The sequence below is a fragment of the Electrona antarctica genome (assembly GCF_951216825.1).
Source record: "Electrona antarctica genome assembly, chromosome: 19".
Taxonomy (NCBI): domain Eukaryota; kingdom Metazoa; phylum Chordata; class Actinopteri; order Myctophiformes; family Myctophidae; genus Electrona; species Electrona antarctica.
The window spans coordinates 11,650,892-11,795,070 of NC_136800.1; the positions used below are offsets into that span (position 1 = coordinate 11,650,892).

At 42.0% G+C, this 144,179-nt stretch overlaps 4 protein-coding genes across 5 annotated transcripts; 3 read left to right on the forward strand and 1 right to left on the reverse strand.

Annotated features, from left to right (window-relative positions):
* The first annotated feature begins 13,755 nt into the window (after positions 1-13,755).
* On the forward strand, positions 13,756-24,127 carry LOC306943684 (solute carrier family 12 member 9-like). 2 transcript variants are annotated; one of them, XM_079530185.1, is made up of 14 exons: positions 13,756-14,135; positions 15,320-15,454; positions 15,927-16,064; positions 16,154-16,275; positions 16,438-16,639; positions 16,897-17,004; positions 17,453-17,564; positions 18,207-18,364; positions 19,655-19,740; positions 19,932-20,056; positions 21,284-21,476; positions 21,774-21,948; positions 22,534-22,680; positions 23,115-24,127. In XM_079530185.1, exons 1-14 carry the CDS (start codon positions 13,937-13,939, stop codon positions 24,038-24,040), a joined length of 2,826 nt encoding a protein of 941 aa, XP_079386311.1. In that variant the 5' UTR covers positions 13,756-13,936; the 3' UTR covers positions 24,041-24,127. The 2 variants fall into 2 exon arrangements, with proteins under 2 accessions (XP_079386311.1, XP_079386312.1); XM_079530186.1 differs by having other exon boundaries at positions 16,154-16,260.
* Positions 24,128-27,430: 3,303 nt separating this feature from the next.
* per2 (period circadian clock 2) lies at positions 27,431-68,056 on the forward strand. Its single transcript, XM_079530362.1, has 28 exons — positions 27,431-27,516; positions 35,134-35,669; positions 38,103-38,195; positions 38,598-38,723; positions 40,385-40,389; positions 45,734-45,855; positions 46,241-46,442; positions 47,033-47,084; positions 48,462-48,604; positions 49,477-49,555; positions 49,733-49,839; positions 50,480-50,633; positions 50,790-50,904; positions 51,543-51,692; positions 52,359-52,434; positions 52,797-52,974; positions 53,772-53,896; positions 54,084-54,281; positions 59,520-59,686; positions 60,735-60,763; positions 61,283-61,353; positions 61,667-62,577; positions 63,106-63,202; positions 63,807-63,821; positions 63,875-64,082; positions 64,420-64,570; positions 64,940-65,056; positions 66,164-68,056. The coding sequence occupies exons 2-27, from the start codon at positions 35,332-35,334 to the stop codon at positions 64,949-64,951; spliced, it is 3,924 nt and encodes a 1,307-aa protein (XP_079386488.1). The 5' UTR covers positions 27,431-27,516; positions 35,134-35,331; the 3' UTR covers positions 64,952-65,056; positions 66,164-68,056.
* A 3,302-nt stretch (positions 68,057-71,358) lies between these two features.
* hes6 (hes family bHLH transcription factor 6) lies at positions 71,359-73,075 on the reverse strand. The gene is made up of 4 exons (XM_079530189.1): positions 72,964-73,075; positions 72,601-72,690; positions 72,409-72,490; positions 71,359-72,264 (listed from the first exon to the last, which is right to left on the reverse strand). The coding sequence occupies exons 1-4, from the start codon at positions 73,036-73,038 to the stop codon at positions 71,798-71,800; spliced, it is 714 nt and encodes a 237-aa protein (XP_079386315.1). The 5' UTR covers positions 73,039-73,075; the 3' UTR covers positions 71,359-71,797.
* Positions 73,076-74,522: 1,447 nt separating this feature from the next.
* itm2cb (integral membrane protein 2Cb) lies at positions 74,523-80,221 on the forward strand (the record flags this gene model as incomplete). Its single annotated transcript, XM_079530188.1, has 6 exons — positions 74,523-74,609; positions 76,956-77,093; positions 77,303-77,494; positions 77,991-78,101; positions 78,216-78,366; positions 79,012-80,221. The coding sequence occupies 6 exons, from the start codon at positions 74,523-74,525 to the stop codon at positions 79,101-79,103; spliced, it is 771 nt and encodes a 256-aa protein (XP_079386314.1). The 3' UTR covers positions 79,104-80,221.
* Positions 80,222-144,179: the final 63,958 nt, after the last annotated feature.

The following is a 144,179-nucleotide window of genomic DNA, read 5'->3' on the forward strand; positions in this document are numbered from 1 at the left end:
TGCACATGGTGCAGGGGTAAATAAAAGCTGTTTCTCTCATGCATCCACACGCCCTGCTTTCACCTGCAATGTGAATAGCAATCACACTCTTATTCATACCTAAAGGTTTCATCTGCGCCTATCCTGCTAGGTTGTAACCGAGGGTAAACGATGTCACTGACTTCACTTCATCATGTTGAATGGAGCTGCCAGCAGAAGACAGCCGGGCCAGCTCTGTTGTGGTGGCCCCCGGCATGCAGCAGTGAAAACTGGGTGCTCCGCAGCCCTAAGCACCAGCACACTGACCCACATCACATCCCCCCCATCTTGGCAAGATCAGTCCAAAATACATGCCCACCTCTGCAGGGAGGCTGGTCTGGAAACATGTGCGGGGACAATTTATAGCTTTCACTTTCACATCGGTATCGTGGTGTGTGTGTGTGTGTGTGTGTGTGTGTGTGTGTGTGTGTGTGTGTGTGTGTGTGTGTGTGTGTGTGTGTGTGTGTGTGTGCTTTTTTTTTACCTGGGGTGTCAAACATGGCCCCCCATGAATTGAAAACCAGGACAACCCATTGCTTGAAAATGTCATTGCCCAGCTCCCATTAAAAAAGAGGACCATAATAGAATTAAGTTTAACAAAGGCTATAAACCAATGTATTTTGTCATCTGGATTGGATAGGCTACAGTATTATATTATGTATAGTAGCCTATACATGTTTGCTAACTATTTATGTCTGTCAGTATAGGATGAAATTAAACTTGATCAATGTAATTTTTAAGAATTACGTGGGGCACGGAAATCGATATTTTGTTTGTATTTGCTAATAATTCAATAGGCCTACAGAGTGAATTGTAACACGTTTGGAGAAGTCGAAACATGTGCCTTGCATGTGCCTTGCATCAGAGACCTATGCAAAGGACCTTGACATTTAATTGACCTGATGCGCAACAGAACCACCTGTTTTGCTTCGCATGCAAGTTTCTTAATCGAAAGCCTCCCTGAAACAAATGCCATTAAGCCTTTGCTGTGCTGCAAGCAAGACACAAACATATAACACGATATTATTAACCCAATCAGACCTTCAAATCACCGCTTGCCCTTGAGCAAGAAAGGTAAAGTTCAATCGCATAAAAACACGAGTTTACACGACACTGGAAGACAGTGTGAAACATCTTGTCAAAACACAGCATACATACGGTTTCCCCTCGGGCTTTTCGGCTCTTCTTTTTTTCTTTGCTCCTTTTCGAGGCTTGAATCCCAAATCGTCAGCTGTGTCCTTCCATTGCGCCTTTCCTTCGCGGAATAATGACTTGGAAAAGAGGCTGCAGCAGCTACAGGTTGCACCCTCTATCTGTGTGTGTCCACACACTGTCTGTCCAGAGATCAGACAGACATCGTCACATCTATCGACCTATGCTGATATGGCATGCCCCCGTTGAATTCACTTCACTCCGTTGTTTTCTCAGACAGATACCTATTAATGGCCTGTTGCTGGAGCGAGCAACCCACGACAGCACCATGGACAGCACCAAAGTTCTCAACAGTGCGCGCAAAAAAAATGCCGGTTATGCGCATGCCTACAGGCATGATCACATCAACTGGCTGTCGGTAAAGCCCAGCAGGCAGCGACAGAGCCACTCATCTGATTGTTCGTGGGATTTTGAGCGCAGAACTAAGATTCTATAGTGGGCTTGTTGAAGCTGAAGGTGGGCGGGGTAAAGCAATGCGGGTAGGGACCCCACTTTCCTCCTGCAGGACCAAAGCGACGCGTCACAGCCTCACAGTCACAGGCGTGCCATTATGGAGCCGTGGCGCATTCGCTTAATTCATGAGCATGATGATGTCCATATGGACTGCTAATGGAATGGAATAATGTAGTCTCTCTCTCTCTCTCTCTCTCTCTGTTCTCTATACATATATTGACATAAGTGTGTGTGTGTGTGCGTGTGTGTGTGTGTGTGTGTGTGCGCGCGCGCGTGTGTGTAGTGTGTGTGATGATAACGGTATGACAACGGCAACGAGCGACACACGCACGCAACAAGCGCGCGCGCACACACACACACACACACACACACACACACACACACACACACACACACACACACACACACACACACACACACACACACACACTAGTTAATCTGAGATGTAATGCGCCTTGAAGTGTCATTGCGCAGCTGGTATTGGCCTCAAATTGGGGGATCAATCAATGTCTGAGCTACATCTTTTATGTGTGGAGTGAGGTTAGCAGTACTAGCACGTGTCTTAAATGAGAATAGATGGCGCATTCCCGAATGTTTTCCCTTGTCCATGGTCTGACAGCTATTAGTTTTTCACCTCACATTTTCCCTGGCTGGAATTGAATTGGAGCATTGTGCATCTTGCAGCTGTGGCCCCTGGACATTACACCAATGGATGATTGTACAATACAATGATTGTACAATGGATGATTGTATCTGGGTGACGAATAGATTGTTCACTTCTCATACTAAAAAAATAAATATATCAAGGTTGATCGAGGATAGGCTATAAAAAATATCCCTGGGCTGGCTGGGCATGGTGGTAATTTACCTTTCCTTGGTGCAAAAACGCATTACATAAGTCCCAAGGAACTTTACAAAATATAATTGTAACAATGGCCAATATAACATCTAGCCTAAAGTCCCATAAACAAACAAACAAAGAAAACCATTTCTCAGCTGCAATGAACAATGAATGGCTTGACAAGTCCTACAATGTGTCGAACCCATGATGCCTCATTTTTCTTTCCACTATAGTTGAGAAACCGTGAAGTGAATGACCTGGTGACCTATGATGACCGTCCATGTAGTCATTTACTGACAAGTTGGAGGTCAAGAAATTCAACAGAAAAAGGGAATTAGAATGTCAAGAGGGGGAAGTGCATCGGATTGTCTGGTTGAGTCATCATTATTATGAAATTAGTAGTAGTCAATGGACCATTGGTTGAGAAACAGTGGGATGTATACACATCGGATGTATAGCAACTAAGGGCCCTATTAAGCAAGTGGAATCTAATTACATATAATTTTACAGTTTTTAAGACGTGGGGGCGTGTGCAATGTCATATTACAATTATGGGCCAGGTAAGAAGCGCTTTCGACACCCCGTGGTGTGAGCAAAACGGCCTTGAATTAGTCATGGGAGTGTTTCAGGGAGTTTTGAGGCTTACCCAATGAACATGTCCGTACTATTCTCTTTACGACACCAGCTGATGTCCTCATGGAATGCGCCCTTTTCGGCAAGTGGTATTACATTTCTGCAGACTGGCACCATAGACATGACATGACTTTGTCACATTTGGGTTAATTATTCCTATTGCACTGCATGCTGTCACCTTTATGCCTCAAAAGAACAGATCCACAAGCTGTCACAGCCATGATGTGCATAGCTTGTAGGCCTATGTCTCTATTTTGTTAAGTAACTTGCAGTGTTCATTGGAAAGTCATTACAGCGGCGCAGCCATATGCTAAGGGAGGGGGATATACGCACATCATCACTTCATTTGTTTCTGTTCTAAGCATGAAAAACAGCTGTAAAAATCTTTATTCTAGTTAATTTGATTCATAAATGAATAACTAAGCCTTTGAAATGGCACCTACCTATACCTTTCAGATCGGAATGGAACTGCGAGTAGATACGCAGCATTGGCTGGCAAATTGGCAATCCATGCGTAATGTTCCCAGAATCGTCTAACCCCCGAACATACAAGTTCGTTTGATATTGTTTAATTCGATAAAAATAGAACCATATACCATACAGCGAATGAAAGCAAGATTCCTAAGGAATGTGGGGATTTTTACATTTTAAAAAACGGCTGAGAAATGAGAGAACCATGAGTGTTTATAATATCAAATATTATAAGAATAATATGAAAGACAAACGGGCTGTGAAGAGCTCAGCTCACCATCCCGACAAGGAGGAAATATAGCCTATAGTGCATGCACGTATATGCACTGACTGTTGCACACACGCTCTTTATTTGTTTCTATTGAAAAACACCAGTAAAATAACGTTTATTTTATTTTATTTCATTCGAGTCACGACGAAGGAATGAGTTGAAATGCCATACGTGCGCCATGCGTATTGCTGCGGCCCCAATGTTATGGTCTTCGCTCGTAGCATTTTATTGAAGAAGAATTGAGTCGGGTGTGATACAGCGTATGAAAGCAAACTTCCCAGTGATTATGGAGATGTTTTAATTTTTAAAGGTTTAGAAATGAGCGATATATGACCCTTTATAATCTCAACGAGAAAGCCAGACAGCTCGCTGTTGCCATGGCTCATAGAAACAAGTAAATAGGTCTATAAACATACTCCCAAAAGAATCGCATATAACAGGGGTCTACAACCTATTTTAAATGAAGTGCCATGTTTTTATTTTCTAGATAGTGAGTCTGCCATATCAAGATTCCTTTTAATGACACCACATAAAAATTTCCAGCATATTTTGATTGTCCACAAATATAAAGTTCTTCCTTCTTTTTACATATTTTCTTGCACATTGTTATAATGATCATTATAAATATATATCCCCCTGCAGTCAGAGTTCATTGTTTTAATGAATGAATGTGATGCATTGTGAGCTGGTAGATCTGCTATTTTCAAAAGTAATCTTTGAAAAAAGTGACAATAAGAATATTTTTGAAAAATGTTATTGAAACATTTAAAAACACAAATCTGTCATGGGGGTCACTGGCTTAGTTGGGCAAATGCATTCATCTGGGGGTCCTTGACATGGGAATGTCGCTGTGTGAGGATCACTGGTTTAAACAACATTAGGAGAAAAGCCCAAATAAGCACTTTAGAAACAAGAAAAGCAACCACAACTACCAATATTTACAAGCAACTTTGCAGAAAAAGAAGCCGCTTATAATAAACAGCAAACAGACATGGCAACACTCCAGCAGCACTCCAGAGCCGCTCAAGTGTAAAATCAAACAGTGCTTTTTGCTTTTAAGACGTGGTCAGACCCAGGCGGAATCGGTATGCGCTGAGTGTTTTTAGGTCAAGGGGCGTAATAGCAAATAGCGCAAAGCGAAAATAATTAACATATGGACACTCCCCCAATGCTAAATTATGCAGGAACGTGGTATTCCATATGAGTGAGCGCTCACCACGGCTTCCATAATACGAAAAGGCGCAGAGCGAGGGCGAAATCTGTATTACCGCATGGGTTTTTCGTCTTGCTTAATAGGGCCCTTAAGTGTTATAAATTAAAGCACTATAATCTTAGCCCATATCCCCACCCACCACAACAGTGGTCCCCAGGTTGATTCAAAGTCAAGGTGGTGGTCCCTCATCACAATCAGTTGAAAACCCCTGTAGTGAGTGGACGCACTGGACGTGCTTATTTCAATGTATCCTATTTGATCAGCTGTGTAAATTGGGTCTTTCACAATTTGATTGAAACCTTTATTTATTCTCGAAAGAGCAATTGAGGTTCTCCCTCATTTTCAATGCTGCCGAGATTACATACATTTTATGAAACAGTTTAGGACATAAAACACAAATCAAAACTTCATGTAAGGAGAGACATCATTATACAGACATTGAGACAAAACACAAGTTAAAAACAATTACATATTGAGGTAGGGAGGTTCAAAAGCAGGTTATTAAATTGACCATAGGATATTGGAGTGTTAATTTTCAATGTTTGTTGTAAAGTGTTCCATGTGGTGGGGGCATTGAAGCAAAAAGCTGATTTACCTAATTCAGATTGGACGGATGGGTCTATGTTTTTGGTTTTTGAAAATAACATAAATTTGGTTTTACTGGCGTTCAGGACGAGTTTGAGTGCATCTTGCATGGTGTTAAAGGCTTGTTGGAGTTTTTCTATTGCTAATTGGGTAGAGTCAGCTGTACAGTAAAGTATGGTGTCATCAGCATATAAGTGGGATTGGCGGTCTTTTAGTGTGGATACTATGTCATTTATGTATATGGTAAAAAGAACTGGACCTAGTACAGAACCTTGAGGTACACCATTGGTAACCTGCAGGAAATCCGATTGTGTATCCCTTCCCCTGAAACACTGGCGCCTCTCGTTTAGGTAGTCATGGAACCAACGATGGGCCCTATCGTCCAGACCGATGTTACGTAGTTTCTCCAGCAGTAGGCCTTGATTTACAGTATCGAATGCTTTTGAGAGGTCTATAAATAAGGCAGCACAGTGTTGTCGATTATCTATTGCAGATACTATATCATTTTTGACTAAGGTGACTGCAGAAATAGTGCTGTGATTTGGTCTAAAACCGGATTGCTGTGGGCTTAAAACAGAAAATTTAGAGAGAAATGGCTTGAGTTGATTATTAACTAGTGTTTCCATTATTTTAGCTAGACGGGGCAGTTTTGAGATTCGTCTATAATTGTTTAGGTCCTCTCTATCCCCACCTTTAAAAAGAGGGGTTACGTGGGCCGTTTTCCATAAACTGGGAAAAACACCTTCACTGATTGAGAGGTTAAAGATATGGGCAAGAGGTTCTGCAATGATTGGGGCAGTTAATTTAATGAAAAATGGATCCAAGTTATCCTCCCCTGGTGAGCTCTTTGCGTTCATATTTAATAATTCGTCTAATACAGAGCGAGGGGTGAAGGGCTTAAAAGAAAAAGATTGACGATGGTCCAATTGGTAAGTGATATCTAGAACGTTTACAAGGGGTCCTGTATGCGTTTTTTCAAATAAATTCCCTGCATCTTCGAGGTGTTTGTTAAAGGCATGGCAGATATCCGCTTGATCTCCAAGCACCAGGTTATCATATTTAATGTGAGTAGGCAGACTGTTTGCGGATTTATGTTTTTTTAAATCAATAGCTTTCCAAAAATTAGCTGGGTTAGAGTAAGAGCTAGTGATAAGGTCTAGAAAGTATTTTGACTTGGCTTTTTTTTTTACTTCTGAGGTACATGCCTTTCTGATTTGCCTAAAGGCCAACCAGTGTGCGGGATCTCTTGAGCGTCTGGCACGAGACCAGGCAGAATACCTTTGTTTAAATAAGGTTGATAGTTCCTGGGAGAACCAGGGTGTTGATCTATCTTTGACTCTAAATTTCTTCAATGGGGCATGCCTATCTACAATTGAGATAAAGGTATTTATAAAAAAATCTAGGGCCGGTTGAAGTTCAGAGAATTCTGTTGTGAGGTGAATACTACTTTGGTGAAGATCGACTAAAAATATTTGTTCATTAAAGTGTCTAAAATTTATTTTCGTAACCATGCAGGAATTTGTTTTTGTTAGCCGTGTACTCCTGATGCAGGCAATTGGGCAATGGTCACTTTGCCCAAGTTCAAATACGCCACTGGCCATAATTTTGTCTGGTTTATTTGAGAATAAGAGATCAATTAGGGTATCCCTGGCATTGTCCTTTAAATTTGGTCTGGTAGGCTCTGTTATCAACTGCGTTAAATTAAGGTTGCTACATATTTCTTTAAGCCTGTCGGAAGAAGCATTAAACCAGTTGAGGTTAATGTCCCCGGTGGCTATCAATTCTTTGTCCAGATATTTGGACATTAGGTCAGCTAGGGCATGAATAGAGTCAGACACAGCAGAAGGTGGTCTGTAGATACCTACGATTACTACAGGAGATGGTCCTATTTGGATCTTCAGAGCGAGGAATTCATAATAATTTGGCCGAGTAATGGAGTCCAAGATTGACACGGAAAAAACTGATTTGACATAGATGACCACCCCCCCTCCTCGTTTGACCTTCAACTCTAAACACATTGTAACCTGATACAGGATCAGTCTGGTGAACTAGAATTTTAACACTTCTAATATTTAAATTAATTATACCTAGGCCATTTCTATTTTTAAAAGCGTCTGGGGATAATGGGATGGATGAGGTAGGTATAGGGACAGTCATGGTAGGCTGGGTTGAAATGGAGATTAGATTAGAGGCTATGACGGAGCGAGTTGGGTGTTGAAAATAATGCCTGGTTGAGATTATAGCAGGAATATGGTAAGAGGTATTTTGCATGTTTTCTGAAAATGCTGGACTGGTGTGAACTGTGAGCTGCCTTACTCTCTTCTTGTTAGTGGTAATAGTGGCGTTTTTATCAGAAATAATGGTTTCATGGAATATGGGATATGGGGGATGGACACCTTCCACCAGGGGGGGGGCAGTCTGGCTAGGTGGAGCATACGGACTTTCAGTGAACGGGGGAATGGTAGAAGAAGAGCAGCAAGAAAGAAGTGACGTCAACCGTCATCTGCTGTCTGGAAGCGAAAGTAGGGGAGGGGGCGGTACTTTCACTAAACCATACTGAACAGCGTGCCGGATGTTTTGGGCTAATGTGCGACTGCCCAGCTGGCTTGGATGGAGACCATCGCGGGAGAAAAGGGGGGAGAGGTTCCAAAACAAATTGAAATTATCGATATATTTTATGTTTTGGGCAGCGCAGAGGGAGGGAAGCCATGTGTGGAGGTAGAGGATTTTGCTGAATCGGCCTGTGCCGCGACCCAACGTGGGAAGTGGGCCGGACAGATAGATCGACTTTCCACTGCTGCTGGCCATCACAATCAATCGTTGGAAGTCCACTTTCAGAAGCTCTGAGCGGTTTTGACACTCTCTGCACGGGAGGAGGATGAGTAGATGCACCAGCCATCTCAACCCGCCTAGACTGGGCTATAGTGGACTGTCCAGATCTAGGTTTAGGTACCGGAAGCTCTGGAGCTGGAATGCTGCTCTTATGAACCAGTGGTGGAAACTCATTCATGTCCAGTATGGCGAATGGATTACTGGTAGGCAGTGGAAGGGTAGATGTTTGATGTGGGGGGACGTGGTGTGGATGGATATTTCGTGAACGGGATTTACTACTATTTTTTCCTCGGCTGGCCATTTGCCAGTTTACAGGAGTGGAACTGGCAGAGGGACGCGGTTTTGGCCGGGCACCCAGTAGACTCCATTTGACTTTGGCATCTAGGCACGGGACGGTGGAGTCCAGCTCAGCGGGGGGCTGAGCAGCTCGTTGACTAGGAGCGTCCATGTCGGCGGCGACAGTGGCGTCCATCTCAGCCACCGGGTGGATGACATTTCTTGGACCCACGGAGACCTCTAGTTCCGTTGAGTCAGGTTCGGGGATTGATGCGTCATCGTTAAGGCAGATGGAGAGTATCACATCGATGGTCAGCTCGTCATTGTGGATCTGGTGGAGTATGGAAATTCTTCCTTCCAGTACGCTGATCGCCTGGGTCAGCCGGAGACATCCGTCGCAGTCGGGTGATGATAAGGTAGGTGTACCCATGGTGGGGGTGATGATAAGGTAGGTGTACCCATGGTGGTGGTGATGATCGCTGTGGGTGAGAAACAACTATGGCCAGTGAAAGTGATTTGATGGAGTGGTGCAGGCTATATATAACGGTTGTGAGTAGGTAGTGGTATAGGCTTCAGGCTGTAAACATACCGGCGAGGGCTACATAAAGTAGCCCGCCGCGTTTAGTAGACTTGAGAGCCCACAGAGGGGGGGGGGGTCATCAGAAATCCTGGATCAGGACGACACTTACCGACAGGGGCCCAAGTAACTGGGCCCGCTGCGTTGAATCGGCGTTGGGTTTAGCGTCGATCTCCTGGGTCCATTCAATCGCTGTGTAGTTAGCCTCCCGAGTCCCGGCTAGCGAGCTGTCAAGCTGTCACCCTATCGAGCTGTCAAACTAGCTAGCAGAGCTAGCGCCGGCTACTGATCAGCCAGTCCAGCTCCTCCACCGCCTGCGCGATCTCAGGCATCACCCCCATTTCTCCAAACGCAGCCATGTTGCTTTAGCCTTGCAGAACAACCGGATGTGACGTATCAACGGTCCGGTAGTTAACGGTAGTTAATAACAAATCATTAACTACTGCACTTCTCAGCAAGATTCATGTGTGCGCTCACTGTGCTGTAAAGCCACATTTTCAAGAGTGACACAGAATAAACTTGTTTTTTATCAATGGAATGCAGTCAATGTCAATCAACAGGAAAGTTGTAGCGCATCCTGCGTCCAGGACAGATAACAGCTCTCACTTCCCGCTATAGACGTGGGGAATTAAATAGCCTCATGCCAAAGCAATACTAAGCTCTGCTTTATGAGAAGAACATGACATGAGAATCTGTTACATTTCTTAATGGGACAAATGTATTCCTATCAGCGTCAGCCGAGCAGGGGATGGCTTTAAGCAGTGAGTATTTATAGACCTAAACATTTCAAAGTTTGACCAATGACGATTTAAAAAACTTGAGTTATGAAGCCACCGCTAGTGATGGTGTGTGTGTGTGGGTGTGTGTGTGTGTGTGTGTGTGTGTACTTGTATATTACTATACTTGTGAGGGCCAAGAATTGGTTGTTTCATGGTTTAAAGTCCAGTGTGTTAGGTTTAGGGCTTACGATTGGAGTTGTGCCTGATAGCTGTGAGACATTATTAACACTGACAATAGCATATTTGCAAGCTCACAACGTGTGTGTGTGTGTGTTCGTGCGTGTGTGTTCGTGCGTGTGTGTGTGTGTGTTCGTGCGTGCGTGCGTGCGTGCGTGCGTGCGTACGTTTATCTAGGATGTGCTTGGTGGTCTGCTGCTTGGTGGTTCTGCTTGGTGGCCTCTGAACTGTGGGATGCTGAGACAAGACCCATAGACTTTGTGTGTGATAGAGACTCCAGGAGGGATATGAATACTGTGGCAGAAATGGAGGCTATACTGGTGAGAAGGCTTGTTGTAAACATAAACCTAAACCTAAACGTAACCTTCCCTATATGGTCGTTCTCCCTGCAATTCTGTCAGTGTGTCAGGGGTACTTCTGTGTGTTTCTTTCACATATCTCTTTGTCCCTTCCACATGTTTATTTGTGTCCTTCTGCGTGTCTATTCCCCTTCTCTCCGCAGAGAGATTGCAATGGTTTGACAACTCTCTCCTCCCCAGTTAAGCTACCCTGCATCAAGGTTCATAAAGCATCTTGGGAAAGTAAAACGGTAGGTTATCCTGGTTTATTTGACAATCTTTTGAACATTTTCAGTTGACATGCCCAGGTTGACACCAGGTTAAAAACCTGTGCGTGTGCACGCGTGTGTGTATGTGACCGTAGCAACAGGAGAAGAGAGGGGACATCATTGCGGCACTTGGTGTTCTCGTTGAGGCTGTGAGGACTGCTAGAGCGCTGGGCCAGTCACAGTGTGTTCCCACCGTGCTGCAGCGGCTGGAGCGAAGCATAAACAACTACCTACATATCCTCACACACCTGGAGTTGAAGGCAATCTTTTTATTTATTTTATACAGCAAAATCCTGGTTGTTGATTTCATTTGACTCTGAAAAGGTAAAGCTACATTTACAAATGTATTTCTGTAAGTGACACCGTCATACTAGTATGAATTAGCAGGCTCCCATTTATTACACTCACAGAGTTAAACCGATACTCAGGATTTTACTGCAGTACAACTGCAGATGCAGGCAGAGCTTTCTCTCTTACTCTCTCCCTCTCTTCCTCTCTCTCCCTCCCACTTTCTCTCTCGTTGTCCATCTCTCCCACGCGCTCTCCATCTCTCTAGCCCCCTCCCCCCATTGACAACAGGTCACATAATATATATGTGAAGACATGTTTGTGTGTGTGTTTCACTTTCAGTGAAGTATCCTGCATGGCTTCCAGTAAATTCCCTGCCTTCTCTCAGTGACCTGTAGTCACCAACACCCTTCCTTCCTCAGGATATAAATAACAGATAACAGAGCATACCGGTACTTCCATTAACCCTTATGTATTGAAGACTTGTAAGATTCATTGCTTTATTTGGAATTCAGACCTCCCTTTCCTGCTTCTCTGTTTTTGGTGTGCCCTGTCACTGTCCTGTAACTGTATAGCCTTACGTTGCTTGCCACTATATTACCATTAATTGTAGGGTTGGTAGCCATTATCGTCTACATTCCACATGTTCTACCACCATTTACACATCTCATCCCTTCCACATTTGTCAGGACCAGCAGGGGTCATTGGAGAGTCCAGCCTTGTCCTGTGTGACTCAGAGCACCCAGAGTCCTGGAGCCATCCTATGGACCCTTGACCGACTGATCACTGGCAAGTTGGAGTGGCTCATGGATGCTCTGGCAGATAGGTGTACTATCCAATGAAGATGGGACAAACAGACTGGCCAAAACCAATAGAACTTCACAAAGAGAGAAAGAGAAGATCAAGCCCGTTGAATTGCTGTCGCCAGTCATCTACTTCTACTATGTATTTATACTTCACTGGGACAAAAGAGGACAAGTGACCCCGACTACCCATTCATCATTTTACCTTTCCTCAGTATTCCCTTTTTTCACCAATGGAAGGATTTGAGTTTGACAAACACTCAATGGAGGGTACCAGGCCAGGACTTTATGCAGTAAAAAGTGGAAGAACACTCACCTCTGTTGGTCATTATGAGAATCTACAGCTGCCTTCTGTAAGCAAGGACAGAGCCCTGGAACTCATGTAGGAAAATAATAATGAGGGATGGGTGAATATATATAATAGGCCAGCCAATATCATCACACTTCATAAAGAGGAGAGTGCATCAAAGCTAAGCGATATGTAGGCCACCTATACAGTATCTACTAAATCTTGAATCACTGCCAAACCATCTAAAGGTCAAAGGCAGATCAGATCTAATGGAGTATAATGCGCATAAGCAGCTGCCTCAGTGTTCCCACTCCCCGGTGTCAATACACAGTAAATGGAGAATGTAAAAATGGACCCAAATGGACCGATCCAGTTTTACATTGAGGATTATACTGTGTGCATGAACGTTTTGCTGGCCTTGCCTTGTCTTCTAGATTCAGAGTTTCCCAAACACATGGGTCACGAGTGAAAAATAAATACCGGTGTATATATAAAATCTCCTACAAAAATGTGTTCAGCACTATGTAACTTTCCTCTTCTACCCCAGATTTGAACCAATTGTTTCCTGCTTAAGTGCTGATTTTAATTTACCATTGAGTTAATAGAGCTGGCCTGCTTGCTTGGAGGATAACTTGAATCTTGACCATCAGGTCAAAATTTGTGTCAGATCCTGTGTCTAGGTGAGACCTACGCTGTAGAGTGTATAAACGGAAGTGCTGGATTTTGGCGGAAGTACCGCTCAAGGAAATTATGTTGACGCTTTACAAATCTGTTTACATTCTCTGTGAATGAAACAAGTGTTGTCATTGGTCGAAAAATATCGTATCCGGAGGAAATACATCTGGCGGATGTTTCGACCCGACAATTCCGGCTATACATTCTCTGCCTTAGGTTGTGACCAGGTTTTTCTCCTCGCAGATGAGTAAGGCTGGGACTGTGGCTATAGGTGAGACATGACCTTTGACATAATCTATACGTCTCAATAGAAGAGCAAGGAGACTAAATACAACCACCGCAATTGTATAAGTTATATACTTGTATATAACTTATACAATATATAGTCCACCATATAAAAAAAAAGTATGAAATAATGTGAAATATGAAAGTATAAAATATTAGAAGTGTCCAGAACATCGCTATTGTATTAGCCTAGATTGTGCTTTTGTTTGCTGTCATGAAAGGATATTCTGTGGTGTAAAGGTCTGGCAACGCGGCTCAGTTTAACAAAGAATTATATTTTAATACAAATCCTGTATATCAGGATTGGTTTTTTAAATAATAATAATCATCATATTTGTCAAACATTCCTTATTATGAATGTAGATATTGAGTAGGCTATGTCCATTTGCACTTTCAACCGCCTGGTCATTGTATAGGCCTACTTGGGTAATTTAATTGTGTCAAGCTGGGCCCTTCATTGAACCAATTAGGCTACAGGTAGCCAACGTCATCTTTCCAACTGGTGTTTGGTGCAGGACTGGGCTGAGCTTTGCATGAGGAAGACAGTCAGTGAGTGACTGAATTAGTTTAACTGCCGGTTGAAGAATTCAGACACTCACTGCACCGAAAAGGGACATATTTGTAGTCAGTTATAGATGTCGTAGAATTACCATGGCAGATGAAAAGGCACCACTTCTTAACTATCGACTCACCCTCAGCAGGGAGTCTATAAATGCGTCCAGTGAGATTGTGGGAAAAGACGGTCGTTGTTGCCCACAAGGCAAAACACCAAAGAAGCTTGGAGTAATTTTTGGAGTGGTTATTCCGACCTTCCTGTCTATGTTTAGCGTGGTTGGCTTCCTGCGAATAGGTGAGTAAATATGACTGTTGGCCAGTGTTTGGGACATCATCAGCCTGCAGTTTTGTGGACACGTGTCCAAAGAACAGCTTGTCAGCTTCACTACACAAGTGTGTTGTTGTGTAGAATTAACCTCGCGTCATGATCAGACGTTCCGCTGGTTTCTATTTACTGCTCAATCAGTGCTGCTGCTCACATTCTGTCTAGAGTCCGCCTACTGTATCCGGTGGTTTGCACCATGGGTTTGCACACCCACATTCATGCACAAAGTGTCCGCATCCGCTCTAGACCATGACCGGATCAGCAACTTGCAAAAAACAAACAAAACGATTTCATCCTATCCCTATGATTTGATCCCACGGTCTAGTGTAGAATTAGTCTAAATATAAGTAAAGTAGGCTTGATGTTTTGCAGGAGAGTAGTGAAGCATGTAGCTTGGTAGTTTAATTACATTCATAATTGCATAAGTGATTCAAGAAAAAAGTGTTGCATTTTTTGTATAATTAAATTAACTACTGACAGTACTATAACGATATTGATCCATTAAAATAAAGGAATTATTATGTTTATTTTACCACTCCTTAGTTATTTTTCTTGTGTCCCCAATTTTCCTTTTTTCTGACCGCTTGTTGGACCCCAGGAAGCTGGATTGGTCAGCTCACCTGTGAAAAATATTTGACTATATATTATCTAATATTTTGAACCTGAATTTGTAAAGTAAACTTGAAAATGTTCATGATCATGAGTCGGACTGACAGAATGATCAGAGAAGTTATTTAAATTTTAGAACAGAGATTTCCTGCTTCCCATCTGAACTATAGTTTCTGGAATGCAGGTATCTGTGTACCATGTATACAAAACCAAAACTGTACTTTCTTATACTTTGCCATGAATAATGCTGTCGTTTAAGTTTTCTTTTATGAGGTGGGATTTTTTTAAAATAATATTTTGTTAGTTTTGTAGGCTTAACACTAAATTACAAATGTTCAATGTAGTTTGCACAACTATTTCTAGCTAGAATTATATCCCTATGGTATCTTTGCTATAGTTAATCTTCTTCCAGTGTGAAGTAATTGTTGGTAGCAGCTTTTTATTTTTTTCCCAGTGTGAAGTAATTGTTGGTAGCATCTTGAAAAGCTATGCCTTCAGTATACGTACGTGGCGCCATTTAATCTTGTCTGACTGTCTCTCTTTAGGATTTGTGGTAGGACAAGCGGGACTCTACCAATCCATTGTTATGTTCTTGGTGGCATATTTCATCATCATCATGACTGTGCTGTCTGTTTGTGCTATATCCACCAATGGAGCTTTAGCTGCTGGAGGGGCCTATTGTATCCTTTAACCTAGAAAATGTGCTCAGGAAGAGTGCATCAGGAGGCATGCTCTAATAGGCCTACATCTCAGTCTCCATCTTTCACTCTGACAGCTCAGACTGACTTTAATGTGTGTGGACATTAAAAGACACAAATATTAGCGTGGCGTGTGATTACCATTTTTACACAGTACGCTTTTTCCTTCCACTTAGGCCTACTCTCACATACATTGATGTATTTTCATTTATCATTTTAAATAAGATGCAGAGAGATTACAGGGGAAATTCTGGTGGAAATAATTGTCTCAAGCCTTTTTCCCTTTTATGTTTGGAATATTTTCAAAACTGAAATGTATCACCGCCCACTTAATCTAAGCTCTTGTGTTGCGTAGGCACAGCATTTTAAACTTGAATTATTGGTGTAGTGAGGATACTGCTCTCAATTTCCAACTTCCTTCACAGCTGTGATTTTTCTCACTTTGGATACTCAGACATGATTAGTCGAGCCCTGGGCCCAGAGTTTGGTGGCAGTATTGGGATCATGTTTTTCTTTGCCAATGTGTGTGGCAGTGCCTTCTACATTTTGGGACTGGTTGAAGCTGTCACCTCCGCCTTTGCCATACCAGAAGGTAAGGTGTATGGAGGACAAAGGGCTGTCCATTTATATGTGCTCACATTTTAATCACACTTTGTCTTCTTCCCCCAACTAATACTTCAGACCTTGAGGCAAATCAAGCAGGTCCTTACCAGGTGTTGCCGTCTGGATACTGGTGGCATGTGCTGTATGGCACTGTCCTGCTCTTCCTGTGTCTCATCGTGTGCCTGGTGGGGCTCTGTGAAGTATTTTAAAAGTAGTAAAGGAACATCTGTGGGATCTGTCGTTTTTCTTCCTTTCTTTCCTCCGTTTTTAAATTACACAAGAATGATTTTTGTTCAAAAATGATTATGCCCTAGACTAGCACATCTCAGTTTATACTCAGAGCAAGTGGTTTGTCGTTTCAGGTGGGCGCTCACATCTATGCCAAAGCCACATTTGTCATCTTCATCATTGTCACCACTGTGCTGGCTTCCGTCTTGATCAGCTTCTTCATTGTGAAGCCAAAGGGTGTGATCCTGCCCATTCACTCTGGTGTCAACGCTACAGGACAAATCGGTGCCAATTACACACGCCTTCGGCTCCGTACCCTAGAGAGCAACCTATGGCGTAAGCGTTCTTATTCTTTTACATGCATTGATTTGGTATTTCATACGTGTCAGTGAATGCGCTTGCGCGTCTATTCAACCAACCTGGGGTTTGTACAGACCTTATTTATAGCCCTCACGATTGTATTGGCCTTGACTTGTCTTCTCTGACCTGCTCTGTATTCATGCTATAGCTGGGAAGAAAAGGCTGTGGTGATCGAGAATATTATTTATCCCTGCCGTCTTCCTTTCTATAAATAACCCTGCCACTCTCTCCAGCTGACTACACAGTGGACTACACCACTGGAGCCATGATGAGCTTCACCACAGTGTTTGCTGTCATGTTCAATGGCTGCACCGGCATCATGGCCGGGTCCAACATGTCGGGTGAGATGACTGATACTGTAGGTCATGACAATAAACTGTAAATATGAGCCCTGGGTGAAAAGATGGACAAAGGGATTTGTTCATGGGGGAATTGGAGACTGTCCGTATTTACATACAGATATGAGAGCGAAAGACAGACAGACCTTCCTGGCTCCTTGAGTCCTTTCCTTCCTTTATTGATCCCACAGGAGAAATTCAGCTGTCATGGGATTACAGCAGTTATGAAACAGGACAATTACGGAAAAAATAGATACAGCTACGAGTAACAAATAATGCTAGTAATGGAAAATAAAGAATTGGGACATAGTACTACTAATATATTGGGTCTAATGGAAAAAAGCCATAGGCTTTCTTGGGTTTTCAATCCTCTTGGCAGACCTTGTATTGAACTGTACTTTGCTTTTTTGCAAACTGTTAATAAAGTATTGTGAGGTATATTTGTGTACAGGTGATCTTAAAAACCCCAGCTACTCTATCCCAAGAGGGACACTTGCTGCGGTTGTCATAACCTTCATTACATACAATCTGATGAGTCTACTTGCAGCTTCGTCCTGTGAACGGTGAGATACACAGGCAACATGGGTTGCAACTAACAATTGTTCTCAAACGATTAATCTGTCAATATTTTATTATGTTTTATTAATTTATAGAATTTAATTAGGATCATGAAATTACATCATGTTATGTGCAACCAAACAGACATCCTGAAAATGTTTTATATGTTCACCCTGCAGTGAAAAACATAACATTTCTGTTTACAAGATGCACATTTACTTAACTTAGGTGAAGTTTTAAATGGCACATAAAATGTTTTTTTGTTTTTTTTACTTAATTGTTTTGTACGAGACAATGTATGTTACGTGAACATAGGCAACATCTAAGCATGTATAGCTTGTTGCTTAGCAGAAATGGAAATAAAAAAATAAATGATAAAGATATTTTAAAATATATTTTCGTGAACAGAAATGGCAGCTTCCTTACTCTGATTTCGGGAGGTGTAGTTCCAGACAATATAGCATTCGGAGATTGTGGAATAGTAGGCGACTACTTTCAACCTATCAATAAAGGCAGAAAAAGCCCCAAAAAATATCTTAAAAAACAACAAAAAAACTAAAAAAAGTTCCGTCCATTATTTGTCTGGAGATGTGCTCAACATGGATACAGAGAGTTCTCACTGGAGTTGTGTCCTTCATCCTCTCTAGTTGCCTGCTCCAAAAAGACTACAGTTTCCTGGCGGATATCAACATTTGGAAGCCCCTGGTCACAATAGGCATCTACTCCTCCACCATGTCTGCGGCTATGAGTAACCTCATAGGAGCCTCTCGGGTCCTCTACGCCCTCTCCAAAGATAGTCTGTTTGGTGAGATACCCTCTCTGCCTGGCTTCCTCCACTAATATACATGGTTTTGTTTCCATGCATCGGTGTGGAAAAAGCGGGTTCTTATGAGCCTTGACTAAAGGTTTTGTTTTTGGGCACTGGTAGAATTATTTATAAAACAATTAAATGGAACCCATGGAGAAAGTAGATAACCACTATGTTTTGACAAAAATATAATATATAGACAAATGTCTATTTTTGATGTGTTAGAATCATGGATGGGAAGGGGAAGTGGGCCAAAAGACACTTGACATGCACAGCACCCAGACGTCACGCATCTGGCTACAGGAATGATCTTTATATAACTGAGGAGAAATATGTATTTTGCAGCTGATGCCATCTTGTCACCAGCTGTTTTTGAGTGATTAAAATAAAATATAGTCTGTCACAAGGATGAAAGTATAATTGTGAAGCTGAGTAAATACTTTAATTGTGGCACGCCATCTGCTGCAAATAAGAGGCCTGCGTCTCAATGTGAGAAGTCTCATTTTCATAGAACAGACAGCACCTTTGACCTTATAACATTTGACCTTGTATAATTGCACTGGACAGAATTTACTGAAACCCGGTGATTTGGGGGTTCTATCCAACACAGGCTGTTAGAAATTGAAAGATTCCAGGCATCATCTAGATCAGGGAATCAGGGAAATGTATCAAGAGGGTTTTTCCAAACGCATATCAACAAGCTAGTTCTTGTGCAGTTCTTTGTAGACTGAGGATAGCTAGATGTCTGCAGAAATTTCAAGGCCTGGTGGGACATTTAATGCATACAACTTGTAATCAATCCAATCCACTTTATTTATATAGCACATTTCACAACTCAAGGTTTACAAAGTGCTGTACAGAAACTTAAAAGTTAAACTATTATACTATAAAGCTAAAACAAAAGACACCAACAAACCACACGGTAGAAAAGGACACATAACAACAAAGCCACAGAAAAACACAGAACTCTCAAACTGAGTTTCACATGGGAAGGGAACTCATTCCACAGTTTTGGGGCTATGACAGAAACAAAATCAATAGTGAAAATGTCATGTTGTCGACACTTTACCATCTCAGGCATTTGCTAAATCATAGCAGGAAAATGAATCGGCACAAACCAATAACAAACCAAAGTTGAATGATTTAAGTAGTACTTTTTGGCTTTGGGATCAATAGGCTGACTGTTATCAGCTTTTAGTCCATTTGACTCAAAACAAAAGAAACCATATCATCATACCCAACTTTACTGAGGCTAAGACTTTACTTTACTTTACTGTTTGTCTACAGGTGGGGTCCTCCTTGCTTTTGCAAGGAAAACATCTCTTAGTGGGAACCCCTGGGCCTCAGTTCTCATCTCCTGGGCCCTAGCACAGGTACAGTAGTATAGTATTAATGTGTCAACAGTTACACTTGGCAGTTTTCAGTTACTTGTGTATCATGAAGTCCCTATCTTTTAACATGGCTCATGCAACAACTCATGCATATTATTATTACTCGTTTTAATTACTTATTCAGTTGAGTTCTAATGCTCATTGGATTTGTGGTTCATTTTCCCTACCATTAGGTGGTGCTGTTCTCTGGGAAACTGAACACTATCGCTGGCATTGTAACAATCTCCTTCTTGCTGGTCTATGCTGCTGTGAACCTGGCCTGTTTGGCCCTGGAATGGGCGTCGGCACCCAACTTCAGGTGCAATAGAGTTAAAGAAACGCCATAACTGTGGATACAAATTAATGGTACATTCCTTAGGTGTTCATTGTAAACAGGAACTATTGTTGTTAAGCATGCTAGTTACTGCGAGAGTGAGGTCTAGCCTATACAACACAAACTCGGGATTCCTGGATCGCTACCCTCCACAATTTCCTATCTAACATCAGGTTTTGAGCTCCGTTCAGTTCAGTTTTCGGAATGGTGGACATACAGTTCATACACATCATTTCCATTTTTTTCCTACTTTTGAGTGTCCGTTGCTTATGTCCTGTCCAATATCCGAAAAAGGGCTAGGGAGAAGCCCTAGCCTAGAAGCTTGTCGGGCCCTACCCCTGGAGCCCATTTGCATATTTAGGTGCAAGTGTTGTAGACTGACGGAAATCTGTCTAACTACACAGTACATACATTTATGTTGTCCTTAGATATATTCATTCACCTACACATATTCATATATAAACATACATATGAATATGTGTAGGTGAATGTATCCGTAGTGTTGTTTAATAGCTAAGCTGTTGCGCTGCAGTATGTCTACGTAGGTGGTACGCTGCTTTCCCCTCCTGGCTTTGCCCTGGGTTGGCTCCCATAGAGTTAATTTACTTGCCTCAAGTTCTGGGTGCCTGACCAGTTCCCTGCCAGCAGGGAAGCATGAGAAGAAGACAACACTCTATTTGTGTTGAGACTACAGGCAACAAAGATTCTAAACGGTGGCCACAATGTATCAAGTAGTAACAGCAAGAATACTTGTTTCCTTAATTTACTTTAGGTCAAGCCACGAACATTCAAGAGAGAAGTGGGAAATGGTGAAACACCTTTATCGAAAATGCATCATTTGAGTGTTCATAAGAAACGTAACTTTGATTTGTAACCATTCACACAGCACTGTATATGTACATGTAGCTTCATGTTGCCAATCATTGTTGTAACAGGGGCCCCATCTCTCCAGCTCTTTAGTAAACAGGAAAAAAAATCAGGTGGATTGCCAATGTTATCCAATCAAGAGAGAACCCATTTGTCTTTTTTTTTATTCCACTTGTTTGTCCTGTATAAGTTATCTTTTCCTGATAGGATGAAATTTGTATCCCAATCTGAAAATGTATTTTTGAGCTGGAGCAGTTATTGAACAAACCCTCTCTATAGTAATGATTACTATGGGAATATAAAGACACTTATTTTAATAAACTGTTCTTTCCCTCTGACGTTTAGACCTTCATTCCGTTTATTCACATGGCATACGTGTGTCCTCGGCATCTTGGGCTGCTTGGTGATGATGTTCATGATCAGTGCAATCTATGCCTTTGCCAGCATAGCATTCATGCTGCTGCTCTTGCTGCTCATACATTACCTCTGTCCCACCAACAACTGGGGCTACATCAGCCAGGCCCTTATCTTCCACCAGGTACAGTACAGACTCCATGCAGCATGTACATTCTAGTGTAGCAACCGGTAGTACTAGAATATTGTCGCTGTTGGCTGAAAACAGTGTCGGCTTGCATATCTGCTATTGCTTGCACGACACTCTTGAGTCTTGTAGGACAATGTACTGTAGGCCATCAATTTAAATATAGAACTATAAGGTTGCTGCTCGACAGCAACGATATATAGTATATTTACAGGATATACAGGATTATACGTTGAATAACTACTGTATTATCCTTCAATTCTCATGCTCTCTGTTCTGTCTCTGTTCCCTCAGGTGCGCAAGTACTTATTGATGCTAGATGTGCGAAAGGACCATGTCAAGTTCTGGAGACCTCAGTTGCTGCTGATGGTAGCTAATCCACGCAGTGCTACAGGTCTTATCACCTTTATCAATGACCTGAAGAAAAGTGGCCTCTTTGTCCTGGGCCATGTACAGCTGGGGTTACTGGGTGAGTATAGGGTTGCAACTATCGATATTTTCTTCTCTTCTTACATTTTTGATTAATAGAATAATTACGAATTGTGTTTGTTTTATTTTCCATATCAACAAATAAAAGTGTAAAAATCATGTTTCTTTTTTTTAATCATCTAAATCGATTAGTCGATAAAAGCGATAACTGTTGTAACCTATATTGCAGGACCCCTTATGGGTAGGAGAATCTTGTTCATTGTGTAGAGTCTGTAGACCCTTTTCATACTGGCTATTTGACAGTACAGTTAACTTAAGGACTTCAGAGTTCCGATGAGAAGGTATGTGGCGGCCATGTGTGGCCGCCTCAACCATCAGTGTGTGAATGGGTGAATGTGTAGCACATTAAAGTGTTTTGGGGTTATAGTAGCTGACTAGTAGTGCACTATATAAATGCAGACCATTTGCCATTTTCCATGATGGCATACCTTCATCTCCATTGACCTGTCAAAATGGTGAAAAGGATCTGTTTTGTCATAGGGAACAAAAAACATCTGAATGTTGACTACATGAGACTTGGTGACACGTGTCTGTGTCTGTGTGTGCGCGTGTGGTCGTCCTCTAGATGGGTTGCCTACTGACCCTCTGCAGAACTGTTATGACTCGTGGTTGTCATTGGTGGATCATCTGAACATCAAGGCCTTTGTCAACCTAACCCTGGCTGACTCTGTCAGACACGGAATCCAGAACCTGCTCTTCATCACTGGCTTCGGTGAGCAAGTTTAATCACCAGCAATGTGTGTACTGCTTTTTACAAACATTTCACTTCACGTGTTTGTGTACAGCGTGTCACCCTCACAAACATGGTTGTTTTTACAACATATTGAAATGGTATGGATGGCAGTACAGTAGCTGAGTGGGTAGAGAGGCCACCTGGGGAATCGGAAGGTCACCTGTGTACCCCCCTGCCCTCCCAGACTACATTAATATGTGTCGAAGAGTCTCTGAGCAAGATACTTAATTAACCCCTAACTGAATTTCCCCCCAGATCAATAATATATATAACTATCTTGACAATTGTTTATTATAACCATGTGTTATTGCACTTATATATTATATAATATATATATAATATTTCATTGCCTGTAGTGTTGCCACAGCTTTATTGTAAGTGCATGTGACAAATAAAAACCTTGCAACCTTTAGGTGGGATGAGGCCAAACACTCTTGTCTTAGGTTTCTATGATGACTGTACCCCAGAAGACCTTCTGGAAGGCAAAACAAACGCCCATGGAGAACAACGGCTGTCCTTCCCAAATCTGAGACGTGTGAAGGAAACCAAACACCTCCAGGCAGAGGAATATGTGTCTGTGATCGCCGATGCCATCAAAATGGGGAAGAACGTGACTCTTGGCCGCTACTTTGACCACTTAAACCGGGAAGAAGTTGTGGGGTCAGGCCACAAGTGCTGGGCCCGCAGTCGCAGGACAGGGCCATTTGTTGATGTGTGGCCTCTGAACCTCCTTCGACCAGACAACTGTGGCTATGTCGACACCTGCTCACTCTTCCTGCTGCAGCTGGCCTCCGTGCTACACGAGTCCCGTGCCTGGAAGCAGACTCGACTCCGCCTCTTCCTTTGTGTGGAAGCTGGCTGGAGCCTGCAGGCGGAGGAGGAGGAGAAGCTGAGGGGAATGCTGAAGGAACTTAGGATCTCAGCCCAGGTTGAGACTGTGGCCTGGGACCAGGTGGTGGCTCTTCACTGGCAGAGGAAACGAGAGAATGAGACAGGGAGCAGGAAACCTGATGAACAAGTTGAGAAAGAAGTAGAGTTGATAGAAGAGGAGGAAGGCATGCACAAAGAGCAGGAGGAGGAGGAGGCAGTAGAGGATGGTGTACAGAGGTTCCCCAACAACGCTGCTCAGCTCACGGATGAATACATCTCTGCAGTCAACCGTTTAATTCGTCAGCATGGAGCCCCACCACCTGTAGTGCGTTTCTTGTACTTGCCTCGCCCACCAGCTGACACAAACCGCTACCAGGCATACCTGCAACAGCTGGATCTGTTGTGTCGAGACCTGGGACCCACACTGCTCATCCACGGAATCACTCCTGTGGTCACCACACAACTCTAGTCTCCTGGGGACTATGTATGACATCAATCGGCGTTTGAAATGTGTGTATTGTCAGTAAGGAAAATAAACTACCATCCTTTTATAGCACAGATTTTGTAATTTATGATTTCAAGAGAACAGTGTAGATACAGATGGCCACCAAAGAGCTTTTGAATGATACTCTCACGCCAGCTTTAGATTTTCACAGCAACTGAGATTGATGTATTAATACTGACGAATATCTTACGTCTTAACCTGTTGCTTGTAGGGGACAGTATATGCTCATAATAAAGTCATCACAAGTTACACCACATAATAATTACACAGCATAAACATACTACGGAAAATATAAATAAAACCAGTGTCTATAGTCTAGACTAGATCGGGACTCAAACCCATACCAGCCTAGGTGCCTGGACCACTAGGTCCAGGCACAAGTCACTAGGCTGTAGGCTGGCCATTTCATTCATAATAGATGCAACTATGCAAGGGGACAAAATATAGACCCATGGGCCCTTTTTAAAACCGCCCCCTCGCCACTCGCCCTACACACTTGCACACGGTATGCGCGTTCACGCGAGGCTGCGCCATATTAAGTGTCGTCCGAAACCAAGCAGCCTTGAGTGGAAGTGGCTTATGAAGCCCTCAAGGGCGAGTCTATGCCGATCTAAACTCGATTGCCTTGTGCAGCCCTGCTCTGTGTCCGCATGGAAACCGCGACCTACAAATGTGAGTATACCACCACAAATAAATGATAGATAAACTGCTCCTAAACAATCTTCATCTGATGCAGAATAGACAATGCTCCAACCAAGGGCTCTTTATGTATCGCACCGTGAACAACTATATGAAACCACACACAAACAATGATTTATAAACACCATGGATATATATGAAATGTCCTTTTTGACAGTCACGCAATTCCTTTTAAATGTCCATATTAATGAAATTCACATGTCACACAAACATACACGATGCAATGCAATATAACTACAAACAAAATAACAGGTAAAACAATGGCATGATGGTAACCATGGCAACGAATGGTGTCTGTTTCCTGTTTCTGCACAAGGAGGGCGAGTGCATTTCCAAATAGTTTTTTTTATACCAGCACCCTAATCAAGGGAACTTGATTCAGTTGGAGGGGCACTTCCTGACGAGGAAACCTCCCGAGAGCACTTCAAGTCAAGGGACTGGTTTCAAAAAGGGGATGGGGTATCCTGGTCATTGAAATATTGGGTTTAAGTGGATAATTAGTGTGGTTGCCCTAACAGGGCAACCAGACTATTGTAACACTTTATTTATTATTATTTTTATGCTAGAGTAACCTTTTTACGCACTACTTGTCCCACAGTTTTCATGGCACACACTTGAGCCATATGTCAAATCGGGAATGATGTGCTATCTCATTGCTAAGAGAAATGTTGTATAGTTTACTGGTAATTGATATTAATTTATTTGTGCATTCATTCCGTACATGAATGGGAAAATGCGAAAACTCACATTCAAGTATTTTGTCCTCGGAGACCGTAAGGGCTATAGTTACTAAAATTAATTAAAGGTATATTCAGTGATTTGACTTAATCTAAATATCACTTATTTTTTCTTTTTTTCTGGATAATCCTCCCTACTATAGAGTGTGCTGACCATATAAGGAGTTCCTCCCTGTTCCCAGTGAGCCCCTGGGGTCAAAAAACCCTAGTTTCAGTTTTGGTGGCCGGTGGCAAAGCCTTCATCCAATCAGGATGAGAGGGGCCTTCCTCCAATCATGATCGAGTGGGGCGGGCCTTGGTGCACATGCTGTTGGTCTGTTGTACTTCCCCCACTGTAGAGCATGTGCATGTGCACATCTTGTTACCGGGTGGACCGGGTATTTCTCCAAATCACCCAAATCACTGAATGCTCCTTTAACTTATAATTATATTGATTGGCCTCATGGTGGCGCTATAACAGCCCACTTGTTTTGGCTTAATATAACACTTGAACCGTAGGTCATAAAATAAAAATAAAAATTTCCCTGGATTCCTTGGGTCATGACGCATCTCTCCATATAGGCCCCTCCCATTTCCGTCAGGATAGATTTTCCGCCATTTAGAATTTTCTCCAAAACACACTTTGCTCCTACAGAAAACACCACAGGCAGAATTTTGGTAGTAAAAGCAAAGCAAAGCAAAGTTCTTTGTTTACCCAGGGTGAATGGACTAAGCTCGAGATGCTTGTTTACAGCCAGACCCTGCTCATAGAACATTTCATGGTAGGGGTTCAATGCCTTGCTCAAGGGCACTTCAGCGGTGGTAATTTTAACGTGCCGGTCTGGGGATTCAAACTGGCGACCTTCCGATAACAAGACCGCTCCGCAAACAGTTCGGCCACCGCTGCCACAAAGTCCATATCGTTCGGCCGTAATCGTCGTCCGAAGTTAGTGGACGGGCCGACGGGGCCTAGTGGGTGAATGATTAACCCAAATTGACTCAAATTTGCCCCCATGGATGAAAATGGAATTGCTTTTGGCTCTGGTTTTATTAATCAACCCTGAGCCAAAAACAATTCCATTTTCATCCATAGGGGACACCGCAAATGCAAACAATGTAACAGTTTGTTGCGGAAAAATGATTTTTGGGGTATAAATCCCCTCCAAATTACTTACACATGATCACAGGGTCACAGGGGTGACTTTGCAATTTTTAAAAATTCTGAATTTTCTAGATACTTCCTGTAAGGCATAGCAGGTTCCATACCACACTGTGATTGTGTGATGGAGGATTTGTTTCACTGTGTGTGAGACAGTGCCTTATGGAGTGCATCTGGGTCACTTTCTTTAGGTGGTTGTAGAATTTACACACACACACACACACACACACACACACCAGAACAACAGTTTAGAACAGTCTGTGAGCCAATGAACCACCAGGCTGTGTGGCATACATTTACTACGAGCCAGTGTTTTCTCGCGCCGCTCACACGCTGGCTGTAATCGTGGGATTCCACGTGAAGAGGATGACATCTTTACATAAAATGACTGACAGCGCGACGAGCCAGTCATCGCGCGGAACGGCCATTTCCGTATAATTTCCACGGAGACGACGACCATCTTAACCAATGAACGCAGAGTAGACAAGAGACGAGGGAGGAGTCGGGAATGAGGTAATCTTTAGCGGTGTTGTTGTTCACAACTTCACTCACACTCACTGACAGTCACTAAACGTCTGGGTTTCCGAGGCTACTGTGTGTGCAGTGTGCAACTGGAAACTTGAACTAGCAGCAGTGTGTCGGGTGTCTGTCAACCCGTCTACTGCTGTGCTCTGCTGTCTCTGCCTACGCGTTCCTTATCACTGGGTGGTGGTCAACTGATGATCCATCAGTTGACCACCTACGCTACGGAATTCACGGACGTGCATAAACAAAGCATACTGCATCTCCTGCTTTTTGGGATACATACACCGGATTGACGGGAAGGATGTAACTCCGTTACGCCCCTGCCTGGACTGGTTCTAGAGGTTTGTGCAAAATGTATTGCATCAAGTTTGGCATTGTTGTGTTTGTATTATTTGCAGTGCAGTTATTTTTCTGTAATTGTTCCGTTAACGACTACATTATAAGAGGCAAATGCACGAAGACACGTGTTTTTAACTTGCTCCGACTGGATTAAGGTGCATACCTGTGTCAGACTAGTGTGTGGGTGCTTTAGCATCTCCAAAGGAGCCCATGGCAGTGCCATTAGCTGTTCATTGTTGCTTGCTTGTTTGCACGTGTGAAATTTAATTGCTATAACAAACTGTAAAAGTTCCCCAAAAGTGTGTTTTATTGGGGAGAGAAAAAAGAAAAAATCCTCCCAAAGACGTGAAATCAAAATGAAATCAGACCCGTCTGAAGTGGTGCTGTACTGTACTGTACTGTACTGTACTGTACTGTACTGTACTGTACTGTACTGTACTGTACTGTACTGTACTGTACTGTACTGTACTGTGTGTGTGTGTGCGCAATCAATCTAGTAGGCAAAGGCTCTGATATACAATACAGTGTTGGTCCCGGAATATATTTAATGCCATTATGATGCCACAAATTCAAGCTTGGATTATCTTTCGTCGCACAATGGTGTCGTGCAGACCACAGGCGAGGCGTTCTCAGCCTGTAGATCAGCTCTGACACAATGTGCCATGGTAAAACTAAGCACAAAGAAACCAGGTGTCAGTCTCTCACAGTGCAACTCAGTGCAAAGTTGATAGATGCAATGTCTCTCTCCCCCTCTCTCTGTTTCTCTAGCCCTGCATTCTCTTCCACTGCTTCGCGGTAATAAAGACTACTAAAGATATATTTATAGATATACCGGTAGATTAAATTCTTCATTCTCTCATCAGTGATAATTATGACATGTCATATACAATTATAGGCGCCGAGGTGTGAATGTAACTTATGTAACGTATGCCAATCGATTAGAACAATGGAAAAAGAAAGATGAGAGTCAAAACCATCATGTAGTCTACATGTACGTACATGATTTGTAATTAGATAATGATAAGGGGCATGACAGGATTTAAAGGAATGCAGTACCTACATGCAAAACAATGTAGGTACTACTAGTTTCATGCAAGGGCTCCCAACTTTGATCAGAGGTGAGGAAACTTCTAAGCTGGAGGTCTGATGGGGATCGTGGACCCCCAGGCTGTGGATCAAGGGTTTCCACAGATTATGATTGTGGAGTGTTATTAAATGCTATTTTTGGACACTATCTCAGATTCTCAACAGTGAAAATCTTTTTCACCTAGTTGCACTTGTCCAGTTCAGCCTTCCTATGCTTTTGTAGCAAATAGATGATATCCTTCTGAACAGATTTTTCCTGCACTATTTTTCACTGTGGTCCTGTTGACTTTAATTGTTTATAGTGATAACAAACAATGGAACAAGAGTGCACATCAGTAGTGAGGAAGTGCTGCTGACCAATATGACAAAGTATGTCTCCTTCAGGGTATATGCCCTACGAGCTGTGCGACCTTTCTTTGAAATAATTGTCTGACCACACCACATATTAATACATCGTCTTAAAAAAGGTTTCTCTACAAAGATTAAATTATGAATATTAAGAATATTTTACCAAGGCTGTGATAGATTAGGTAGATTCAGGCAACACAGCAGACAGAGTGGGGGACATGTGATGTATAATGTGCCATGACACATTCAGATCTTTGCCACTAACGTGTGTGTGTGTGTGTGTGTGTGTGTGTGTGTGTGTGTGTGTGTGTGTGTGTGTGTGTGTGTGTGTGTGTGTGTGTGTGTGTGTGTGTGTGTGTGTGTGTGTGTGTGTGTGTGTGTGTGTGTGTGTGTGTGTGTGTGTGCGTGTGCGCGTGCGCGTGCATGCAGTGAAGGCAGTGAATGGAGTGTTAACTGTAGTGTGTTTTATGTCTTGCATTGGACGTTATATGATGACAGCATGCAACCACTAATTTTCATGCTTTCTTGCACACTACAAACACTAATGTTTTATTATTTTAACTGTACATTGCTTGCAGTTGCTACAGATAATAAGGATGCATACTTATTTTTTCACAATATTATCTAGCATTTCCACTTGTGCTTCCTGAAAGCCATTCAAATGTTACGACATGATTTTCCACAATGGCTCTCTAAATAGTAAACAACTAGAACTGCACTCTGTCGAGTGCCTACTTGCACTTTGCACACAAGTAGGCCATAAATGGTCTACTTAACATTGAAATGAAATACTAAAGTATGTATACATAGTACATACGTTACCTGTTACCCAACCAATATTGAAACATATCGTAATTACGTCACCATTGAAAGCCAGTTATAACCCGACATTGAAACATATCTTAATTACGTCACCATTAACATCTAGTATATATACCTCCAAGCATACGCATAAGAAATCCAGCACAGCCACAATACTTGCACGCAAGTTAAAATATACATGTATATAGATTTTCTACATTTTCTACATTTTCAGTCGCAAATCAACATAAAAGAACACAAGATGAGTTTTGAGTGCAGTTCGTCCATTACATGCCCTTTAGTTGTGTAGCTCTATTTCTGGGTTTTGAGTGGATTTTGTCCATCACACCAAAGAAAGAATTCTCCGTCTCAGCTCTCTTTTACACGGTTGTGTGATTCATCTAATCACATGTCCCGGGCTGAATGTCATGATGCCCTAACTTACTCAACTAATGGTTCATGAAACATGTCATAAGAGCCTGTACCCTTATAGCCAGGTACTCAAAACACAAAAACCTTTCATGGAAACACGTCACCATGCATGTCAGCCTGCCTCAATTACTCACAAAGACGCTTTCATGCCAGGGACCCGTACACATTGAAATGCATACTTATATTATACCGATTTTCTCAAAATCAAAGCTTGTGCACTATAAAGGCTTGGCACAGAGATGGATTCATTGATTGAAAACGTTATTAAAGGGACACTTCACCCCCTTTGCAACCATATCTTATTTTAATGACTACAATTACCATAATGCTTGGTGCACTCTCTTGTGCAGAGGGAGAGGGCTGTCTTACAGTGTTTCCACACCTAATCGGAAAACGGCCGACAGCCGCGGACAGAAGAAGCTGTCCGCAGCTTCTTTTCCGAGTTTTTAGACAGCTGGTGGATGGAAAAGAAGCTCCACCTCTGCGGATGACTGCCGCGGAGGAGAGCGTTTCCGGGAATCTGGCCGTCACGGCAGTCGTCCACGGAGGTGGAGCTTAATTTAAGTTTAAATAATAGTTCATTTAGTTTGTTTTTTATTCATCAGTTGTGTTCTGTTACTCTGAATCTCACACATTTACGCTCATTTCCCTCTCCATTCATTTTCCTATGAGTTCACTTCAAAGTCTGATGCATCCACCCTGCAATTATGTGTTCTTCCATAATATGTCTTATGTCTGTGTAATTTCAGTGATCCCCCACCCTGTTTGTTCCACCATTCCATGTGTTATTTTATCCATTCGATCCATTGCTTGTTGTCAGATCTCGGAAACGTTCTGTGATCAATAATGCCAGAACTTGCTGTGTTGCCACAGTCAGGTCTTGAATAAAGTTACAATTTTCCTGAATTGTCTGCCAGAAAAATACAATTTAGTGAGAAGGTGGGCCCTTTCAATATTTGGTCATGGTCACTCACTTCTCCATTAGATATAATTCATTTAAGACTCACAACCTGCTTCTGGTCTCTTAAAGAGGTGGGTTGAGCTTGAGTACCCTCTTCTCACAGATACAGGAAATTAAAAGAAATTACCAAAAAGTTTGGTAATTTTGGTTTCTCCCACTTTCTTTGGTTTTATGTAGAGTGAGTCTTTAGGTGCCCTAATCATGCAATCTAAATAAATAGTCATACATCTTATCTAACTATAAATGCACCAAGTCTCTGTGCGTGTGTACATACAGTACGTCTGTAATCCACGTAACTCGAGAACCGTTCGCCCCAACGACTTCAAATTCGACACACGCGCTCCACCCCACCACACGGGTGCAGGGCCGGTCGAGTCGGTTGGACCCACGGTTGTCCAGAACTGCCCCAAAAAGGCCTCTGCCAGGGATGTGGACAGGGCCCCTGCCCAGTGTCCATATATGGAGCTGGCCTGTTCTGACATCATTCTGACGTCTGCATAGACTCCATATTTGGTCATGCCTGACAGAGAACTCCAAATTTGTGCATAAAAGAGACACAGACATAATATTTGGGTGGGGCATGCATTTCCAACTTGCATCGTTCCAAGTAGGCCAGTGTCCAACGGGCACCGCTCTAGTATCTATAAATACACCAAGTCTCTGTACGTCTGTACGTACCTCTGTAATCCACGTAACTCGAGAACCATTCGCCCCACCGACATAAAAAAAATACCAATATTGGCAATATTAAACATAAAACCATGGAAAAATACAGCCAGACTAATAACCCCTGAGCATGAATGTGCTGCTTAAGCAGTGTCTTTTTTTGGTGCTGTTCAAGGCGCTAATAGGCCTATCTCACAGCCCGCTTTCCACGCCCACTTCCGGTAAATAGTGGTGTCTTTAACATGAGCATTTACACTTTTTTTCTCTGGAGAATCTAAGTACATTTTCTAATGTAAAAATGTGACAGACCAATATTATTATGAAGCAAACAAGATGGTAAATCAGGTCGAACAGATAGAACAAACCTTACCTTGAGAAAACAAAAGTTGTAGACTTCTTAAATTACCCCTGTTAACATGTAGCGTCTATGGAGTGACGTCACGCTATCACCACTAACCCCGAAAGGGGGCGTATTTAGGGGGGCGGGGAAATTCTGTGAGATAGGCTTATTGCAGAAAAGACTCAATGGTTTTTGTTTACAATCAATGCATTGGAAACTGTAGGCTACTAACCTGAAAGCAATACAATGGTACAGTATGGCACAGTGCTCCATATTATAAGCTGAAGATTGCTGATAAGTTATCAGCCATTTTGGTGCGGTAGACACAACCATGCAGCAAGCACTTATGCAGCACATGCACGCACACTCAACTTGACTCAAGTGCAAAATAGATAAATACACACACGTGATGGTGGAGACTAGACAGGCAGTTACTTGATCAGTATAATCTCTCTGCATCTCTCTACACATTCTTCTCTGCTCACGTCTCTTGTTGTCCCCATTCTTTCCGCATCAATAAAACATGCAATACACACAAATCACAAGAAAAAGGAGGAGAGCCCAAGGTCACGAACACACTAAAACACATGATACTGTACATATCCCACGTCACACGCACCGATGCACGCAATTCATAAATATTTCCAGCAAATATGTCATGTATATCTTATACCACAGTTGATCATCTAGTACCTGTAAGTTGTAACTTGTGTTCCATCTTAAATTTAAATGACTCATCATTTATGATTATTCTAGTGATTGGCTTGAATCATAGGTCCCCTCTTGGTATCGTGGTGCAGTACATAAAGTGTGTCTGCATAGGGGTGACCCTGGCTGGCATGTTAACCAATTCTCACGATGACAGCCCATACTGATACTGCCCAGTCAGAAACGTACTCTGTGGCCTTTAGACACCTCAGTAAAATTATACAGTTTTTGCACATCGAATCAGAGGACATGAGAAAACATTTTATTTTCCTGAAGTGATTATCTGACAAAGTTCACAATCATTAAAAACAATGATATATATAGTTAGTCCACCCAGAAATCAATGACTTATGTATTCCATCAAAATGTTGGCTATGCTTCCCATTCACAATCCATTCCCAGTGCATCTATTTGGTAGTGGTGGTCGTGAGATTGCTTGCAATCTCACGATGGATATGTATCACGATACAGAGGCCACGATACGATATATATCGATATAGATTATACGTTTATTCAAAATAATGACCATGTTGCACAAATACAATAAAGAACTTTCAGGCCCACAGAGATCTTTAAATATAAAATGTCTAAACATCCTAACAAGTGGTCTGGGAAGGGGGTGCATTGCAACTTGCAAGGGGGGCTTTGATAACGTTAAACAGAGGTACGTTGTCAACACTGCGTCACCCAGATAATTCATGCCGTTTATTGACATCGATACAGCAGCCTCGATCGATTCACCTATTGTCCGGATGTTCTATCGATATATTGCCATATTGATTAATTGAATGCACCACTATTTGGTGCATGCGTGACATTGTGTAGAACGTGACTTTTCCTTCTTTACATAACCTTGTTTCTCATGCGTTTGTACGTTGAGTTGCTTCCTTCCTCCTGCCCCCACATTATAGTGAATGACTGATTACTCGCACTGCACCAGTGCATAATCAGCCATCAATGCCTGGTGGATAAAAGACATGGAAAGTAACCCTAGTGCACCTACTATTTGGTGCAGTGCAGGGACGCACACTTAGCCATGTGACAAAGGTCATGAGCAAGATTTGAATGCAAACTTCATACAGTCGTCACTCTCATGAAGACAATGTAATATGTATATTCTAAATATAGAAAAGTGTTAATGTAATGCAAAAACAATAAGGTGAGTGGGATGATCTGAAGTGCACTGCAATAATGTTTTTCTCATTCCAAATGAATCGGTGAACAACATGTCCACAGAAAGAGATGTTCCACTCTGTGATGGCCTGAAAGCCGACTCTAATTGTATTACCTGGGCCCTAAAATAAACCATAATATTGTTACGTATACCTTCTCTACTGCCTTCGTTCGCCACTGACGAAGGCTGTATAGCCGAAATGTTTGTTCTTTAATTGACAGACAATGAGTTATTGACAAGCAAAAAGTTAATTTGCATTTTATTCAGTATGTTATTAATTCACTAAGGACAAATGCCCACATTTTTTGTTCTGCGATTTCACACTCACACAGACACAGTAACACAAAAGCAGATCTCAGCTGCACTCTTGGGTTCATGTGAGGATAACAACATCACCAACTTCCAACTAAACGCTTGCCAGGCCCTGCAATCCTGCATCTCACTCCAGCTTGCCTGATTTTTATTTATTTAATTTTGTTTATTTTACTTTATGCACTATGCACTCAACTCGTCTGACAGATTTGTCAGGGAAGTTGAAAGGAACTTACTGTGCACCCAGTGGAATATCAGGAGTGCTCTCACTCCTCTGCAATATGGAAAAAAAAGTCATGGCCACTCATTTGGTTATTCAGTAAACACGGAACGGAACCACAGGTGTCACTATTCACATCGTCATTGAAAGAGAAAGGTCAGGCTGAATCATGACTTGTGCATCATAATCATATTCAGTTATTTGTGTTGCTATGACTCCTAAACCGAGTTGACAGCTCAATGCTAGGATGAGGGATGGCGTTAATCAAGGCCAGCCTGACCGGGACCCACACATGCACTGTGAGAATCTTCCATCATCCAGAAATATGATTTTCAGTCTTAGAGAAGACCTGTTACTGAATAATGTAACGTTGTGTAGCACTGACTTTCTGTGCTGAGAAAGCGAACTTTCAACACAGAACACAGCGGGAAGGGTTGTGTTAAGGATTTGTGTTAAACATCTGCAAAGTTCCCCTTTAATCCTGCAGCACAGCAAATGGAGTAAAATGTTTGCGGTATGTTACATTCCTAAAAATGCATACTATTGTGCTGTATTCTTTGTCTCTCTATAGATACATCGTTCCATGGCTCCACCCAAGTAGTTCATGGAGTGATTGTCCACGCCTCTCTCAGCTCACCACCAACCAGCCATCACCAGCACCTCCTTCACGTCGGAGGCTCAGGCTTCAGGTTCCCAACCTTATTCCTACCCAGAGCTGGAGGGCCAGGTTGAGGCCTCTGGGTGCAGGGGAGCCTCCTCTTACATCTCCATGCCTAAGAGGTCATCAGGACGCAGCTCCATGGCACAGCTACACCAGATGGATGGCTACAGCCACGCTAGGCCTGACCTAGGCCTCACCTCAGAGGGCAGCGATTGCAGTAGCCAGGGCCCCCTGGCCTCCTCTCACAGCCCCTGCGAGAGCATCATCTCCCCCTCGCTCCAAGAGGAGGACATGGAGATGAAGAGCAACAGGTCCAGTGGAAGTGGTACAGAGTCACACAGCAATGAAAGCCATGGGAATGACCGTCACGGCAACGAGAGCCATGGGGAGTCAAACAGCAACAGCCAAGACTCCGCCCTGCTGCGGTCGTCTGAGAGCAACAAGAGGTCAGTGGCTGCAGGAGTGGATTTTACATAGAAATGTAAAATGACATGGTATCCTATATATATTTTTTTAAACATTGAAAACTTTATTTTATAGGGATTAGTTTGAATCCTTAGGGATTACTACGTTGGTTCCTTTGATCGAAGCCGGAACATAATCGATCGATTGATCATTAAAATAAGCATGCTCTCAATCACCCCTGGGCGGGCCAGGCGGCGTGCATTTTCAAGTGTGCCCTGATCCAGGAAAGGTTGGGGACGACTACAGTATTTGTATTAGTCCTAGTCCTACAACATAAACCAGAATAAATCGAGTTGACAATCAGATGAGGCGATGGAGCGGCAGAGGCTCAGGGGTAGATTGGCCGGTAGATCGGCTGGATGGCAACCGCGAGGTTCCCAGTTCGATCCCGGGCTCCTCCAGAGTTGATGTTGAAGTGTCCTTGAGCAAGACTGAACTCCTAATTGCTCCCGATGTGCAGGTTGGTGCCTTGCATGGTTTCCCCCACCATCGGTGTGTGAATGTATGGGTGAATGTAATGAACAATCTTTGTAAAGCTTTGGTTGGCTTTGGATAAAAGCGCTATATAAATGCACCATTTTCCATTTTACAATATACTTGTAATAACAGTAGTTAGAACATCCTCAAGTATTTTTTGCTGTACTGCATAGCACTGCTATTACAGTAACCCTCAATATATGTTTAGATATTTCTGCTGTAGCAGTTTAAAACTCCAAGGTATTTTGGTTTGCGGTCTAACCTCCTGTCTGAATGAATGCACTCAATGTAGTAATCAACAATGTAGCTGTAGGCTACATGTTTATTTTCAAATGTAATCAGCCAAGTCAGTGGTGGTGATCCAGCCCTGATGTGAATGCAATTACAGTTGGATCTGGTCCTTCTGGCGCGTCTCGTTAAGTTTTATAGGAAAAGTGCTACTGCGACAATATTGATTTGAAGAGTGGGTTTAATTTGAATTGTATCATCTGTATCACAGTGCACTGTTAGTAGTGAAGTGCACATTTATGTCTGTTGTCAGTGTGGCTACTGGCTAGGAAAGATTGAATGCCCCGGCCTACATGGCTATTACCCTCTGTTTTTCGAACCACTACACTCTTCATCAACTACATCTGTCACTCATAATTTGTTCCAGCTAGAGGAAGTTGCTGTTTTGTCTGGCAACTTCTCCTTCTCAGCAATTTTTTTTTAAATATTTTGTTTGTGTTTTTATACTAAAAGAGTTTAGTACTTATACTAAACTCATAGAGGCAAATATATAATCACAGAATTGAGGCACGTATGCCTTTCACATAGCTCAGCTGTAGGATGAGCTAAGTAAATTAAGAAGGTTGCATTGGCAGTCTATGATTTTTCCATATCGGTTGAAAGATTTATGGCTGCCTTAGATAGTGCCAAGGCGCTATAACTAGAAACCGTTTAAAGTGCCGTATAACTACGCCATATTATATGATCTGTTGCTCAGAAATAGGAAGATAAAGTTTAGCCAATGTGTGAAACAGACAGCCCGCTGGTCTAAAGTAAACAAACTCCGCTACTATCCGCACGCTGAGGGTTCTGTTTCCCCTCAACCTTACAGGGCAAACAAGTCGTGTCCTGAAATGAACTTGGGTTGAAACATCCCTCTGTTGACACTGGAAAAGCCTGTGCCCGAGAGCGGGCCACATTATATTAAACGAGACTTTTTGAAGTTGATTTTGTTACGAGAACTGATCCCTTCTGTCAGTGCAGGGATTATATCGGAGTCTGACTTGTTGGGCCAGATTTTGAAATGCTCTGTTTGCATGCCCACCACTTGTTTTTCCCTTTGGTGGTGCCATAACAGGTCAGCGCTTTACCTTTTGGCCTATAACTCTTGAACCGTAGGTCATACAATAAAATATTTTTTAAATTTAATTTAATTTAAATCTCCATCGTAACATCGGAGTAATGTTGTTGTTGAAGGTTCATGGCTAGATTGTCATCTTTCTTTTTGATATTGACTAGGTCAGATGCATGAATGAGTGTGAGATGAAATATATTTTGTGAATTGTGCTGACATCGATGAAGCCCTTACCATCTTACTGACCAGAACAGCCATTACCATCCTACTGACCAGAACAGCCCTTACCATCCTACTGACCAGAACAGAGAGAGAACAGTTTTATAAATAGTCTGAGTTCAAAAGAGAGATTCAATTCAGTGACCCTGCTAGAGCCCAATGAAACCAATGTTTTTCTTGGTGTATTTCTCTCTCTCTCTCATAGCTACCTCCGTGCCCAGCTCCGCCTGTCTCTATCAACTCAGTACTGACTGCGTGTCGTTTTAGACGAAGGGCTTTGCCTACGCATCTGAAATACAGTTACAATATTCATAATATTAACAGAATAATGATGATGGTAAAATAATCTCTCTGTTTCTGTTATCTCACATTCCAGTTCCAACTCCCACAGTTCATCTCCTCCAGGCAGCTCCGTGGCCTTCAGTCTGCTGAGCTCGGAACAGGACAGCCCTTCTACCAGCGGCTGCAGGTTAGCATTCCAGACACACCATAGTCGTCTTCTTCAATTAGTAATTAGTCAGGTTCTCATTAGTCTCATAACCTAACCTTTACCTGGATCAGCTACCATTCTCCTGTATTTAGGCAGTTAGCTTGAAACAGCCTACTTTTCAGTACATTGCAAGCCTGTGTGTTTGTTTTTGTTGAGCAATTGTTTTCTTCAACAATAAATTACGCTATAGCGAAAGATTGTAAAATCAAATCAAATGTATTTCATCTTACTTCCTTTGTTGAACCCTTGTAAAACCTGTTTTGTTCATAAAGGGACAGTCTCTCATTTGAGTTGTTTTCTGACTCGATTAGACTTGTTTTGAGATGTAGCCATTGCTTGCTGCATCTACATTTATGTGCATGTGATTTGTGCATCTTGCAGTAGTGAGGAGTCCGCCAAGGCCAAAAACCAGAAGGAAATGATTAAAACTCTGAAACAACTGAAGCGTCAGCTGCCCTCTAGGAAGAGCAACAAGGACAACACGACCCTCCACACTCTCAAATACGCGTTAGAGTATATATTAATAGAGACTGCACCCGGAGGAAACCCTGAGGAGAAATGGACATAGTGGCCGAATTTGGTATTGCAGCGTGTGCCCAAACACATGAACGCGCTGGTCCGTTGACTATCAGTGTGCACGTTCACGATGACACGTGAACGCTGTTTCATACGTGAACGCACGTGAACGCGTGCAATGATAGTCAACGGCAGCGCGTTCATGTGTTTGGGGCAAATCCATCCCAGAATGCACTCTGTTCCTACCCGGAAGGAGGAGTGAAATCGCCTCATGCGCTTTAGAGCAACTTAATGCAAGTGGATGGGAGGAGAACTCGGGTGCCGTCTCTATTCATATATACTCTAAGGTTCAGAGCTTAGAGTCTTGCTCAAGGATTTTCACAATAACTCTCTTTCTTCTGTAGTTAATGAGTTTCTACCCATCATTACTAGGCATGTCCCGATACCGATACTTGTATCGGAATGCCCTCCGATATGCCCTTATTTGGTCATATCGGAATCGGCAAGTACGCCCCGCACCAATCCGATACCACATTTTATTTAATCACGTGATGCGCGCAGCACGGTGAGACGGGGCCGCCGGTATTGAAAACGCTCATCTCCAGCCGTAGGTGTGAACGGCTTTGCCGACGTGCGAATGGGGGACAATTTAAAACAAAGGCGGCTTGCTGTAGTTTGCAACTAACATAAATTTGCATGCACAAGGGCTGCCAAGTAGGCTATCTTTTGTTGTTTTTCTTTCTCGCCCTCTCTTCGAAGTTAGACTGGACAAATAAACTCTAAACTGACTGGGCCACGGTGGGCTGACGCTCATGGTAACAATAATGCATTGTATTAAACCCAAATGTATCGCATTTGGGTTTAATACAACTCTGTGCATGTCTGCAACGAGTCGAAACACGGGAGCCGTCAGCTGCTGCAGCGAAACAACAATCCACGTCCACCCAAGGCATGCGTGGTTTGCTTGCCTTGCTACCCAGCAAGACTCCGTTGCCATCATTCATAATCCAATTCCGTTTGGGAAACTCAAAACTCCCTGCGAATTAATAATTCGACTTCTCAGTCTATCGTTGCCGAAAAGGCAGATATACAAGCTCACAACGCGGTGCAACCAGACGCAGTGTGATCTTGTAGAATGGCTATTTTTGGTGCGTGACGCTGTCGTACGAGGACGTATACATTACGCTTTTAAAGTGACGGTACACAATTAACTTAGTTAGAAAAGTATGTATTGTATTTCAAGACCCAGTAGTAAAATGTAGTGCAAGGGATGTTTTGGTTGGTTAAAAAGAAAAATGTGTGTGTGTGTGTGCGTGTGCGTGTGCGTGTGCGTGTGCGTGCGCATGCTTGCAAAGTGGAACATCACCAGGGCTTAACGTGATAACGCAACCAACATGAGTACATGTACTTTACACTTTTTTTAAAAAGCACTGGTATCGGTATTCGGTATCGGCTAACACAGAAATTGTTGGATCGGAAACGAAAAAAGTGTATCGGGAAATCCCTAATCATTACCTGTTTCTCTTTCTCTTTTGTGCCATGAATATTACTTACCAGCTATCCATTTCTTTACTCCATTTATATATTATAAAACAAAAACTATGTAATATTAAACTCAAATCTTATTGTCTCACTTTGTTCTTATATTGCAGAAATTGTACCCATTTAGACCTGAGCCCAATTCTAAAAACATCTTCTAAATCCTAACCTAAGTTTTCTATAAATAAATAATCGTGCTAATATATCTATTATACAATTGAAAAGGTGTACCCAAAAAGCTGTACGCAACCCAGGAAAAAAAGGCACCAGCTACTACGTCACTGACACACTGCAACAACCCACTAAACACACTAAAGGTGGCCTTACACTAGCCGATAATCGGGCATTTTTTGACGCTCGGGGGGTGCCCGACTCAATCGATCTGCTCGGGGCCGCTCAAAGCGCGATCGGGATCGGCCCGATCAACATCAAGAATGTTTGATATTTGCTCTGCCCCGCTCCGATTATCCTGTAGTGTGTGGTGCTATCAGATTTCAGATTGAAAAAAATCGGCTAGTGTAAGGCCACCTTAACACGTCACAGACTTACCCTCCGCGTCGATCCACGGCTATCTCCTCATGTCGCGCAGCACGCCCACACTCAACACCACCCGCGTAAAAATTGTCATTGCACTGCCACTACAGCCGGCTCCCGTCCAGACTCGCAAACAATATCAATATCAATAATAAACACAAACACGCCACAAGCACCGACACCCCCGCCTAATTTGTTGCCACGTCTATGAAAACAAGCACAGAAAAAATGCCATTCAACACGCTACTTACACACACTACCACTCGCTTACAATACGCGGACCTGGCAACACTACATTCCCTCTCCCATTTGCTCAAAGCCCACCACGTGACCCACACACATACCAAAAGTAGAAGAACAACTACACACCGCACACACTGATTCTAACTTGGATGGAGAGCGCTGCGATTACATACATACACCGTTAAAATAATGCAAACACGACCGCGTCGACACCTGGCGTGGTACAAGCGGGACGAACCGAGGCGCATATATGGATAAGAACAACAACACCAACACTACACGCACACGCGCGCACTGCAACAACCTGCAACACCAAACAGCTACGTACAGTGTGTGTGTGTGTGTGTGTGCGTGCGTGCGCGCGGGGGGGGGGGATTTTGGATCGCCTCGCGATGCAGCGCAAATGGCACTACACTAAACAGGGCTCGACAGTGCGACTAGGTACTCGCATTTGCGACTTAAAATATCACCGTGCGAGTTGTAACATTCACTTTGTAGCACCGGTGCGACTACAGAATCCGATCTTTAAAGCTAAAAGTTGCGCAGTTTACATCCAAAAGAATGTGTCACTCTCTCGGTTCTGCACCGCTGCTGGAGAAGTATAGCACTGTCGCAGGCAGCGCAACTAATCCCCCCCCCCCCACACACCCCAGAGAGGGAGGAGAGAGAAGAGAGCGAGAGAGAGAGAGCACACACGTCTTCACCCCAGAGAGAGAGAGAGAGAGCACACACGTCTTCACCCCAGCGAGGGAGGGAGACAGAGAGAAAGGGAGAGAGATAGAGAAAGAGAGAGCTTTCCAGTCCTTACATTTTTTCTCAAATTGACCAGCAGAAAAGTGAGCAAACTATCATCCACATTGTTAGACAAAGTAGTGTGCCCTGAAACTTTCTTGGACATGTGCATGTTGCCTGCAGTGGCAGCCAGCCGCGATGTAAGATGAGCCTGTGCATTTCACGGTTTTCACCCTATATAACTTGCACGCATAGGCAATCAAGTCAAGACCATTAATTAATGACAGCTGTGTAGTGGTGACGATTGCGTGATGCTTCTATGTACAGGATTCTATAGGTCACCACTTTTGGTGTGACACACACACGGCTTCTGTTTACAATGCGTTGTCAACACGTGCTGAGTTGACAAAGATTGACAGATTTAGGAGAAGACTGATAGTTTATCCTTTAGTAATTAGGCTGTGGAAGTATTCACACTAGGCTACTTTTGGATTTATTGGGATTGGCAATTTGGGGAAAGGAGGAGGAGGAGGTGATCAAGCTCCACAAGACCACATTATTGGTAGGCTCAAGGCTGCATTTATTTTCCTTTTTTTTCCTCTCGAGGGTGCATGGGATGATGTGAGCCCCTCCAGCAGGCTAGGGAGCCCCGCTCAGGTTAGCGGAAAATGACCGCGGGGTGTGGGTTGCCAGGTTTTTTTATAAGTAAAATATTTAAAAAAAAATGCTAAGCGTCGAGCCCTGACACTACACTAATAACAACAATAATATCAACGGTACAGAGAACAGTACAGTACACATGACTACAGCACAGTACAGAAAGAAAGCTCACATCAGAATATTAATCCATGTAATAATAATAATAATAATAATAAAAAATAAGAACACAACACTAATAACAACTATAATATCAACAGTACAGTTGATCAGAATATTAATCCATGGAATAATAATAATAATAATAATCATAATAAGAAAAAATAAGAACACAACACTAATAACAACAGTACAGAGAACAGTACAGTACAGTACACATGAGTACAGTACAGTACAGTACAAAGACTTACAGTACAGTACAGTACAGTATACTGTTCCTGCGCCTTGCCATGCTCGCTTTCATACACAAAACCAAACAAGGTCACTCAGCCAGCTTGGCAACTTTGCGCTTTCCAAGCAAATGCATAAATTAAAACATCATGGGTTGCCATTGCCTTCTTCCCATTTGCGTATCGCATGGCGCTAGGATGAGCGGGCCGAAGGCCCGCAAAATTCTAGTATAGCAACAACTGAAATGATACAGAGGCGTTCCCGGATTGAAAAGTATAACGACATCTAAATGGGGAGAGCAAACGACCCAAAACTAATACATTGTATGTGCAAACATACTTGACCAGTAACAGTGACGCTAATTCTGAGCTTTGTACCAAACAATTATCAGAATCTCTTTATCATTAACAGTGACGCTAATTCTGACCTTTGTACCAAAGGTGAATAGGGTAACATTATCAGTGTTTAGTAACAGGTAATGTGGTTTCATTTTTGGGTAAGGTTCAGGCAAAACAAACACAACATACAGACCGTGCGTTTGTCTGTCTGTCTGTCCTCCGCATATGGGGGGGGGGGGGGGGGTATATATAATATCACCGTGCGAGTTGTAACATTCACTTTGTAGCACCGGTGCGACTACAGAATCCGATCTTTAAAGCTAAAAGTTGCGCAGTTTACATCCAAAAGAATGTGTCACTCTCTCGGTTCTGCACCGCTGCTGGAGAAGTATAGCACTGTCGCAGGCAGCGCAACTAATCCCCCCCCCCACACACACCCCAGAGAGGGAGGAGAGAGAAGAGAGCGAGAGAGAGAGAGAGCACACACGTCTTCACCCCAGAGAGAGAGAGAGAGAGAGCACACACGTCTTCACCCCAGCGAGGGAGGGAGACAGAGAGAAAGGGAGAGAGATAGAGAAAGAGAGAGCTTTCCAGTCCTTACATTTTTTCTCAAATTGACCAGCAGAAAAGTGAGCAAACTATCATCCACATTGTTAGACAAAGTAGTGTGCCCTGAAACTTTCTTGGACATGTGCATGTTGCCTGCAGTGGCAGCCAGCCGCGATGTAAGATGAGCCTGTGCATTTCACGGTTTTCACCCTATATAACTTGCACGCATAGGCAATCAAGTCAAGACCATTAATTAATGACAGCTGTGTAGTGGTGACGATTGCGTGATGCTTCTATGTACAGGATTCTATAGGTCACCACTTTTGGTGTGACACACACACGGCTTCTGTTTACAATGCGTTGTCAACACGTGCTGAGTTGACAAAGATTGACAGATTTAGGAGAAGACTGATAGTTTATCCTTTAGTAATTAGGCTGTGGAAGTATTCACACTAGGCTACTTTTGGATTTATTGGGATTGGCAATTTGGGGAAAGGAGGAGGAGGAGGTGATCAAGCTCCACAAGACCACATTATTGGTAGGCTCAAGGCTGCATTTATTTTCCTTTTTTTTCCTCTCGAGGGTGCATGGGATGATGTGAGCCCCTCCAGCAGGCTAGGGAGCCCCGCTCAGGTTAGCGGAAAATGACCGCGGGGTGCGGGTTGCCAGGTTTTTTTATAAGTAAAATATAAAATAAAAAAAAGCTAAGCGTCGAGCCCTGACACTACACTAATAACAACAATAATATCAACGGTACAGAGAACAGTACAGTACACATGACTACAGCACAGTACAGAAAGAAAGCTCACATCAGAATATTAATCCATGTAATAATAATAATAATAATAATAAAAAATAAGAACACAACACTAATAACAACTATAATATCAACAGTACAGTTGATCAGAATATTAATCCATGGAATAATAATAATAATCATAATAAGAAAAAATAAGAACACAACACTAATAACAACAGTACAGAGAACAGTACAGTACAGTACACATGAGTACAGTACAGTACAAAGACTTACAGTACAGTACAGTACAGTACAGTACAGTACAGTACAGTACAGTACAGTACAGTACAGTACAGTATACTGTTCCTGCACCTTGCCATGCTCGCTTTCATACACAAAACCAAACAAGGTCACTCAGCCAGCTTGGCAACTTTGCGCTTTCCAAGCAAATGCATAAATTAAAACATCATGGGTTGCCATTGCCTTCTTCCCATTTGCGTATCGCATGGCGCTAGGATGAGCGGGCCGAAGGCCCGCGAAATTCTAGTATAGCAACAACTGAAATGATACAGAGGCGTTCCCGGATTGAAAAGTATAACGACATCTAAATGGGGAGAGCAAACGACCCAAAACGAATACATTGTATGTGCAAACATACTTGACCAGTAACAGTGACGCTAATTCTGAGCTTTGTACCAAACAATTATCAGAATCTCTTTATCATTAACAGTGACGCTAATTCTGACCTTTGTACCAAAGGTGAATAGGGTAACATTATCAGTGTTTAGTAACAGGTAATGTGGTTTCATTTTTGGGTAAGGTTCAGGCAAAACAAACACAACATACAGACCGTGCGTTTGTCTGTCTGTCTGTCCTCCGCATATGGGGGGGGGGGGGGGATTGGTATGATAATGAATTACAGCACTAAGTAGACAACGGGCACAACGGTTACTTTGACAATGGGTACAACTGGTAAAATGGTAATCGGCATAGTCTATCTATAAACCGCGTAATGTCTGCTTATCTGTGTCTGCGTTTCCACCACAATGGGTACTCTGACAACAGGTAAGATGTGTACAGTAGGTACACTGACAACGGGTATAATGAGTAATGCATAATCGGAGGGGAATGCATTCTCAGGTATCATCATCTCCCATGTTTAGATAACAAACAGAATACACAAAACAAAAGAAAAAACGGGAAACGCAATACGACGTCGTAGAAAAACAGACACTCAGCATGTATTTGTAAACTGATGTTGTGCTCTACTTGTGTTTCAGCAAATGAGGAATATCATCAGCTGCTTATGAGTGGTGACAGCCAGCCCACTGGCCTGGACGTGTCTCCTTACACCATACAGGAGATTGACAGCATTACCTCTGAATACACCCTCAAAAACAACGTAAATCACTGCAATCAATCCCACGCAACCTGTCTGTCTGTCTGTCTGTCTGTACAAGAAAGAAAGAACTGGGTTATATATCCTTTCTAACAATATGGTTTTACTGAAAACATTGCACCTGGCTACAGCTGCTATTGACAATGAATCTAAACAGTACCACAAACTAGCAAGATAGTTTCTCACTGCTCCACTTTCAAGGTCATTTGCGATATCATATGTATATTGAGCATGTTGATATTGCCATGATGATATATTTTGGATCTATTGTGCAGCTCTATTGAATACACTTCTTTACATGTATTTCACATTGCGGTCAGGATCAAAATCACTGCCAGTTTCTGGCAATGTATTTTAAATTAAAAGTCTGCGTCCGTCTCCCCGACAGGATATTTTCTCTGTGGCCGTGTCTCTCATCACGGGGAGGATTGTGTACATCTCTGACCAGGCTGCCTCCATCCTCAACTGTGAGAGGGACGTGTTTAAGAGTGCCAAACTGGTGGAGTTCCTGGCACCACAGGATGTCAGCGTGTTCTACAGCTTCACCACGCCTTACCGCCTGCCCTCCTGGAGCATGTGTAGTGGAGCAGGTGATTGATGGCACCTGGGATAAGATATACCCGATCCTCTGCCTGGGTAGACTTTATAATCGGGTGATAATGCCCAATAAAGTTGGATTATTACATAAAGATTGACTTAGATGATGGGTCAGGATATTTCCAGATGAGGGGCCGACTGGAGCCGCATCACTGGATAGAATCTACAATCATCTTTAAAGCATGCTTGCTAGCTCGCCTTGGCTTTCTTTTGGCGATCATTTTAATTGTTCAAAGCACCGCTAGCCAATGCTCTCACCATTCTTGTGTGAATGAGGTGACATTTCTTTGCATTTCCAGTCTGTTTGCGTAGCTAGCGCTGGTTAAACTGAACACCCAAACTCGCTGAATCACTCTATATTAACAACCATGACTGGAACCCTGTAGGCTAGCTAGCCTACCAAAGAAGAATAGACTCCTTCATTTTCCCCTTATTTTAATTCATGAATCCAGGACTTGAGCTGTGAATCTCTGCTATGCGAGGGAGCAGGAGACTCAGCTGCCTGATAACTACTGGTATTTACTGTAGCTGGGTCATTTTCCACTTCCTCTGAATTGAACCATGTCTGCTTCCCGCATCATAGAGTCCTCCCCACCAGACTGCATGCAGGAGAAGTCCTTCTTCTGTCGTATCAGGTGGGTGATTTTGCCAGGCAAAGCAAAGTTACTATATTTACCCAGGGTAACTGGACTAAGCATCAGATACAGCCAGGCCTTGCTCATAGAACATTTCATGGTAGTGGTTCAATGCCTTGCTCAAGGGCACTTCAGCGGTGGTAATTTTAACGTGCCGGTCCGGGGATACGAACTGGCGACCATCCGGTATCAAGACCGCTCCGCAAACCGTTCGGCCACCGGCCATCTGCTCCTCATGCGTAGTGTTTATTCACTGTCTCTTCCACTCTAAATGCCTTTCATTATTTTGTCCCATCCTACTGCATGTGAAAGGCAACCCGATTATTTTTCCAGGAGAGGGATATCTGGACGTGCATACATACAGATATGTGCGCACACGCGTACTTACACAAACACACACGCACATAGCGTACAGACTCAGACACACCCACGCTTAATTATTCATCTCCACTTAAAGACCCCATGAAAGCAAATTCAATGTTTAAGTTGTTTTTATCACAAGCCAAGTTCACCTTGTGGTGAACTTGGCTTAGCTGGCAAGCTGAGAGGAGCCAGGTGAAACACCTGTTTTTCAGGAAGTTCCAATAACACCTAGACTTTTGATCAAGTCAAGTGGCTTTTTTAAGATGTTTCTTTTGGCTTTCGCCTTTTTTTTATTGATAGAGGGATAGATGAAAGTAGGCTGACAGGAAATGGGGAGAGAGATGGGGGGGTGACATGCAGTAAAGGCCGTCGGGATCGGGAGTCAAACCCGCGGCACACTGCCAGACTGGATTACCAGCCAAGGTGCCCAGACAGCTACGCCAGCTGCCCGGGCCCAAGTCAAGTGGCTTTGCAGGTTGCTGATATGGTCTGTGTCTGCGGGTACAAAAATGGTGTGTGCAAATGACCACATACAGAAAGGCTTTAGACAGGATCAAACTGCTTAATTCAAAACAATAAACTGGATTTCCGGCTAAGCCTGTTGACACGAGTTTAGTAAACACCAGTTCAATCAATATCCGTATCCTGCCCTGTTTTTACAGGAAGCAAATAGAAATACAGAATCTATATTGTTATTGCTGTTAGCCATTTCATTTGGGGAAAATAGCTCCACAGTTCCCCCCCCCCCCCCCCCCCCCCCCTGAGTCCAACAACTTTTTTTTTAAGTACACAGTGCAACAATAAAAAAAAGCCAAAATTGATGAAGTCACAAAAACGCTATAGGCTCGTTCATATTGCGGTCCATTTAAAACATTCAACATCCAAACGACTAGACAAACACCAGTGCAACAAACGGCAACTATGTAACTGACTATGTAAGACAAGAGTAGAATACTGTCATACTGTGTAGCTGTCCTTACAACTGTCTGAATCTCTGCTGTTGTCTCTATCCAGTGGCAGTAAGGACTGTGATGGAGACCGGGACTACTATCCGTTCCGTATCACACCCTACCTGATGAAGGTCCAGGACACAGAGCATGCTGAGGAACAGTTCTGCTGCCTCCTGCTGGCAGAGCGGGCTCACTCGGGTTACGAAGGTAAGCACCCCAACCTGCCTTGTACCACCCTTAGAGTATATATTAATAGAGACGGCACCGGATTTCTCCTCCCATCCACTTGCATTAAGTTGCTCAAGCGCATGAGGCGATTTCACTCCTCCTTCCGGGTAGGAACAGAGTGCATTCTGGGATTGATTGGGCCAAACGCATGAAAGCGCTGGCCGTTGACTATCATTGCATGCGTTCACGTATGAAACAGCGCTCATGTGTCATGAACGTGCGCAATGATAGTCAACCTATCATTGAGCGTTGAACCAGCGCGTTCATGTGTTTGGCTCAGTGCTGCAATACCAAATTCGGTCCATTTCGCCTCAGGGTTTCCTCCGGGTGCCGTCTCTATTAATATATACTCTAAGGTACCACCACACACAACAGTGTTAATTTAACTCTGTGGGCTCTGTCTTATACCTGGCAAAATACAGCGCACAGTGCAGTTAACCCCACTTTATTTAACCTCCTTTCTGTATGTTTCCAACTTGAGAGGGAGGGCATCTTTAAACTCATTCCCTGCCTTTTTTTCTAACGGCGTTTCCTGCCGATGACCTTTTGGGCATTATTATTCATCCAGAATAGCCTCTTATATTTCCTGTTCAATAAAAATACCTTGCAGTTACTATAATGCCTCTGATGAAAGCGAAAGTGTCCAGCGGTAGATCGGTAATGGACGATAACTACTTCTGGTTTACCAGGGTGAATTTTCGGGGGTTTTCAAAATAAAACGTCCGTCTGGAATCTCTTTAGACTGAGCAAACCGCAGCAGCCAATGAGATGTTTAACCTCTAAAGTAATTTTGGTGTACTGCTGACCACATAACTGCTAGAGAACTTGAATACTTTCTGTTTCCTTTCCAGCTCCAAGAATCCTAACAGACAAACACATCTTCACTACCACGCACACTCCAAGTTGCCTGTTCCAGGATGTTGATGAGAGGTAAGACATAGTGTGAACTGTTTTCTTACCCGTGACCCAAAGTCCTTGACATTTTGCACAGAGATCGATCACAGACTTCCTTGGGGACTTGCTCATTCACTGATTTTCTTTATTTATTTTCTGTTTATTTTGTTTTTGTTTGTTCACTCTATTATATTGTTCTCTATACTGTTTCAGGGCTGTTCCACTCCTCGGCTATCTCCCCCAGGACCTCATTGGTACCCCGATCCTCACGCACTTGCATCCCAGTGACCGACCGATCATGTTGGCCATTCACAGGAAAAGTGAGTGGGGGTTTGGGTGAAACCATTGATGAAACAGAGAAAAGCTTAACCACATGGTCTAATAGTCAAAAATGAAAATTAATTAATTAATATACAAAGCAAAGAAAACCTTTGTTTTAACTGTTTTAAAATGATCCATTCGTTCCAAACAAATGTGCATATCACTGTTAGAGACAGAATTACCATGCACCTCCAAATGCACATAGAATTTATAATGATAAATGCTTCAAATATTTAGTTATTAGTATTATATGGCAATATTATTGGGCTTGTTTCGAGGGAAGATTTGGCTTCTTTCTCTCGCCAAGAGTTGCCTTGTTTTGGGCTTGTTTTTGGAGGTGGGTTGGCTTATTTCTCTCACAAGAGTTGGCAACACTGATCTTCTCTGATCATCCACTCGAGCATTACACACATAATGATAAGCAGCCTGGTGACCCATAGTCCCATAGTGATGGAAAGGGACCTGGTCTGGACCGAATAATAGACCATAATAAATCATGGACCTGGACCTGTGTGTCTTGGGTATTGTCTCTGTTTTTTGTTTCAGGTGGACCTGTGAAGACCTATCTATGCTGTGCATCTGCAGAGGAAAATGGCTTATGCCATATAATTTGACCGTTTGTTTCATGTCCTTCCATAGTCCTTCAGTATGCCGGCCAGCCGTTTGACCACTCATCCATCCGGTTCTGTGTTCCAAATGGAGAGTACATCGTCCTCAACACCAGCTGGTCGAGCTTTGTCGACCCGTGGAGTCGGAAGGTCTCCTTTGTCATCGGGAGGCACAAAGTCTGCATGTTTGTACCACTCTCCTATCTTTTTGCAATATAGGGTTATTATTACAGTGTCATAGTTTGCCAAGCCACTCTTTCTCTTTATTGCAGTAATGCCTTATTCCTCTGGTTCATCTGGTGTGTGTGCGCTCAAGGCTTCTGTTTGTCTACTTTTCCCAGGGGCCCATTGAATGAGGATGTTTTTGTGACACCAGCCACTGCCCCAGGCGAGACAAAGAGCACAGATTGTGACATTCAGGAGATCACAGAGCAGATCCATAAGCTTCTGCTGCAGGTAAGAAGATACAGAACAGGAACAAGATGAAGCAAGAAAGTATATGAGACGCAGTACATAAATTGTGCAATGTTCTATGCCTTCAGCTGTAATGCTGAATTCGCACCAGCAGCAGTGAGTAAGTTTCCATAGTGCAACACCCTTAAATAAGCGATTTGAGGCCCAGTGAGCAGCTGCACCCAGCAGGAGAGCTCAAAGATGGGAATAAGTGTATGGACTGAATTCATAAAGTGCCTTCATCCAAAGCATTGTAGAATGTATTTCACATTCACACTCTGGATGGCAGAGAAAATCATGTGAGGCACCAACCTGCTCCATCTCAAATAGTTGAGTGTTTACACCTATCTCGGACAACACCACACTTCCAGTTGGCTGCCGCTCTGTCTCACCGCACTACGGCAGCCACAAAGATGAACATTCCTCAAATTTGCCGTTTTGCAGTTTGATAGCTCCGCCTCCTTGCAATGGTGGGCAGTCGTCTCCCTCCGTTGACAATGCATTCTCAGCACACAGAAACTGGTGTGTCAGCGTAAGACTACTGGTCTCTAACCTGTGTGTGTGTGTGTGTGTGTGTGTGTGTGTGTGTGTGCGTGTGTGCGTGTGTGTGCGTGTATGCGTGCATGGTATGTGTGTGACAGCCGGTTCATAACACCAGCTCCAGTGGCTATGGTAGCCTCTGCAGCAATGATCATGTCGCGGCAGCGCCCCCTTGTGGTGATAGCACCAACAATGGCACTGGGAACAAGATGAGGCCAGAGGACGAGGGAGAGACCAGCAATGTCAAACCAGTAGGTGGAACCATGTTTGGTTAGTTTTTTGTTGACAAAGCACAAATTACATACATTTGTCATTATAACTTAACTTACAATTTGAACAGACCGTAAAACGAGACAGGGCGAAAAAGTTACTTCTATGGAAAGGCTATTTTACTTAAATTGACTCTATAAACAATTTAATATATATGTAAGGTTTTACCCACTCAAATGGTACCTCGTCAGATAATCCCCACATAGCCTACAACAACGTCCATGAACCGACTTAACTGTAGTAGCCTTTTCATGAATTATATTTGTACTTAAGCTGTCTGCTGTCGTGAAGGTTTATAATGTTTATAGTTAGAGAAATGTAATGTTTCAACACCAAAGTAGTAGTAGTTGTTGTGAATTAGCAAACTGGACATCTGGACTGAATGTTTCCATTATCCTCGTGTTGCGCTTCTGTTTTCGCCGTTGTACCGTCAAGTTCCACAGCCCCTCTGCCACCCCTCCCACCCCTCACTGCATGGGGAAAACGGGGATGCGGGCTGAAAGGGCATATGGCCTTGCAGAGCACGTCAGTGCAAAATCTCTGCATAAAGATGGGGCACTGAGCTGTAGTTTTTGCGGTCTCTCTATATTAGATATGGATGTTCTGCTGACATTGGCAGTGTGTTTGTCTCTCTGTTCTCCTTCCAGGAACTCTGCAAAGGCATTCAGCTCCAAAAGAGCCTAGAGCAGCAGATCTGCCTAGCACCGCATAGTAAGAATGGCAGTAAATCTAACCAACCACTCTCTCCTTGGGGAGAGTGGTTGTTGTGTGTGTGTGTGTGTGTGTGTGTGTGTGTGTGTGTGTGTGTGTGTGTGTGTGTGTGTGTGTGTGTGTGTGTGTGTGTGTGTGTGTGTGTGTGTGTGTGTGTGTGTGTGTGTGTGTGTGTGTGTGTGTGTGTGTGTGTGTGAGTGAGAGAGTTTCTCATTTATTCTAACAAATGCCCTTGCACTTAAATATTGCATTATGCAAAAAACAATGTATTTTAAATGGAAATGAATGCGATTAGAGTTGATTTTTGTCATAGGACACAGATCACGGTCTCAGAAGTATACATTTGCCTTAACTCTTGGCCGTTTCCCCAGCAGAGTCACTCGAGAAGAGCTCAACTGTGGTGAGGCCCAAGGACTCAGCCTTGCCTCTCAGCTGGAGGCAAACAGGGGCCACGATGGAGCAGAGCAGGGCCTTTCTCCAGGAGGGTCTGGCCTTCAACGACCAGACTGTCTACTCCTACCAGCACATCAACTGTCTGGACAGTGTAACTAGGTCAGTGGTTTTCAACCCTTTTCACATCAAGGCCCATTATTTATTTTGCATTTGAGCCACGGACTAATGGACCACCATTAGATGACATTCAGTCTCTGACTCAGACCCAAAACTAAAGAATATATTAGGTGTCGTTGGATAGGATTTTGTCCACAATTCCATGCTGTATTGATGTTGGTACCATTCAGAGAGATAACAGGCAAATAACTATTCTTCTACATTCTCTGATTGTGTAGACTTCTTGTGAATTTAGTAATGCAGATGTTCAACAATAATTTAACTCTTGAGGGTGTAAAATGAAACCAAATGGACCCATAAGGGTTCATTTGGTTACCAACTCCATAATTTAGCTGGGGACCACCTGGAACCCCCTCAGGGACCACTGGTGGTCCCCGGACCACTGGTTGAAACCACTGAACTAGGTAAATAGTAAACAAAAGTCCTTTTGTGTGTGCCTTTCTGCATTTTATCTTTGGACACATTATCGGTATGCTTATTTATTCTGGTCCTGCCACACTGCATCACTATCCTGCTGTATTGCTGCAGTATTTGTTTTCAGAACCTTTCCTCTTTAGGAATGGGTGCAGCCTTGCAGCGGCACTGTGTCGCAAACATGTGATTTTCTCTGATGTGCTGTTATGTCTGTACTCATTATGTCCTCATGATTGATAGTGAAGAAACTTGACTAAAGGGCTGAGGGAAGCAACTGGAAAGGTCAAGGAGACAAAAAAAAACATGTTTAGAAATGGAATATAGAATAGAAAGGTTGAGGTTAATACATGTGCCATTGTGTCCAGGTACCTGGAGAGCTGTAATTTACCCCTCACCATGAAGAGGAAGTGTCCATTATCCTCCAACACCACCTCCTCCAACTCAGACAAATACAAGCAGAAGAGAAGCAATGCCATGCAGGCGTCCATAGGTAGGTCCTTCTGCAGGAATTATCATTAAAAGATACCAAACTCGGACGGTGATCCTATCCATGGCAACATATTGGATATAAATCACAGGTTGTGATTGCCAAAAAAAAAGCTCTAGCTCAAAAATAGTTTGCCTTATTCCCCCGGGAATCTCTCTCTGTGTCTCGTTCTCTCTCTTCTCTGTGGCAGAGCCAGTTTTGTTAAAGGATCGGTCTGACCTTCCTCCTTTGGACGAGGCAAACAAAAGGCGGCGTGACACGGCCACAGCAGTGGTGGGCACCTCCCTGCCCCTGCCTGTATCCAGTAAACCAGAGAGTGTGGTGTCGGTAACCAGCCAATGCAGCTACAGTAGCACCATTGTGCACGTAGGAGACAAGAAACCCCGACGTGAGTCAGGTTAGCACTTGTGCTTTCAGATGAGTGTGAGCATGTGCCTTTGTGTACTACAGTTACCTTTCAGGAAAGAACCTGTGTTCCAATGGATAAAATGTCGCATCCCAAGTTAACGTCGCATGACCATGAGCGTATAGAATGGCAATTTTCAATACTTTTGCACAATACTTCCATACAACAATATATAGAATAGGACATTAACAGTTTTAATGCCGTGATTAAACAATTGTGTTCCAGATCTCCCTGCCGTGTTTTCACTAACCTTTGAAGAGCCACTGCGCCGACTTAATAGTTGCTTGTCATGAAAATCCACTTTAAAATGGTGTAATTGCTTGTCGTAGTGTTAAAAAATATTCCAAAGTGCCTATCACAACAACAGAGCGGAGGAGGAACCCACCCGCACCGCACCACCGCGGCCATTGTAATGTAATTGGCCTCAATATCCCATAATTGAAAACAAAAAACTGAAACAGAAAAACGAAATATGAAATATGGAGATACAAGTTTTCTGCCCGACAGCAACTGTATGCATAATTCTATATCAGCATAAGCCATAGCTCTGATTGCAGTTCATTCACATACAGGCCCGGCGCCAGGATGAAATGACTGAGGGGTCAATTGAGATTTTTGAGGGGGCAAAAAAAAAATGTAATAGTGTCAATAATAAAATATAAAACTACCTTTTGTGCTGGATTGGTTTTCTAGTGATATTTGGCAGTGATATTCACTAGCAGCACTGGTTATAACAACTCGAAACATGCTGCTACAAACAAAAACAGGCTCCAGATTATTTTTTTAAATTTGCGATGAAAATGCTTCAATCTGGTGCACTTTGAGATAAAAATGAAAGGCTAGATCTATAAAGAACTACACACATCATATTAGATTATTATCATCTTTACTGTGCTATTATTGGGGTGGGCCACAATGCATATATAGTCAAAAGTAGCTGATCTACAAGCTCAAAACGTGTCTCAGTGCGATGCATTTTGAGCTTGTAGATCTGCTTTTTTGCTATTTTTTAAATTGGAATCCTGAATTATTTTCACCTATTTTTTAATTGGAATCCGGAAAAGTAATATTTTTTATTTAATTTCAAACACATGTATATGTTAACTTTATGATTATGAACTGAAATGCAAATATTGGACATAAAAAAGGCTAGTACTAGTCATTAAACTACTAATATAGACTGAAGTAATTAAAGTGGGTCATGTTTGCATGTTTGGAATTGTAACAGCTGAAATCAATAACATATCAGTATTCTGATATTAACCTGCAGACCGCATTAAGTGAACTGAGTCTGTGCTCAGATAATACATTCTTCAGCGTGTCCACAATAGTCCACAGTAAAGTTCTCAACGGGCCCAAAAATCATGGCCCGGCCCGACCCTACCCTAACTGGGTCGACCCGAGGCTCGGCCCGACCCTAAAAATTACCGTAATGTTAAGCCTGAAGCCCGAAAAAAGCCCGACAGAAAAAAAAGAGAGAAAAAAAAAGCAGCGCGATGCGTTGTGAGCTTGTAGATCAGCGTTGCGGCGCAGCGGCGCCGTGTTTCAGTGTGAAAGTGAGAACGGAGATCAACGGATTTATCGAAATAAAGGATGTATGTAACTCACGTTAGAATAGGCTATTAACGTTCCATAACTTCCATTTCCAATCATTCTAATGGATTCCATACAGTGGTGGTGGTGACTGACTGGTGAGTAAACACGAATAGCAGCTGCAGCTCCCTCCCTTAAGTTTCCTCTGAAGTGAAGTTGCTTTACGTGTAGCGTGTAATTATATATCACCATGGATCGTTTGGTGAGGTTGATTAATAATTAGGTTTTATTCATCGCAGCCAGCTGGGTTAACGAGACTCAGTGCAACATGACGAAAACCTGACGCTTCTTCAGCTGTGATAATCCGATTGATTTTATAAAATTTAAGCATATGGCAACTTGGCAAGTTAACTGGTGGTTAGTAGAAAACCAGAGGGAAACCAGCGGTAGCAAGGCAAGCAAGCAAGTCTCACACCGTTCACTGTTCTCTCTACTGTACTGCCTGCGCGCAGTGCAGGACTGCGGGGCAGGCTGCATGTTGCTCTGGCCTCGTACACACATGCCGGACGGACATGATCTGTTCTGTCTGTGTTTCATGGCCGCCTCAGGCTCAATGCTTTTCCAATGGAAGTCACGTGGTTTGACATGTGTGATTGTGTGTAAGAGGCCTCTGAGTCTGAAATGCCAGTGCGATGCGACCCCCGTCTCCAGTCCTCCTCCTGTCACAAGTGAATCGCTTAGCGCAGCCCTCTTCATAATAAATACATAAAGTACATGTATACACAATCAGATTACACAAATAACAGAATTGCTATTTTTATTATAATAACACTCTTTTAAAAAAAGAAAGAAAAAATAACAAAATCGCGGAAAATCACCGAGCCCGAGGCTCGGCCCGGCCCGACTAATTAGCATAATTGTTTGGGCCCGGCCCGGCCCGAAAACGCCGGGTCGGGCCGGGCCTGGTCGGGCCTGGTCGGGTTCGGGCAGAGTTTGAGAATTTTAGTCCACAGCCGACTTTGCCACTTGCTCTGATCCACTGCATCAATAGCACCCCTCCCCCCCAATGGCAGACAATCATATGTCAGACACATACATTCAGTTGATCCGAATTAACATGTGTTAAATTCCTGTGCCTCAGGAATGTCGTACTTCCTGTTCTTTCCAGATGGGAGATGGCCATGACGCATGTTAGATGTTCCTTGCATGCCTGTACAATACATTTTGTTTGTAGCAGCATGTTTCGAGTTGTTATAACCAGTGCTGCTAGTGAATATCACTGACAAATTTCACTAGAAAACCAATCCAGCACAAAAGGTAGTTTTATATTTTATTATTGACATAAAAAAAAAAAAAAAAAAAACTTTTTTCCCCCTTTTTTTAGGGGTCAAGGAGGTCGGGTTGAGGGGTCAAGTACCCCCTTTGACCCCTCGTGGCGCCGGGCCTGTTCACATACATCAGTCGTTTTCAAACACGTTTGGTTTTAGTACCTCATTTGCCTGATTTCGGAATCCAACTATCCCCTTTAAAGGACAGTAAGTCTAACGTTGATAAAACAGTATAATGGCAATTAATTATTGCTTTCAAAACAATAACAGTTGTACTAGTAAGGTGTTTGATTTAATTTGAATGAAGACTTTAAGGCCCTCATTTATCAACCGTGCGTACGCCAAAATATGGGTGTATGCCGATTTACGATTTGCGCCAAAGATTGAAAATGATCTTGTGCCAAGACAAAACTCACGTCTGGTCGGGAGCTGTCGCACGCTTTGTCCTCACCTGTTTTTCTGTCGTAGAACAGCGGAGCAGCATTGTTTGACCAGCTGAGAGGCTGTCACAGGCATCGAAACATATGTATTCACTCCTAAAATGTTAATATAAAAGTATATGTATGTAGTATATGGGCTACATGTAAAAAAAGAAAAAGAAAAGGAAAAAAGGAATAGGCCTACATCAACGATGTGTCTGTGTCATATGAAATTGGTAGGAGATTACCAACTTTACAAGCAGTTAAAATCGCGCAATTAAAACAATGTTGCAAGTTTAGATGCTTAAGCCATTTAAACAGTGTTTTGCATGAGCGCATGCCGGTGCCCCCCCCCCTCCTGGAATAGTTAACTGGATCGAGAGGCATTTGCAGTGCTGCAGCTATAGTCAAGTCTACCAACCAACGGGTAGGCTATAGTGCAATCTACAGCCATGTCTTTCTCGAGTTACATCTCGTCGTTTTAAGGATAAACCCGACGTGTCGCTCGAATGCCAAATGTGCCGTGCCGGCGTGCCAGCGCAAAATTGGGGACCGCTGACCGCATCGGAGTTAGGTATAGGCTAAACCACCCAGCCAGGCTGCCAGCCCACCAGTGCCAGTGTGCCACATGAGGCTGGTTTAGGCTGCACATTTATATAATTGTCAGTTGACAGCCCAGCCACTGCACCGACTACTGCGACTAGCGAGGTAATCTAAATAGATTGTCATAAACGTGCATGGTCGCGGTGTCATGAACGGACCACAGTGATAGAGACAGACAGGACAGGAGAGGAGGAAAACAGCAGCGTGTGTGTGCGCCTATTTGTTATTTAATTCATTGTCCACATGCAGGTTCAGGTTTTCGTTCACTAATATATAGTTGTAGGCTATATTAAATGAATAAATACTTTAATAATTTAATATAGGCTACAACTAACAACACACGGCAGGCGCGTAGCGCGGATCAAATGATTGACTGGGCAAATTAGCATGGGGGGGGGGGCGCATCCCCGGCTGATAGTGAAGTGTGAACTGTGAACGGTTTGGGGAACCATTTTAAAACAAAGGCGGCTTGCATGCTGTGGTTTACTAACCAGAAATTTGCATGCACAAGTTGGGCCAGCTCTAAACTGACTGGGCCACGGCCCGTATGTGCGTGTGTGCGTGTGTGTGTGTGGGCAGCAAGGCAAGCGAGGCGAGAGGAGAAACAGACAGGGTACTACAGCTACAGCTTTATTTAATTCATACAGGTGTTCGTTCTTTATTTATTTAATATAGGCTACAACAAACCAGTTGGACTTGCAAGTTGCGTGTGCGTGCGTGCGTCTGTGTGTGTATGAGAGGGGGGTGACTTTTTTATTGACTTTTTTCGTCATGTAACTATGGGTTCCAAGGTCGTACTGCAGTTGTTCATGTCGCAAAAACGAGGGCGAGGCTTGATTTCATAGGGCGTGCCAGATAGATTTCAGCCGTCACATTTATAAACGTCCGAACGAAATTAAGGAAGAAACAGCTGTCTGCGATCACTTTGTAAATGCCGACCCGACGTGGGTGTACTACGAATCCTACACTCGAATTTGGGGCAGATTTTACACTCGATTGATAAATGAGGGCCTATGACAGATCAGAGTTTTTTCAATGTTTTATCATTAATAATAAGTTAGTAACATATTTTTGTTTCCATTTTCCACTTCCTCTCACGTACCCCGTGTAGTACCTCTGCGTGCCCTTAGGGGTACCCATACGGTACCCCGATATGAAAAACACTGCCATACAAAACAATAGTCATATATCTAGCCATGTTAGCAACGTTAGCAAAGGTTATGGTATGAAGTATACTGTGTGCTAGGCTAGCTTATATAATGCACTTTGGTGATTCACATCATGTGTGACACTCATTGGCACCAGTCTAATTCTACTCCACTCTGTTTTCCATGCAGAGATGACAGAGGGAAACCAGACCACTGGGCCTTCCCTCAGTGCTGTTTCACCACCCATCCAGGAGAGGGAGCCCTATAAGAAACTAGGGTTGACCAAGCAAGTTCTGGCAGCTCATACTCAGAAAGAGGAGCAGGACCGCTCTCTGCACCGCTTCAGAGAGATTATAGTAAGGGAAACCTATGAAAATCTGGGAACTAAATCGTTACCAAGAAATTTCTTCACCAATGTGTTTCTAAAGGTGTCTAATAACATGTACTAAAAGTTTGAAATTCAACTCCCGTGGGAAACCTCATAAAAAACAGCTCAAAGTCGGGGTACCGATAACCGATTTTCGAAAATTCGAAAGTGCATAAATTTGACTTTTTGGACTTTTGAGGGGTCAAACTATGGGTTTTTCATGATTCTGAGTTGATTGCAAGCATTTATTTTCACCAAGACAACTCCCTGGTGGAAAAACGGCCGCACCCACTTTCCCGCTCATCGTTCACCTCCCCCCAATGCCCCCTCCACCCCACACACACCTACCCTTGCAGGGTACATGTAAATTAAAACATAGCTAAAGCTTTGTTATTGTTTGACATGGTAAATAGGCCTAGTTATTGTTTAGTAGTGGTTGCTGTAGTTGATTGTCATTCAAAGTGAGGAAGTTTGGAGCACCAGACATGCCTGAAGCCATTTGCATCCTTTTTCTCTGTTGATCACGAGCCGACACAATATACTGCTTGTAACGTCAGATACGTAAGTATTATCAACATATTTTTCTAACAACTTGTTGTTTATGATTATTTTTCAGCTTTTCTTCTAGTGTGTCCCTTTGATTTCTATACTGATGTGTGTTGAGTGCACAGTAGTGAGTAGTTGATTGCTCGTTTTGTTGCACCTGCTGGGCAGCAGGGTGGGTGATCAAAGCCCAGGATACCGACTTCCCACACTCCAACTGGAATGGCTGGATGAAGAGTATCCATGTAGATCAGGGGTTCTCAACCCGTGGGTCGCGACCCCTCGGGGGGTCGCCAAATTATTTTAGGGGGTCCCCAAATTATTTAAAAAAAAAAAGATTTTTTTTTAAATTTTATTTTCACGATTTTTCTAAAATAGCAGACCTACAAGCTCGTAGCGCGCCACTCGGTGGCGCGCTATGAGCTTGTAGATCTGCTATATAATATATTGCTTGACGTTACAAGCAATATATTGTGTCCGCCCGTGATCAACAGAGAAAAAGGATGCAAATGGCTTCAGGCATGTCTGGTGCTCCAAACTTCCTCACTTTGAATGACAATCAACTACAGCAACCACTACAAACAATAACTAGGCCTATTTACCATGTCAAACAATAAAAAATAAACTAATTTAGCTATGTTTTAATTTACATGTACCCTGCAAGGGTAGGTGTGTGTGGGGTGGAGGGGGCATTGGGGGGAGGTGAACGATGAGCGGGAAAAGTGGGGACGGCCGTTTTTCCACCAGGGAGTTGTCTTGGTGAAAAATAAATGCTTGCAATCAACTGAGAATCATGAAAAACCCATAGTTTGACCCCTCAAAAGTCAAAAAAGTAAAATTAATGCACTTTCGAATTTTCGAAAATCAGTTATCGGTACCCCAACTTTGAGCTGTTTTTTATGAGGTTTCCCACGGGAGTTGAATTTCAAACTTTTAGTACATGTTATAAGACACATTTAGAAACACATTGGTGAAGAAATTTCTTGGTAACGATTTAGTTCCCAGATTGGTCAAATACCTGATAAAATGCCCTTACTATTAGAGGAGTCGGGGCCTTCAAGGTCGACTGCTCTCAGTACCTGGAGCGCCACAGGGGACCGATGCCAAGTGATGGTAATGCTGACCATGCCACAAACCTGCTGTATCCACCATTCACACACTTAGGATAGGACAGCACTTAAACCACTCGATATATTTCGTTGACCGCAGTCCCCCAGGTTCTGTACTTGTTCCCCTCCCTTTTCCCCCACTACACCAAATCTACAGCCAATCTACAAGCTCACAACCTGTTGGGTTGTGATGCATTGTGAGCTCGTAGATCCACTGTTTTCGCCAAATGTTACCCTGTTACGACAGAATAGGGATGCTACATGTGGTTAATTGATTTTAGTTTGCTTTAATTAACCTGATCCTCTCATGCCAATAGCTGTGCCTGCTGCAAGGTCCTTCAAGCACGGTGCAGAGCCCATCACCCGCCGTGGCGCCCGCAACAAGAAGACCAGGTCTAAACGTGTGAAACGCACAGAGTCGTCAGACAGCACGGTGTCCCACCACAGACGGCAGCGGCTCCGACCTCCGCTTCTCAACCAGGGCCTCAACCAGACTTCCTGGTCTGCCTCCGACACATCCCAGTCCACCTTCCCCATGGCCTATCCTACTATTATGCCAGGATATCCTCTACAGGTGTACTCCAGAGAAGACACAGAATTGACGCCCCGTCTAGACCCCTCGTTAACGGGCCTCGGACACAGCCAGTGTAGCCAGGTTCCTGCTTGTACCCCAGCCACTCACCCCGCTCCCTACGCGGCATCCATGGTGAGCCCTGTCGTGGCCCTTGTGCTGCCTAACTATGTGTTTCCTCAAGTGGCCAACAGACCTCCACCACCGCCTCCACAACTGCCTTTTTACCAGCAAGAGACTGGTGGCTTCCCTTTGCAGCCCCAGCACTTTGATCAGACTGGCTTCCCAGGGCAGGGTGCCATCCCAGGTCAGCCTGCCTTCGCAGACCAGTGTAGTCCTCAGAATCCCATCTGTCCTCAGGCGTGGTGCCTGTCTCCCTTGTTCTCCTTTCCCATGGCCTCTGAAATGCCTATAGCCCTCACGAAGGGCTTGTCTTGCTCCTCCACGCCACAGTCTGGGGTTGGGGGCCAGGCGAGCCCTCCGCTGTTCCAGTCCAGATGCAGCTCTCTGCTGCAGCTCAACCTGTTGCAGCTGGAGGACAGTCAGAGGTCCCTGGAGAGACAGGACAGTACAGTGCTCTGTAGTGGAGGCCAGGGGAACAGCACCGCGGAAAGGGAGAAAGTTTCAAGTGGCAGCCAGGCCACGGAACCGCAACAGGTAAATTACTGTGTGTGTGTGTGTGTGTGTGCGTTTGTGTGTGCGCGTGTGCGTGCGCAGTGGTCCCCGGACCACTGGTTGAAAACCACTGCTGTAGGAGACAGAAGCAGGACACATGGGGGCATGAGGAAGCAGGAGAGACATGGGGGACATGTACGTGAAAATCCCAGTAGATCAGTTTCTTATGTACTACTCATACTAGCCCATTTGTCGATAACAACAAGTGTTCATAGTCATTTATATAGCTTTTATTCCCCATTCTAATGCACGGTGCAGATCGTTTTAATCTGTGTTTAAGTGGACAGTGTTATGGAACTGCACTGAAGTGTACAGTGTGACACACAATGGTTATTGGTGTGATGGAGAATATTCCACTCAGTGAGAAGAAACATTAACTTGAGTCTAATGAGATGAAGTCACACAGTAAGGTAGTCTGTCTGGAGCAGGCAGAGGGCATCTGTCATGACTGATTCAGTACAGTTGGAGGTTGTGTTTACTAGAGCCTCATCATGAATTCCTCTTTTACAGGCGAGCTCACTCAACGATGGGAACAACAGCGATGTCAACTCATCCTCGTCCTCCATGTTGGACATACTTCTCCACGCAGACTCGCGTTCAGGCACTTGTGTGTGTGTGTGTGTGTGTGTGTGTGTGTGTGTCTGTGTGTGTGTGTGTGTGTGTGTGTGTGTGTGTGTGTGTGTGTGTGTGTGTGTGTGTGTGTGTGTGTGTGTGTGTGTGTGTGTGTGTGTGTGTGTGTGTGTGTGTGTGTGTGTACACTTCATACTGTATGAAAAAATTGCCTTTGTTCGGTTTGTAATGCGTGCCAATCCGAAAGCCTCATACAGAACTGTTATGTATATGTGTACCATTACACCCCTAAGATTTATGGCATATACTGTATAGTTTATACTGTAAGACTCACATACTGTACAGGTTTTTGGGGGTGTGGTTGAGTTTGCCATAATCGTCTTGACAACAACACGGATATCAGCATTGAGTTTTTGAGAGGGATTGTATACAGTGATAGATCTTTCTCTCCTAGCACAGAATTATAGTTAATAATTTCTGTAGTGCAGGGACTTCAACTGGCATCTTATGACATATGAAGACGGGGGACTAAATAGTCATTTTAAAGCTTCTGTGTCCCACAAACACATGGAAGAAGCACCTTTTGTTTGCAACTCCAACACAATCACGAGATGTTGATTCCCTTCATTTGCACATACTAGGTGTACCAGTGTACAGTGTGCCATGAGTTCAAATTGAATGATATCCAACTTATTTGTGGGGCCCCCAGGAAGCAACGGCAGCAGTATCTACTTTGGCAGTGAGGACTCATCGCAGAACAGCCAGCAGGTCAAAGGTCATTTAAGCAGCAACGAGAGAAAGCCCATGGAGGTGGATCAGAGTGAAGACATAATCAAGGATGCACTGCAGGACCCACTGTGGCTGCTCACAGCCAGCATAGATGACACGGTTAAGATGACTTATCAGCTGCCCTCACGGTGAGTAGGAGGAGATGGGTGACAGCAGTGGTCTACAGTCAGGGAGGGGGCGAGGGTCACGATCAAGACCCCGGAACCTGGTCAAAGTGCCACATTGTACTTGCCTCACACGAGCAACACACATGGCATGGCTACTTTTGGCCACTAGATGGTAGACAGAGACAAAATGCATCCTGGCTGATTGGTGAGGCTGATTGCCACTCACCATAGAGTTCATTATTCCCTTTGAATACCTCTGACTCTGAACCACACTTTTTTGTGTGAAAACATAATCCTGAGATCTGTTTTGTGGTGTGTGTGCGCATGTGCGTGTGTGTGTGTGTGTTTTGGTCTCTAGTGACATCCAAACGGTTCTCAGGGAGGACAGAATGAAGCTGAGACTTCTGCAGAAGCGTCAGCCTTGCTTCACAGAAGACCAGAAGACAGAACTGGTGGGGATTCACCCCTGGTTAAAGAAGGGAGGCCTGCCCAGGTCTATTGACAATAAGGTAAGCTCTCTCTGCTGTGTTGCTTCTCTTTCTGTTGTGCCATCTCCAATCTATCTATCTTATTCCGGGTTGCGCACGCTTATCCGACACACCAAACGTCCGACATGCGAAAATCACCCGTTGCTCCCGACATGCGTTGCCTCCCGCGTGCGGTTAGGGTTAGGTTTGGGTTTGGGGTAGGGTGTAGGTCTAATGACTGACGGACTGTTGCTACGTCGGATCTTATGCCTGTACCCTCTTACTACTCCAAGAGTAAATGTAAAAATGTGTATAGTATCTGAGTTAAATGAACACAGGGGATGTTGCTGTCTCTTGCTCACCTTTCTCCTCACTAAAACTATTTTTACTTGTTCGATGTACGATCACCAGATCTGTTCATAGTGTGACAACATCACGGAGCAGCTGCATGTGGACGACGGGCATACAGAGTCATCGGGGTGGTCCACTGCCTGAGGAAAGGAGTCCTTGAACGCCATTGTCCATTAGGTGACTCACTATCAACAGACACCTCTGTAAAGGACTTGACTCAAAGCAGCATCCATGAATGATCTGACTCAGAGCCCAAGTCTCCTTGTCCTTTGCCAGCAGCCATGACATGAAATTTCGCTCATGCCATCCGTCTGTGTGTCTGTTTGTGCGTGTGTCAGTCAGTCAGTGTGTCTGTGAACAGCTAATCTCTGGCACCGCTGGACCGGCGTGAGACTTTCCACGTACACTCCCAGTAAGCCAAGGGACGAACCTCTTGTAAAAGGACTTGTGGTGGCACTTAACAGATCACTTTATATTTTGGCCTATAATAACTATGCTATAATGGCTACAATTTTGTCCAAAACTCACACAAATCGGTACACTGTCTCTGCAGTCATGTGATAAAGATTTATCAGTCACATTTTTTTCTGATTCCACATAGTTTGCAGGCCCTGGGTAGGCAACCCGACCTGGCGGAGTCCTCCGATCCAAGGGGCGCACTTTTCTAGTTGGTTCTGTAATCTTCAGGCCCAATTCAGGCCCAATAGAGCGTCGCAGTCCCGCCTCCTACCCTGGACCAGGAAATGAAATCCAATGCATTATTCTCATAGACATTTCTTAAAGTATTTATTTAAAGACGGTTACGCCGCGGACAAAGCCAACTCGAGTCGTGACAACTCATGACAACACAAACAATATTTTGGACCAAACAAATAATTAGAAAGAAGAAAAAAACGGAAGGTTACAACACTTTTTTTGTTGTTTTTCTTCTTTGTAATTATTTGTTTGGTCCAAAATATTGTTTGTGTTGTCATGAGTTGTCACGACTCGAGTTGGCTTTGTCCGCGGCGTAACCGTCTTTAAATAAATACTTTAAGAAATGTCTATGAGAATAATGCATTGGGTTTCATTTACTGGTCCAGGGTAGGAGGCGGGACTGCGACGCTCTATTCAGGCCCAATTCAACTCTAATCCATGACACGATGCTATATTAAATGCATTTAGTGCGTTTTCAGCTTTGACGCCACACTTTTTTCTGTTGAGAATCCTGACACTGTTTAAAACATTGAGACACTCGACATGTCTCCATAGACTTTGCATTGGAAACCTTATTTCCCCTTTCAGAATGTTCCTGCGCTGTGACGCTGTTGGTGTGACTGTTGCGTAATAATGATTTCATATAGAGCCAAGACTCATGTAGAGACTGAACACAAACTGAGGTAAACAATGTGTGCATAATATGTACATTTCATTGAAGAAAATAACCTGTATATTATTTCTTGTCATTATTAATTCTCTCAAATCTATACTAAGCATGCATCAATCATAATGTAAACCTCCATGGTGGATTTTGTTACTCGAGAGCCATTAAGACTAGGAAACATTGAATCAGTTGGAGCATGATGCACCTTTCAGTTGGCTGTTGATTTTTCTTTTCTTTTTCTTTTCTTTTTTATAATTCCTCCTGGAAAAGCAGATATATTTATATGTTTTACAGAGTTGTACATTATAATATATAAGACAGTCAGCCAAAAACAGGACCAACTAGAAAAAGTGCCCTTCTGGGCACAGGTCTCCACCAGGAGGATAGGAGTGTGTGTGTGATGTTTGGCAAAATGTTTAGGAGCAATATAAACGTGTGTGTGTGTGTGTGTGTGTGTGTGTGTGTGTGTGAGAGACGCGGCTTGGCCTGTTGTAGTGCCACCATGAGGCTGATTTGAAAACTGTCAAGTGGCATTTCTTCCAAAGCCTAGTGGGAATATGCATGCACAGTTTCACCACAATCGGACGCTGCGTTGAGTAGTTGTGGTGATTTGTACAAAACGGGTACAAAGCGGGCTACTCCTGAAAAGTTTAGAAGCCAATCGTAGACGTGGATTATGAGAAATCAAACAAACCCGTCTTGATCACATGACTATGAAGAGCATGTGTACCGATTTGCGTGACATTTGGATAAAATCTGAAGGAGTAATATTAGAAAATGTGTTTTACATATGTCGGCCTCCTGGTGGCGCTATAAAGAGCAGATGTGAAAGATTCCAGGCAAAGGTTTTTCCTTAGCCTCTAGGGAGTTGACATACAAAGTTATCCACAGATCCGTGCAGTTAGATGTAAAAACACTTTTCGGCCAGTTATAGCGCCACCATGAGGCTGAGTTGAAAATGTTCATTTGGCATTTCTTCCTCTGCCTAGTGGGAATGTGCGTGCACAATTTCACGGAAATCACACGATGTGTTCATGATTTGCAGCATTTTGTTTGAAACTGAGCACTCCTGCGAACTTTGGAAGCCAATCTTAGCCAATCAGGATGGAGTCTGAGAAATCTGAAAGACCCGTTTCGTTGAATGGCTCTAGAGAGACTGTGTACCAATTTGCGTGATGTTTGGACAAAAAGTGTGTGTGTGTGTGTGTGTGTGTGTGTGTGTGTGTGTGTGTGTGTGTGTGTGTGTGTGTGTGTGTGTGTGTGTGTGTGTGTGTGTGTGTGTGTGTGTATTGGCTACAATCTGTATTTGTAATGTCTGACTTTTAGGCGGTGACCATCTCTACTCTACCTCTCATTCTCTGTAGCAAGTAGCAGAAGAGAGAGCGGTATATACTAAGGTGACATTTGCATGATAATTATGAAAACAATATTTTGGTCATGTTTGTTTGTGTCTCTTGCAATCCATCTAGGCTACATGCAAATATTGTATATTTGACACCTTTCTGAGGTAGGCTATACAGTTTCCTGCTGTGAAGATGTGGAGGTCATGGGAGCTATAAGCCCATGGCATGCATGGATTGAAAGTGTGGTCACTTTTGAAGTTGACTTTTAGGGTTATTACATGGGCGTAAAGCAATTGAAACAGATGTCAAAGTAATTTGTTTGCACTTCTCTGCTCCTAGTATGCTGCGGTTTGTTATTAAGTAAGCATTCTAAGGTATATTTTAAATGGCAACTTGCACATTTCTATACAATTTGTTGTGTTCTCTTTTCTATTCTCTCCTGTTGCTAATTTTTCAAATTAAAATGTTTTTATATAACTGTTTTGGTAGATTTTCTGATGTGAAGGCCTATAATGACTTAAGCAACGAAATGATATCAGACAATCTGTAGGCTATGTCCAGGCAAGCAGGCTTCAATTGATTGATTGATTGATTGATTGATTGAAAAATGTATTAACAGTTTGCAGAATTACAGTACATTTCAAGCACAAACACAATACAAAGGCTGTTAACTGTGAGTGGACGACCCAATTAAGCATTACACTTGTTTACAACAGGGTCCACCATGTTCAATTCATCAAAACATTTAGAGACGTACAAATAGACACTTCTATATAGACAAAGAACAGAACAGGAATTCATCATAATGGAGGTAAAAAGGGAAACGAAACATATACAGTGAGGCACAATGGTGCAAAAATGTTAGTCAACTTAACTGTTTTACAGAGACCATAACTGTTTGCAGAGTAATATAATCATTTGGACACATCTTGAAGACTGTTGCTGTGACTCATTAGGCTGCTAGTCTAATCCATGTGATTAGCATGCATGCATGTCGTTTGTAGTAGAACTTTCATTCCTGACTGCTTGGTGGCGGTGCCTTGTTCGATTTTGAAATGTTAAAACTATAGCAGACCGTCAGTCTGTCTGTCCTCACAGATCCTCCGTGGCTTATTATACCCATACCGCATTTGATCAAAGCAGACACGCTGATTTACATCCCCTCTGTTCACACCTCAGATTCCCCAATGTGTATAGACGAGGAGGTGCGAAACATCCAAACTGCCCCCTGTAGTTATTTGCACCTTTGGAGTTCCGAAAATCCTGTCTCCCCGGGCTTCACGAATCACGACACAAATATGCGAAAAATAAAAGTTGAGAAGGCTTCTCGTCTCGTCTTCCTACTCCTGGCAATGAAAAATATAAACGGGACGGGGTATGTGGATGTTTTTATTGGCCTCTAAACTAGTAGGCTACTAGCAGCCTGTCCTTTTCGTGAATGGGGTGGAGGGGGGAAAAATCCCAGCTGAATGAAAGCTTTCAGTTTGTCGACAGTGTAAAAAGTAACACTTGATGACATTAGAACTTGATAGAGGTGCCGTTAATATTAGCCTAAAACCTTAACTACAGCTCATTTTCTTTTCGTATTCATTTGTCGCAACACCTGTGTAGCTGAGAATGGAAATAGACGTGCTTTAACTTCAGTCTGATATACCGTCCGTGTGTTTGTCTATACAGGAGGAAAACACGCAATGCCAACTATAGCCTAGCCTACTCACGAAGAATAATTTGCCAATAATCTTCTAATTTACCCAATTTAAATAAATGTGCGTCTCAATAAGAGGCTAGGGGGTCATAATGCTATTTAGTCATGGCTAAAATATATTTTAGCCATGACTTTAGCCTGTTAAGAAATCATCTATTCTATACCATCAGCTGTGCGTAACGTTCCTGTCACATTCCATGGCCTTGCTATGGACAATCGGGCATTTCTCTTAATCCAGACATCGTTCACACTGAAAAAGGCAAATGTTTAAACTTTAGACTAATAAACCCAATTTGACCCAATCCATTCTCATGCACCATACTTTAGGCCTTATAGGTTTGCATATGATCGATTTGGCTTTGGCCAATAGCCTAAACTCATAGACACAAAAAATAAACATATACAATATCTACAAAAAGTAGGCTATATTAAATCAGTGGTGAAATAATTTAGCATATATTTACTTACTATGCTAGGCTACTTAAGTAACAACAATAGGCTAGGTGCCCACACTTTTTCGACTTGAGAGCTACTTTCAAAATGACCAGCTCAACAAGATCTACACACCCAAAAAAGTATTATCCCATTGCTGAAAATAGCAGCACTGGCCTTATACATACTATAACACACTTGGAATGGGAAATAGAGAGAGGAAAATGGAATTCGTAGTTATTTGTATATGACTTTGTAATGCTATGTTTGTGTACTGGCTCCCGGTCGCTGCCCGCACAGAATACAAAACCCTGATGCTGGCATTCAAAGCAACCAGAGGTATGGCTCCCCCATATCTTGCAAGTATGATTGAACCCTACAAACCCTCCCGCGCACTCAGATCAGCCAATGCAGGGAAGCTGGAAGTACCCTCACTAAAAACGCCGGGACAACGCTCCACACGTCCCAAACTCTTCTCCCTTCTGGCTCCAAAACTGTGGAATGCACTCCCCGTTGCAGTCAGAACTGCAGCATCACTCCCAACCTTCCGCCGTAGTCTGAAAACCCACCCTTTCAGACTCCACCATGGCCCATAGCACTTACCCTACCCCCTTAGACAGCACTTTTTAGACTTAGATAGCATTTGATACAGACCTATAGCATGTTATGTAGACACAATAATTGCATTGTATGTAGTCATAGCACTTCATAGTATATATGTACAGCATAGTATATATGTATAGTTTATATGTACAGTGTCATTACATAGATATGTTCTAGCTACGTTCTTAGCTTATACGCATGTTTCTTGATAAATGCTTTTTATGTGATGTATTCCCATGCTTTTTGTTCTTGCTTAATGTAAATCGCTCTGGATTAAGAGCGTCTGCTAAATGCCTAAATTGTAAATTGTGCAACACTATTGAAAGCAAATTATTGCATTGTGTGTTTGAGCTGACATGCTCTTTTTTATGTCAATAAATCAAGTCACCTTAATTCAAGTAGCAAAATATATATATATATATATATATATTTGTAATGATATATTTAGGGGCATGTGGTCTACCTGCAAAGCCTTTGTGATCTACTGGTAGATCACCTACCTTCTGGGCACCCCTGGGCTACTGCATTAAAAGGCTATCAGGCTACAATTAATTGTCTCCCCTACCCTTATTCTAAATGTTAGCCTACTTGAGTAAAAGTACAAAATCACGTCAAAATATAAGCTACTTAAAGAAGCCTACCAAAGTTAAATACTCAAATGTTTTCTACAGCTTGTAATTGTGGCATGGTTCTATAAGTGATCCACCTTTGTAAGTCTATTGTATAGGCCTATCTAAATCCGAAAAGAAGTATAGCCTAACTAAACCTGTCAAAAAACTGCAGTAAAATAAAAAATTGCCTGCAGTAGAAGTACAGTATATTAGGCATATTGAAAAATGGAACCAATCTACTCAAGTAAAAGTAGGCTATAGGCCTACCTCAAAATTGTTCTTTACAGTACTTGAGTAAAAAGTAGCCTATAATAAGTTATTCCACCACTGACTGCATAGGCTAAAATAATTCCTAGGCTACACACAACTCGGGGCAGTAAAATTAGGTTTTATTCAAAAGACAAATTGAAAAGTCAGTAAGAGTTTATGAACTGGAAAATCAGCTGAGGTAAAAACAGACATTTATATACAAAAATTGTAAACACAGGCCTAAACAATCGAAAATGACTTACAACTATAACACTGGGACATGTATTTTTCTATGCAGCCATGCTGTAGTGTAGCAGGCCTTTAGATCTACCTGATGAAACAGGTGAACAACATATGGGTCTAATTATGGATCTCTGCGAAGTTGTTTTTAAATAGTTATTCTTAAATAAAGTCTAGTTATTAGTTTAATTGCAACACCAAAATAATTACACAAATAGCTTATCAGATGCCATTCAACAAGCTGACAGTTCTTAAAAACAATATAGGCTAGTCTTATCCTAACATGTCCTACACACAACAATTTGAAAACAAAAAGACAAAAAAAGATAGGGGAAAGAAGCAGTAGCCTTATGCCTTTGTTTAATTAATTGGCTACCATGGCCTCCACACAGATTCACAGTACGTTACGGGTGACGGCGCACCCTGACTATCGGTGTCTTCCATGAAAATCTGGCTTTGATCAGAGTCTGAAGTCTCGTCCAGATCCGAGCACAAGTCGTCGGTGGAGGTGGTCGAGGGAGCCGGGGACAGGGCCGCCCTGTCCGACGAGCTGCCGCTGGACAAGCCCCTTCCCCCGGCCGGGGAGATTGCATACTCAGACAGAGGCCAAGTGCTGTTGTTGTTGGGGCAACCGTTGTCTGCCGCTATGTCCGACAGCATCACCTGGAGGCGGTCCTGGTCGTTCAAGGGCATGCTTTCGAGGAGGTGGTTCAGGAGCTCCGCGGCGACGGTGGGGTCTATGCCCGGACAGTTGGAGATGAAAGTGTGCACCTCATGCATGCACTGGATGTATCCCGCGGCAAACCTCTCGCACGCCTCCCGGTTCTCTGCGTCCTCCTCTGAGAAAACAAACACCAGACAAACTCAGTGAGTAGTAGCCTACAGACACATGCAGAAGCTGCTGAAATGCAAGTCCTCACAAGCATAGACATACGTAACATGTAGGCTAGCTTAGTCACTAGCGAATATAGCTAAAGTTTTACCTTGAGCCCGGCTTTGCAGAATACTCTCGACCCTTTTCACTGTCACCTCCAGCACTTCAGCGTTCTCCATCTTTGATTGCAACTGTAAATACAAGATTATTTGTTATTGGTTCTATGATGATGATTCAGCCCCATTCAGGCTCACACAATAAATGTTATATAAGAAAAATGTTTGCATGTATCTCAACTTACATCATCTGTGTCTGCCATAAGAACTCTGAGTTCTTGTAAACTTTCATTGATGCGAGCCCTCCTCTTCTTCTCAACCAGAGGTTTCCTGATCTGTAAATACACAAATAAAACAAGCGGATATGAGTGACTTTGCTTTCACCCCGGCGTCTCCTTAGGCTATTTTGTGCACGCTATTATAAGCGAACAGTGGCAGATCTCCAAACTCACACCGCGTCAAGATGCGATGCTTTTGGTGCCTGTACATTTTCGCTAATAGTAGGCTATGCGCGCGACACCGCCGTAAGACGAAGTGTAACATCGTGGTTAAAACAAACATAAACACTGTAATCACGTTGCATGGAGACACCCTCATCACGGCATTACCTTTCTGTCCACCCTGGTGCCAAAATCCTCCTCATCCCTGTCCATTCCGTTTGTGTTATTGCGGATGGGGGCCATGTTGTTGAAGTTAACCCAGGCTCTGCCACACAACCGATTGTCTGAATCCAGCCGTTACAGCTCGTCAATGGGACAGATGGCTGGCGGTCCCAGCTGCCAACAAAGGTTGCAGACGGACGGGGTGCAGGACTTGTTATGCAGCTTCGAGCGAGGCGATGAGGGCACGCACTGAGTATTTATAACGGTTAATTTACATGTGAATGCTGGAGCTGGCTGCTCCAACCAGCCAATCGTCGGTCAAGGCTTTTATCTGTCTCATTGTAGGGGGATGACATTATAAATTGAAGACAGTAAATTTCAGCAACCCCAGTTATATATGCCTTATAATAATATGGCCTGTGTCAAAGAAATGCGTCCAAATGTTGGCTGTAAAAACCCGCCAAATATTATTTGGTCAGATAGGCTTTATAAAGTAACATTTTCAATTTATTTTTTACAACAAAGCACAATGGGAAAACACTATAAGTTGTTTCTATGACGTTTACAGACTCCTATTCTCACGTTATCACCTTTCATGTTGGATTGTGAGCCATAAACTTTTAAGGTCTGTATGTTGTTTCAACCGTTGACCATTCTCTGGCACTTTGCAGGAAAATGTGAGCCATTTGTCATGTCCAGCTCTGTGAAATGTCAATGCTTGATCGAGAAATCAATGAGCAACTAATACATCACGCATTATAAATGCAATCAATCATTCACATATTATGCTAAGCATATTAAAAGTATTAATTGACCAAACTCGCATATTATGATGAAAATCATAAAAGGTTAATTATTTTATGAGGAGCAGGACTTTCTTGATTTAATAGAGCCATTATTGAAACTGTTACTGTTAAAACAGATGGGGAGATCTTTCGTTTTGCTTGTAAGGGGATTTCCTGTAAATAAATGGCTGATCATGGCTTTTTATGAGCAATTCCAATGTCATTATTTCCGGATGATCAGATGGAAGTTGGAACCCATATCATCCATCCATGGATGTAACACGGACACACAGCTAATTAGATGCAGGTTTAAATTAAACACGGAACACTACCATATTTGGTGCCATGTTTGGAGTTAATCTTCAAAGTAAGAGACGTGCATGGAGAGATTTGCGATTAGACTTATTTACAGCCGATTTAGGAGATTCATTTCAGTACGCCACGTTTTCGCAATCCTCCTTCGACTTGATTGTGCGCCGTTACGAGCGACTATAAACAGCAACAACCAACAATCATAAAGGTTTACCTTTCTTACGTATGAGTTTGTGTTGGATAATTGGATTTGACTTTTATTTTGGCATAGGGCGCGGAGGATTTTCCTCCATTCCCACACACAGCTCGTTCGTCAGAGAATACGCGCGTCTGAGGTCACTATCCCTGACTGTCCGGCGGGGGCGACATGTACTAGCCTGCCTATATATTATGCTTCTCTGTTCGGTAGCTGAATCCAGTGCACCCATCAGGTAATCAGATAATAAGCAGACACAGGCTATTGCAGACATGGTGAAGATTACTTTCCAGACAGTTTCGGCGCAGAAGCCCGAGAAGGAGAGCGATGGAGACAAGATTATTATACCCCAGGCTCACGTGAGTTTGCAGTCTCATTCTTTGTTCCGTGTTAGTCTATATGGAATTTATTTGTTTTTGTCCCATCTTCATGATTTTGTCATTGCATCTCCCTTTTACGCGTGACTGTACCATGTCAGGACTAGGCTACTGCATAGTAATGCCATTTGATTTGATTGGTTGATTGAATACTTTATTAACAGTTTGCAAAAAGTATAGGTACAGTACAATAATATGCTAAAAGGATAACACAAAAAGCCATGAGGGCTTGTTTCCATTGTGGTCCTAATTTCTTCAAAAATAATTCCAATAGCCTATTTGAACGCAACTAGTCAGCATATCACCGTGCCGAGATTTAATGGCTTTATTTGGGTTGTTTAGTGGCTACTATAGATTTTAGTGTTGTGCAATGATAGTGTATAATTTGTGATTATATTTAAATCATAACTAAGCGACTGGGTGACAATAGACATCGATACAGGCCTGGGATGTTGACATTACGTCACCTTGTTTGGGCTGCAGCCTGGGACACTGCCTGGAGTCAGATATCAAAGAAATCTATGTGCATATTTATAATTTATAAGAATAAAACGAGATTGTGTTCACGCTCAAGGTGCATACGTGTTTAAACATCCCTTGCTCTGGTTAGTGGAATTGCAAGTTAGCAAATATTGTGGATGTGAGGAAACAAGTAAGTGTAGGCTAGGCAGAGGCTACTCTATAGTCTACACTGAGTATATTATGCTATCACTGCACCACTCCTTACGTCACTGCTGATGTGCTGGTTAATAGCTTAATACCCAGTCATTCCTGCAGATGGCAGCATCTAGATTCTAGAATGTCTAAATCATATAAAATGGGCCCAAATGGTGGAGCTGCTTTTACATTCGACATGCAAACCCTTTTTTATGCACAAAAGACTATTGTTCCCTGTAGTGTGGCTGTTGTCAGAGGACTACTTACAAGCCTGAGTAACCACATGACCCAATTATGAGCATGTAATAATAATAGGTGAACATTGGGGGAAAATGCAGATCTACAAGCTCACAACGCATCAAAATGCAACATGTTATGAGGCCTTTTAGATCTGCTATTTTCACTAAAGAGATTTAGTGTATAGTGGTAGTGGGGAAAAAGGAGGGGACCATAGACCCTGGGGGACTCCGGTCAATAAATTATATAGGGATAAAGATAAGAACAAAGCAAATGTAACCAAAGAGGTGCCCATAAGTAGGTCATGAACAAAATAGATTATTTTATATTTTGCTGTTAGATGTATCTTTAACTATTCTTCTGTGTCATAATATGATGCCTATAAGCGACCACTAATCTTCTCATAGTCATTCTTTTTTGAGGCACCATGACCTAATATTTGAATGGTAACCGGAAGAGTGGGCACACAATCTGTGACGTAGATCCAAGTCTGATCCTTTTTAAATCCATATGTACACAGTAGATTACGTATGACGCGCCTGGCACCAATACGTGGTCTGCATGCATATCCAACCGCTAATTACGTCAGTGAACACATAACGTGTGACGTGAGCTCTCTGGTGTGATTACATTGGCGGAAACGGCAGTTTCAGCGTCATCAGAAGTGTGTGGAGGCATATTAATAGGAACACCTCTGTCATGGGACGCCTGTCCCCACGCAATTGTTCTGCCCGGGAAACCATCGACATATATGGAGCATGGAAGTAGGCGGATAAGAATAGAAGTCCCAGACAGCCATGTGCATCTTCGTCAGATGCTAGGCGCAATCTGCTCCCTCCTCTCTGGTTCTCCATAGCAACAGTAGTACAGAGAGGCAGCAGATTGATTGAGAGATTGTGGGTGGGTATTTGGCATATAGTCCATCCTCCCAAGCCAGCCTACGTTTACCAGATCTGATCATCTGACTAACTACTTGGCTGCCACAACCTTACAAGATTTGATCTGTAGAGTGTTCACAGGAAAGCGTGGTGATGTGAGAGAACATTATGCACGCGGCACAACCATTCTCAACTGCATGGTTGTATGCCATAACAGTGCCCTATATCAATCAATCAATCAATCAATCAATCAATCAATCAATTCAGATTCAGATTCAGATACCTTTATTTGCCATTTGTGTATACACACATAGGAATTTGCTTTGACATAACATGAGTGCATTCAATTCTTTTTTCACAAATACCAACAGACATAAGACAACACCGCGCAGGGAAATAAATATAAAGTCAATCAATCAATGCAAGTGCCTCGAGTGAAAGCATACCCTGGTTGACATCAAAACCTTGCAGATAATTAAGCTGGCAAATTAAGCATTTCCTTGTCACCCACGGCCTGTTGTGTAACGTAGTTCCTCCCCTTTTTGCCTTTTTGCAGGAGGAGCTGGTTCTCCCCCTCAGCCCCAAGAGGTCTCTTCTGAATTGCCTTTGCTGTCTCACGTTCGGCCTGGTGATTTTCATGTCAGGATTGGTGCTGGCCTCCATCTACATATACCGCTATTACGTCGTATCTCAGGTCAGTTAACCTTCTTTATTAACTGTAGCCTATGTACCATTGACATGGTATATGGTATATATATATATGAATGACAAGAATTAATCATAACATGTATGTCTTTTGAATGACAATGACACTCATACATTACTGTAAAGCCTACATGGGTTAAATTAACTTAAATTTCACAACATAAATTGGACTAAAATAATTGTGTTTCGTCCCACCAGCAGATCCCAGAGGACAGTATGTTCCATTGTCGGGTTGTGTACGAGGACTCCATATTTGCTCCTGTGAGAGGCCGACACGAGCTGGAGGAGAACGTTGGCATCTACCTTGATGATAACTACGAGCAAATCAGTGTACCCATGCCCGATTTTGGAGGCAGTGACCCTGCTGACATCATCCATGACTTTCAGCGGGTAAGAGGCTATGATCCCACCTGAAATCCACCCCTCAGAACCCAGTTTATCATTGCTATATATGTTACAAAAACATTCAAGAGAGTATTTTATATAGTCTGGTTGATCCAACTTGGACCAATCATATCACGACCAAGTCTAACCAATCAGATCACTGACTGACCTCAATCGCCAAATCAGGTGTAATAGCAGCACTATAGCAGTCATGGCACCACATATAGAATAATCATACAGGGGAAACACAGTATAAGTATAGGCATTATAAGTTGCTCAAAGTATTATAATCATATTCAATCAGCCAACAATATCCCCAAAAGAGACCAAAAAGACACAATAGAAATTTACACATAAGTAGCTCAAAATACATAATCTTAATGATTAAAATCGTTTGGAGGCTTGAAAGAAAGATTTTCTCTTGTTTCTGTCCACCCGTATGCTCAGAGAATTATTTTGACATGCAGCTCATGTAATCTGAATACTGTTGTCTTTATCACAGGGCCTCACAGCTTATCATGACATTGCTTTGGACAAGTGCTACGTCATTGAGCTTAACACCACTCTAGTTATGCCTCCGCGAAACCTGTGGGAACTCCTCATTAACGTCAAGGTGAGTTTGCCTCATTCATAGCTGAGATTTAGTGACATTTAGTGACGGCCTGAGTTATACTGTCACGCACTGTGCCGGTCAATGCCGTAACCTTCTTGTCTCTTTCTCCCATAGAGAGGGACATACCTGCCTCACACGTACATCATCCAGGAGGAGATGATGGTGACAGGGAGGGTGAGGAACATGAGGCAGCTGGGGCCCTTCATCCACAGACTCTGCTATGGCAAAGAGACCTATCGCCTCAGACGTCGCAACCCGCACCGAAGTGAGTTCAGCTCACATAGCATACAAACCACACTCCACACTCACGCATGAACACACGCACATGCTAGTCCACATGCCCCTGCTCCGTGTTTATTCTGGATATACTGAATATAAGGGGCTACCCCTTACGAGTGTGAGATGCCATGTTATGTAATAAGAGAGCGAAACATCTGGCCTGTCCACTCACCGCCTACACACATGTGTAACCACACTGCAGAACTGCTAAGTTGTACGAGCGAGGTCTTCCGGAACCCTCTGTAAAGTGGCAAACTCATTTCACGGATTTCAGTCGAGGGAAATCCGTGGCTGCTGTGGTGTGAGGAATTAAGACATGTGCCCATATGAATATGAACGAGAACAGTGCCAAATAGGGACTTCCTGCTGTGTGTCCACTCCATTGTAGATTCTTCCTTTGACAGCTCCTTATATGACTATCATGACAGTGTGGGATCAGCTTGGAAGCTGTGTGTGTGTGGGTGTCTGTGCGCGCGCGCGTGCATGCATGCTCATGGTATCCAATGTGTCATTCCTACTATACAGGATAGAACCACACATTGTGTAGGAGGTAGTGTTACGCTCATTAATGTTGAATTTATTGGCTGGCTGAGACAGTGATGTAACACACTTCTACTCTATTTCTTTTCAGGAATTGATAAGCGCGAGGCGAAAAGGTGCCACAGTATCCGACACTTTGAGAACACCTTTGTGGTTGAGACTGTCATCTGTGACAGGATCTGACTCTGACATGGGACTCAGAAACATCCAACAATGAAGCCAACTGTTTAAAAACCATACCTCTTGGACGCTTTAGGCTTTTACTGCACTTTAAGAGCATGTATTTTGTCCAAAACCGTTTTCTGTTTTGTTTGTCTCAAGTTGAATTGTTAATGCTCTTTTGTTTGTTCTCGATTTACATTTTGAGTCTTTTTTTATTCAAACGATCTGTATATTTGAGTGAAGTTGTACATTTAATGGCATATAACCGTAGCTTATCATGACGTGTAAAAGATGATGACTGGTGTCTAATGTACACATTTATTTATTGGTTTTCACTTGATTTTTACATTTTTGTTTCATCAGTTCAGTGCAATATAGGAAATTACTTGGAGGCATGAAATGGCTTGCACTGTGCACTCTCATGTTTAATTGTTGCCAAATGGCAAATGTGAATACGTCATGTAGTTTGGCCTTTTTGCCAGTGTCATTAATTAATTATGTAAGTTAGTTTCACTCTTCCTAAGCAATATATACTGTAAATTGAAAAATGTCTTCTTTTTTCATATTGTAACATGGCTAGATTTTTATCTGAAATTCAATTGTGAATGATCATTTCTTTTACATTTTGTCCTTTTGAAGTTTTTCCATGTGGCATCTTCCAGTTTCCTATGGTCTCCCATGGCTTCAGACTGTACTTACTGTAGTAGCAGAGCTTTTGATGAAGGCAGACCAAACCAAAGTCTTCAATGACCAATGCTGAGTGTTGCCTATAAACTATTTAGGAAGGATGCATTATAACACTATAAGTGGCAGAATATACTAGATGATACTTTATCAAAGGCTTTACTTCTGGTTTGTCTTGCTCTTCCTCCTGGTGGTTAGACTTACTTCTCATTTTTAATTGTGGCCACACTCAATCCATAATCTCCTGTCATGTCCTTCTGTATCTCTTCAATTCCGCTCTGTCCCACTTGACAACTTTTATATGCTGGGTCTTTCTATTGTATAATATGGAGCTGTGCTGAGAGAGACCTGTGATAATGTGCCCATGAGTTCATTGTCCCCCAAAACAATCTCCTGCTGTACAGTTAACTCTGCTTGTAATATCTCATTCACTAAAGAATAAATGATCAAACATGTTTTTGTTTGTTGTTTCTAGAATTCTCACCAAAAACACCTGAGCCTGCCAATTATCAGTCCAATGGGGTGTACTTAACACATCATTTACACCAGACCAAAGACCAAACCATCAAATACCCAAATGATTTGGTCTTTTATGGACCCTTCCTGTACACATATGTCATGTTATGTTATCAGTGCCCATACCCGAGGCAGGGTTGGCGAAAGGGCCTTTTCTGTGTGGAGTTTGCATGTTCTCCCTGTGTCCCCTAGAGTAGGTACACTCACAAAAACATGTAGTAATCCTGGTCTCTAAACTATGCCAGCAAGGAGGGGAAAGGAACTGGTCGGAATAACTCCACACGCTACGTTTCAAACGTGCCAAAGTTTGTGCTACTGCCATTGAGAATGCATTGGGCGTTTAAGTTAAATAACTCAGAAACTACAAAACATTTCAAAGTAAAAAGTTCCAGCATGTGTGCCCACAGTAAGCTGAATTATAAAAAGTGTGAATGGAGTTTCTAGGTGAAAGTGACTTTTTTTTACGTGCCATAGAGCTGCCATTGAGCCCCATTATAAAGTTCTCAAATTTGAAAGCACTATATTTCTAAAACTTTGAAACATTTCAAAGATTCCTTTTCAGGCAAACATGTCCACCGTAAGATGAACCTAAATAGGTTTGAATGGGGTTTCTAGGTGTAAGTATGTAGGACTAGTAGCATGCCAAAGTTTGTGCTATTGCCATTGAGAATGCATTGGGCGTTTAAGTTAAATAACTCAGAAACTTCCAAACATTTCAAAGTAAAAAGTTCCAGCATGTGTGCCCACAGTAAGCTGAATTATAAAAAGTGTGAATGGAGTTTCTAGGTGAAAGTGACTTTTTGACGTGCCACTATCTGCCATTGAGCCCCATTATAAAGTTCTCAAATTTGAAAGCACTATATTTCTAAAACTATGAAACATTTCAAAGATTCCTTTTCAGGCAAACATGTCCACCGTAAGATTAACCTAAATAGGTTTGAATGGGGTTTATAGGTGTAAGAATGTAGGACTAGTAGCATGCCTAAGTTTGTGCTATTGCCATTGAGAATGCATTGGGCGTTTAAGTTAAATAACTCAGAAACGACAAAACATTTCAAAGTAAAAACTTCCAGCATGTGTCTCTACAATAAGCTGAATTATAAAAAGTGTGAATGGAGTTTCTAGGTGAAAGTGACTTTTTGACGTGCCATAGAGCTGCCATTGAGCCCCATTATAAAGTTCTCAAATTTGAAAGCACTATATTTCTAATACTATGAAACATTTCAAAGATTCCTTTTCAGGCAAACATGTCCACCGTAAGATGAACCTAAATAGGTTTGAATTGGGTTTCTAGGTGTAAGAATGTAGGACTAGTAGCATGCCTAAGTTTGTGCTATTGCCATTGAGAATGCATTGGGCGTTTAAGTTAAATAACTCAGAAACTACAAAACATTTCAAAGTAAAAACTTCCAGCATGTGTCTCTACAATAAGCTGAATTATAAAAAGTGTGAATGGAGTTTCTAGGTGAAAGTGACTTTTTGACGTGCCACTATCTGCCATTGAGCCCCATTATAAAGTTCTCAAATTTGAAAGCACTATATTTCTAAAACTATGAAACATTTCAAAGATTCCTTTTCAGGCAAACATGTCCACCGTAAGATTAACCTAAATAGGTTTGAATGGGGTTTATAGGTGTAAGAATGTAGGACTAGTAGCATGCCTAAGTTTGTGCTATTGCCATTGAGAATGCATTGGGCGTTTAAGTTAAATAACTCAGAAACTACAAAACATTTCAAAGTAAAAACTTCCAGCATGTGTCTCTACAATAAGCTGAATTATAAAAAGTGTGAATGGAGTTTCTAGGTGAAAGTGACTTTTTGACGTGCCATAGAGCTGCCATTGAGCCCCATTATAAAGTTCTCAAATTTGAAAGCACTATATTTCTAATACTATGAAACATTTCAAAGATTCCTTTTCAGGCAAACATGTCCACCGTAAGATGAACCTAAATAGGTTTGAATTGGGTTTCTAGGTGTAAGAATGTAGGACTAGTAGCATGCCTAAGTTTGTGCTATTGCCATTGAGAATGCATTGGGCGTTTAAGTTAAATAACTCAGAAACTTCCAAACATTTCAAAGTAAAAAGTTCCAGCATGTGTGCCCACAGTAAGCTGAATTATAAAAAGTGTGAATGGAGTTTCTAGGTGAAAGTGACTTTTTGACGTGCCACTATCTGCCATTGAGCCCCATTATAAAGTTCTCAAATTTGAAAGCACTATATTTCTAAAACTATGAAACATTTCAAAGATTCCTTTTCAGGCAAACATGTCCACCGTAAGATGCACCTAAATAGGTTTGAATGGGGTTTATAGGTGTAAGAATGTAGGACTAGTAGCATGCCTAAGTTTGTGCTATTGCCATTGAGAATGCATTGGGCGTTTAAGTTAAATAACTCAGAAACTACAAAACATTTCAAAGTAAAAAGTTCCAGCATGTGTCTCCACAGGAAGCTGAATTATAAAAAGTGTGAATGGAGTTTCTAGGTGAAAGTGACTTTTTTATGTGCCATAGAGCTACCATTGAGCCCCATTATAAAGTTCTCAAATTTGAAAGCACTATATTTCTAAAACTATGAAACATTTCAAAGATTCCTTTTCAGGCAAACATGTCCACCGTAAGATGAACCTAAATAGGTTTGAATGGGGTTTCTAGGTGTAAGAATGTAGGACTAAGTTTGTGCTATTGCCATTGAGAATGCATTGGGCGTTTAAGTTAAATAACTCAGAAACTACAAAACATTTAAAAGTAAAAACTTTGCACACACACTCCCTGGATGCCAACAACGAACCTCTGCCCCAAATATTCTTCAATGGCCTGTTATAGCGCCACCATGAGGCCGATTTAGGCAAAACACATTTCTGTACATTACTCGTACACATTTTATCCATACATCACACAATTCGGTATACACTATCTTCATAGTCATGTGATCAACACGGATCTGCACCATTTCCCATCTTCTATCCTGATTGGCTAAGATTGGCTTCCAAAGCTCACATGATTGGTCCGTTTCGAACAAAATGTCGCAAATCACAAACACAGTGTGCAATTTCCGTGAAATTATACACGCACATTTCCACTAGGCCGAGGACGACATGCCACTCATTCTTTTCCAAATCAGCCTCATGGTGGCGCTATAACAGGCCAATTCCTGTTTTTAGCTATAACTGCATCGATCTGTATACAACTTATGTATGCGCACTCCCTAGAGGCCATGGAAAAACATTGTCTCTGCATCCCTCCACATCTACTGGTTATAGCGCCACCATGAGGCCGATTTCTGCAAAACACATTGCTTATGTTAGTCGCACAGATTTCATCCAAATCTCACGCAAATCGGTACACATGATCTCTGTAGTCATGTGAACAATACAGTCTGTTGGATTTCTCAGATTCTACACTGATTGGCTAACATTGCCTTCCAAAGTTTTCAGGAGTGGCCCGTTTTGTTCAAAATGCTGCACATGTCCTGCTCATCCAGAATTCTATCCTCAGAGATGCTATGAGTGATCTGGCTCTGCATTTCCTCAACAAAAGAACATTGTTGCAAAAAACAAACAAACAAACAAACAAACGTGTTTATATTACTCCTAAACATTTTGCCAAACATCTCACACAGTCCTATCCTCCTGGTGGAGACCTGTGCCCGGAAGGGCACTTTTTCTAGTTTGAATCTGAATCCAACATATAAAAAACATTGTTGTGATTTTTGTTTGTTTAATTTGATTCCAGCAAACAGAAATTTGCTATTTTTTTCCTTTTTTTGTTCAGAATTGAAAAATGTGAAAACGTTAATCGAAAAATCACAAAAACTGGTCAACCTTATATGGTAGTCCAATTTGAATCCAGCAAACAGAAATGTACTAATTTTTCATTTTGTTTTTCTTCTGAATTGCAATTTGGTTCAATTGAATCCCACAAACAAAACGTGGCTTATTTTTCTGTTTTTTAAATATTCAGTCTGATTCCACACACTGCTCCATTTGTTTCTGAATAAACAAGAATTGATTCAAATCAATTAATTACCAGCTGATTACAATCTTCAGAATTGTGCTATTATCTGAAATGTATATATCTGTGTCTGTTTATGTGTGTGTGTGTGTAAACAACAACAGGATCTGTCCAGGTGAGTGTAGCCTAGTACAAAATGGAGCCAAACATTGGTGACTATCAAGTCATTAGAGGAAATGGAGGTTATTTGGAATGTGTTGTCTGTAGCTTGATTTAACAGACCGAAAACAAATTAGAGGGAACATTGCCGCGGACCACCGCACCAACCTCCGCAGGGACCCCCCTTATATTCAATCAATTTTATTCAAGAATTCATTCAATATGAATAATAACCAGCAGCTTCCGTATAGATGTGTGTTTAATATAAGGGGGGTCCCTGCAGAGGTTGGTGCGGTGGTCCGCGGCAATGTTCCCTCTAATTTGTTTTCGGTCTGAGTAAACACTCAAACCTCCTGAGCAGACATCAGCAACTGCTGAGCAAACATACATCACCTTGACACCAACTAGCCCAACATGAGAGAATGCGAAGTGAGCGCCCCACACTTCACACAGGTGTGTTTCTTTTTTTTTTTGGCAAATGGATTTTGGGAGTGAATCAATGAATAGTTAGATAAGGCAACAAGTTACAAAACATTTTTTTTTGGTAATATCAAGGTGGTAGGCTAGCAATTTTAGGAGCCTTTTCAGGCTGTGACCCGCCAAAGTAATCATATTTGAACTGGGGACCCCCCCACCCAGACAAGCAACAGAATGGTTCCACAGATAAATGTTGTGAAATAGCAGATGTCCAAGGTCGTTGTGAACTTGTGGATTGGCTATTTGCACAATTGTTGCCTCTGTCTTATATAATAATAGGGCTGTCAATCGATTCAAATATGTAATTGCGATTAATCACATGATTGTCCATAGTTAATCGCAAATTAATCGCATATTTTTATCCGTTCTAAATATACCTTAAATCAGTGGTTGTCAAGATTTGTCATATCAAGGCCCATATTTATTCTGCATTTGAGCCACGGACCACCATTTGATGACATTTAGCCTTCCAGACCCAAACTAAAGAACTGTATTGATGTTGGTACCATTAGGAGAGATAACAGGCCAATGTTGATCAAATTAATGTTGCTACATTCTGAAATTGTGTAGAAGTAATGCAGATGTTTAACATTTTTTTAACTGTTGAGAGTGTGAAGTTGAACCAAAAGGACCCACTTGCTTTAATTGTACTCGCAAGAGTTAAAGATCTCTAAGGGTTCATTTGGTTACCGGTGGTCCCCAGACCACAGGTTCAGAACCACTGCTTTAGTGCTTTTCAAAATACTCTTTTGTGTTGCAAATGCCATGGAAGAGGGCAGAAATTCTCAAAGCATAAACTCCACACACACGCTGCGCGAGACGAGACCCCTCCGCTCCGCCTGCCTCTCTCTCCTGCAAGCCATAGCTGCAAGCACGCACACACACAGGCTGTCAACATTAGCTTTAGCAGGCATTAGCATGGTGCAAAAGAAACTGCTGTGTTTGTCTCCCGAAACTGTTCAGTTCAGCCTGCATGAACAGCGCTCGAGCGCTCGGTTTCTGCCCCCTCAATGTCGTAACTCTTCTATGAGTTGGCTCTGGGTCAAACCACCGCGATGGGAAATGTCTGTGAATGTGCGTGGCAATGGAATTGGCCAATGCGAACTCTATAATCGTAATACTTTGGCACAAACCAACTATTGGCGAAGAACAATATTGATGTAACTAAGAGTTTCGATGAGTTAGCTATATTTTATATACAGAGATTTAGAAGGAACAAGCGAAATCGTGAGGCGACAATTCCTCCTCCTCCGCTGTTTCTCTTCTCCTGAGGAGAGATCACAGTGGGCGGTGGCTTCCAGGCATGTGTGAGTGTGTGTGTGTGTGTGTGTGTGTGTGTGTGCGTGTGTCTGAGCCAATGGCGCGAGGGGAGGCAGTGTTGCCAGGTCCGCGAATTATAAGCGAGTTGGAGTGTGTGTAAGTAGTGTGTTGAAAGGTGTTTTTTGTGGGCTTTTGAAATATGCAGACTTGGCAACACTCAGCAAGAAGTACTCGTCAGTATGGTTGCCAGTGTTGCCAACTGTCGTGACAGAAATAAGCTAAGCAGCCTCCACGTTAGGCTGGAAATATGCAGGCTGGAAATGCATGCGGACTTGGCTGGAAATATGCAGACTTGGCAACACTCAGCAGAATGATCTACCAGTCGACTACCAGTGTGGATCTAGTGTTGCAAGTTTCCCATCCTAATAAAGACCTGCCGATTCTTCGAATCAGCTGGTAAAAATAAAATACTAGAAGTTAGGCAGGCTTGAAGACTGATAGATTGATAGATTGATAGATGGATAGATGGATAGATTGATAGATTGATAGATTGATAGACAGACAGACAGACAGACAGACAGACAGACACGACGTCGTGTCGTGTGTCGTGTCGTATCGTGTCGTGTCGTCACGCTTTTCCGTCACGCTTTTTCGTCACGTTGCTCTTTCTTCCTGTTATTGTTTTGAGCAACGGTAAGCTTTTATTGAAAACTCTGCTCCTTTTCAGTGATATTTGTTCGGTACTCATACAATAGTATGGTACAAAACAGTTGTCTGGTACCAGATTGGTTACCATATGGTACCAGAACAAAAGAAAAAAAAAAGCAGTGTGAATTGTCTGGAACCAGTGGCGCAGTCTGTTAGAACGCTGCCACATGATCGGGAGATGGAGAGTTCAAACCCCGCTCAAGTCTTTACTTTCATGACCGATTTCAGAAGAAGAAAACCAACAAAAAAGCAGTGTGAATAGTCTGGAGCCAGTGGTGCAGTGTGTTAGAACGCTGCCACATGATCGGGAGATGGTGAGTTCAAACCCCACTCAAGTCTTTACTTTCATGACCGATTTCAGAAGAAGAAAACCAACAAAAAAGCAGTGTGAATAGTCTGGAACCAGTGGTGCAGTGTGTTAGAACGCTGCCACATGATCGGGAGATGGTGAGTTCAAACCCCACCCAAGTCTTTACTTTCAAGACCGATTTCAGAAGAAGAAAACCAATAAAAAAAGCAGTGTGTATTGTCTGGAACCAGTGGCGCAGTGTGTTAGAACGCTGCCACATGATCGGGAGATGGTGAGTTCAAACCCCACTCAAGTCTTTACTTTTACGACTGATTTCAGAAGAAGAAAACCAAAAAAAAGCAGTGTGTATTGTCTGGAACCAGTGGCGCAGTGTGTTAGAACGCTGCCACATGATCGGGAGATGGTGAGTTCAAACCCCACTCAAGTCTTTACTTTCAAGACCGATTTCAGAAGAAGAAAACCAACAAAAAAGCAGTGTGAATTGTCTGGAACCAGTGGCGCAGTGTGTTAGAACTCTGCCACATGATCCGGAGATGGTGAGTTCAAACCCCACTCAAGTCTTTACTTTTAAGACTGATTTCAGAAGAAGAAAACCAAAAAAAAGCAGTGTGAATTGTCTGGAACCAGTGGCGCACTGTGTTAGAACGCTGCCACATGATCGGGAGATGGTGAGTTCAAACCCCACTCAAGTTCAAACAAAAAAGTAAAGGACCCGGTTGCAATCCCACCCCAGTCTTTACTGTGACACTTTGCTTTCCACACTGACATCAAGTAGCACAGAAAAGCTGTGTCTTAGAAACCAGCAGTTAGCTCAGTGTGATGAGAGGCTGTCCTTGGGATCCATAGTTCCAGGGTTCAAATCCCACATTAGGCCTAACTGTGACACTTTGCTTTGCACACTGATTTCCAGAAGGACAACTTTAAAGCAGCCCAGAAATTCACCATGATTGTGTGCCGGTAAGTTGCCCAGCGGATAAGTCAGATGATATCCGTAGTATACCTAGTAGAAGTGTGCCGGTTCAAACCCGACATACTCCTAGTAGGCGGTGATGGTTCAAATCACTGACACCTAGAGTAGGAGTGGCCCAGTGGATAAATCAGATGATATCCATAGAATACCTAGTAGGATTGTGCTGTTTCAAATCACCAACACCTAGAGTAGGCGTGGCCCAGTGGATAAATCAGATAATATCCGTAGAATACCTAGTAGGAAGGTGCTGGTTCAAATCACCAACACCTAGAGTAGGTGTGGCCCAGTGGATAAATCAGATGATATCTGTAGAATACCTAGTAGGGTGGTGCTGGTTCAAATCACCAACACCTAGAGTAGGTGTGGCCCAGTGGATAAATCAGATAATATCTGTAGAATACCTAGTAGGAAGGTGCTGGTTCAAATCACCAACACCTAGTGTAGGCGTGGCCCAGCGGATAAATCAGATGATATCTGTAGAATACCTAGTAGGGTGGTGCTGGTTCAAATCACCAACACCTAGAGTAGGTGTGGCCCAGTGGATTAATCAGATGATATCCGTAGAATACCTAGTAGTACTAGTAGGATGGTGCGTAGGTGGGGGGTGGGTCAGGCAGGGGGTGAGTAGGTGGGGGCTGGCAAGGGGAGAGTAGGCCAGGCAGGTGGAGAGTAGGGGAGGGGGCAGGCAGGGGGAGAGTAGTTAGGGGAGGGGGCAGGCAGGGGGAGAGCAGACAGAGGGCTGCTGATTTTTTTATAATTTTAAATAATAAAAAAAATGGAAAAAATTAGAAAATTGATTTAAAAAAAAGAATATATATATATTTTTTAGATAATTATAAAAAAAATCAGGAAGACACCCCCCTGCCTGCTCTGTCCCTGCCTGCCCCATCCCCTACCTACTCTCCCCCTGCCTGGCCCCTCCCCTACCTACTCTCCCCCTGCCTGCCCCCTCCCCTACCTACTCTCTCCCTGCCTACTCTCTCCCTCCCTAGTCCATCGAGACAATGGACTATAGCCCATGGTCTCGGAGTGATTGTTGTCTTTTTCTCAAATCCTTGTTTTTCATCATTTTTGACCATGGGCTGTAGCCCATCTCAGACGGCATACTATAGCATGCCGTTTTTCATCATTTTTGAGGATTTGAAAAAAAGACGAAAATCACTCGAGACAATGGACTATAGCCCATGGTCTCGGAGTGATTTTCGTCTTTTTTTCAAATCCTTGTTTTTCATTTTTGACCATGGGCTGTAGCCCATCTCAGACGGCATACTATAGCATGCCGTTTTTCATAATTTTTTAGGATTTGAAAAAAAGACGGAAATCACTCGAGACAATGGACGCCCATGGTCTCGGAGTGATTTTCGTCTTTTTCTCAAATCCTCATTTACATCATTTTTGACCATGGGCTGTAGCCCATCTCAGACGGCATACTATAGCATGCCGTTTTTCATAATTTTTGAGGATTTGAAAAAAAGACGGAAATCACTCGAGACAATGGACTATAGCCCATGGTCTCGGAGTGATTTTCGTCTTTTTTTCAAATCCTTGTTTTTCATTTTTGACCATGGGCTGTAGCCCATCTCAGACGGCATACTATAGCATGCCGTTTTTCATCATTTTTTAGGATTTGAAAAAAAGACGGAAATCACTCGAGACAATGGACGCCCATGGTCTCGGAGTGATTTTCGTCTTTTTCTCAAATCCTCATTTACATCATTTTTGACCATGGGCTGTAGCCCATCTCAGACGGCATACTATAGCATGCCGTTTTTCATCATTTTTGAGGATTTGAAAAAAAGACGGAAATCACTCGAGACAATGGACTATAGCCCATGGTCTCGGAGTGATTTTCGTCTTTTTCTCAAATCCTTGTTTTTCATAATTCTTTACCATGGGCTGTAGCCCATCTCAGACGGCATACTATAGCATGCTGTTTTTCATCATTTTTGAGGATTTTAAAAAAAGACGAAAATCACTCGAGACAATGGACTATAGCCCATGGTCTCGGAGTGATTTTCGTCTTTTTCTCAAATCCTCATTTACATCATTTTTGACCATGGGCTGTAGCCCATCTCAGACGGCATACTATAGCATGCCGTTTTTCATCATTTTTGAGGATTTGAAAAAAAGACGGAAATCACTCGAGACAATGGACTATAGCCCATGGTCTCGGAGTGATTTTCGTCTTTTTCTCAAATCCTTGTTTTTCATAATTTTTTACCATGGGCTGTAGCCCATCTCAGACGGCATACTATAGCATGCCATTTTTCATCATTTTTGAGGATTTAAAAAAAAGACGGAAATCACTCGAGACAATGGACTATAGCCCATGGTCTCGGAGTGATTTTCGTCTTTTTCTCAAATCCTCATTTACATCATTTTTGACCATGGGCTGTAGCCCATCTCAGACGGCATACTATAGCATGCCGTTTTTCATCATTTTTGAGGATTTGAAAAAAAGACGGAAATCACTCGAGACAATGGACTATAGCCCATGGTCTCGGAGTGATTTTCGTCTTTTTCTCAAATCCTTGTTTTTCATAATTTTTGACCATGGGCTGTAGCCCATCTCAGACGGCATACTATAGCATGCTGTTTTTCATCATTTTTGAGGATTTAAAAAAAAGACGGAAATCACTCGAGACAATGGACTATAGCCCATGGTCTCGGAGTGATTTTCGTCTTTTTCTCAAATCCTCATTTACATCATTTTTGACCATGGGCTGTAGCCCATCTCAGACGGCATACTATAGCATGCTGTTTTTCATCATTTTTGAGGATTTGAAAAAAAGACGGAAATCACTCGAGACAATGGACTATAGCCCATGGTCTCGGAGTGATTTTTGTCTTTTTTTCAAATCCTTGTTTTTCATTTTTGACCATGGGCTGTAGCCCATCTCAGACGGCATACTATAGCATGCCGTTTTTCATCATTTTTTAGGATTTGAAAAAAAGACGGAAATCACTCGAGACAATGGACGCCCATGGTCTCGGAGTGATTTTCGTCTTTTTCTCAAATCCTCATTTACATCATTTTTGACCATGGGCTGTAGCCCATCTCAGACGGCATACTATAGCATGCCGTTTTTCATCATTTTTGAGGATTTGAAAAAAAGACGGAAATCACTCGAGACAATGGACTATAGCCCATGGTCTCGGAGTGATTTTCGTCTTTTTTTCAAATCCTTGTTTTTCATTTTTGACCATGGGCTGTAGCCCATCTCAGACGGCATACTATAGCATGCCGTTTTTCATCATTTTTTAGGATTTGAAAAAAAGACGGAAATCACTCGAGACAATGGACGCCCATGGTCTCGGAGTGATTTTCTTCTTTTTCTCAAATCCTCATTTACATCATTTTTGACCATGGGCTGTAGCCCATCTCAGACGGCATACTATAGCATGCCGTTTTTCATCATTTTTGAGGATTTGAAAAAAAGACGGAAATCACTCGAGACAATGGACTATAGCCCATGGTCTCGGAGTGATTTTCGTCTTTTTCTCAAATCCTTGTTTTTCATAATTTTTTACCATGGGCTGTAGCCCATCTCAGACGGCATACTATAGCATGCTGTTTTTCATCATTTTTGAGGATTTTAAAAAAAGACGAAAATCACTCGAGACAATGGACTATAGCCCATGGTCTCGGAGTGATTTTCGTCTTTTTCTCAAATCCTCATTTACATCATTTTTGACCATGGGCTGTAGCCCATCTCAGACGGCATACTATAGCATGCCGTTTTTCATCATTTTTGAGGATTTGAAAAAAAGACGGAAATCACTCGAGACAATGGACTATAGCCCATGGTCTCGGAGTGATTTTCGTCTTTTTCTCAAATCCTTGTTTTTCATAATTTTTTACCATGGGCTGTAGCCCATCTCAGACGGCATACTATAGCATGCTGTTTTTCATCATTTTTGAGGATTTTAAAAAAAGACGGAAATCACTCGAGACAATGGACTATAGCCCATGGTCTCGGAGTGATTTTCGTCTTTTTCTCAAATCCTCATTTACATCATTTTTGACCATGGGCTGTAGCCCATCTCAGACGGCATACTATAGCATGCCGTTTTTCATCATTTTTGAGGATTTGAAAAAAAGACGGAAATCACTCGAGACAATGGACTATAGCCCATGGTCTCGGAGTGATTTTCGTCTTTTTCTCAAATCCTTGTTTTTCATAATTTTTTACCATGGGCTGTAGCCCATCTCAGACGGCATACTATAGCATGCTGTTTTTCATCATTTTTGAGGATTTTAAAAAAAGACGAAAATCACTCGAGACAATGGACTATAGCCCATGGTCTCGGAGTGATTTTCGTCTTTTTCTCAAATCCTCATTTACATCATTTTTGACCATGGGCTGTAGCCCATCTCAGACGGCATACTATAGCATGCCGTTTTTCATCATTTTTGAGGATTTGAAAAAAAGACGGAAATCACTCGAGACAATGGACTATAGCCCATGGTCTCGGAGTGATTTTCGTCTTTTTCTCAAATCCTTGTTTTTCATAATTTTTTACCATGGGCTGTAGCCCATCTCAGACGGCATACTATAGCATGCCATTTTTCATCATTTTTGAGGATTTAAAAAAAAGACGGAAATCACTCGAGACAATGGACTATAGCCCATGGTCTCGGAGTGATTTTCGTCTTTTTCTCAAATCCTCATTTACATCATTTTTGACCATGGGCTGTAGCCCATCTCAGACGGCATACTATAGCATGCCGTTTTTCATCATTTTTGAGGATTTGAAAAAAAGACGGAAATCACTCGAGACAATGGACTATAGCCCATGGTCTCGGAGTGATTTTCGTCTTTTTCTCAAATCCTCATTTACATAATTTTTGACCATGGGCTGTAGCCCATCTCAGACGGCATACTATAGCATGCCGTTTTTCATCATTTTTGAGGATTTGAAAAAAAGACGGAAATCACTCGAGACAATGGACTATAGCCCATGGTCTCGGAGTGATTTTCGTCTTTTCTCAAATTCTTGTTTTTCATCATTTTTGACCATGGGCTGTAGCCCATCTCAGACGGCATACTATAGCATGCCGTTTTTCATCATTTTTGAGGATTTGAAAAAAAGACGGAAATCACTCGAGACAATGGACTATAGCCCATGGTCTCGGCGTGATTTTTGTCTTCTTCTCAAATCCTTGTTTTTCATCATTTTTGACCATGGGCTGTAGCCCATCTCAGACGGCATACTATAGCATGCCGTTTTTCATCATTTTTGAGGATTTGAAAAAAAGACGGAAATCACTCGAGACAATGGACTATAGCCCATGGTCTCGGAGTGATTTTCGTCTTTTTCTCAAATCCTTGTTTTTCATAATTTTTGACCATGGGCTGTAGCCCATCTCAGACGGTATACTATAGCATGCTGTTTTTCATCATTTTTGAGGATTTGAAAAAAAGACGGAAATCACTCGAGACAATGGACTATAGCCCATGGTCTCGGAGTGATTTTCGTCTTTTTCTCAAATCCTCATTTACATCATTTTTGACCATGGGCTGTAGCCCATCTCAGACGGTATACTATAGCATGCTGTTTTTCATCATTTTTGAGGATTTGAAAAAAAGACGGAAATCACTCGAGACAATGGACTATAGCCCATGGTCTCGGAGTGATTTTCGTCTTTTTCTCAAATCCTCATTTACATCATTTTTGACCATGGGCTGTAGCCCATCTCAGACGGCATACTATAGCATGCTGTTTTTCATCATTTTTGAGGATTTGAAAAAAAGACGGAAATCACTCGAGACAATGGACTATAGCCCATGGTCTCGGAGTGATTTTCGTCTTTTTCTCAAATCCTCATTTACATCATTTTTGACCATGGGCTGTAGCCCATCTCAGACGGCATACTATAGCATGCCGTTTTTCATCATTTTTGAGGATTTTAAAAAAAGACGGAAATCACTCGAGACAATGGACTATAGCCCATGGTCTCGGAGTGATTTTCGTCTTTTTCTCAAATCCTTGTTTTTCATCATTTTTGATCATGGTCTGTAGCCCATCTCAGACGGCATACTATAGCATGCCGTTTTTCATCATTTTTTTGGATTTGAAAAAAAGACGAAAATCACTCGAGACAATGGACTATAGCCCATGGTCTCGGAGTGATTTTCGTCTTTTTTCCAAATCCTCGTTTTTCATTTTTGACCATGGGCTGTAGCCCATCTCAGACGGCATACTATAGCATGCCGTTTTTCATCATTTTTGAGGATTTGAAAAAAAGACGGAAATCACTCGAGACAATGGACTATAGCCTATGGTCTCGGAGTGATTTTCGTCTTTTTCTCAAATCCTCATTTACATCATTTTTGACCATGGGCTGTAGCCCATCTCAGACGGCATACTATAGCATGCTGTTTTTCATCATTTTTGAGGATTTGAAAAAAAGACGAAAATCACTCGAGACAATGGACTATAGCCCATGGTCTCGGAGTGATTTTCGTCTTTTTCTCAAATCCTTGTTTTTCATCATTTTTGACCATGGGATGTAGCCCATCTCAGACGGCATACTATAGCATGCCGTTTTTCATCATTTTTGAGGATTTGAAAAAAAGACGGAAATCACTCGAGACAATGGACTATAGCCCATGGTCTCGGAGTGATTTTCGTCTTTTTCTCAAATCCTTGTTTTTCATCATTTTTGACCATGGGCTGTAGCCCATCTCAGACGGCATACTATAGCATGCTGTTTTTCATCATTTTTGAGGATTTAAAAAAAAGACGAAAATCACTCGAGACAATGGACTATAGCCCATGGTCTCGGAGTGATTTTCGTCTTTTTCTCAAATCCTCATTTACATCATTTTTGACCATGGGCTGTAGCCCATCTCAGACGGCATACTATAGCATGCCGTTTTCATCATCAAGACTGGGGTGAGATTGCACCCTGGACCTTTATTTTTTGGTTTGAACTTCAGTGGGGTTTGAACTCACCATCGCCCGATCATGTGGCAGCGTCCTAACACACTGAGCCACTGGGTCCAGACAATTCACACTGCTTTTTTGTTGGTTTTCTTCTTCTGAAATCGGTCTTGAAAGTAAAGACTTGAGTGGGGTTTGAACTCACCATCTCCCGATCATGTGCCAGCGTCCTAACACACTGAGCCACTGGGTCCAGACAATTCACACTGCTTTTGTTTGTTTAGTTCTCCTGAAATTGGTCTTGAAAGTAAAGACGAGTGGGGGACTATAGCCCATGGTCTCGGAGTGATTTTCGTCTTTTTTTCAAATCCTCGTTTTTCATTTTTGACCATGGGCTGTAGCCCATCTCAGACGGCATACTATAGCATGCCGCTTTTCATCATTTTTTAGGATTTGAAAAAAAGACGAAAATCACTCGAGACAATGGACTATAGCCCATGGTCTCGGAGTGATTTTCGTCTTTTTCTCAAATCCTCATTTACATCATTTTTGACCATGGGCTGTAGCCCATCTCAGACGGCAAACTATAGCATGCTGTTTTTCATCATTTTTGAGGATTTGAAAAAAAGACGGAAATCACTCGAGACAATGGACTATAGCCCATGGTCTCGGAGTGATTTTTGTCTTTTTCTCAAATCCTTGTTTTTCATCATTTTTGACCATGGGCTGTAGCCCATCTCAGACGGCATACTATAGCATGCCGTTTTTCATCATTTTTGAGGATTTGAAAAAAAGACGAAAATCACTCGAGACAATGGACTATAGCCCATGGTCTCGGAGTGATTTTTGTCTTTTTCTCAAATCCTTGTTTTTCATCATTTTTGACCATGGGCTGTAGCCCATCTCAGACGGCATACTATAGCATGCCGTTTTTCATCATTTTTGAGGATTTGAAAAAAAGACGGAAATCACTCGAGACAATGGACTATAGCCCATGGTCTCGGAGTGATTTTCGTCTTTTTCTCAAATCCTCATTTACATCATTTTTGACCATGGGCTGTAGCCCATCTCAGACGGCATAGGCCTACTATAGCATGCCGTTTTTCATCATTTTTGAGGATTTGAAAAAAAGACGGAAATCACTCGAGACAATGGACTATAGCCCATGGTCTCGGAGTGATTTTCGTCTTTTTCTCAAATCCTTGTTTTTCATCATTTTTGATCATGGTCTGTAGCCCATCTCAGACGGCATACTATAGCATACCGTTTTTCATCATTTTTGAGGATTTGAAAAAAAGATGAAAATCACTCGAGACAATGGACTATAGCCCATGGTCTCGGAGTGATTTTCGTCTTTTTTCCAAATCCTCGTTTTTCATTTTTGACCATGGGCTGTAGCCCATCTCAGACGGCATACTATAGCATGCCGTTTTTCATCATTTTTGAGGATTTGAAAAAAAGACGGAAATCACTCGAGACAATGGACTATAGCCTATGGTCTAGGAGTGATTTTCGTCTTTTTCTCAAATCCTCATTTACATAATTTTTGACCATGGGCTGTAGCCCATCTCAGACGGCATACTATAGCATGCTGTTTTTCATCATTTTTGAGGATTTGAAAAAAAGACGAAAATCACTCGAGACAATGGACTATAGCCCATGGTCTCGGAGTGATTTTCGTCTTTTTCTCAAATCCTTGTTTTTCATCATTTTTGACCATGGGATGTAGCCCATCTCAGACGGCATACTATAGCATGCCGTTTTTCATCATTTTTGAGGATTTGAAAAAAAGACGGAAATCACTCGAGACAATGGACTATAGCCCATGGTCTCGGAGTGATTTTCGTCTTTTTCTCAAATCCTTGTTTTTCATCATTTTTGACCATGGGCTGTAGCCCATCTCAGACGGCATACTATAGCATGCTGTTTTTCATCATTTTTGAGGATTTTAAAAAAAGACGAAAATCACTCGAGACAATGGACTATAGCCCATGGTCTCGGAGTGATTTTCGTCTTTTTCTCAAATCCTCATTTACATCATTTTTGACCATGGGCTGTAGCCCATCTCAGATGGCATACTATAGCATGCCGTTTTCATCATCAAGACTGGGGTGGGATTGCACCCTGGACCTTTATTTTTTGGTTTGAACTTCAGTGGGGTTTGAACTCACCATCGCCCGATCATGTGGCAGCGTCCTAACACACTGAGCCACTGGGTCCAGACAATTCACACTGCTTTTTTGTTGGTTTTCTTCTTCTGAAATCGGTCTTGAAAGTAAAGACTTGAGTGGGGTTTGAACTCACCATCTCCCGATCATGTGGTAGCGTCCTAACACACTGAGCCACTGGGTCCAGACAATTCACACTGCTTTTTTGTTGGTTTTCTTCTTCTGAAATCGGTCTTGAAAGTAAAGACTTGAGTGGGGTTTGAACTCACCATCTCCCGATCATGTGCCAGCGTCCTAACACACTGAGCCACTGGGTCCAGACAATTCACACTGCTTTTGTTTGTTTAGTTCTCCTGAAATTGGTCTTGAAAGTAAAGACGAGTGGGGGACTATAGCCCATGGTCTCGGAGTGATTTTCGTCTTTTTTTCAAATCCTCGTTTTTCATTTTTGACCATGGGCTGTAGCCCATCTCAGACGGCATACTATAGCATGCCGCTTTTCATCATTTTTTAGGATTTGAAAAAAAGACGAAAATCACTCGAGACAATGGACTATAGCCCATGGTCTCGGAGTGATTTTCGTCTTTTTCTCAAATCCTTGTTTTTCATCATTTTTGACCATGGACTGTAGCCCATCTCAGACGGCATACTATAGCATGCTGTTTTTCATCATTTTTGAGGATTCGAAAAAAAGACGGAAATCACTCGAGACAATGGACTATAGCCCATGGTCTCGGAGTGATTTTCGTCTTTTTCTCAAATCCTTGTTTTTCATAATTTTTGACCATGGGCTGTAGCCCATCTCAGACGGTATACTATAGCATGCTGTTTTTCATCATTTTTGAGGATTTGAAAAAAAGACGGAAATCACTCGAGACAATGGACTATAGCCCATGGTCTCGGAGTGATTTTCGTCTTTTTCTCAAATCCTCATTTACATCATTTTTGACCATGGGCTGTAGCCCATCTCAGACGGTATACTATAGCATGCTGTTTTTCATCATTTTTGAGGATTTGAAAAAAAGACGGAAATCACTCGAGACAATGGACTATAGCCCATGGTCTCGGAGTGATTTTCGTCTTTTTCTCAAATCCTCATTTACATCATTTTTGACCATGGGCTGTAGCCCATCTCAGACGGCATACTATAGCATGCTGTTTTTCATCATTTTTGAGGATTTGAAAAAAAGACGGAAATCACTCGAGACAATGGACTATAGCCCATGGTCTCGGAGTGATTTTCGTCTTTTTCTCAAATCCTCATTTACATCATTTTTGACCATGGGCTGTAGCCCATCTCAGACGGCATACTATAGCATGCCGTTTTTCATCATTTTTGAGGATTTTAAAAAAAGACGGAAATCACTCGAGACAATGGACTATAGCCCATGGTCTCGGAGTGATTTTCGTCTTTTTCTCAAATCCTTGTTTTTCATCATTTTTGATCATGGTCTGTAGCCCATCTCAGACGGCATACTATAGCATGCCGTTTTTCATCATTTTTTTGGATTTGAAAAAAAGACGAAAATCACTCGAGACAATGGACTATAGCCCATGGTCTCGGAGTGATTTTCGTCTTTTTTCCAAATCCTCGTTTTTCATTTTTGACCATGGGCTGTAGCCCATCTCAGACGGCATACTATAGCATGCCGTTTTTCATCATTTTTGAGGATTTGAAAAAAAGACGGAAATCACTCGAGACAATGGACTATAGCCTATGGTCTCGGAGTGATTTTCGTCTTTTTCTCAAATCCTCATTTACATCATTTTTGACCATGGGCTGTAGCCCATCTCAGACGGCATACTATAGCATGCAGTTTTTCATCATTTTTGAGGATTTGAAAAAAAGACGAAAATCACTCGAGACAATGGACTATAGCCCATGGTCTCGGAGTGATTTTCGTCTTTTTCTCAAATCCTTGTTTTTCATCATTTTTGACCATGGGATGTAGCCCATCTCAGACGGCATACTATAGCATGCCGTTTTTCATCATTTTTGAGGATTTGAAAAAAAGACGGAAATCACTCGAGACAATGGACTATAGCCCATGGTCTCGGAGTGATTTTCGTCTTTTTCTCAAATCCTTGTTTTTCATCATTTTTGACCATGGGCTGTAGCCCATCTCAGACGGCATACTATAGCATGCTGTTTTTCATCATTTTTGAGGATTTAAAAAAAAGACGAAAATCACTCGAGACAATGGACTATAGCCCATGGTCTCGGAGTGATTTTCGTCTTTTTCTCAAATCCTCATTTACATCATTTTTGACCATGGGCTGTAGCCCATCTCAGACGGCATACTATAGCATGCCGTTTTCATCATCAAGACTGGGGTGGGATTGCACCCTGGACCTTTATTTTTTGGTTTGAACTTCAGTGGGGTTTGAACTCACCATCGCCCGATCATGTGGCAGCGTCCTAACACACTGAGCCACTGGGTCCAGACAATTCACACTGCTTTTTTGTTGGTTTTCTTCTTCTGAAATCGGTCTTGAAAGTAAAGACTTGAGTGGGGTTTGAACTCACCATCTCCCGATCATGTGCCAGCGTCCTAACACACTGAGCCACTGGGTCCAGACAATTCACACTGCTTTTGTTTGTTTAGTTCTCCTGAAATTGGTCTTGAAAGTAAAGACGAGTGGGGGACTATAGCCCATGGTCTCGGAGTGATTTTCGTCTTTTTTTCAAATCCTCGTTTTTCATTTTTGACCATGGGCTGTAGCCCATCTCAGACGGCATACTATAGCATGCCGCTTTTCATCATTTTTTAGGATTTGAAAAAAAGACGAAAATCACTCGAGACAATGGACTATAGCCCATGGTCTCGGAGTGATTTTCGTCTTTTTCTCAAATCCTCATTTACATCATTTTTGACCATGGGCTGTAGCCCATCTCAGACGGCAAACTATAGCATGCTGTTTTTCATCATTTTTGAGGATTTGAAAAAAAGACGGAAATCACTCGAGACAATGGACTATAGCCCATGGTCTCGGAGTGATTTTTGTCTTTTTCTCAAATCCTTGTTTTTCATCATTTTTGACCATGGGCTGTAGCCCATCTCAGACGGCATACTATAGCATGCCGTTTTTCATCATTTTTGAGGATTTGAAAAAAAGACGAAAATCACTCGAGACAATGGACTATAGCCCATGGTCTCGGAGTGATTTTTGTCTTTTTCTCAAATCCTTGTTTTTCATCATTTTTGACCATGGGCTGTAGCCCATCTCAGACGGCATACTATAGCATGCCGTTTTTCATCATTTTTGAGGATTTGAAAAAAAGACGGAAATCACTCGAGACAATGGACTATAGCCCATGGTCTCGGAGTGATTTTCGTCTTTTTCTCAAATCCTCATTTACATCATTTTTGACCATGGGCTGTAGCCCATCTCAGACGGCATAGGCCTACTATAGCATGCCGTTTTTCATCATTTTTGAGGATTTGAAAAAAAGACGGAAATCACTCGAGACAATGGACTATAGCCCATGGTCTCGGAGTGATTTTCGTCTTTTTCTCAAATCCTTGTTTTTCATCATTTTTGATCATGGTCTGTAGCCCATCTCAGACGGCATACTATAGCATACCGTTTTTCATCATTTTTGAGGATTTGAAAAAAAGATGAAAATCACTCGAGACAATGGACTATAGCCCATGGTCTCGGAGTGATTTTCGTCTTTTTTCCAAATCCTCGTTTTTCATTTTTGACCATGGGCTGTAGCCCATCTCAGACGGCATACTATAGCATGCCGTTTTTCATCATTTTTGAGGATTTGAAAAAAAGACGGAAATCACTCGAGACAATGGACTATAGCCTATGGTCTAGGAGTGATTTTCGTCTTTTTCTCAAATCCTCATTTACATAATTTTTGACCATGGGCTGTAGCCCATCTCAGACGGCATACTATAGCATGCTGTTTTTCATCATTTTTGAGGATTTGAAAAAAAGACGAAAATCACTCGAGACAATGGACTATAGCCCATGGTCTCGGAGTGATTTTCGTCTTTTTCTCAAATCCTTGTTTTTCATCATTTTTGACCATGGGATGTAGCCCATCTCAGACGGCATACTATAGCATGCCGTTTTTCATCATTTTTGAGGATTTGAAAAAAAGACGGAAATCACTCGAGACAATGGACTATAGCCCATGGTCTCGGAGTGATTTTCGTCTTTTTCTCAAATCCTTGTTTTTCATCATTTTTGACCATGGGCTGTAGCCCATCTCAGACGGCATACTATAGCATGCTGTTTTTCATCATTTTTGAGGATTTTAAAAAAAGACGAAAATCACTCGAGACAATGGACTATAGCCCATGGTCTCGGAGTGATTTTCGTCTTTTTCTCAAATCCTCATTTACATCATTTTTGACCATGGGCTGTAGCCCATCTCAGATGGCATACTATAGCATGCCGTTTTCATCATCAAGACTGGGGTGGGATTGCACCCTGGACCTTTATTTTTTGGTTTGAACTTCAGTGGGGTTTGAACTCACCATCGCCCGATCATGTGGCAGCGTCCTAACACACTGAGCCACTGGGTCCAGACAATTCACACTGCTTTTTTGTTGGTTTTCTTCTTCTGAAATCGGTCTTGAAAGTAAAGACTTGAGTGGGGTTTGAACTCACCATCTCCCGATCATGTGGTAGCGTCCTAACACACTGAGCCACTGGGTCCAGACAATTCACACTGCTTTTTTGTTGGTTTTCTTCTTCTGAAATCGGTCTTGAAAGTAAAGACTTGAGTGGGGTTTGAACTCACCATCTCCCGATCATGTGCCAGCGTCCTAACACACTGAGCCACTGGGTCCAGAAAATTCACACTGCTTTTGTTTGTTTAGTTCTCCTGAAATTGGTCTTGAAAGTAAAGACGAGTGGGGGACTATAGCCCATGGTCTCGGAGTGATTTTCGTCTTTTTTTCAAATCCTCGTTTTTCATTTTTGACCATGGGCTGTAGCCCATCTCAGACGGCATACTATAGCATGCCGCTTTTCATCATTTTTTAGGATTTGAAAAAAAGACGAAAATCACTCGAGACAATGGACTATAGCCCATGGTCTCGGAGTGATTTTCGTCTTTTTCTCAAATCCTTGTTTTTCATCATTTTTGACCATGGACTGTAGCCCATCTCAGACGGCATACTATAGCATGCTGTTTTTCATCATTTTTGAGGATTCGAAAAAAAGACGGAAATCACTCGAGACAATGGACTATAGCCCATGGTCTCGGAGTGATTTTCGTCTTTTTCTCAAATCCTCATTTACATAATTTTTTACCATGGGCTGTAGCCCATCTCAGACGGCATACTATAGCATGCCGTTTTTCATCATTTTTGAGGATTTGAAAAAAAGACGGAAATCACTCGAGACAATGGACTATAGCCCATGGTCTCGGAGTGATTTTCGTCTTTTCTCAAATTCTTGTTTTTCATCATTTTTGACCATGGGCTGTAGCCCATCTCAGACGGCATACTATAGCATGCCGTTTTTCATCATTTTTGAGGATTTGAAAAAAAGACGGAAATCACTCGAGACAATGGACTATAGCCCATGGTCTCGGCGTGATTTTTGTCTTCTTCTCAAATCCTTGTTTTTCATCATTTTTGACCATGGGCTGTAGCCCATCTCAGACGGCATACTATAGCATGCCGTTTTTCATCATTTTTGAGGATTTGAAAAAAAGACGGAAATCACTCGAGACAATGGACTATAGCCCATGGTCTCGGAGTGATTTTCGTCTTTTTCTCAAATCCTTGTTTTTCATAATTTTTGACCATGGGCTGTAGCCCATCTCAGACGGTATACTATAGCATGCCGTTTTTCATCATTTTTGAGGATTTGAAAAAAAGACGGAAATCACTCGAGACAATGGACTATAGCCCATGGTCTCGGAGTGATTTTCGTCTTTTTCTCAAATCCTTGTTTTTCATCATTTTTGATCATGGTCTGTAGCCCATCTCAGACGGCATACTATAGCATGCCGTTTTTCATCATTTTTTTGGATTTGAAAAAAAGACGAAAATCACTCGAGACAATGGACTATAGCCCATGGTCTCGGAGTGATTTTCGTCTTTTTTCCAAATCCTCGTTTTTCATTTTTGACCATGGGCTGTAGCCCATCTCAGACGGCATACTATAGCATGCCGTTTTTCATCATTTTTGAGGATTTGAAAAAAAGACGGAAATCACTCGAGACAATGGACTATAGCCTATGGTCTCGGAGTGATTTTCGTCTTTTTCTCAAATCCTCATTTACATCATTTTTGACCATGGGCTGTAGCCCATCTCAGACGGCATACTATAGCATGCCGTTTTTCATCATTTTTGAGGATTTGAAAAAAAGACGGAAATCACTCGAGACAATGGACTATAGCCCATGGTCTCGGAGTGATTTTCGTCTTTTCTCAAATTCTTGTTTTTCATCATTTTTGACCATGGGCTGTAGCCCATCTCAGACGGCATACTATAGCATGCCGTTTTTCATCATTTTTGAGGATTTGAAAAAAAGACGGAAATCACTCGAGACAATGGACTATAGCCCATGGTCTCGGCGTGATTTTTGTCTTCTTCTCAAATCCTTGTTTTTCATCATTTTTGACCATGGGCTGTAGCCCATCTCAGACGGCATACTATAGCATGCCGTTTTTCATCATTTTTGAGGATTTGAAAAAAAGACGGAAATCACTCGAGACAATGGACTATAGCCCATGGTCTCGGAGTGATTTTCGTCTTTTTCTCAAATCCTTGTTTTTCATAATTTTTGACCATGGGCTGTAGCCCATCTCAGACGGTATACTATAGCATGCCGTTTTTCATCATTTTTGAGGATTTGAAAAAAAGACGGAAATCACTCGAGACAATGGACTATAGCCCATGGTCTCGGAGTGATTTTCGTCTTTTTCTCAAATCCTTGTTTTTCATCATTTTTGATCATGGTCTGTAGCCCATCTCAGACGGCATACTATAGCATGCCGTTTTTCATCATTTTTTTGGATTTGAAAAAAAGACGAAAATCACTCGAGACAATGGACTATAGCCCATGGTCTCGGAGTGATTTTCGTCTTTTTTCCAAATCCTCGTTTTTCATTTTTGACCATGGGCTGTAGCCCATCTCAGACGGCATACTATAGCATGCCGTTTTTCATCATTTTTGAGGATTTGAAAAAAAGACGGAAATCACTCGAGACAATGGACTATAGCCTATGGTCTCGGAGTGATTTTCGTCTTTTTCTCAAATCCTCATTTACATCATTTTTGACCATGGGCTGTAGCCCATCTCAGACGGCATACTATAGCATGCTGTTTTTCATCATTTTTGAGGATTTGAAAAAAAGACGAAAATCACTCGAGACAATGGACTATAGCCCATGGTCTCGGAGTGATTTTCGTCTTTTTCTCAAATCCTCATTTACATAATTTTTGACCATGGGCTGTAGCCCATCTCAGACGGCATACTATAGCATGCCGTTTTTCATCATTTTTGAGGATTTGAAAAAAAGACGGAAATCACTCGAGACAATGGACTATAGCCCATGGTCTCGGAGTGATTTTCGTCTTTTCTCAAATTCTTGTTTTTCATCATTTTTGACCATGGGCTGTAGCCCATCTCAGACGGCATACTATAGCATGCCGTTTTTCATCATTTTTGAGGATTTGAAAAAAAGACGGAAATCACTCGAGACAATGGACTATAGCCCATGGTCTCGGCGTGATTTTTGTCTTCTTCTCAAATCCTTGTTTTTCATCATTTTTGACCATGGGCTGTAGCCCATCTCAGACGGCATACTATAGCATGCCGTTTTTCATCATTTTTGAGGATTTGAAAAAAAGACGGAAATCACTCGAGACAATGGACTATAGCCCATGGTCTCGGAGTGATTTTCGTCTTTTTCTCAAATCCTTGTTTTTCATAATTTTTGACCATGGGCTGTAGCCCATCTCAGACGGTATACTATAGCATGCTGTTTTTCATCATTTTTGAGGATTTGAAAAAAAGACGGAAATCACTCGAGACAATGGACTATAGCCCATGGTCTCGGAGTGATTTTCGTCTTTTTCTCAAATCCTCATTTACATCATTTTTGACCATGGGCTGTAGCCCATCTCAGACGGTATACTATAGCATGATGTTTTTCATCATTTTTGAGGATTTGAAAAAAAGACGGAAATCACTCGAGACAATGGACTATAGCCCATGGTCTCGGAGTGATTTTCGTCTTTTTCTCAAATCCTCATTTACATCATTTTTGACCATGGGCTGTAGCCCATCTCAGACGGCATACTATAGCATGCTGTTTTTCATCATTTTTGAGGATTTGAAAAAAAGACGGAAATCACTCGAGACAATGGACTATAGCCCATGGTCTCGGAGTGATTTTCGTCTTTTTCTCAAATCCTCATTTACATCATTTTTGACCATGGGCTGTAGCCCATCTCAGACGGCATACTATAGCATGCCGTTTTTCATCATTTTTGTGGATTTGAAAAAAAGACGGAAATCACTCGAGACAATGGACTATAGCCCATGGTCTCGGAGTGATTTTCGTCTTTTTCTCAAATCCTTGTTTTTCATCATTTTTGATCATGGTCTGTAGCCCATCTCAGACGGCATACTATAGCATGCCGTTTTTCATCATTTTTTTGGATTTGAAAAAAATACGAAAATCACTCGAGACAATGGACTATAGCCCATGGTCTCGGAGTGATTTTTTTTTTTTCTCATTCAATTTTTATTTGTTTTCTGATCAAGGACAGCATAAACATTTTACAGCGTACAATAATTGAACTCAAAACATTCACTCACACACTCACACGTGTACGTACGTACGCACGCGCGCACGCACACACACACACACACACACACACACACACACACACACACACACACACACACACACACACACACACACACACACAAACCCCCTCCCTCCCCCCCCATCCTATTCACAGAATAATCAACCCACAACACATCCGTTACATCACCGGGTCAGTAAGTCTTTCAGGTCTGATATTAGGTCTGTCCACATTGAAATTGTGCCCTCTTGGGCCTGATTGATCCTCGCCGACGACAATTCCAAATAAGCAATGTCCAGAAAGCTTCGCAGCCAATGCGTTTTTGAAACATCATGTGGGGGATTCCAGCGTTGTGCTATGATCTTTTTGGCTGCCGTAAGCCCAGCCAACCAGACCTTCCGTGTCTTTGCCGTAAGAGTTAACATAGAATCATCGTTCAACAGATGTACATATGGATCCATCGGAAATTGTACTCCCAACAGATCTGTCAAAGTCCTTGTAACTCTTCCCCAAAACTCGAAAATCCCCGGACATTCCCATACCATATGAACAAATGAGCCCAGGGTTCCTGGGGCACAGAATGTGCAGTGTGGGTCAGGTGCCAATCCCATTCGGTGCCTAATTCTCGGCGTTACATACGCTCTGTGACAGAACTTATAATGTATATACTGATGATTTGGATTCTTTGATGCTCCAGCCACATTATTCCAAACGACCTCCCAGTCTATTTCCCGCCCTTCATCAGCTATATCCCTATTCCAGGCCATCATTCCTGTCGAGGGGGCATATTTCTGGGCATTTAATTGATCATATAAATATGACACAATTCGTTTAGGGGCATTTTGAAACAAGGTAAGAATGGGATGGTCCTTCAATTCCGCTCCCCAGGGAACCCCACAGGCTCTACAAGCAGATCTAATTCTGAAATAAAAGAACAGAGAATGCCTATCAATCCCGTACCTGTTAACTATGTCTTGGAAGTCCATAATATTATTTGAACCATTAATATCTTGAAGGGTCCTAATGCCCTTCTCCTCCCAACTCCTATTAGTGAATGGCCTCCCCCCAGATAGCATATAGTTATTGTTCCACAATGGAGAAGATTTACACCACTTAGTTCCAAACCCTATATATTTCTCTACCGCTCTAAACACCTGAAGTAGATATGAGAACATTGGTCCATAATACAAATTACATTTCTTAATTGAAATACCCATCAAAAGAAAACCTCTCATTCCCACAGTGTCTAATAATTCCTGTTCTAATTTTTCCCAAGAAGCTGTCTTATCCTCATCCACCCAAACAATGAGGTTTCTCAACACATAAGCCCAATGATACAGTTTGAAATTAGGACATGCCCATCCCCCATCAGACTTCCCATATTGAAGCACTGACCATTTAATACTAGGTCGCTTATTATTCCAAATATATTTCCTTAATAATGTGTCCAGCTTTTTCCAATAATTCGCTGGGGGTGCCAACGGCACCATTGAGCTAATAAAATTAATACGGGGCAGGACATTCATTTTAACCACTGCTATACGTGCCGGTACCGATGATGGTAAGTGTTTCCACCTGTTAACATCTTCTTCTACCTTTTTGGACACCAGTGAGAAATTTGTTTTAGCTATAGTAGCCAAGGAAACACTGATTTGAATACCCAAATATAGCACTTCAGTTTTAACTATAATCTGAGAGGGGATGGCCACGTCACTCCGATCAACATTTATAAGCATTAAAGCAGATTTCGACAGATTGATCTTGTAACCTGAGAAGTACCCAAACTTCTCTATAATTTCTAACACAACCGGGAGTGATCGTTGCACATCTGCCATATATACAAGTGTGTCATCCGCGTATAGCGAAATCGAATGTGATGTTGTTCCCACCGTAATCGGAGAAATCCGAATACAGCTCTTAATCAACTGTGCCAGTGGTTCAATGGATAAATTGAAAATTAAAGGTGAGATCGGATCCCCCTGGCGGACCCCACGTTTTATGTCAAATAGTTCTGAAAAACCTCCTCCGACGTTCACACGGGCTGACGGATTAGCATATAGGGTTCGAATCATTCTGATAAATCTTTCTCCAAATTTAAATTTCTCTAATACCTTCCAAAGATAAGGAAATTCCAGACGGTCGAATGCTTTTTCTGCGTCGACAAACAGTAGGCCGCAAGCAGGTGGGATTTTGCCTGTTGCACTTAGGATGTGGAGGAGCCTGCGAATATTGTCTGCCGCCAGGCGGTCCTTAATAAAACCGGTCTGATCCGGACTAATTAATTTCCCAATAACCGTCTCAAGCCTACTGGCCAAAACTTTGGAAAAGATTTTTAAATCTGCATTTATTAATGAAATTGGCCTGTAGTTTGCACATTCCATAGGATCTTTTCCGGGTTTTGGAATGACCGTGATCAGAGCTGTATTCAGGTCTCTATGAAAGAATCCACTTTCTATTGCATAATTCAAAGTTTCCAACCAAACTGGACCAATGATCTCCCATATTGCTAAATATAGCTCCACTGGAATACCATCTATACCGGGTGTACGTCCCTTATTGGTGTCTTTAACTGCTTTGAGTAGCTCTCCTAACGAGATGGGTGCATCTAATTTAGTGGTGTCCTCCGCTGTTAAACTAGGAAGGTCTAGATCTCCAAAGAATTCTGTAAAGTCTTCCTCTGACGGGGCACTACCGCCCGTATACAGCTCCCTATAAAAGTCATTTATTTCCTCTGTTGAAGACACTACACCTTTGTTGACACATCTAATAGCTGGTATGTTCCTTTTGGATTCCTGTCGTTTGAGCGTTAGCGCCAGTAAATGGCTTGGCCTGCTGCCCTCTGCATAATACTTGTGTTTAGTTATATGAATCATATATTCTGCCCTGCGTCTTAATAAATCGTTTAATTCAGCCTGTTTGGTTTTGAGCTCATTTTCTGTTGACATGGTGTAGCCTCCTTCAAGTGAATCTTCCAATTCTTTGCATTGTTGTTCCAAACGGGTGATATTTTGAAGTCGTGATTTATGTAAATGAGAGCTATACCATATTGCGTTATTTCTGATGAAACCTTTAACAGTTGCCCAAACCACTGTCACATCCGTCACACTATCCCTATTTATGGAAACAAATTCAGACAATTTTGTCTTCAATTGTGAAATAAATTCTTCATTTTTCAGCAAAGTATTGTTAAACCTCCATCTAGACGTTTTATTTTTAATATTTCCATAGTTAAAGGAAGATATCACAGGGCTGTGATCAGACAGTAGCCTAGGCAAAAAGTCAATAGAATGCACCGAGGACAGCAAGCCAGATGAAATAAGTATATGATCGATGCGACTAAAGCTCTTGTGTCTAGGAGAGAAGTATGTGTAGTCCTTTACAAGTGGGTTGTGCACCCTCCACACGTCCACTAAATTTAGATCTTTTATAAAACCATTCAAAGCCTTAGATGCAGAATCTTGAGAACTCGCCATAGTTAAAGAAGATTTATCTAATTTTCCATTAATCACAGCGTTCATATCGGAGCCCACATATAATTGGTAATCATTCAGTTTTAGCAGTTGTGCGGATATTGAGGGAAAGAAGTCAGCTTCAAAAATGGTTGGTGCATATATACTGATAAATGCAACCTTTTTACCTTGAATGGTTGTACAGCAAAATGTCATACGACCCTTCCTATCTGAGCCTATTTTATCAACAGTAATGTTTATGTTACGTTTCATTAGTATCATCACTCCCTTTGCGCGAGAGCCATCCGAAGAGGCCGTCACCATTTTATAGAACTTATTTTGAACCCTGGGTGTGTCTTCAAGTTTAAGATGTGTTTCCTGTAAGAGCGCAATGTTAATATTCTTCCTGCGTAAATAATCTAAGACCTTTGAACGTTTTTGTGGTGTATTTAGACCCCTGACATTAAATGATATAACATTCAAACTCTCTAACCCTCCTGAACCTTGGTACTGTTGTGAGTTAGTAATGGAATTAGGATGCGCCCCCCCCCCTCCCTCCCCTGCCCCTAAACCCCCCCGCCCCCCTCCCCTGACTTTGTAACATCAGTGAGCAACACTTAGCAATGTCTACCACTGAACCCTGTCCGCCCCCCCTAATATTAATAAAACAAAAGTAAAACATACCCACAGGCAGTTATCAAAAGTAATAAAAGAAAATTAACATGTAAAAAACCTGAAATCGCCTTCTAAATCGTATACAAACACAACTCAAATAACCCCGTTCGTCAGAATACACTCAATAATAACCTAATTAAACCGTTGCCCAGCTATGACGTCAGCCCCATTGCATCCACCTCCACGATCCCCAGAACAAACATAAAATAAAAACATCACCCAAGCCTACAGGGGATCAGGTACCCGTGGCGCATTATAAAAACAAACCTTACATAACCATCCACATGATGTAAAAACATGAACCTTACCCCCTGGTAAAAAATAAAATAAAATAAAAAATAAACACATTTTCAGACTGTATTTTCTCTCGTCCCCTTGTCTCTGTACAATAGTGCAATTGCTATGTATTGCCCAAAGCAATAATAATAATAGTAACGTATGATATAGGTGCCTTGGGCTTTCTTTGAATGAAAAAATAAAAAATAAAAATAGGAGCTACAAATTAAGCCCCCGATACAGCCGAATGTCCGCGTCTATTCTTATCCTGGTCGCAGGGATAGATACAGCTCACCCTTCGCCATTACGCCTCGCTGGTTTCCTCGCCGCCTCGTCCCACGTCGTCTAGCCGCGCTCCGTCCTCCACCGCCTCGTCATGTACGTTCTCGACCCGTACCGGAGCCCCCAGAATGTAGATCGCCTGTCTCGCCTCCTCCGCCGAGTTGAACGTCATCTTTTTGCCCTTGTAGTTTACCTTCAGAATCGCCGGGTAGACGAGATATGACTCTATTCCATCCTGCCATAATTTGGAGCGGATTTCTTTAAACGAGCGGCGATCCTTTGTCGTACCGGGACTGTAATCTGCGAAAAATAACAGCTTGGCTCCCCCCGGGAGGACCGGATTGGCCTTCCTCGCTCCCTCCAGTATCGCCTGCCGGTCGGGGAAGTGTAGTAGCCTGAAGATCATCGTTCGCGGCCCGGTCTGCTTGTTGGAGTAGATCCTGTGCGCTTTATCCACGGTGACCACCGCGTTACGTAGGGTTTTCAGGGTTGGAATCCACTTGGGTAGCATCTTCTGGAGATAGCCTCTCGGATCATCACCCTCTGCCCCAAGCGGGAGTCCAACCAATCTCACGTTATTAAGCCTGGACCTATCTTCTAATTCGTTCAGTTTCTTCTGCATCTTTAACATCTCAACACAGCCGGCATCATCGTTTCTCTCGGTTTTACGCACGTTGGCCTCCACGCTATCCAACCGGGTGGAGAGCGCCTCAAACTTCTCAGCGTGGTCGCCCAGTTGCCCTTTCAATGACTTGAGAATCTTGCCATTTTCTGCCAAACCTTTCTGTATCGGTTCCAGAGCTTGCCCAATCGCCTCTTTCACGAGAGAGGAGACCATTCCTTGCCACGATGCTAGCTGTGTCTCAATCGTTTGCTTAATTAGCTTAGCCATATCCTCCGGAGAAATGCTAGCCTCAGTAGCCAGTGCTACACGAGGTTGATTTCGTTGCGGTGTGAAGGCGAATGGATCATTTGCCCCGTCCATAATGTGAAACTGGGTCCTTTGGTTATATCAATGTTGAAAAAATGAACAAAATAAACGGTCTGTGAGTCAGAAAAAATACAAAAAAGAGGAAACTTTATCAGAGCTCAGTGCCGTGCGGCCATCTTGCTTCGTGCCTCACGTTGTTCTCCTCTCGGAGTGATTTTTGTCTTTTTCTCAAATCCTTGTTTTTAATCATTTTTGACCATGGGCTGTAGCCCATCTCAGACGGCATACTATAGCATGCCGTTTTTCATCATTTTTGAGGATTTGAAAAAAAGATGAAAATCACTCGAGACAATGGACTATAGCCCATGGTCTCGGAGTGATTTTCGTCTTTTTTCCAAATCCTCGTTTTTCATTTTTGACCATGGGCTGTAGCCCATCTCAGACGGCATACTATAGCATGCCGTTTTTCATCATTTTTGAGGATTTGAAAAAAAGACGGAAATCACTCGAGACAATGGACTATAGCCTATGGTCTCGGAGTGATTTTCGTCTTTTTCTCAAATCCTCATTTACATCATTTTTGACCATGGGCTGTAGCCCATCTCAGACGGCATACTATAGCATGCTGTTTTTCATCATTTTTGAGGATTTGAAAAAAAGACGAAAATCACTCGAGACAATGGACTATAGCCCATGGTCTCGGAGTGATTTTCGTCTTTTTCTCAAATCCTTGTTTTTCATCATTTTTGACCATGGGATGTAGCCCATCTCAGACGGCATACTATAGCATGCCGTTTTTCATCATTTTTGAGGATTTGAAAAAAAGACGGAAATCACTCGAGACAATGGACTATAGCCCATGGTCTCGGAGTGATTTTCGTCTTTTTCTCAAATCCTTGTTTTTCATCATTTTTGATCATGGTCTGTAGCCCATCTCAGACGGCATACTATAGCATGCCGTTTTTCATAATTTTTTTGGATTTGAAAAAAAGACGAAAATCACTCGAGACAATGGACTATAGCCCATGGTCTCGGAGTGATTTTCGTCTTTTTTCCAAATCCTCGTTTTTCATTTTTGACCATGGGCTGTAGCCCATCTCAGACGGCATACTATAGCATGCCGTTTTTCATCATTTTTGAGGATTTGAAAAAAAGACGGAAATCACTCGAGACAATGGACTATAGCCTATGGTCTCGGAGTGATTTTCGTCTTTTTCTCAAATCCTCATTTACATCATTTTTGACCATGGGCTGTAGCCCATCTCAGACGGCATACTATAGCATGCCGTTTTTCATCATTTTTGAGGATTTGAAAAAAAGACGGAAATCACTCGAGACAATGGACTATAGCCCATGGTCTCGGAGTGATTTTCGTCTTTTCTCAAATTCTTGTTTTTCATCATTTTTGACCATGGGCTGTAGCCCATCTCAGACGGCATACTATAGCATGCCGTTTTTCATCATTTTTGAGGATTTGAAAAAAAGACGGAAATCACTCGAGACAATGGACTATAGCCCATGGTCTCGGCGTGATTTTTGTCTTCTTCTCAAATCCTTGTTTTTCATCATTTTTGACCATGGGCTGTAGCCCATCTCAGACGGCATACTATAGCATGCCGTTTTTCATCATTTTTGAGGATTTGAAAAAAAGACGGAAATCACTCGAGACAATGGACTATAGCCCATGGTCTCGGAGTGATTTTCGTCTTTTTCTCAAATCCTTGTTTTTCATAATTTTTGACCATGGGCTGTAGCCCATCTCAGACGGTATACTATAGCATGCCGTTTTTCATCATTTTTGAGGATTTGAAAAAAAGACGGAAATCACTCGAGACAATGGACTATAGCCCATGGTCTCGGAGTGATTTTCGTCTTTTTCTCAAATCCTTGTTTTTCATCATTTTTGATCATGGTCTGTAGCCCATCTCAGACGGCATACTATAGCATGCCGTTTTTCATCATTTTTTTGGATTTGAAAAAAAGACGAAAATCACTCGAGACAATGGACTATAGCCCATGGTCTCGGAGTGATTTTCGTCTTTTTTCCAAATCCTCGTTTTTCATTTTTGACCATGGGCTGTAGCCCATCTCAGACGGCATACTATAGCATGCCGTTTTTCATCATTTTTGAGGATTTGAAAAAAAGACGGAAATCACTCGAGACAATGGACTATAGCCTATGGTCTCGGAGTGATTTTCGTCTTTTTCTCAAATCCTCATTTACATCATTTTTGACCATGGGCTGTAGCCCATCTCAGACGGCATACTATAGCATGCTGTTTTTCATCATTTTTGAGGATTTGAAAAAAAGACGAAAATCACTCGAGACAATGGACTATAGCCCATGGTCTCGGAGTGATTTTCGTCTTTTTCTCAAATCCTCATTTACATAATTTTTGACCATGGGCTGTAGCCCATCTCAGACGGCATACTATAGCATGCCGTTTTTCATCATTTTTGAGGATTTGAAAAAAAGACGGAAATCACTCGAGACAATGGACTATAGCCCATGGTCTCGGAGTGATTTTCGTCTTTTCTCAAATTCTTGTTTTTCATCATTTTTGACCATGGGCTGTAGCCCATCTCAGACGGCATACTATAGCATGCCGTTTTTCATCATTTTTGAGGATTTGAAAAAAAGACGGAAATCACTCGAGACAATGGACTATAGCCCATGGTCTCGGCGTGATTTTTGTCTTCTTCTCAAATCCTTGTTTTTCATCATTTTTGACCATGGGCTGTAGCCCATCTCAGACGGCATACTATAGCATGCCGTTTTTCATCATTTTTGAGGATTTGAAAAAAAGACGGAAATCACTCGAGACAATGGACTATAGCCCATGGTCTCGGAGTGATTTTCGTCTTTTTCTCAAATCCTTGTTTTTCATAATTTTTGACCATGGGCTGTAGCCCATCTCAGACGGTATACTATAGCATGCTGTTTTTCATCATTTTTGAGGATTTGAAAAAAAGACGGAAATCACTCGAGACAATGGACTATAGCCCATGGTCTCGGAGTGATTTTCGTCTTTTTCTCAAATCCTCATTTACATCATTTTTGACCATGGGCTGTAGCCCATCTCAGACGGTATACTATAGCATGCTGTTTTTCATCATTTTTGAGGATTTGAAAAAAAGACGGAAATCACTCGAGACAATGGACTATAGCCCATGGTCTCGGAGTGATTTTCGTCTTTTTCTCAAATCCTCATTTACATAATTTTTGACCATGGGCTGTAGCCCATCTCAGACGGCATACTATAGCATGCCGTTTTTCATCATTTTTGAGGATTTGAAAAAAAGACGGAAATCACTCGAGACAATGGACTATAGCCCATGGTCTCGGAGTGATTTTCGTCTTTTCTCAAATTCTTGTTTTTCATCATTTTTGACCATGGGCTGTAGCCCATCTCAGACGGCATACTATAGCATGCCGTTTTTCATCATTTTTGAGGATTTGAAAAAAAGACGGAAATCACTCGAGACAATGGACTATAGCCCATGGTCTCGGCGTGATTTTTGTCTTCTTCTCAAATCCTTGTTTTTCATCATTTTTGACCATGGGCTGTAGCCCATCTCAGACGGCATACTATAGCATGCCGTTTTTCATCATTTTTGAGGATTTGAAAAAAAGACGGAAATCACTCGAGACAATGGACTATAGCCCATGGTCTCGGAGTGATTTTCGTCTTTTTCTCAAATCCTTGTTTTTCATAATTTTTGACCATGGGCTGTAGCCCATCTCAGACGGTATACTATAGCATGCTGTTTTTCATCATTTTTGAGGATTTGAAAAAAAGACGGAAATCACTCGAGACAATGGACTATAGCCCATGGTCTCGGAGTGATTTTCGTCTTTTTCTCAAATCCTCATTTACATCATTTTTGACCATGGGCTGTAGCCCATCTCAGACGGTATACTATAGCATGCTGTTTTTCATCATTTTTGAGGATTTGAAAAAAAGACGGAAATCACTCGAGACAATGGACTATAGCCCATGGTCTCGGAGTGATTTTCGTCTTTTTTCCAAATCCTCGTTTTTCATTTTTGACCATGGGCTGTAGCCCATCTCAGACGGCATACTATAGCATGCCGTTTTTCATCATTTTTGAGGATTTGAAAAAAAGACGGAAATCACTCGAGACAATGGACTATAGCCTATGGTCTCGGAGTGATTTTCGTCTTTTTCCCAAATCCTCATTTACATCATTTTTGACCATGGGCTGCAGCCCATCTCAGACGGCATACTATAGCATGCTGTTTTTCATCATTTTTGAGGATTTGAAAAAAAGACGAAAATCACTCGAGACAATGGACTATAGCCCATGGTCTCGGAGTGATTTTCGTCTTTTTCTCAAATCCTTGTTTTTCATCATTTTTGACCATGGGATGTAGCCCATCTCAGACGGCATACTATAGCATGCCGTTTTTCATCATTTTTGAGGATTTGAAAAAAAGACGGAAATCACTCGAGACAATGGACTATAGCCCATGGTCTCGGAGTGATTTTTGTCTTTTTCTCAAATCCTTGTTTTTCATCATTTTTGACCATGGGCTGTAGCCCATCTCAGACGGCATACTATAGCATGCCGTTTTTCATCATTTTTGAGGATTTGAAAAAAAGACGAAAATCACTCGAGACAATGGACTATAGCCCATGGTCTCGGAGTGATTTTCGTCTTTTTTCCAAATCCTCGTTTTTCATTTTTGACCATGGGCTGTAGCCCATCTCAGACGGCATACTATAGCATGCCGTTTTTCATCATTTTTGAGGATTTGAAAAAAAGACGGAAATCACTCGAGACAATGGACTATAGCCCATGGTCTCGGAGTGATTTTCGTCTTTTTTTCAAATCCTTGTTTTTCATTTTTGACCATGGGCTATAGCCCATCTCAGACGGCATACTATAGCATGCCGTTTTTCATCATTTTTGAGGATTTAAAAAAAAGACGAAAATCACTCGAGACAATGGACTATAGCCCATGGTCTCGGAGTGATTTTCGTCTTTTTCTCAAATCCTCATTTACATCATTTTTGACCATGGGCTGTAGCCCATCTCAGACGGCATACTATAGCATGCCGTTTTTCATAATTTTTGAGGATTTGAAAAAAAGACGGAAATCACTCGAGACAATGGACTATAGCCCATGGTCTCGGAGTGATTTTCGTCTTTTTCTCAAATCCTCATTTACATCATTTTTGACCATGGGCTGTAGCCCATCTCAGACGGCATACTATAGCATGCCGTTTTTCATCATTTTTGAGGATTTGAAAAAAAGACGGAAATCACTCGAGACAATGGACTATAGCCCATGGTCTTGGAGTGATTTTCGTCTTTTTTTCAAATCCTTGTTTTTCATTTTTGACCATGGGCTGTAGCCCATCTCAGACGACATACTATAGCATGCCGTTTTTCATCATTTTTGAGGATTTAAAAAAAAGACGAAAATCACTCGAGACAATGGACTATAGCCCATGGTCTCGGAGTGATTTTCGTCTTTTTCTCAAATCCTCATTTACATCATTTTTGACCATGGGCTGTAGCCCATCTCAGACGGCATACTATAGCATGCCGTTTTTCATCATTTTTGAGGATTTGAAAAAAGGACGGAAATCACTCGAGACAATGGACTATAGCCCATGGTCTCGGAGTGATTTTCGTCTTTTTCTCAAATCCTCATTTACATCATTTTTGACCATGGGCTGTAGCCCATCTCAGACGGCATACTATAGCATGCTGTTTTTCATCATTTTTGAGGATTTGAAAAAAAGACGGAAATCACTCGAGACAATGGACTATAGCCCATGGTCTCGGAGTGATTTTTGTCTTTTTCTCAAATCCTTGTTTTTCATCATTTTTGACCATGGGCTGTAGCCCATCTCAGACGGCATACTATAGCATGCCGTTTTTCATCATTTTTGAGGATTTGAAAAAAAGACGAAAATCACTCGAGACAATGGACTATAGCCCATGGTCTCGGAGTGATTTTCGTCTTTTTTTCAAATCCTTGTTTTTCATTTTTGACCATGGGCTATAGCCCATCTCAGACGGCATACTATAGCATGCCGTTTTTCATCATTTTTGAGGATTTAAAAAAAAGACGAAAATCACTCGAGACAATGGACTATAGCCCATGGTCTCGGAGTGATTTTCGTCTTTTTCTCAAATCCTCATTTACATCATTTTTGACCATGGGCTGTAGCCCATCTCAGACGGCATACTATAGCATGCCGTTTTTCATAATTTTTGAGGATTTGAAAAAAAGACGGAAATCACTCGAGACAATGGACTATAGCCCATGGTCTCGGAGTGATTTTCGTCTTTTTCTCAAATCCTCATTTACATCATTTTTGACCATGGGCTGTAGCCCATCTCAGACGGCATACTATAGCATGCCGTTTTTCATCATTTTTGAGGATTTGAAAAAAAGACGGAAATCACTCGAGACAATGGACTATAGCCCATGGTCTCGGAGTGATTTTCGTCTTTTTTTCAAATCCTTGTTTTTCATTTTTGACCATGGGCTGTAGCCCATCTCAGACGACATACTATAGCATGCCGTTTTTCATCATTTTTGAGGATTTTAAAAAAAGACGAAAATCACTCGAGACAATGGACTATAGCCCATGGTCTCGGAGTGATTTTCGTCTTTTTCTCAAATCCTCATTTACATCATTTTTGACCATGGGCTGTAGCCCATCTCAGACGGCATACTATAGCATGCCGTTTTTCATCATTTTTGAGGATTTGAAAAAAGGACGGAAATCACTCGAGACAATGGACTATAGCCCATGGTCTCGGAGTGATTTTCGTCTTTTTCTCAAATCCTCATTTACATCATTTTTGACCATGGGCTGTAGCCCATCTCAGACGGCATACTATAGCATGCTGTTTTTCATCATTTTTGAGGATTTGAAAAAAAGACGGAAATCACTCGAGACAATGGACTATAGCCCATGGTCTCGGAGTGATTTTTGTCTTTTTCTCAAATCCTTGTTTTTCATCATTTTTGACCATGGGCTGTAGCCCATCTCAGACGGCATACTATAGCATGCCGTTTTTCATCATTTTTGAGGATTTGAAAAAAAGACGAAAATCACTCGAGACAATGGACTATAGCCCATGGTCTCGGAGTGATTTTCGTCTTTTTTCCAAATCCTCCTTTTTCATTTTTGACCATGGGCTGTAGCCCATCTCAGACGGCATACTATAGCATGTCGTTTTTCATCATTTTTGAGGATTTGAAAAAAAGACGGAAATCACTCGAGACAATGGACTATAGCCCATGGTCTCGGAGTGATTTTCGTCTTTTTTTCAAATCCTTGTTTTTCATTTTTGACCATGGGCTATAGCCCATCTCAGACGGCATACTATAGCATGCCGTTTTTCATCATTTTTGAGGATTTGAAAAAAAGACGGAAATCACTCGAGACAATGGACTATAGCCCATGGTCTCGGAGTGATTTTCGTCTTTTTCTCAAATCCTCATTTACATCATTTTTGACCATGGGCTGTAGCCCATCTCAGACGGCATACTATAGCATGCCGTTTTTCATCATTTTTGAGGATTTGAAAAAAAGACGGAAATCACTCGAGACAATGGACTATAGCCCATGGTCTCGGAGTGATTTTCGTCTTTTTTTCAAATCCTTGTTTTTCATTTTTGACCATGGGCTGTAGCCCATCTCAGACGACATACTATAGCATGCCGTTTTTCATCATTTTTGAGGATTTTAAAAAAAGACGAAAATCACTCGAGACAATGGACTATAGCCCATGGTCTCGGAGTGATTTTCGTCTTTTTCTCAAATCCTCATTTACATCATTTTTGACCATGGGCTGTAGCCCATCTCAGACGGCATACTATAGCATGCCGTTTTTCATCATTTTTGAGGATTTGAAAAAAAGACGGAAATCACTCGAGACAATGGACTATAGCCCATGGTCTCGGAGTGATTTTCGTCTTTTTTTCAAATCCTTGTTTTTCATTTTTGACCATGGGCTGTAGCCCATCTCAGACGACATACTATAGCATGCCGTTTTTCATCATTTTTGAGGATTTTAAAAAAAGACGAAAATCACTCGAGACAATGGACTATAGCCCATGGTCTCGGAGTGATTTTCGTCTTTTTCTCAAATCCTCATTTACATCATTTTTGACCATGGGCTGTAGCCCATCTCAGACGGCATACTATAGCATGCCGTTTTTCATCATTTTTGAGGATTTGAAAAAAGGACGGAAATCACTCGAGACAATGGACTATAGCCCATGGTCTCGGAGTGATTTTCGTCTTTTTCTCAAATCCTCATTTACATCATTTTTGACCATGGGCTGTAGCCCATCTCAGACGGCATACTATAGCATGCTGTTTTTCATCATTTTTGAGGATTTGAAAAAAAGACGGAAATCACTCGAGACAATGGACTATAGCCCATGGTCTCGGAGTGATTTTTGTCTTTTTCTCAAATCCTTGTTTTTCATCATTTTTGACCATGGGCTGTAGCCCATCTCAGACGGCATACTATAGCATGCCGTTTTTCATCATTTTTGAGGATTTGAAAAAAAGACGAAAATCACTCGAGACAATGGACTATAGCCCATGGTCTCGGAGTGATTTTCGTCTTTTTTCCAAATCCTCCTTTTTCATTTTTGACCATGGGCTGTAGCCCATCTCAGACGGCATACTATAGCATGTCGTTTTTCATCATTTTTGAGGATTTGAAAAAAAGACGGAAATCACTCGAGACAATGGACTATAGCCCATGGTCTCGGAGTGATTTTCGTCTTTTTTTCAAATCCTTGTTTTTCATTTTTGACCATGGGCTATAGCCCATCTCAGACGGCATACTATAGCATGCCGTTTTTCATCATTTTTGAGGATTTGAAAAAAAGACGGAAATCACTCGAGACAATGGACTATAGCCCATGGTCTCGGAGTGATTTTCGTCTTTTTCTCAAATCCTCATTTACATCATTTTTGACCATGGGCTGTAGCCCATCTCAGACGGCATACTATAGCATGCCGTTTTTCATCATTTTTGAGGATTTGAAAAAAAGACGGAAATCACTCGAGACAATGGACTATAGCCCATGGTCTCGGAGTGATTTTCGTCTTTTTTTCAAATCCTTGTTTTTCATTTTTGACCATGGGCTGTAGCCCATCTCAGACGACATACTATAGCATGCCGTTTTTCATCATTTTTGAGGATTTTAAAAAAAGACGAAAATCACTCGAGACAATGGACTATAGCCCATGGTCTCGGAGTGATTTTCGTCTTTTTCTCAAATCCTCATTTACATCATTTTTGACCATGGGCTGTAGCCCATCTCAGACGGCATACTATAGCATGCCGTTTTTCATCATTTTTGAGGATTTGAAAAAAAGACGGAAATCACTCGAGACAATGGACTATAGCCCATGGTCTCGGAGTGATTTTTGTCTTTTTCTCAAATCCTTGTTTTTCATCATTTTTGACCATGGGCTGTAGCCCATCTCAGACGGCATACTATAGCATGCCGTTTTTCATCATTTTTGAGGATTTGAAAAAAAGACGAAAATCACTCGAGACAATGGACTATAGCCCATGGTCTCGGAGTGATTTTCGTCTTTTTTCCAAATCCTCGTTTTTCATTTTTGACCATGGGCTGTAGCCCATCTCAGACGGCATACTATAGCATGCCGTTTTTCATCATTTTTGAGGATTTGAAAAAAAGACGGAAATCACTCGAGACAATGGACTATAGCCCATGGTCTCGGAGTGATTTTCGTCTTTTTTTCAAATCCTTGTTTTTCATTTTTGACCATGGGTTATAGCCCATCTCAGACGGCATACTATAGCATGCCGTTTTTCATCATTTTTGAGGATTTAAAAAAAAGACGAAAATCACTCGAGACAATGGACTATAGCCCATGGTCTCGGAGTGATTTTCGTCTTTTTCTCAAATCCTCATTTACATCATTTTTGACCATGGGCTGTAGCCCATCTCAGACGGCATACTATAGCATGCCGTTTTTCATAATTTTTGAGGATTTGAAAAAAAGACGGAAATCACTCGAGACAATGGACTATAGCCCATGGTCTCGGAGTGATTTTCGTCTTTTTCTCAAATCCTCATTTACATCATTTTTGACCATGGGCTGTAGCCCATCTCAGACGGCATACTATAGCATGCCGTTTTTCATCATTTTTGAGGATTTGAAAAAAAGACGGAAATCACTCGAGACAATGGACTATAGCCCATGGTCTTGGAGTGATTTTCGTCTTTTTTTCAAATCCTTGTTTTTCATTTTTGACCATGGGCTGTAGCCCATCTCAGACGACATACTATAGCATGCCGTTTTTCATCATTTTTGAGGATTTAAAAAAAAGACGAAAATCACTCGAGACAATGGACTATAGCCCATGGTCTCGGAGTGATTTTCGTCTTTTTCTCAAATCCTCATTTACATCATTTTTGACCATGGGCTGTAGCCCATCTCAGACGGCATACTATAGCATGCCGTTTTTCATCATTTTTGAGGATTTGAAAAAAGGACGGAAATCACTCGAGACAATGGACTATAGCCCATGGTCTCGGAGTGATTTTCGTCTTTTTCTCAAATCCTCATTTACATCATTTTTGACCATGGGCTGTAGCCCATCTCAGACGGCATACTATAGCATGTCGTTTTTCATCATTTTTGAGGATTTGAAAAAAAGACGGAAATCACTCGAGACAATGGACTATAGCCCATGGTCTCGGAGTGATTTTCGTCTTTTTTTCAAATCCTTGTTTTTCATTTTTGACCATGGGCTATAGCCCATCTCAGACGGCATACTATAGCATGCCGTTTTTCATCATTTTTGAGGATTTAAAAAAAAGACGAAAATCACTCGAGACAATGGACTATAGCCCATGGTCTCGGAGTGATTTTCGTCTTTTTCTCAAATCCTCATTTACATCATTTTTGACCATGGGCTGTAGCCCATCTCAGACGGCATACTATAGCATGTCGTTTTTCATCATTTTTGAGGATTTGAAAAAAAGACGGAAATCACTCGAGACAATGGACTATAGCCCATGGTCTCGGAGTGATTTTCGTCTTTTTTTCAAATCCTTGTTTTTCATTTTTGACCATGGGCTATAGCCCATCTCAGACGGCATACTATAGCATGCCGTTTTTCATCATTTTTGAGGATTTGAAAAAAAGACGGAAATCACTCGAGACAATGGACTATAGCCCATGGTCTCGGAGTGATTTTCGTCTTTTTCTCAAATCCTCATTTACATCATTTTTGACCATGGGCTGTAGCCCATCTCAGACGGCATACTATAGCATGCCGTTTTTCATCATTTTTGAGGATTTGAAAAAAAGACGGAAATCACTCGAGACAATGGACTATAGCCCATGGTCTCGGAGTGATTTTCGTCTTTTTTTCAAATCCTTGTTTTTCATTTTTGACCATGGGCTGTAGCCCATCTCAGACGGCATACTATAGCATGCCGTTTTTCATCATTTTTGAGGATTTGAAAAAAGGACGGAAATCACTCGAGACAATGGACTATAGCCCATGGTCTCGGAGTGATTTCGTCTTTTTCTCAAATCCTCATTTACATCATTTTTGACCATGGGCTGTAGCCCATCTCAGACGGCATACTATAGCATGCTGTTTTTCATCATTTTTGAGGATTTGAAAAAAAGACGGAAATCACTCGAGACAATGGACTATAGCCCATGGTCTCGGAGTGATTTTTGTCTTTTTCTCAAATCCTTGTTTTTCATCATTTTTGACCATGGGCTGTAGCCCATCTCAGACGGCATACTATAGCATGCCGTTTTTCATCATTTTTGAGGATTTGAAAAAAAGACGAAAATCACTCGAGACAATGGACTATAGCCCATGGTCTCGGAGTGATTTTCGTCTTTTTTCCAAATCCTCCTTTTTCATTTTTGACCATGGGCTGTAGCCCATCTCAGACGGCATACTATAGCATGTCGTTTTTCATCATTTTTGAGGATTTGAAAAAAAGACGGAAATCACTCGAGACAATGGACTATAGCCCATGGTCTCGGAGTGATTTTCGTCTTTTTTTCAAATCCTTGTTTTTCATTTTTGACCATGGGCTATAGCCCATCTCAGACGGCATACTATAGCATGCCGTTTTTCATCATTTTTGAGGATTTGAAAAAAAGACGGAAATCACTCGAGACAATGGACTATAGCCCATGGTCTCGGAGTGATTTTCGTCTTTTTCTCAAATCCTCATTTACATCATTTTTGACCATGGGCTGTAGCCCATCTCAGACGGCATACTATGCATGCCGTTTTTCATCATTTTTGAGGATTTGAAAAAAAGACGGAAATCACTCGAGACAATGGACTATAGCCCATGGTCTCGGAGTGATTTTCGTCTTTTTCTCAAATCCTCATTTACATCATTTTTGACCATGGGCTGTAGCCCATCTCAGACGGCATACTATAGCATGCCGTTTTTCATCATTTTTGAGGATTTGAAAAAAAGACGGAAATCACTCGAGACAATGGACTATAGCCCATGGTCTCGGAGTGATTTTCGTCTTTTTCTCAAATCCTTGTTTTTCATCATTTTTGATCATGGTCTGTAGCCCATCTCAGACGGCATACTATAGCATGCCGTTTTTCATCATTTTTTTGGATTTGAAAAAAAGACGAAAATCACTCGAGACAATGGACTATAGCCCATGGTCTCGGAGTGATTTTTGTCTTTTTCTCAAATCCTTGTTTTTAATCATTTTTGACCATGGGCTGTAGCCCATCTCAGACGGCATACTATAGCATGCCGTTTTTCATCATTTTTGAGGATTTGAAAAAAAGATGAAAATCACTCGAGACAATGGACTATAGCCCATGGTCTCGGAGTGATTTTCGTCTTTTTTCCAAATCCTCGTTTTTCATTTTTGACCATGGGCTGTAGCCCATCTCAGACGGCATACTATAGCATGCCGTTTTTCATCATTTTTGAGGATTTGAAAAAAAGACGGAAATCACTCGAGACAATGGACTATAGCCTATGGTCTCGGAGTGATTTTCGTCTTTTTCTCAAATCCTCATTTACATAATTTTTGACCATGGGCTGTAGCCCATCTCAGACGGCATACTATAGCATGCTGTTTTTCATCATTTTTGAGGATTTGAAAAAAAGACGAAAATCACTCGAGACAATGGACTATAGCCCATGGTCTCGGAGTGATTTTCGTCTTTTTCTCAAATCCTTGTTTTTCATCATTTTTGACCATGGGATGTAGCCCATCTCAGACGGCATACTATAGCATGCCGTTTTTCATCATTTTTGAGGATTTGAAAAAAAGACGGAAATCACTCGAGACAATGGACTATAGCCCATGGTCTCGGAGTGATTTTCGTCTTTTTCTCAAATCCTTGTTTTTCATCATTTTTGACCATGGGCTGTAGCCCATCTCAGACGGCATACTATAGCATGCTGTTTTTCATCATTTTTGAGGATTTTAAAAAAAGACGAAAATCACTCGAGACAATGGACTATAGCCCATGGTCTCGGAGTGATTTTCGTCTTTTTCTCAAATCCTCATTTACATCATTTTTGACCATGGGCTGTAGCCCATCTCAGACGGCATACTATAGCATGCCGTTGTCATCATCAAGACTGGGGTGGGATTGCACCCTGGACCTTTATTTTTTGGTTTGAACTTCAGTGGGGTTTGAACTCACCATCGCCCGATCATGTGGCAGCGTCCTAACACACTGAGCCACTGGGTCCAGACAATTCACACTGCTTTTTTGTTGGTTTTCTTCTTCTGAAATCGGTCTTGAAAGTAAAGACTTGAGTGGGGTTTGAACTCACCATCTCCCGATCATGTGGTAGCGTCCTAACACACTGAGCCACTGGGTCCAGACAATTCACACTGCTTTTTTGTTGGTTTTCTTCTTCTGAAATCGGTCTTGAAAGTAAAGACTTGAGTGGGGTTTGAACTCACCATCTCCCGATCATGTGCCAGCGTCCTAACACACTGAGCCACTGGCCAATGGACTATAGCCCATGGTCTCGGAGTGATTTTCGTCTTTTCTCAAATTCTTGTTTTTCATCATTTTTGACCATGGGCTGTAGCCCATCTCAGACGGCATACTATAGCATGCCGTTTTTCATCATTTTTGAGGATTTGAAAAAAAGACGGAAATCACTCGAGACAATGGACTATAGCCCATGGTCTCGGCGTGATTTTTGTCTTCTTCTCAAATCCTTGTTTTTCATCATTTTTGACCATGGGCTGTAGCCCATCTCAGACGGCATACTATAGCATGCCGTTTTTCATCATTTTTGAGGATTTGAAAAAAAGACGGAAATCACTCGAGACAATGGACTATAGCCCATGGTCTCGGAGTGATTTTCGTCTTTTTCTCAAATCCTTGTTTTTCATAATTTTTGACCATGGGCTGTAGCCCATCTCAGACGGTATACTATAGCATGCCGTTTTTCATCATTTTTGAGGATTTGAAAAAAAGACGGAAATCACTCGAGACAATGGACTATAGCCCATGGTCTCGGAGTGATTTTCGTCTTTTTCTCAAATCCTTGTTTTTCATCATTTTTGATCATGGTCTGTAGCCCATCTCAGACGGCATACTATAGCATGCCGTTTTTCATCATTTTTTTGGATTTGAAAAAAAGACGAAAATCACTCGAGACAATGGACTATAGCCCATGGTCTCGGAGTGATTTTTGTCTTTTTCTCAAATCCTTGTTTTTAATCATTTTTGACCATGGGCTGTAGCCCATCTCAGACGGCATACTATAGCATGCCGTTTTTCATCATTTTTGAGGATTTGAAAAAAAGACGGAAATCACTCGAGACAATGGACTATAGCCCATGGTCTCGGAGTGATTTTCGTCTTTTTTTCAAATCCTTGTTTTTCATTTTTGACCATGGGCTATAGCCCATCTCAGACGGCATACTATAGCATGCCGTTTTTCATCATTTTTGAGGATTTAAAAAAAAGACGAAAATCACTCGAGACAATGGACTATAGCCCATGGTCTCGGAGTGATTTTCGTCTTTTTCTCAAATCCTCATTTACATCATTTTTGACCATGGGCTGTAGCCCATCTCAGACGGCATACTATAGCATGCCGTTTTTCATAATTTTTGAGGATTTGAAAAAAAGACGGAAATCACTCGAGACAATGGACTATAGCCCATGGTCTCGGAGTGATTTTCGTCTTTTTCTCAAATCCTCATTTACATCATTTTTGACCATGGGCTGTAGCCCATCTCAGACGGCATACTATAGCATGCCGTTTTTCATCATTTTTGAGGATTTGAAAAAAAGACGGAAATCACTCGAGACAATGGACTATAGCCCATGGTCTTGGAGTGATTTTCGTCTTTTTTTCAAATCCTTGTTTTTCATTTTTGACCATGGGCTGTAGCCCATCTCAGACGACATACTATAGCATGCCGTTTTTCATCATTTTTGAGGATTTAAAAAAAAGACGAAAATCACTCGAGACAATGGACTATAGCCCATGGTCTCGGAGTGATTTTCGTCTTTTTCTCAAATCCTCATTTACATCATTTTTGACCATGGGCTGTAGCCCATCTCAGACGGCATACTATAGCATGCCGTTTTTCATCATTTTTGAGGATTTGAAAAAAGGACGGAAATCACTCGAGACAATGGACTATAGCCCATGGTCTCGGAGTGATTTTCGTCTTTTTCTCAAATCCTCATTTACATCATTTTTGACCATGGGCTGTAGCCCATCTCAGACGGCATACTATAGCATGCTGTTTTTCATCATTTTTGAGGATTTGAAAAAAAGACGGAAATCACTCGAGACAATGGACTATAGCCCATGGTCTCGGAGTGATTTTTGTCTTTTTCTCAAATCCTTGTTTTTCATCATTTTTGACCATGGGCTGTAGCCCATCTCAGACGGCATACTATAGCATGCCGTTTTTCATCATTTTTGAGGATTTGAAAAAAAGACGAAAATCACTCGAGACAATGGACTATAGCCCATGGTCTCGGAGTGATTTTCGTCTTTTTTTCAAATCCTTGTTTTTCATTTTTGACCATGGGCTATAGCCCATCTCAGACGGCATACTATAGCATGCCGTTTTTCATCATTTTTGAGGATTTAAAAAAAAGACGAAAATCACTCGAGACAATGGACTATAGCCCATGGTCTCGGAGTGATTTTCGTCTTTTTCTCAAATCCTCATTTACATCATTTTTGACCATGGGCTGTAGCCCATCTCAGACGGCATACTATAGCATGCCGTTTTTCATAATTTTTGAGGATTTGAAAAAAAGACGGAAATCACTCGAGACAATGGACTATAGCCCATGGTCTCGGAGTGATTTTCGTCTTTTTCTCAAATCCTCATTTACATCATTTTTGACCATGGGCTGTAGCCCATCTCAGACGGCATACTATAGCATGTCGTTTTTCATCATTTTTGAGGATTTGAAAAAAAGACGGAAATCACTCGAGACAATGGACTATAGCCCATGGTCTCGGAGTGATTTTCGTCTTTTTTTCAAATCCTTGTTTTTCATTTTTGACCATGGGCTATAGCCCATCTCAGACGGCATACTATAGCATGCCGTTTTTCATCATTTTTGAGGATTTGAAAAAAAGACGGAAATCACTCGAGACAATGGACTATAGCCCATGGTCTCGGAGTGATTTTCGTCTTTTTCTCAAATCCTCATTTACATCATTTTTGACCATGGGCTGTAGCCCATCTCAGACGGCATACTATAGCATGCCGTTTTTCATCATTTTTGAGGATTTGAAAAAAAGACGGAAATCACTCGAGACAATGGACTATAGCCCATGGTCTCGGAGTGATTTTCGTCTTTTTTTCAAATCCTTGTTTTTCATTTTTGACCATGGGCTGTAGCCCATCTCAGACGACATACTATAGCATGCCGTTTTTCATCATTTTTGAGGATTTTAAAAAAAGACGAAAATCACTCGAGACAATGGACTATAGCCCATGGTCTCGGAGTGATTTTCGTCTTTTTCTCAAATCCTCATTTACATCATTTTTGACCATGGGCTGTAGCCCATCTCAGACGGCATACTATAGCATGCCGTTTTTCATCATTTTTGAGGATTTGAAAAAAGGACGGAAATCACTCGAGACAATGGACTATAGCCCATGGTCTCGGAGTGATTTCGTCTTTTTCTCAAATCCTCATTTACATCATTTTTGACCATGGGCTGTAGCCCATCTCAGACGGCATACTATAGCATGCTGTTTTTCATCATTTTTGAGGATTTGAAAAAAAGACGGAAATCACTCGAGACAATGGACTATAGCCCATGGTCTCGGAGTGATTTTTGTCTTTTTCTCAAATCCTTGTTTTTCATCATTTTTGACCATGGGCTGTAGCCCATCTCAGACGGCATACTATAGCATGCCGTTTTTCATCATTTTTGAGGATTTGAAAAAAAGACGAAAATCACTCGAGACAATGGACTATAGCCCATGGTCTCGGAGTGATTTTCGTCTTTTTTCCAAATCCTCCTTTTTCATTTTTGACCATGGGCTGTAGCCCATCTCAGACGGCATACTATAGCATGTCGTTTTTCATCATTTTTGAGGATTTGAAAAAAAGACGGAAATCACTCGAGACAATGGACTATAGCCCATGGTCTCGGAGTGATTTTCGTCTTTTTTTCAAATCCTTGTTTTTCATTTTTGACCATGGGCTATAGCCCATCTCAGACGGCATACTATAGCATGCCGTTTTTCATCATTTTTGAGGATTTGAAAAAAAGACGGAAATCACTCGAGACAATGGACTATAGCCCATGGTCTCGGAGTGATTTTCGTCTTTTTCTCAAATCCTCATTTACATCATTTTTGACCATGGGCTGTAGCCCATCTCAGACGGCATACTATGCATGCCGTTTTTCATCATTTTTGAGGATTTGAAAAAAAGACGGAAATCACTCGAGACAATGGACTATAGCCCATGGTCTCGGAGTGATTTTCGTCTTTTTCTCAAATCCTCATTTACATCATTTTTGACCATGGGCTGTAGCCCATCTCAGACGGCATACTATAGCATGCCGTTTTTCATCATTTTTGAGGATTTGAAAAAAAGACGGAAATCACTCGAGACAATGGACTATAGCCCATGGTCTCGGAGTGATTTTCGTCTTTTTCTCAAATCCTTGTTTTTCATCATTTTTGATCATGGTCTGTAGCCCATCTCAGACGGCATACTATAGCATGCCGTTTTTCATCATTTTTTTGGATTTGAAAAAAAGACGAAAATCACTCGAGACAATGGACTATAGCCCATGGTCTCGGAGTGATTTTTGTCTTTTTCTCAAATCCTTGTTTTTAATCATTTTTGACCATGGGCTGTAGCCCATCTCAGACGGCATACTATAGCATGCCGTTTTTCATCATTTTTGAGGATTTGAAAAAAAGATGAAAATCACTCGAGACAATGGACTATAGCCCATGGTCTCGGAGTGATTTTCGTCTTTTTTCCAAATCCTCGTTTTTCATTTTTGACCATGGGCTGTAGCCCATCTCAGACGGCATACTATAGCATGCCGTTTTTCATCATTTTTGAGGATTTGAAAAAAAGACGGAAATCACTCGAGACAATGGACTATAGCCTATGGTCTCGGAGTGATTTTCGTCTTTTTCTCAAATCCTCATTTACATAATTTTTGACCATGGGCTGTAGCCCATCTCAGACGGCATACTATAGCATGCTGTTTTTCATCATTTTTGAGGATTTGAAAAAAAGACGAAAATCACTCGAGACAATGGACTATAGCCCATGGTCTCGGAGTGATTTTCGTCTTTTTCTCAAATCCTTGTTTTTCATCATTTTTGACCATGGGATGTAGCCCATCTCAGACGGCATACTATAGCATGCCGTTTTTCATCATTTTTGAGGATTTGAAAAAAAGACGGAAATCACTCGAGACAATGGACTATAGCCCATGGTCTCGGAGTGATTTTCGTCTTTTTCTCAAATCCTTGTTTTTCATCATTTTTGACCATGGGCTGTAGCCCATCTCAGACGGCATACTATAGCATGCTGTTTTTCATCATTTTTGAGGATTTTAAAAAAAGACGAAAATCACTCGAGACAATGGACTATAGCCCATGGTCTCGGAGTGATTTTCGTCTTTTTCTCAAATCCTCATTTACATCATTTTTGACCATGGGCTGTAGCCCATCTCAGACGGCATACTATAGCATGCCGTTGTCATCATCAAGACTGGGGTGGGATTGCACCCTGGACCTTTATTTTTTGGTTTGAACTTCAGTGGGGTTTGAACTCACCATCGCCCGATCATGTGGCAGCGTCCTAACACACTGAGCCACTGGGTCCAGACAATTCACACTGCTTTTTTGTTGGTTTTCTTCTTCTGAAATCGGTCTTGAAAGTAAAGACTTGAGTGGGGTTTGAACTCACCATCTCCCGATCATGTGGTAGCGTCCTAACACACTGAGCCACTGGGTCCAGACAATTCACACTGCTTTTTTGTTGGTTTTCTTCTTCTGAAATCGGTCTTGAAAGTAAAGACTTGAGTGGGGTTTGAACTCACCATCTCCCGATCATGTGCCAGCGTCCTAACACACTGAGCCACTGGCCAATGGACTATAGCCCATGGTCTCGGAGTGATTTTCGTCTTTTCTCAAATTCTTGTTTTTCATCATTTTTGACCATGGGCTGTAGCCCATCTCAGACGGCATACTATAGCATGCCGTTTTTCATCATTTTTGAGGATTTGAAAAAAAGACGGAAATCACTCGAGACAATGGACTATAGCCCATGGTCTCGGCGTGATTTTTGTCTTCTTCTCAAATCCTTGTTTTTCATCATTTTTGACCATGGGCTGTAGCCCATCTCAGACGGCATACTATAGCATGCCGTTTTTCATCATTTTTGAGGATTTGAAAAAAAGACGGAAATCACTCGAGACAATGGACTATAGCCCATGGTCTCGGAGTGATTTTCGTCTTTTTCTCAAATCCTTGTTTTTCATAATTTTTGACCATGGGCTGTAGCCCATCTCAGACGGTATACTATAGCATGCCGTTTTTCATCATTTTTGAGGATTTGAAAAAAAGACGGAAATCACTCGAGACAATGGACTATAGCCCATGGTCTCGGAGTGATTTTCGTCTTTTTCTCAAATCCTTGTTTTTCATCATTTTTGATCATGGTCTGTAGCCCATCTCAGACGGCATACTATAGCATGCCGTTTTTCATCATTTTTTTGGATTTGAAAAAAAGACGAAAATCACTCGAGACAATGGACTATAGCCCATGGTCTCGGAGTGATTTTTGTCTTTTTCTCAAATCCTTGTTTTTAATCATTTTTGACCATGGGCTGTAGCCCATCTCAGACGGCATACTATAGCATGCCGTTTTTCATCATTTTTGAGGATTTGAAAAAAAGATGAAAATCACTCGAGACAATGGACTATAGCCCATGGTCTCGGAGTGATTTTCGTCTTTTTTCCAAATCCACGTTTTTCATTTTTGACCATGGGCTGTAGCCCATCTCAGACGGCATACTATAGCATGCCGTTTTTCATCATTTTTGAGGATTTGAAAAAAAGACGGAAATCACTCGAGACAATGGACTATAGCCCATGGTCTCGGAGTGATTTTCGTCTTTTTCTCAAATCCTTGTTTTTCATCATTTTTGACCATGGGCTGTAGCCCATCTCAGACGGCATACTATAGCATGCTGTTTTTCATCATTTTTGAGGATTTTAAAAAAAGACGAAAATCACTCGAGACAATGGACTATAGCCCATGGTCTCGGAGTGATTTTCGTCTTTTTCTCAAATCCTCATTTACATCATTTTTGACCATGGGCTGTAGCCCATCTCAGACGGCATACTATAGCATGCCGTTTTCATCATCAAGACTGGGGTGGGATTGCACCCTGGACCTTTATTTTTTGGTTTGAACTTCAGTGGGGTTTGAACTCACCATCGCCCGATCATGTGGCAGCGTCCTAACACACTGAGCCACTGGGTCCAGACAATTCACACTGCTTTTTTGTTGGTTTTCTTCTTCTGAAATCGGTCTTGAAAGTAAAGACTTGAGTGGGGTTTGAACTCACCATCTCCCGATCATGTGGTAGCGTCCTAACACACTGAGCCACTGGGTCCAGACAATTCACACTGCTTTTTTGTTGGTTTTCTTCTTCTGAAATCGGTCTTGAAAGTAAAGACTTGAGTGGGGTTTGAACTCACCATCTCCCGATCATGTGCCAGCGTCCTAACACACTGAGCCACTGGGTCCAGACAATTCACACTGCTTTTGTTTGTTTAGTTCTCCTGAAATTGGTCTTGAAAGTAAAGACGAGTGGGGGACTATAGCCCATGGTCTCGGAGTGATTTTCGTCTTTTTTTCAAATCCTCGTTTTTCATTTTTGACCATGGGCTGTAGCCCATCTCAGACGGCATACTATAGCATGCCGCTTTTCATCATTTTTTAGGATTTGAAAAAAAGACGAAAATCACTCGAGACAATGGACTATAGCCCATGGTCTCGGAGTGATTTTCGTCTTTTTCTCAAATCCTTGTTTTTCATCATTTTTGACCATGGGCTGTAGCCCATCTCAGACGGCATACTATAGCATGCTGTTTTTCATCATTTTTGAGGATTCGAAAAAAAGACGGAAATCACTCGAGACAATGGACTATAGCCCATGGTCTCGGAGTGATTTTCGTCTTTTTCTCAAATCCTCATTTACATAATTTTTGACCATGGGCTGTAGCCCATCTCAGACGGCATACTATAGCATGCCGTTTTTCATCATTTTTGAGGATTTGAAAAAAAGACGGAAATCACTCGAGACAATGGACTATAGCCCATGGTCTCGGAGTGATTTTCGTCTTTTCTCAAATTCTTGTTTTTCATCATTTTTGACCATGGGCTGTAGCCCATCTCAGACGGCATACTATAGCATGCCGTTTTTCATCATTTTTGAGGATTTGAAAAAAAGACGGAAATCACTCGAGACAATGGACTATAGCCCATGGTCTCGGCGTGATTTTTGTCTTCTTCTCAAATCCTTGTTTTTCATCATTTTTGACCATGGGCTGTAGCCCATCTCAGACGGCATACTATAGCATGCCGTTTTTCATCATTTTTGAGGATTTGAAAAAAAGACGGAAATCACTCGAGACAATGGACTATAGCCCATGGTCTCGGAGTGATTTTCGTCTTTTTCTCAAATCCTTGTTTTTCATAATTTTTGACCATGGGCTGTAGCCCATCTCAGACGGTATACTATAGCATGCTGTTTTTCATCATTTTTGAGGATTTGAAAAAAAGACGGAAATCACTCGAGACAATGGACTATAGCCCATGGTCTCGGAGTGATTTTCGTCTTTTTCTCAAATCCTCATTTACATCATTTTTGACCATGGGCTGTAGCCCATCTCAGACGGTATACTATAGCATGCTGTTTTTCATCATTTTTGAGGATTTGAAAAAAAGACGGAAATCACTCGAGACAATGGACTATAGCCCATGGTCTCGGAGTGATTTTCGTCTTTTTCTCAAATCCTCATTTACATCATTTTTGACCATGGGCTGTAGCCCATCTCAGACGGCATACTATAGCATGCTGTTTTTCATCATTTTTGAGGATTTGAAAAAAAGACGGAAATCACTCGAGACAATGGACTATAGCCCATGGTCTCGGAGTGATTTTCGTCTTTTTCTCAAATCCTCATTTACATCATTTTTGACCATGGGCTGTAGCCCATCTCAGACGGCATACTATAGCATGCCGTTTTTCATCATTTTTGAGGATTTTAAAAAAAGACGGAAATCACTCGAGACAATGGACTATAGCCCATGGTCTCGGAGTGATTTTCGTCTTTTTCTCAAATCCTTGTTTTTCATCATTTTTGATCATGGTCTGTAGCCCATCTCAGACGGCATACTATAGCATGCCGTTTTTCATCATTTTTTTGGATTTGAAAAAAAGACGAAAATCACTCGAGACAATGGACTATAGCCCATGGTCTCGGAGTGATTTTCGTCTTTTTTCCAAATCCTCGTTTTTCATTTTTGACCATGGGCTGTAGCCCATCTCAGACGGCATACTATAGCATGCCGTTTTTCATCATTTTTGAGGATTTGAAAAAAAGACGGAAATCACTCGAGACAATGGACTATAGCCTATGGTCTCGGAGTGATTTTCGTCTTTTTCTCAAATCCTCATTTACATCATTTTTGACCATGGGCTGTAGCCCATCTCAGACGGCATACTATAGCATGCTGTTTTTCATCATTTTTGAGGATTTGAAAAAAAGACGAAAATCACTCGAGACAATGGACTATAGCCCATGGTCTCGGAGTGATTTTCGTCTTTTTCTCAAATCCTTGTTTTTCATCATTTTTGACCATGGGATGTAGCCCATCTCAGACGGCATACTATAGCATGCCGTTTTTCATCATTTTTGAGGATTTGAAAAAAAGACGGAAATCACTCGAGACAATGGACTATAGCCCATGGTCTCGGAGTGATTTTCGTCTTTTTCTCAAATCCTTGTTTTTCATCATTTTTGACCATGGGCTGTAGCCCATCTCAGACGGCATACTATAGCATGCTGTTTTTCATCATTTTTGAGGATTTAAAAAAAAGACGAAAATCACTCGAGACAATGGACTATAGCCCATGGTCTCGGAGTGATTTTCGTCTTTTTCTCAAATCCTCATTTACATAATTTTTGACCATGGGCTGTAGCCCATCTCAGACGGCATACTATAGCATGCTGTTTTTCATCATTTTTGAGGATTTGAAAAAAAGACGAAAATCACTCGAGACAATGGACTATAGCCCATGGTCTCGGAGTGATTTTCGTCTTTTTCTCAAATCCTTGTTTTTCATCATTTTTGACCATGGGATGTAGCCCATCTCAGACGGCATACTATAGCATGCCGTTTTTCATCATTTTTGAGGATTTGAAAAAAAGACGGAAATCACTCGAGACAATGGACTATAGCCCATGGTCTCGGAGTGATTTTCGTCTTTTTCTCAAATCCTTGTTTTTCATCATTTTTGACCATGGGCTGTAGCCCATCTCAGACGGCATACTATAGCATGCTTTTTTTCATCATTTTTGAGGATTTTAAAAAAAGACGAAAATCACTCGAGACAATGGACTATAGCCCATGGTCTCGGAGTGATTTTCGTCTTTTTCTCAAATCCTCATTTACATCATTTTTGACCATGGGCTGTAGCCCATCTCAGACGGCATACTATAGCATGCCGTTTTCATCATCAAGACTGGGGTGGGATTGCACCCTGGACCTTTATTTTTTGGTTTGAACTTCAGTGGGGTTTGAACTCACCATCGCCCGATCATGTGGCAGCGTCCTAACACACTGAGCCACTGGGTCCAGACAATTCACACTGCTTTTTTGTTGGTTTTCTTCTTCTGAAATCGGTCTTGAAAGTAAAGACTTGAGTGGGGTTTGAACTCACCATCTCCCGATCATGTGGTAGCGTCCTAACACACTGAGCCACTGGGTCCAGACAATTCACACTGCTTTTTTGTTGGTTTTCTTCTTCTGAAATCGGTCTTGAAAGTAAAGACTTGAGTGGGGTTTGAACTCACCATCTCCCGATCATGTGCCAGCGTCCTAACACACTGAGCCACTGGCCAATGGACTATAGCCCATGGTCTCGGAGTGATTTTCGTCTTTTCTCAAATTCTTGTTTTTCATCATTTTTGACCATGGGCTGTAGCCCATCTCAGACGGCATACTATAGCATGCCGTTTTTCATCATTTTTGAGGATTTGAAAAAAAGACGGAAATCACTCGAGACAATGGACTATAGCCCATGGTCTCGGCGTGATTTTTGTCTTCTTCTCAAATCCTTGTTTTTCATCATTTTTGACCATGGGCTGTAGCCCATCTCAGACGGCATACTATAGCATGCCGTTTTTCATCATTTTTGAGGATTTGAAAAAAAGACGGAAATCACTCGAGACAATGGACTATAGCCCATGGTCTCGGAGTGATTTTCGTCTTTTTCTCAAATCCTTGTTTTTCATAATTTTTGACCATGGGCTGTAGCCCATCTCAGACGGTATACTATAGCATGCCGTTTTTCATCATTTTTGAGGATTTGAAAAAAAGACGGAAATCACTCGAGACAATGGACTATAGCCCATGGTCTCGGAGTGATTTTCGTCTTTTTCTCAAATCCTTGTTTTTCATCATTTTTGATCATGGTCTGTAGCCCATCTCAGACGGCATACTATAGCATGCCGTTTTTCATCATTTTTTTGGATTTGAAAAAAAGACGAAAATCACTCGAGACAATGGACTATAGCCCATGGTCTCGGAGTGATTTTTGTCTTTTTCTCAAATCCTTGTTTTTAATCATTTTTGACCATGGGCTGTAGCCCATCTCAGACGGCATACTATAGCATGCCGTTTTTCATCATTTTTGAGGATTTGAAAAAAAGATGAAAATCACTCGAGACAATGGACTATAGCCCATGGTCTCGGAGTGATTTTCGTCTTTTTTCCAAATCCACGTTTTTCATTTTTGACCATGGGCTGTAGCCCATCTCAGACGGCATACTATAGCATGCCGTTTTTCATCATTTTTGAGGATTTGAAAAAAAGACGGAAATCACTCGAGACAATGGACTATAGCCCATGGTCTCGGAGTGATTTTCGTCTTTTTCTCAAATCCTTGTTTTTCATCATTTTTGACCATGGGCTGTAGCCCATCTCAGACGGCATACTATAGCATGCTGTTTTTCATCATTTTTGAGGATTTTAAAAAAAGACGAAAATCACTCGAGACAATGGACTATAGCCCATGGTCTCGGAGTGATTTTCGTCTTTTTCTCAAATCCTCATTTACATCATTTTTGACCATGGGCTGTAGCCCATCTCAGACGGCATACTATAGCATGCCGTTTTCATCATCAAGACTGGGGTGGGATTGCACCCTGGACCTTTATTTTTTGGTTTGAACTTCAGTGGGGTTTGAACTCACCATCGCCCGATCATGTGGCAGCGTCCTAACACACTGAGCCACTGGGTCCAGACAATTCACACTGCTTTTTTGTTGGTTTTCTTCTTCTGAAATCGGTCTTGAAAGTAAAGACTTGAGTGGGGTTTGAACTCACCATCTCCCGATCATGTGGTAGCGTCCTAACACACTGAGCCACTGGGTCCAGACAATTCACACTGCTTTTTTGTTGGTTTTCTTCTTCTGAAATCGGTCTTGAAAGTAAAGACTTGAGTGGGGTTTGAACTCACCATCTCCCGATCATGTGCCAGCGTCCTAACACACTGAGCCACTGGGTCCAGACAATTCACACTGCTTTTGTTTGTTTAGTTCTCCTGAAATTGGTCTTGAAAGTAAAGACGAGTGGGGGACTATAGCCCATGGTCTCGGAGTGATTTTCGTCTTTTTTTCAAATCCTCGTTTTTCATTTTTGACCATGGGCTGTAGCCCATCTCAGACGGCATACTATAGCATGCCGCTTTTCATCATTTTTTAGGATTTGAAAAAAAGACGAAAATCACTCGAGACAATGGACTATAGCCCATGGTCTCGGAGTGATTTTCGTCTTTTTCTCAAATCCTTGTTTTTCATCATTTTTGACCATGGGCTGTAGCCCATCTCAGACGGCATACTATAGCATGCTGTTTTTCATCATTTTTGAGGATTCGAAAAAAAGACGGAAATCACTCGAGACAATGGACTATAGCCCATGGTCTCGGAGTGATTTTCGTCTTTTTCTCAAATCCTCATTTACATAATTTTTGACCATGGGCTGTAGCCCATCTCAGACGGCATACTATAGCATGCTGTTTTTCATCATTTTTGAGGATTTGAAAAAAAGACGAAAATCACTCGAGACAATGGACTATAGCCCATGGTCTCGGAGTGATTTTCGTCTTTTTCTCAAATCCTTGTTTTTCATCATTTTTGACCATGGGATGTAGCCCATCTCAGACGGCATACTATAGCATGCCGTTTTTCATCATTTTTGAGGATTTGAAAAAAAGACGGAAATCACTCGAGACAATGGACTATAGCCCATGGTCTCGGAGTGATTTTCGTCTTTTTCTCAAATCCTTGTTTTTCATCATTTTTGACCATGGGCTGTAGCCCATCTCAGACGGCATACTATAGCATGCTGTTTTTCATCATTTTTGAGGATTTAAAAAAAAGACGAAAATCACTCGAGACAATGGACTATAGCCCATGGTCTCGGAGTGATTTTCGTCTTTTTCTCAAATCCTCATTTACATAATTTTTGACCATGGGCTGTAGCCCATCTCAGACGGCATACTATAGCATGCTGTTTTTCATCATTTTTGAGGATTTGAAAAAAAGACGAAAATCACTCGAGACAATGGACTATAGCCCATGGTCTCGGAGTGATTTTCGTCTTTTTCTCAAATCCTTGTTTTTCATCATTTTTGACCATGGGATGTAGCCCATCTCAGACGGCATACTATAGCATGCCGTTTTTCATCATTTTTGAGGATTTGAAAAAAAGACGGAAATCACTCGAGACAATGGACTATAGCCCATGGTCTCGGAGTGATTTTCGTCTTTTTCTCAAATCCTTGTTTTTCATCATTTTTGACCATGGGCTGTAGCCCATCTCAGACGGCATACTATAGCATGCTTTTTTTCATCATTTTTGAGGATTTTAAAAAAAGACGAAAATCACTCGAGACAATGGACTATAGCCCATGGTCTCGGAGTGATTTTCGTCTTTTTCTCAAATCCTCATTTACATCATTTTTGACCATGGGCTGTAGCCCATCTCAGACGGCATACTATAGCATGCCGTTTTCATCATCAAGACTGGGGTGGGATTGCACCCTGGACCTTTATTTTTTGGTTTGAACTTCAGTGGGGTTTGAACTCACCATCGCCCGATCATGTGGCAGCGTCCTAACACACTGAGCCACTGGGTCCAGACAATTCACACTGCTTTTTTGTTGGTTTTCTTCTTCTGAAATCGGTCTTGAAAGTAAAGACTTGAGTGGGGTTTGAACTCACCATCTCCCGATCATGTGGTAGCGTCCTAACACACTGAGCCACTGGGTCCAGACAATTCACACTGCTTTTTTGTTGGTTTTCTTCTTCTGAAATCGGTCTTGAAAGTAAAGACTTGAGTGGGGTTTGAACTCACCATCTCCCGATCATGTGCCAGCGTCCTAACACACTGAGCCACTGGCCAATGGACTATAGCCCATGGTCTCGGAGTGATTTTCGTCTTTTCTCAAATTCTTGTTTTTCATCATTTTTGACCATGGGCTGTAGCCCATCTCAGACGGCATACTATAGCATGCCGTTTTTCATCATTTTTGAGGATTTGAAAAAAAGACGGAAATCACTCGAGACAATGGACTATAGCCCATGGTCTCGGCGTGATTTTTGTCTTCTTCTCAAATCCTTGTTTTTCATCATTTTTGACCATGGGCTGTAGCCCATCTCAGACGGCATACTATAGCATGCCGTTTTTCATCATTTTTGAGGATTTGAAAAAAAGACGGAAATCACTCGAGACAATGGACTATAGCCCATGGTCTCGGAGTGATTTTCGTCTTTTTCTCAAATCCTTGTTTTTCATAATTTTTGACCATGGGCTGTAGCCCATCTCAGACGGTATACTATAGCATGCCGTTTTTCATCATTTTTGAGGATTTGAAAAAAAGACGGAAATCACTCGAGACAATGGACTATAGCCCATGGTCTCGGAGTGATTTTCGTCTTTTTCTCAAATCCTTGTTTTTCATCATTTTTGATCATGGTCTGTAGCCCATCTCAGACGGCATACTATAGCATGCCGTTTTTCATCATTTTTTTGGATTTGAAAAAAAGACGAAAATCACTCGAGACAATGGACTATAGCCCATGGTCTCGGAGTGATTTTTGTCTTTTTCTCAAATCCTTGTTTTTAATCATTTTTGACCATGGGCTGTAGCCCATCTCAGACGGCATACTATAGCATGCCGTTTTTCATCATTTTTGAGGATTTGAAAAAAAGATGAAAATCACTCGAGACAATGGACTATAGCCCATGGTCTCGGAGTGATTTTCGTCTTTTTTCCAAATCCACGTTTTTCATTTTTGACCATGGGCTGTAGCCCATCTCAGACGGCATACTATAGCATGCCGTTTTTCATCATTTTTGAGGATTTGAAAAAAAGACGGAAATCACTCGAGACAATGGACTATAGCCCATGGTCTCGGAGTGATTTTCGTCTTTTTCTCAAATCCTTGTTTTTCATCATTTTTGACCATGGGCTGTAGCCCATCTCAGACGGCATACTATAGCATGCTGTTTTTCATCATTTTTGAGGATTTTAAAAAAAGACGAAAATCACTCGAGACAATGGACTATAGCCCATGGTCTCGGAGTGATTTTCGTCTTTTTCTCAAATCCTCATTTACATCATTTTTGACCATGGGCTGTAGCCCATCTCAGACGGCATACTATAGCATGCCGTTTTCATCATCAAGACTGGGGTGGGATTGCACCCTGGACCTTTATTTTTTGGTTTGAACTTCAGTGGGGTTTGAACTCACCATCGCCCGATCATGTGGCAGCGTCCTAACACACTGAGCCACTGGGTCCAGACAATTCACACTGCTTTTTTGTTGGTTTTCTTCTTCTGAAATCGGTCTTGAAAGTAAAGACTTGAGTGGGGTTTGAACTCACCATCTCCCGATCATGTGGTAGCGTCCTAACACACTGAGCCACTGGGTCCAGACAATTCACACTGCTTTTTTGTTGGTTTTCTTCTTCTGAAATCGGTCTTGAAAGTAAAGACTTGAGTGGGGTTTGAACTCACCATCTCCCGATCATGTGCCAGCGTCCTAACACACTGAGCCACTGGGTCCAGACAATTCACACTGCTTTTGTTTGTTTAGTTCTCCTGAAATTGGTCTTGAAAGTAAAGACGAGTGGGGGACTATAGCCCATGGTCTCGGAGTGATTTTCGTCTTTTTTTCAAATCCTCGTTTTTCATTTTTGACCATGGGCTGTAGCCCATCTCAGACGGCATACTATAGCATGCCGCTTTTCATCATTTTTTAGGATTTGAAAAAAAGACGAAAATCACTCGAGACAATGGACTATAGCCCATGGTCTCGGAGTGATTTTCGTCTTTTTCTCAAATCCTTGTTTTTCATCATTTTTGACCATGGGCTGTAGCCCATCTCAGACGGCATACTATAGCATGCTGTTTTTCATCATTTTTGAGGATTCGAAAAAAAGACGGAAATCACTCGAGACAATGGACTATAGCCCATGGTCTCGGAGTGATTTTCGTCTTTTTCTCAAATCCTCATTTACATAATTTTTGACCATGGGCTGTAGCCCATCTCAGACGGCATACTATAGCATGCCGTTTTTCATCATTTTTGAGGATTTGAAAAAAAGACGGAAATCACTCGAGACAATGGACTATAGCCCATGGTCTCGGAGTGATTTTCGTCTTTTCTCAAATTCTTGTTTTTCATCATTTTTGACCATGGGCTGTAGCCCATCTCAGACGGCATACTATAGCATGCCGTTTTTCATCATTTTTGAGGATTTGAAAAAAAGACGGAAATCACTCGAGACAATGGACTATAGCCCATGGTCTCGGCGTGATTTTTGTCTTCTTCTCAAATCCTTGTTTTTCATCATTTTTGACCATGGGCTGTAGCCCATCTCAGACGGCATACTATAGCATGCCGTTTTTCATCATTTTTGAGGATTTGAAAAAAAGACGGAAATCACTCGAGACAATGGACTATAGCCCATGGTCTCGGAGTGATTTTCGTCTTTTTCTCAAATCCTTGTTTTTCATAATTTTTGACCATGGGCTGTAGCCCATCTCAGACGGTATACTATAGCATGCTGTTTTTCATCATTTTTGAGGATTTGAAAAAAAGACGGAAATCACTCGAGACAATGGACTATAGCCCATGGTCTCGGAGTGATTTTCGTCTTTTTCTCAAATCCTCATTTACATCATTTTTGACCATGGGCTGTAGCCCATCTCAGACGGTATACTATAGCATGCTGTTTTTCATCATTTTTGAGGATTTGAAAAAAAGACGGAAATCACTCGAGACAATGGACTATAGCCCATGGTCTCGGAGTGATTTTCGTCTTTTTCTCAAATCCTCATTTACATCATTTTTGACCATGGGCTGTAGCCCATCTCAGACGTCATACTATAGCATGCTGTTTTTCATCATTTTTGAGGATTTGAAAAAAAGACGGAAATCACTCGAGACAATGGACTATAGCCCATGGTCTCGGAGTGATTTTCGTCTTTTTCTCAAATCCTCATTTACATCATTTTTGACCATGGGCTGTAGCCCATCTCAGACGGCATACTATAGCATGCCGTTTTTCATCATTTTTGAGGATTTTAAAAAAAGACGGAAATCACTCGAGACAATGGACTATAGCCCATGGTCTCGGAGTGATTTTCGTCTTTTTCTCAAATCCTTGTTTTTCATCATTTTTGATCATGGTCTGTAGCCCATCTCAGACGGCATACTATAGCATGCCGTTTTTCATCATTTTTTTGGATTTGAAAAAAAGACGAAAATCACTCGAGACAATGGACTATAGCCCATGGTCTCGGAGTGATTTTCGTCTTTTTTCCAAATCCTCGTTTTTCATTTTTGACCATGGGCTGTAGCCCATCTCAGACGGCATACTATAGCATGCCGTTTTTCATCATTTTTGAGGATTTGAAAAAAAGACGGAAATCACTCGAGACAATGGACTATAGCCTATGGTCTCGGAGTGATTTTCGTCTTTTTCTCAAATCCTCATTTACATCATTTTTGACCATGGGCTGTAGCCCATCTCAGACGGCATACTATAGCATGCTGTTTTTCATCATTTTTGAGGATTTGAAAAAAAGACGAAAATCACTCGAGACAATGGACTATAGCCCATGGTCTCGGAGTGATTTTCGTCTTTTTCTCAAATCCTTGTTTTTCATCATTTTTGACCATGGGATGTAGCCCATCTCAGACGGCATACTATAGCATGCCGTTTTTCATCATTTTTGAGGATTTGAAAAAAAGACGGAAATCACTCGAGACAATGGACTATAGCCCATGGTCTCGGAGTGATTTTCGTCTTTTTCTCAAATCCTTGTTTTTCATCATTTTTGACCATGGGCTGTAGCCCATCTCAGACGGCATACTATAGCATGCTGTTTTTCATCATTTTTGAGGATTTAAAAAAAAGACGAAAATCACTCGAGACAATGGACTATAGCCCATGGTCTCGGAGTGATTTTCGTCTTTTTCTCAAATCCTCATTTACATCATTTTTGACCATGGGCTGTAGCCCATCTCAGACGGCATACTATAGCATGCCGTTTTCATCATCAAGACTGGGGTGGGATTGCACCCTGGACCTTTATTTTTTGGTTTGAACTTCAGTGGGGTTTGAACTCACCATCGCCCGATCATGTGGCAGCGTCCTAACACACTGAGCCACTGGGTCCAGACAATTCACACTGCTTTTTTGTTGGTTTTCTTCTTCTGAAATCGGTCTTGAAAGTAA

What these genes read in the sequence shown, in the direction of transcription:
- LOC306943684 (XM_079530185.1), top strand. Translation starts at nt 13,937, where the DNA reads ATGGCAGATGAAAAGGCACCACTTCTTAACTATCGACTCACCCTCAGC. An exon ending in AGCTGCTGGAGGGGCCTATT is followed by an intron (nt 15,455 to 15,926) that starts GTATCCTTTAAC and finishes TTGGATACTCAG; the next exon opens with ACATGATTAGTCGAGCCCTG. An exon ending in CTCCAAAGATAGTCTGTTTG is followed by an intron (nt 18,365 to 19,654) that starts GTGAGATACCCT and finishes GTTTGTCTACAG; the next exon opens with GTGGGGTCCTCCTTGCTTTT.
- per2 (XM_079530362.1), top strand. Translation starts at nt 35,332, where the DNA reads ATGCCTAAGAGGTCATCAGGACGCAGCTCCATGGCACAGCTACACCAG. An exon ending in GTTGGCCATTCACAGGAAAA is followed by an intron (nt 49,840 to 50,479) that starts GTGAGTGGGGGT and finishes GTCCTTCCATAG; the next exon opens with TCCTTCAGTATGCCGGCCAG. An exon ending in AGACCAGCAATGTCAAACCA is followed by an intron (nt 51,693 to 52,358) that starts GTAGGTGGAACC and finishes TTCTCCTTCCAG; the next exon opens with GAACTCTGCAAAGGCATTCA.
- hes6 (XM_079530189.1), bottom strand. Translation starts at nt 73,038, where the DNA reads ATGGCCCCCATCCGCAATAACACAAACGGAATGGACAGGGATGAGGAG. An exon ending in TTATGGCAGACACAGATGAT is followed by an intron (nt 72,491 to 72,600) that starts GTAAGTTGAGAT and finishes TTGTATTTACAG; the next exon opens with TTGCAATCAAAGATGGAGAA. An exon ending in TCTGCAAAGCCGGGCTCAAG is followed by an intron (nt 72,265 to 72,408) that starts GTAAAACTTTAG and finishes TTGTTTTCTCAG; the next exon opens with AGGAGGACGCAGAGAACCGG.